Source organism: Anopheles ziemanni, chromosome 2 (genome assembly GCF_943734765.1).
Source record: "Anopheles ziemanni chromosome 2, idAnoZiCoDA_A2_x.2, whole genome shotgun sequence".
Taxonomy (NCBI): domain Eukaryota; kingdom Metazoa; phylum Arthropoda; class Insecta; order Diptera; family Culicidae; genus Anopheles; species Anopheles ziemanni.
Genome location: NC_080705.1, coordinates 32,252,987 through 32,374,882, shown reverse-complemented (window position 1 = coordinate 32,374,882; position 121,896 = coordinate 32,252,987). Strand labels below are relative to the sequence as shown.

The window sequence follows — 121,896 nt, the reverse complement described above, 5'->3', positions numbered from 1 at the left end:
TAAAATAGCCCTATTTTGCTGTGTGTCTGTCGTCTGCTGTCCTTTTGTTGTGTCGAGTGTGTTGGCTCCTGAGTTTGCGGTACATCGAGCACAGAATCACCCCGGAACGGATCCCGGGGGTCATTCGTTTAAACCAGCACACAGGTGCAGAGCGTGCATGCATGCACTGGAATCCGAATGGGTTCCAAAAACATGCCAAAAACTCGCTCCCCTCTTTGCTTTCGGCGCTGGAACATCGAGGGTGATAGAAACATGCCCATGCTCACATGTGGTCCCCTTCACGGGAACAGGAATGAAGCGTAATAAAATAGCATAAAATGTGGAACAGCGGCGGACAGGGATATGTTGCACGGTGCACAGCCCACCGTGGTGTGGTGTAGAACAATGCGCGATACGGTTGTGTTCGCGTGGCCCAAGGGCAGTCGGAAACATGTTTCGTGGACATTTTGGTGCAGAATGTTTTTCTTTTCCACCCTTATTTTATACCTTTGGTTTGCTGAGTTACGCTTTTGAACTTGATCAAATTAAATTTTAACCTTTACCTTTCATTTAATGGTTTTACACAGCAACTTATCTATATTTTTTCATTCTTTTTATTTATTTTCTCCGTAGGTAAGTCGTCAGTACACTTTGCATGTATCATAGAACCAGAGCTTCCTCCGTCCATTATCCGATCGCTAAGAAGACCAAGGTAAAGTGTTTTGTTTATCCCTTGTCTCTGTGTGTTTTTTGCTTCGGTTGTTTACCTGTTTTCTTCAATCTTGCGGTTGGTGTTTCCTTTCTCACGTAAGCTGCTTTCCTTTGGATCTATATGTAGTGTTGTTTGTTTTTTGTATCTTTTCGTCTTGTTTGTTTCTCTATTTTTTATTTTCCTCTTGCGGCCTTACTTTCGCTGTTCAAAGATATGGTAGCTCTTCTCACATTACCGGTTAGAAATTAAGTTTACCTTTTTTATGTAATGCTCTCGTTTTGATTGCTTTGAAATTCATTTGGCTTGAATGAAAAGGTCGGTAGTAAAGATGGCAAATTTTTGATGCAGTTCATGAATGACATGATTATTCAACACAAAAACCAAATTGACCACGAGGCATTTCCGGGATGTAAAGCTGTGGCTATTGGGATGTAAACCTGTGGTTTTTCATCTTGGGTCGTATGCGTATTACTTCGTGTAATAAACAGAGAAAAACTCACAAAAACTAATTTGTGATAAGAAGCTACAACACTTAAAACTTTTTTTTTTAATTTAAAATTGCACCTCACACCACCGTATTGAAATTGATGTTCTGTGAAAACAGACGGCTCTTGTTCAATCGTTATTGCCATTTCCCAACCTCGCAATGATCTTCGTTATCAGTTGGTGTCATTGACTGCCAGGAACCCCGAACATTAACGACATAAACGAAACCATTCACGGCTCGACTCGGCTGAATTTTGGCGTCACGGATTAAAGAGAACGTCATCTGTTCTGTGGCGGCACGTTGTATGCTATCAGCGTTGGGCTACTTTTTTATGCATTTCATTAAAATTCCTCGCAAAACTGTTATCAGTAGACATGTAACAAGCAAAACAAATTTGCTTCAACTAAAAAAACACACACGGACGGATTTGAAACTAATCACATGCGCTTGTTGACTCCCTAATCGTTTGAAAGGGAAAATTGAATGTAGTTCAATTCGCTAGCAACTTGTTTTAATTGCAGATCATGCCCTTCGTATGAAAGGTTACTGCGGATCATCATTTCAATGTCAGCTTATTTGAAAGAATTTTCTACCCAGTTTACTATTCGCTTTCTAATATCTCAGCGTCTTCCGGTTGCGTGGCTTCGTCGTACCAACTTTCTCGCAACTGAGGACAAGCAATCGAAAGAGAATATTTTTTCTGTTTTCTTCCCGAGAACAGCGCAGTTCATTCATGTGGTAGAAAGTGTCTTACAGATTTTTTCTTTTTCACATTTCTTTCAACTGCTTTTCGCACGAATCGAAACCGTTCGCTGATGCTTTTGAGCATTCCATTGATGCTTGTGACGCTTTTTGCAACACATTCCTGATCTCTTTATTTGACTCACTGCAAGCCTGACCCACGGGTCCCGCGTGGCATTTCCGCTTTCCGGGCCGATGGCCGATGGTTCAGATTGTAGAGCGTGGCCAGATTAACTGGCGGAAGGGAGAGCAGCTACGACTGCAAACTTCCTTCTCTTGTTTGTTTGGCCTTTTTTAAACCTAACGTTCCGTATGAGGTTGTTGGGTTGAATTCCGTCGGTGTGTGGTGCAGTTGTTTCCAGCTGGAAAGATTTTTACACCCGATATTTGTAAGCTGGTTGTGCGACCGTTTCTTACGAGCGCAATTCTCAATGGTGGTCGTCGCCGTGTCGTATTTAGCGTTGGAATCTGGCGTGAAAGTGTAGGACTCCGTGATGTGAGTGTGCACATCGAGTGCAAAAATAAAAATAAAAGGTGCTGGCACTTAATCGCGCTTGAATTGAAGATGCTGCGGGCCCGAGTTGCGAATGGGAATGGAGTTAAAAAGATCAACCGCCGGATGCCGCCAGCCCACGTTTTTGCTGCGTTCTGGGGCCGGATGCGGCCGAGATATGCGGTACCCCGTGCGTGTGTGTGTGCTGTGTTGATGCGTGTCTTTGAGTGCATATAAAATAAAAAAGGGAAAACCAGCCCGAACTCTCTTCCTGCTCAGGGAAGCTAAAGAGTGGCCGTAGAACGATGTTGATCTGATGGATACTCTGAGCCCTCCAGACGTTTGTGGGGTACGTTTCACTTTCGCAATCAAAAACCCTCCGGATGTGGTATCGGTGTTTATGGCTCGGCTCCGGCGCGGAGTTTGTGCACGCCGAGTCATCGTTATTATTTTAATGATCGCAATCGACGCGAGCTTTACCGATTCTTGGATGCGGTCGTTCTTTCCGGCTCGAAACGGGTTTGCCTTGTGCAGGGTATTTTGTTTTCACACGAGAGCAAAGGAATGCAACCAAAGCGATTCGCAATGGGTGTCTTACATGTGGTATGAAAATCTCAGTGTTCAATAAAAAATGAGTTCAAGGAGAGTTTTATAAACAGAACGGACGGTGTTGTAATCAAATAATTGTTAAGAAAATCAAAAGTAACTGAACCACTATAAAAAATCATCGTTGTATTAAGATGTTGTACATTCAAAAAAACAATACAACAAAATAAAAACGAAACTACGTTAAAAGATGCAGCTGGACTGATTATGACCTCGACGACGAAGTTAAAAAAAACGTCTCTTTCGTATTTAGTCAATATTTGTGGGAATACTTTTTCTTAGTACAGTTTTGGACCTAAGCTTTATATTGGCTTCAAGATGTATGTGACCGGTTGTAGATTTGCTTAAGCAAAAAAGGGATTTGCCGCATGCATGGCTAATCAACATTTTCATTTGACGCAATGAACAAGTGGATGGGCCACTCTTATCGGACCCTGCGTTTAAGCAGGATGCAAATGTTTTTGCGAAAAACCGTCTTTCTTCAAGTGTCTCTTCCTCTGACTACCAGCACCTCCCTTTAGTGTACTTCTGCATCCTACTAATACGATTGAATTGCCGCTGCTTGCGTTTCATAAACGACGAACGCTTACGCGTCAAGGGTTTTAAAGTCATTTTCGAACGCAAAAATAGCGTTCTTCAGACGCTCGTTACTACCCGGCCGACAAAACGTCACGTAATAACGCTTCCATCCTGCGCGGCCCCGGAATGACTCCTTACGGCCGGAACTGACTGATATTTTTGTACACCCCAGCCCCCTGCAGACCAATCCAGTACCACCTTTGCCGGATCGTATCACCGCAACAGTTCATCACCACGAGGGCCCATTTCGGTGCGCTTCTCTTTGGATTGCTTTTGGGTCGATTTTCGCCACGTTCGCGTCGTCCCGCTGGGGCTTCCGAAGATATCCTCTCGGAAGGGATGTCGGGTCACGGACATGGTGGTGGTGGTGGTGGTGATGGTTGCGCGTGAGGTGATGAAGTGAAATGTTCGAACCAGCCCCCCGCCGCAGGCCATTGCCGGATGCAGCGAGCAACGCCCGTTCGCCGCCGCTTAATAGCCGTCAGTCGTCTGTTTGCAGACTAATTACGAGAATGCGAAAATTCTCACGTTCCGGCGTCGTCTTCGGGGTCCTTTTCTTTTGCGATCCCGGTGCATCAGGGTTTCCTCCTCGCTGTCGTTGCAGCAGGATGCAGCAGTGTCATTAGTAGATGTGCTGCTGGTGGTCCAGATCGAACGGAGCTAGCTGGAAAATAAGTTTATCCTCCGAACCGTTGAATTGTTCGTTTCCAGACGTTAAAAAAAACGATTGTTTAGGTTCACAACGGTGTTCTCGATGCATTCTTAACATTGCAAGCTGAGCAGCTCCGAAGCGTACGAAAACTGATAAAGGATTTTTGGCACATTCCCAAAAAAGTCAATGTTTTCAACAGACTTGCAGGCAACTCTATCGTTGGCTTTCCTTCTGCCCACTATCAAGTGTTTCTGTCAGCTTGAAAATCTGACGCCGAAAAAAGCCGCCTCTCGGAAAGTCATTCAACTGTTATCGCGGTCGTACTGTGCTTGCGGTTGAGCTTGGGCAGATTTGTGAAATTGCGTTCGGTCTCATCTAGCATATGGAATCATTTGTTAGAGCCGAGCCTCCCCGGAGTGGTTGTGTGGTTGGTCAGAAAACCCGGTAGGAATTTAAATAGCTATCTGGAACAATCTTTCATCGCCGTTGAATGGTGGCGAGAAATCGCAATGCAATGAATCCTTTGACAGACCTCCACCTCGGAACGGAATAGAGGTAGATTGTTGCTACCGGAATCTCAGTGGGGGTCTTCGCCGACGATGATTCATCGTGGAAGTATGATGACTCGGGAGGAGCTTGCTTTTGGCATTTTGTTGAAAGGTCTTTTGCACAGTGAAGTCACTAAGACGATTAAAAATCAAGAAGGAAAGAAGACGTTGCGAGTAAAATCGTTTCGGTTTTTATATGCTTTGTCAGAGAAAATGATGTTATTTTAATCCTTTCCTGAGGTTTTTTCACGAATTTCGTTTCAGTTTGATCTTTTTTCACTAAAACTATCGAATGCTGTCACATCGTTTAATTAAACAATACTTAATATTCATTGTTGAATGTTCTTTAAGGTTCCATCTGCGTGAAAAGCTTTTTTCCTTGTCCACTCGTTTGGGTTAAAACAATGTTTCCATTCAAAATGCATCTTTGGAACTTCCCCAAGAGAAATCGTAAAGAAGGAAAGTCCATGAACAAATTGTGATAAATTTGTTTGCTGCTGTGTCGTTCCTCCTCGAGTCAACGAGACCCCTCGCGCCGGTTGTCCGGATGATTGGTAGGAGTTAGATGAAGCGCCAGACAAGTGCATTCTGTGTCGCATGATTAACGGGCGAACGGTAGCTGCAGTAGACATCTTTTTAATTTGTTTTCCCGGCCGTTTTTGTTTCCCTTTCCATTGTGTCTCGCTGGCTTTTTCTTTTAACAGCTCGGCTTAGACGGTGCGGGAAGTCGGTGGGTCATCATGTTTCATGTTTGAATTATGTGTGAGGGTGGAAAATTATTCAACTGTCATCGTCGGGTGATTTGTTGCAGATGCGTACAGTGGGTTAAGCGTCTGGAATTAGGAAACGCGTGACGAAGGGTCGGGTCCGGCGCAGATGATGTTTCCATCGGGCTCGCGTTGGGAAAAATCTGTTGAGAATTATGTGTACAATCGTCGCAATCCGAGGGATATGCGTACGATGTAGATGATTGTGATGGTACGCGTGTGTCTTTTCCACCGGATCACGAGCTGAGTTGATCCCTCTCCACCGAGGTTGCAACGAATATTCGCTAAAGGCGACTGTCGTCGTCTTGGTTAACCACCATCATCAGCGCCTCCATCGCTTGAAGAGCCCACTGGCGCAATAAATTGATGTTTGCTGGCGGAATTAATTGAAACCGGAAATGCTTAATTTAAAGCGAAGTTTCTTTTATTTGCGATTTCTTCAACAAAACCCTTTGCCCGGCAGCTTTGGCTCAGAGGGTGTGATGATGGTAAAGAATTTCAGCCGGGAAATCCAATGTCCAGAGCGGGAAAATGCACGAAGAATGTTATTTGGATGGAGAAATTTCCCATAACATGAAGAATGCAGCAGATTTCACCCTTGCAACGGCAGCTGCGATCCTGCGATTGCAACGAATATCCGCTCGGGTGATTTCGGTGGTTGGTTGGTGGTTAGTAAAAGTTTGCCGCAGGAAAAGAATGATGGTTTCATTTTATCGCCCCCTCCCGTCTCCCCCCGCCGTTTGGATGTAAAAAAAACCAAACTCGCGTCCACTGAAGCGCATAAAACTGCTGTGATTGATTTATGGACCACAGTTTGTGATTTTTAATTGCCACCGCCGAAGGGAAAGGGAAAGGAAGGGCGATGAGCCATTCATATGCATACATTTGCACTCGGTGACAGCCGCGAGGGGGGCAGCAGTTGGGGATGAAAATTGAAATCGGAGTCACAAAGTGCCACGTGCCCGTTTCCGCTCGTTCTCCCAATGTTGAGCCTTATGAATTGTGTGATTTTTCGGTGGAAGATTATTCATTTGTGGTGTTTTGAAAACTTCATCTTGATTGCCCTTAGCGTAACGATTAATTACGTTCGGTGCGCGAGAGAGTGAGATGAAAATGAAAAGCAAACTTTTCCGCTCCGCGACGCATAATTACAATCATATTTCGATGATGGGCGCTTAAATAAGAAACAACCCGTACCGAAATGTTGGCAATTCAAAACGAAGCAAACATTAGCATTTTGAGATAGGAATCTAATGTAATTCAGTTTTTTATGAAGCTTCAAAAGTACATAATGCATGACTTATTTGTATAAAATTCCGTTTAATTCAGATTGAGAAAAAGTAAGAAATCATAAATAAAAACAAAATCCCATAAAAGAATACAGAATGACTGGATTTATTATACAAAACATTTAATTTGCTAGTTCCCTACTCCTGCAAAGGTACAATAACCTCGTCCGTAATCTAGCATATCTCACCGGTTTTGGAGCGACGAACAACGTTGTGCTTTGTGCGACCGGAAAAACTAGTTCCGCTACAACTATTTTCGAAACGCAATAGAAGAAATAATACCGGCAGGTAGAATTCAGTTGACAAAAATTATCATCCCAGTGTGTACAGTTGAATTAAAAATGAACACTTTATGCCTATTTGTACCATTTGTTAGAATTGTTGTGAAAACCCCCCACTCGGAGCGCTTCGCTTCGCGGATGCCGTGAGCTCCAAATGATGATGCGTTATGTTAGCCAATGTTGCCGGGGTGGTGCGTTCGTTGCGTGTCAGAGTAAAAGTAAAGCAAATGTTAAGCAAAAAAAAAGAGAAACAAGTAACGTTAATGTTATGACAAACCATCAAACTACTTTGTGCGCTGCCAACGGACTGAATGACGCGTGTTCGCTGGCTCGTGACCACGAAAGTGAATCCAACCGAGATCCAGGCGAAGGGTGGTGTGGTATGGTGTGTGGTGTGCGGTTGTAGTGTATTAATTGTTCTACTTTTCACTGTGTTTGTACATCACAAAGCATCATCAGGAAGCAGTACCGTGTTTGAAATCATAATGTACTGGAGAAGTTATGTGGAGTTAGAGCTTGGTGTTTTCATTTTAAATTGTTCTTTTTTAACCGATTTTAGCAGTGGAATATTTAAAAGATATATCGAAACGATCGTTACGAGCCCAAATTAATTGGTTTGATGGAAGAGATACCAAAGTTAAACGACATCCCGCTCCAGCGAACCAACAAACAGTCGTTCGAGCGTGTGCAATGCTTATTTCAGCAACATTTTATTTTATAGTTGTTCGAAGGTTAGCTGAATCAAGATGACCTTCTCGTGAGCGATACAGCGCGGACACACGAAACCTTTCTCTATGAAGTATTATTGTTTACCATTTTCTTCTTTCCCTTAGCCATTACCGAAACGAAACCGATGGGTGTGTGGAAAACTGCGTGCCTGGAAGTTGCCCCAAACGGCAGCAACAAATTCTCGAGGCCTAACGGTGGGCGTTGAATTCATTAGTAGAAATTGAGAGCGAAATGAAAGTGGAACTGAACAAACGCACACACGGGCGCGGCCATTGAAGTTTATTGTGTTTCTTAATTTCTTTGGACAGCGTGCGCGTGGTGTTGAGCAGCTTTTTGAAAGATTTTGATTGACGGAATTGGTGCCACCGCGAATGATCCAGTTAGGTTTCTCTGCTTCCCCTAAATATCATTGTTGCATTTAATTCATCACCTATGGCAGATTCACTATCGACAGGTTGCTCCATGGTGCGGTGGCTTTTGTAATTGTTTTTTTAAATTTCCCCGTTAACATTGGAAATCAAAAGAAAGTGTGAACATATAAACATTGGATCGTTGGAAAGTGAATGACTCATACTCAGGGATCGAAGATGGTTCTGAGATAAAACAACGCTTTAATGGATCGCAAAGGTGTACTTTGCTATTATTATATTTTATTTTAGCTCAACACTTTGCGACCATAAATTTTTAAGATACCATATAAACCTCTTTCTCTGGGGGCTTCCAGTTGTGCTTCTCCACCGTCAAACTTGACAGCAAATGGTGTTATTTCAGCCATGGGGTGTCGCTTGGGGTGAGCGAAAATTAACTTGTCTCCTGTCGAGACCTGGACTGCGAATCAGATATACAGACCACAAAACATACATTCGACAACAGGCGCGCTCGACGGTTGATCAAGATAGCATTCAGACGATCAGGCTGACTGGAGACTGGTTGACACATTTGTTCGTCGCCCACACAACCGGAATAGAGGTTCATCATAAGCAGCTTTTCTTGGGTCCAAAAAAAAGATACCCACCATATTTTTGCATCTCGAGATGGCGGATGTGGTTTTTGGAGGATTGTTTTCGGGGAACGTGCGCTCGTGCAATCTACCCGATCCTTGTCTCCTTCGGGTCGGAGTGATTCACGCATCAAATTTAGTAAAATTTATTCAGATCCCTCTGGTGCTTGATTGAAACATGCGGAGCGAGAAGCATAGCACACACGTATAGCGCGGGGTACCCAACTGAAACTGACGTTTGCACGCGTGTGATCGCATGGTGACGATAATGTTGCTTGGAGTGTGATGACGCCGAGGATCCAAACCGGTACCTCCGGGTAAACCTGTGAGGAATAATAACAACCACTGTTCGGGCGTGGAAGAATTTGGGGAAAGAATTTACAAAAAATGTACATGTGAAACTATCGAAAGTGTCGAAAATGCACATCTGGCTTGCAAGGAAAATCCAAAAAGCCCTAATCCACCCGGAGGATGTTGGGAAGCAAGGGTGAGAAAACAAATGCGCACTAACAAATAGAAAAACACACAATAAACCACACTCGAAAACCCATTTCGTAAGTGCGGCAACACCAGCAACACCATGTGTTGGTTTTTGGGTTTTAGTTGTTTCCCTTTATGCTTGCGAGCTTCGATGTTTCGCGTCGGGAGAAGCGCGCATGTTTTGCTTTAGGCCGACACCTTTTTGTGCGTGTTTTTTGTTGTTGTCGTGCTGGCACTGGAAGCGTCGATTCATTTGCATAGAAAATTCTACCAGTAGAAATAAAACTTTTCAGTTGGACGCGCTCGCTTATTCCCCACGGGTTGCGATGTGCGACGTATGACGTGCCATGGCCGTTAGCCGTCGGGTTTTTGAAGGTGTTGTGGTCGATGGCCTTTAGAGAACAGCCCTTCGGATTACGCTCGACCGTGTGCGAGCGAGGTGTTTCCCCGGTTTGGGTTGGTGGGTAATTAAATTACTTCTTGCATTGCTCTGTTCTGTTTGATACAACGCTGTTGGTTCTTATACATTTAATTTGATTTGAAGTTTCCAATTTTCAACACCAACGTTCGAGGAAACTCCGTGCCCCCCAGACTTGGTTAATTTTCACTCCGTGACGCCACACATTCCGTTCGTGCGTGCGTGAATGCGCCTTTTGCCGAGCGCTTGGTCAAGCTTCGAACGAATCGAATTAGATATGTATCATCGTTCGGCCGAGAGAGTGGAAACGGAGGGGGAGCCCGTAGGGTTTCATCCTCCATCCATTAGACGCATTATGGCCTTCATCGTCATCATCATCACTGTGATGGCGCAGAGTTGGCCTCTGGTCACTTTATTGCAACCCACCCGCGGTGAGTGCATTAATTTTCACCATGCTCAAGCCAAATCGTCGTGGATGGAAGAGAGGGTGATTTAGAAATAAAAGATACCGGGTTTGGTGTGGGATTAAGAAAGGGATGAAAATTACTCCTTTTCACAACCCACCAAAACCCTCATCAGAACAATTTGCGTACAGAGTTTGTGTGTGTGTGTGTGGGGGTTATTTTTTCGCACGATTGGTCCGGTTCCCTTCTTAATGACTCACGTCTCGACGCAGAGAGCGTCAAATCTCCGCATTTCCTCATCTGCACCGCACGACGGCGATGATGATGATGATGTCCCTATGATGGATTGGTACGGTCGACTTTAGACAGCCGTCAGCGAAGATGGTGTGCCGTTGTGTTTTTTTTTCGAGTAGTAAGAAAATGAAAAATTACCCATTCACTACTCACGCTTTTGGTCATCAAGCGCGTCCCAAGTGGTCGACGGGAATTCGGTGTGCTGCAGATTTAAATGAAACCAACCTCCCTCGCGCGTTTGATAAATGAGTGGCGACGAGATGCTTTTGCTTCTATTACCATACAAACGAAGGCAGAAGTACGTTGTCCACTGATGGTTAGCTCTTCCCGCACTTCCAACTCTGAGCCACCAGCGCGTGTGTGTGTGGGGGTGGTGATGACGATTAAGTTTCATAATTGTTACCCGTCTCGCGGTTGTGGACAATCGTCAAATTGCTGTTGCTGCTACTGCTCATTTACACAAATTTACGCAAAGCCCAAGAAAGGAGGTACATTGAATCATTGCGATGAGAGGATCGGTGGAAAACAGCGGATGACAGTAGAAAAATCCGCGCCACCCACCGCGAGGAATGTCATCAGCCAGGGAGGAAACGGCTTAAAGATTGCGACTGTGTCTGCTGCACGCTCGGTTGCGCCTTGCTGTGGCAATGCGAGATGGCGTTGGTGTGATAAATAAAAAGTGCACCGTTTAACGAACTTGTCGTCGGTCATTGGTCATCGGAGGCTTTAATCGCTAGGTCGACGGCTTTTCATGGGTCAGCGTCGTGTGTTTGCAACGCGCCCAATGAGCCGAGGCGAGTGAAAACTGAAGTTGACCAACGAGTGGTTTTTCCTACACGCATCGCGACGAGAAGTGATAATCGCGGTACGATGAGAAAATAATCTGCCATTGTCAACCCGTCGGTGTTATCATTAATTATGTAAAACCGTCCAGGCACTTACATCTTCGACGTTATGGCGCTCTGTGTGTTACGTGGCCAAGTGGTTTTTTGCTCTCAGTCTATCGGTAGCTTAGCCTGTAGGACATTAAAATAGACTCATCCTAACATAATGTTCGACAAATTAGGTTTATCGTTTTCGTCCAACGCGAGCAATGAATCATGACCCTTAAGTTTTATTTCAATCTCCTGTTCCAATCCCATTTACAGTAGGTTTTTATCGTTGCATAATGAAGTTTCCATGTTGGAATATGACATCTTTCAAAATAGCACCTTCAGATTTATTATCGGAGGTTTTCCTTATTGAAGTGAACAGACAAAAAAAATCATTCTTAAGGAAACAAAAACCACTTTAGTCGGTGTAAAGACACATTCTACAGCATCGCTCTTCAGTAATGCGAACGTAAGGCGAACCCACTGACGATTGATTTTTTTTTTGTGCAATATTTGTTGACACCATCGTCTCGTGTCAAATGCTAATTAGTTCATTTTAAATTATGACTTGGTGATCCAGAACCTCGAAACGCGCGCCATTCGCAGGTTACGTTTCTGTGCGTGGGCATTTCGATCCGGTGTTGCTGTTGTCGTAAAAATGTCATCCCATTAAAACGTGACTTGTTCGCCCTTAGGTTTTTCTACTTTAGGGAAGACGGAAGTGTGTGGTTCGGGTTGGGCGGGTGGATATTTAGTGTTCAATCCATCGTGAATCATCCCCTAAGCATAGTTCAGAAGTGCTCGTCCAAAAGACGGGGGAGCATTTGGTGTATTGAAATTTATTTATTCATAAATCTTCCTCTCGAATGTGTGCCAATCGGTGTCGCGTCGAGGGAGTTTGTGAATCACGATCAGACGAGTTCTCGTTGGGAGTTCCGAAGTATCCTCTTCGGCTTGCTGACATCACTCACTGGCGACGGTGTGTTGTTGTTAGGAACGTTTCTTTTAGCCCGATGTTATGCAAAATTAGTTTAATAATCGACGATCATCCAGATTCCGACCATTCCACGTTCCTTCAAGGATAGAGTATGTGTTCATTTAATCTTTGATTCACAGTTGTGTAAAACACTACTATCATAAATTATAATGTTGCTACTGCGAAAATTGATACAATATTTCACAATCTGTGGATGCCTTGAACATACGTGGCGTGATTTCAGCCTCTGCTGATATTGTTTTGCGCAATCGTCGCTGCTATAAAATACCGTTCAAGGCTAGCTTGCCTTTGGCGGATCACCGCTTGCGATTGTAATTTATGTTCTTTTCTTCTCTATAGGAAGTAGTAATAGCAACAACTGTTGGTGTTATCGCGTTGATAAGTGTTTACAATTTGTTCAATTGATATTTATTGTACGCGCTCCTTATTGATAGATGGTTCATTGGAATACAAGATGAGCTTCGGTTCAAATACAGACTTTTTAACCCATTCATGCATTGATGAATGATCGCCATCCAAAACCGTAAGCATAACTGTTTATTCTTGCCCACTTCACACAAGGGCATGTGTGCGCTTGCGCTAATTTAGTGGAGGATTTCTTCGCCTCCCCCTAGGGCATCCTGTTTCGAAGCCGTTTCAATAACACTCCACTTACTATGTCAATGTCAGCCGGAATTTTGGCGAAAGACGTGCGAGATCGTTTCGTCCGTTGATTGAAGTGGCCCCGGTTCCCATGTAGCCGATGCCATTCCGATCGCTAATGTGCAGAGATTTTCTCCCGGCCGGCACGAAGAAGCCAAATTTGAAGGATTTACCACGAAGTTGATTAGGGATTCATCAATTTTTGGAGTTTATGCTATTGGATAATTACTCTTCGTTTTTCGTGCAGTAGTTTCTGTTGGTGGCGTGTTTTATGGATTCTTTTCGCAAAATCATCCCGTGTAGTGCTTTCCCTATTTTTTGTTTTTCCTGAACTCACCACACGACATGTTGATGGTTCCCATGGTGGTTGGCATTCGTGTGATTGGAAATTGATGATCCTAAACGGTTGCATCCGGAGGATGAGCAAAGGAAAAGTTTGCATGTAAATTAGTGTGCTTCCCTTTGATAGATTGTTATCTGTTGCTTTCAATTTATTTAGATTCTTATGTGCAAAAATCTCATAGTTTCTTGTTTGTTTCTTTTTCTCCTCTTTTTAGGTAAGTTGGAATGTTTGATATGTAGGAACGGTTCCTCAAAATTGCTTCACCCGTGTGGGTTTTGGTCCGTAAGTAATTTAACATAATTTATCTTCTTCTTGGTGTAACGACCTTGTTGGTCATGCATGCCCGTTAAGGGCTTACGAGACTTTTTTACCCTATTGTACGTGGATAGTCAGGCCTCTCGTACAGGGGAGGGTCCGGTCTCGGTTGGGATTCGAACCCACGCCGTCGAGGTGGTGAGCCCAGGCGCTCATGGGCCGATTTTCTAACCGGCGCTACCGCTCGGCTGTCGCGGACCCCCAAACATAATTTATAATGTTTCTGATTCAGTTCAAAGTATTCACACCTTTAAAATTTTAACATTTTCAGTTGAGTGGCGAGAAAGTATGATGCATTTTGAAGATAGTCTGAAGAAATCGAGATGCGTTTGGATGTCTTTCGACAGAATCTGCCGCACAAATCCGTTTCGCAAAATTGCGCGAACTTAAAACGCACTCTACCGGATACAACTTTCTACCGGTGAAGCTTGGCAAAATGCACCTAAACTGCACATAACTGCACCAAGCAACATTCCCGTCCAGATGAGGCGAGGCTAAAACACCGGCCAGGCAGCGGTTCGGTTGAGAAGTGATGATATTTTCTTTTCATCGGAAACGATAAATCAAGCGATGTGCTTCTTTTCACCCGCTTCCCGTGAAATCACCAATCAAACCGATCTCATTCGAAAAGTGTTTGTTCGAGCGTGTGTTGGAGGCCGTGCACTGCCTCATAATGCTCAGGATGTTGTGTTAGGGTGGCTCATATGTTCGCACACGTTGCGATTGCCTGCCTGCCTGCCTTTTCCTTGCCGATGATGTCGGCATGTAACGGTTGACTTGTTATTAACGAATCATCCAAAGGAATGTTTTCAGAGGCACCGCCATTTGTGGTTGTGGTACTACTATTTGGCTGAAGCCTTTGGCTACGACGCCGTGACCGACTAACCGTGACCATCTTCGCTACAACAAGCGTGCCACCACGAGTGGATTTCGATGCGATTATTGCGTTCGCGAAAGCATTACGAAAGAAAGTGAAATGGCGTGAGGGGCTGATGGGCTTTATCTTGGGCGGAATTAGGGACGATAGCGCGGCTTTTTCACTAAACTGTAGTTGGCATCCTAGAATGCACAAACCGGACCAAATGATTCGAAATCTCATGCCATTGTGGAAAGCGCGATTATTTAAAAAAAATGGAATGTAGATCATTGTCTGAAATTGTAAAGATTTTTAGTAATTACGGGATGTATCTACGTTCAAGTTGAGGAAACAGCAACGCTGTTTAGTTAAATCTAATTAATGACTTTCAACGATTGGCAGCAGGAATTTCTTGTACGTTGAAGATACTTCGCACAAAATCGAAAGTAAAAACCGGCACAGCACAAACAGCGAAAGAAAGTGCAATTCACCAAAACGATACTTGATAGCCTTTGTGCCTGCGATTCTTGGCGTACTAACGAGCTTAAAATCCAGCCACAGAAAAACCATCGACAACCGCACCAGGCTTTTTAATGGCACAGCGTGTGAGAGGAGTCCAGAGGCAGCACCGCCAGCCAGACAACTTCACCAGACGACGGTCAACCGAATCGAAGCAAATCGAATTGTAGAGCAGTTTTGTGGTGGTAATGGGTGGTACGTTTAGTACTTCGGTTTTTTTTGTTTTGGTCTGTGAGGGGTATGAGGGTTTTTTTCCGATTTGTAGTTGTGTTCGTGGAGAGGAGAGAAGAGGTAAGGTACCATTGGGCTTTCCAATGTTGCACGACACGCCTCGTGGCCTCGTGGCGGAAAACCGTCAGCGTCCTCGAGTGAGCCGCGGCGTGAAATCCTCATACCCCCTGGTCCATTCCTTCCCTTTCACTTCATCTTTTGACCGTCATCATCCCCCTCGCCGAGGTTCGATCGATTGGAATCGCGCGCGCCAGGCGTCGATGACCCAGATTGTGGTGCTTTTTTCTCTTATTTTAATTTTACACTTTTATTCTCATTTCTCCCAGCGGCAAGGTATGCAAGTGCCCCCAACGAACCCCTCCACAAGCACATTTCCCCGCACGCACGTTAATGCTCAAGCACGCGGCACCCGATAAATGGCCAATGGGAAAAAAGAGCTTTGATAAAAGACATGCTATGCGTTCAACAAAAACAAACTGGCCACGGTTCGCGTAGAAAACCGTGTTCTGGATTTAACGTTCTGCTGCGTTGGGGCCTTTGTTTGTGTTGTTTGGCTGTGCAATCTGCATCAACGCACAGAAATAAAAAAATTGCATTGGCTGCCATGTTCGTTGCCTGTCCTCCTCAAACGCCCGTTTCCCTCATGGCGCCAAGAGCGATTCGCGTGTACGCGATTCGACTGGAGTGTGTGTGTGTTTACGCATAAATAAATAATCAAACTTTCGCGCACGCTGCCGATTCGCGCCACGTCTGTGCGTGCGGTTGTTGTTGTTTGCGAAATAAATAAAGTTTTCTACACGCGAGAGCCCTGGGGAATGTGCGGAAAAAGTGCGCATCGAGTGAACGTTGCATAGCCTCGACCCCCGGCAACATCAGCATAATGCATAATTGTCGGTTTGCCGTTTCATTTCTCGTGCGATGAAATGATTGCTCAATTTTACTGCCGGTGGATTTGGGCATCGATTTGGGCAGCTTAATCTGTTAATGATGGCCGACACGAAGCTTTGCAACATTTGTACCAGTGGAAAACCGATTTCCGCTGGCCGGACGATTGAAGCATTTTATTTTCACATTTCTTTTTGTCACAAACTTTGTTGCTCTGTCATTTTTAAAACTAATTTTTGTAGTTTTTTTTGTTGTTGTTTCATTGTCTTGGTTATAACTTCATGCTTTTCCAAATTTAATAAATCGTCCACCGGCGACGACTTCCCACCGAAAAATCTGGAGCATCACTAATGGGCCGTTTGGGAGGCCGCCTACCGGTGGCGTGGGAAGATGCAATCAGACACACCGAACGCCAAGCACCCCGGTAACACTCCGGGAGAGAGGGGGAGGGAGCGTAGAGGAGGGTCCAGCTAGCGGTATTTTGCTGTCGCCAAGAACAGTAAGCAAACGCTCAGCTAACCTAACCGGTGAGGAAGCAAATAAAAAAAGCCGACCGAAGTTCAACCCGCTATGCGTTGAGATAGTTTCATTAGTTAGTAGTTCCCCGTAAGTGTGAGCTTTCTCAAAGTTCCGTCAACCCGGTGGCCATCCTTATTTTCGAAGGGTATAGGGAAAAAAAGACACCCTTCCAAACGGCAATGATTGCGTTAATAATGATGTTCGGTGGACGGGTGGTATTTTTTTTTTTTGATCCCCCATCACTTTATTCGAGCGTAGAAAAAGTTCCGTAAGTTTTCTTTCGGAAGCTGTGTGGCGTTACTTTCTCCTCGGCGCGCCACCGTATTGCGCGTAAGGTGTATAATTTTGGAACCCAAAGTCTGCGGGCGCAAATGTGCCGTTCGTTCTTCTGCGCTGCTGCATTGGGTGTTGCGTTCTGTGGGATGAATGGTTAACCCGAGAGTGGTTTTCAAAATCGGTCGACCTGGAGTCTCCGTTGCTTTTCACTTGTTTTCTTTCCTCATGCGAAAGCCGTTCTCCTGGGTTACGGCAGATAATAATCGCGCGCACCAAAAAGGAGAACAGGAAAGGAAGGATACGAAACATTGGGCACAAGGAAATAATCAGTAGAGAACCCAAACCTACGCGCTCCGATTCTCTTCCTGCAGCAGCAACAGCATCTCGGGCATGGTGATACTGTTTTCGGTATTCGCCCCACAAAAAAGCCGGTTTTGGTTTGTGCGTCACCACACCGGGCGGCGGTAGCGACGACAGAGGCCGGACGAAAGTTGTCCCTGAAGACCCTGACTTATGCTGCTTGCTGAGTTAATGTTGAGGCCGATGCTGGCTGGCAGCTGCCCGCTCTCTCGATGCCGGGCCCAAGTTCATCCGGCCGGGTCGGGTGTTTGTTTGTGGTGGCCGCCAATAAATGACCGGTTCGTCCGCGAAGCGGGGTCACGATGAAAAATGAACTTCATCCAACCCTTGGCCGTCGTCGTTGTCGTCGTCGCTACTTTCGCAACATTCGTTCCATGCTGATTGACTTCACGTGGAACCTGTTCGCGAACGCTTCCGACAAAGCCGGCCACGGTAGTTGATTTTTTTCCACCGGCCTTTAGTGGACGAGCATTATGTTTTCGGTGGTTGTTATGCTACGCGCTCCACCTGCTTGTGCCGAGAAAAGCCGGTGCAGGGTGAATGCTTGGTTATCTTTCAGGTTTTTCTTCGTCTTTTTTATCCGTTTGCTTCCTCTGTCAATTTTCGCCATGTTGTCATCGGCACCGCCGGGAAGATGATAAGTTTTTTTCTCATCGAAAAGCGCAAAGTTCCACCATTTTCTTATGCAACCTGCTGCTGCTGCTGCTGCCATTTTTTCCACCCAGAGTGACAATACGACGATGGTTGTTGTGTTCCGGTGTGAGGGGAAACGGGAGGGGGAACGGGTTGGAATTATAATTAAAACACTTCCGCAGCTTCGATCGGAACGGACATAAATTAAACGCCACGGGCGTAAAAAGTCCAACCGCGGTGAAGTGAACCAGTTGTGGTTAGTTTCTTCTCCGTGTCGGGTTCATTGAATAATTTTCTTTTTTTGCGCAAGGTTACGATGACGAAAAACTCATCATCCGTGTGCTTTCTGGGAGTGGAGTTCAAACAGGAAATTGTTTTTCTTTCAAGTATTCTCTGATAAGACGGAAATTGTAAAGTCAAACAAAAAGCAAACCATCAAGCACATTGACTTTACTACAAGCAAGTGAGTTAAAAGTTGGTGTGCTGCATGAGTTTGTTATCGGTTGCTTTAACAAATGTTGCTAACGCTTTGTCCGTTACGTGATTGCCATCGACGATCGATATTTTCCAGGCTTTAGTTTAGATATTTCCAATGCAGTACCATTGTCTGCTCATACGCTGCCGGAGGAAGCTTTAGATAACTGCAAACGACATCGACTTGACTTTACACAACCGAATGGGCGTTCTTTTTTTGCATTTTTTACCACACACGTCTGCCTAACCTTTCCACTTCGTTACGCTCGTTGAAACCATCGTTGGGCTCGCGACGTATTGTTGCGAATACGGTGCCGGAATGTGAACCAAACGCGTCCGACTGGGGTGACCTGGCGGATATCTCAGTGAAGCATATCGGTGGCTTCACTGGCACAAGCTGAAAAAAAAAATGGATGGAAAAACCTGTCACTTTGTTCAAACCACCCCGTTCCGGAAAGGGATCTGCTGGCTCACGGGGGTTGTTGGGTTTTTTTTTCGCCACGTTCCACGCAGCGTTGTTGCCGCAACAATGGTTCTGATTGTGATTGTGTGCTGTGAGAATGTTCTGACTCTAGCGATGCTAAGAACAAACGAACCCGGGAGTTAGGAAATGTTGAATTTGTAAAAAAAAGTAGCATAACACAAAAAAGCCTTCGCGGCCCGCGAGAATCACACTCGGCTTGCACTAGAACAATAGCATTTTCCACAGCTGTAGAGAGGTGTAGAACGGCGGGGCGGGTGCGTACGAAACATGGTGGTGCCCTCACACCGCGCGGGGGTCAGTGGCCGTTGAAATGGAGTTTCCTGTTAACCTACCGTCGTCGGGGAAAACACCGGAACACACACGCACAACGTGACGCAGTGACGCACTGCGTGGCCAAGTTTAATTTATTTTATCACCACTAATGAAACGAGTTTGCTCAAAATAAACCACCGAAACAATCATCGGACATTTTCCCAGCATTGGAAAGAAGGAAGGATTCTCCAAGCGCACCCGGAGATCAATGGATTGTTCCGTCTTTTGGGGGTTGATTTTAGTTATATTTTCCGCGTGGTGAACCACAGCTTAAACGTGACGTTAATCATTTCCCGCGTGTCTTCCTCCCCGTGCTGTCCGAGAAGAGGTACGAGAAGAAGCACACTTTTTGTTCTTTACCTCACCCGGTGTAAGTAATTAATTTTCTAAACAAGCAATTTATTCCGTACGTGCCCCAATTTGTGGTAGAGCTAGAGCGAAATTTCCGTTCTAATAACGGAACTGGTACGGAAAAGCTCCAGCTCAACCCCCGGAACCAATCGTGGGGATTGTCCACAAAAAATTAAAAACGTTAAGCCGAAGCATTTTTTAACGGCAAGTGCGCGCGCGCGTCCACAAAAGCTGTCAGGCCCACTTTTGGGGTTTATATTGCATTTTTTTGTTCTCCTGCGTTTTTTGTTAGACCCTATCTATGCCAAAAGCTTTACCTATTTGTTATTTGATTCCTCCCGACACTGGTGTTTGAATGTGGCAGTTGGGCTTCGAATAAAAGTGGAATGATTTATTGGTTTAGTAGTATTTTTAAAATGCCCGCCGGTTTTGAGGATTGTGTAGGAGAAAGGGGCCAGAATGAAAGCGCGGCTGTGTTGAAAAAAAAAAAAACACCTAAACGCTCGTGTTGTTGGCGTAACGGTGGATGGTTGTGTGGTGCATCCTCTAGCAGGGCGCTGCACTTGATGCTGATGATACGCTTCGATCGTGGCCGTTTATTTACCCTCCTCGAAATAAATAACAGCTGTGGAGCGTAAAAAGTACAACAAGGAGTTTAGAAACAAGAATCCGCCAGCCAATGATGGAAGAGACGGGCGAAATGGGAAAGAATGTAGGTCGACGGGTAAAATAAAGAAAGAAAGAAAACATTCACAAATGGTTCCTCACTTTTGCGTGCAACGTCAGGCAACCGTGACGAAATAGAACCGTAATTCGTAAATACGCGATGAATGGTGCTTGCGGCGAGTATCAAATAATGCTCCTCTGCATTTTCTCCTTCGCTTTTAATTAGTTTGCCGAGGCATAACTACCGAAGTAACTTTCGAACTGGGCGCGCTCGGTAGAGCATGGCATGGCGGGAATTATCCGCGAACAAATTAGGGCCCCGAAAATCAAAAGACTCATTCTCACTAACGAGACGTCAAGCGAGGAACCTTCGTTTGCGTATTGTGTATTAATAAAAAAATGTGTTTTATTTCGTTCAATCAATCTCTCTCTAAGAGGCTTCGTTAGAATCGGTTCAGTGGAGTAAGAGGTCATTTTGGGAGGTGTTTCATTTCAAGTTTACCACGCGTTTCCTTTTACCTTGGGATGCTGAAAGGAAAGATTTATCCTTGCCTCAGAGCCGTTCCAATTGAATGACTTCCAAATAAAAGTCAATTTAAAGTAAAAGTAACCTACTCACTGCGAATTAACATTTCATCGTTGCTGCAGAATGCCGCAAAGACAGCGTCGTTTGTATTCAAAAATAAAAATGACCCAACGGTAAACGGCGGGCATTAGTGCTCTAAATTGCAAGATAAGATAAATGGGGGTGATTTCGAGGCGTACGCGCGTACCTCAAGGGCATCAGACAAATCAGTGTACGTCATTGGTAAATATATCTTTAGGTGTAGCATTCGTCTTGTCAATGATAAAAAATTACTTTGTACCAACGGAGAATTTTCTTTTATGCTTCCTTCGCCAATCTTTCCGTTGATTAAGACGACTACAAGTATCCAAGAGAATACAACATTTTCCTTCAATACTTTTTACAACTTATCACAACAAATCCTACATCTAAATTACAAACAAGATTCAATTGTAGCAATTCTTAAGATTTAATTGATTACGAGCGATGCCGAATGCCACAAATTACGAATGACTCTGGACTGTATATTCGCTATTAACGCCACCGCAACAACCACTGGCACACGCTCAAGCTCAAAATGGTTTTAATGTAGCCGATTGTAAAATCTAAAGCAAACGATGGGCACACGTACACACATAATCATAATAATACCCGCGCAATAGCGTAATTGTGGCTATGGTTAATTTTTCTTCGTCTGTAATTTTTTCTTCATCGTTTTTTTTTCGCCAAATCATTACTGCACAATGAGTGTATTGTGAGGTTAAACGTGTTCGTAAAAGCACTCCCCTCAAGTTAATTTCTTATGTGTGTACAGACGAGAGGAAGTTATCTTTAATAGACGGAGTAGCGAAAAGAGGAACATGTTTTATGTTGCTGTGGTTAATTTTCCTGAACCAACAACAACATGCATATCAGGGATAAAACAACAACGGTTGAAACTGTATGCTTGTCGATGTTTCCAAACAATCAAAATAACATCAAAATAATTCGCACATCCGCGAACAATGATTTACTTTTTACTCTGAATGTTTCTAAACAGCTTTGTAAACAATATTTAATAGCACTGAGCAAATTATTTCCCTTTATGTAATCCACACACACACAGACGTACTTCGTATTGCAACGATTTGAGAGGATGGATCATGAACATATTGTAGGCTAATTGTTTTTCTGCATTCGGTATGCTCGTTAGTTATGGTATAGCTATATAATTGTTCATAAGTAGAATTATCTTCATACCTTTTTTAGGTTTATTTGCACCTTGTTTCGTTGGGTATATTGGATTAGATCCATTAATAAAAGAATCAAAAATAGTTCGAGATCGAAACATATTCGACTGTTAATAACAAAATAAAACAATTATTCCCGCCCCCCTTTCGCGGCGCGTGTTGTCGTGTATTATGTGGTTAGCGAGGTATTTATGCTTCGGGTTAAACTCTTTGTTTCGTTGTTGTTGATACTCTCTCAAGGAAAGGTAGCTTTGTTCGGTTGAACTAGTAAAACATGGATTGGGAGGTTCCGGAAATGTTTCTTTGTTTTGATAGGATGTAAATGATCCGCTCTTTGGTGGAGATAAGAAGGCGTTTCGATGTGCTTCCTTTTCGGTTTCACCTGTTTCATTACACCAATTGTTGGTTTCAAAATGTATGCTGCACTCCTTCTCTCAAGACGAATGCATGAATGAGAATGAACCCTATACTTTGTCTGTCTCAAGCACGAGATGAATCCCAACATCCGACGGGATGTACTTCCGCCGTGCCCGGAAGGAATCATATCGTATAGTTAATTGTTACGATTGGGTGTGTAAAAAAGGTATTTAACACGAACCGTCTGCAATCCGTCGAACACTTTATTTATAGTTCCTTTCTATCAACGGATGGATGGAAGAAAAATCAATCAGCCTCTGGTTTAGTGCTCAGGTTCATCAAAACAGGGGGATAGGGTTGCAAAGGAGGGCCCGATCGGCGTCTTATCAGTCGTGGCCTTTTTCCTGTCCGATAACAGCCTCGATGTAATATAGATTTGTTTGTTTATTGACTGCGTGCGCGCGTCCGCAATCAATCCATGCTCGAGCCATCGTGGCGGCGGTTTCCGTTGGCCTTCGTCGAATGAAATGCGTTTTCTGTGTCCGGCGTGCGTGTTTCTGATTTAACTCTTCCTCCCCCTTGGAATGGTCTAGCGTGATGCGTGTTACTATAGGGAAAGGGTCCACCGTTTGTGTGTGTGTGTGCACCTTTTTCCCTTATCACATCGATATCTATTTTGAGCGCTCTGACGGGAAGCAACGAAGTACGTCCTCTTTGTTATCATCAACGAAGAGGATGCACACTCTCGATAAAATCGACTTTAACGTCATCGTGCGAGAGGTTAACAGCGTTCTTCAATGGACGACTGTACATTTTCTTTTTCCCGTAAGCGTAAATATTGCTTTCATGCGCCGTGCAAGTATCGCTATCTAATAAAGTACGTTTCTTGAAGTATTGTTGAGAAATCTTCTGTTGTTTTTAGCCCTTAATGAACTTACCATTGTGGCAGACACTTGTTTCAGACTACGAGTGGTATAGTATTTTCCTGATCGTTCCAAATCGTCCTTTGTGGCATTGAAAAATAAAAGCAAACGTAATATCTTGATTTTTTTTACATTTGGTTGTTGAGTATCTGAAACGGTTTTTTTAGTCATTTGTACTAAATTTTATCCAGGAAGTTAAGATTCATCACTAACATACAGTATTATGTCAACATAAACTACACATTCCGGACGTCATATTACTTCAGTGGATTGCGAGTTGCTCTAAATAGAGCTGGCAACTACCTCCCCGCAAACCTACGCGAATCGATTCAACGATGTGTCAAATGGCCTCCTAATATTTGAATTACGACCTAAAGCTGGAACTGGGTTTTCCGCTCGCAAACAAGAAGTGGTATGTGCAAGAGCACCTCGCTTTGTGATCTTGTGATACTTTGCAAGCTATTGCGCCATACCCCGCGGCGGCGGGGTTCGGTCTGGGGCCGAGCAAAAAGGGCACTGACGCGGGGGGCCGGAAACGCCACGGGTGCCTGGCGTCAACCGTGCATTGAAACGATCGGGGAGAGGCTTCCGGTGCGCGGTGTCAAGAGCGCTTACGGCTCGGGTCGGGGAGTGTCACCTAGAAGAGGAGTCACACCAGTGCGCCCACCTCCGCGCGCGACCACCGCGAGGCCAGGAGCATTATTTTTGCCTCTAATTATTCAACATCCCATTGCACGATCTAACTGACGCCGTTTAAAACGAACTATCCGCTGTCGACCGTGTGGTCCGCGATTGGAAATATAATAAATACATATCCGCGCCTGTCTCGCGTTCTTTCCTCGCATCCAACAAACTCGCGCTTTCGGGGTGTGTTTAAGTGTGTTTGTCCCTACACTACTCGGGTTGTAAAGGGAGAGTTAGGAGGGGCCCGAGAATCGACTGACATTTGCCTGTTGTGTGGAGTAAGGACACGCGAGCCGCCGCGCGCAGTGTTTGTGTGTGTTTACGAACTCTGATCAATGACTTTTTGAAACGAACTCCAATTTGTCCGAAGGTGTTAATTGAGGAGCGACTCGTTGGCCCTTTTTTGACAAACACATCTGGCAGTGGGGGTGCCAACCAACAGTGGATTACATTTTCAACAAGCAATAGGTAACGGGGATAGGAACAAATATTTTAAACTGTCAGATTCTTTACGCTTACCCTGATGAAAGCTGTTTTGGCATTTGATGATCCAATCTTTTTTAAATGTTTAAACACATCATTTTCATATTGTTAAAGTTAACGTATACAGATGGCTGGATGTCAAAAATATCCCCCTCGATAGAAACAACTTATACAGTCATTTACGAACCGGCTTTAAAATCCGTAAAGATTGTTTCGTCACATCAACGCAATGCAGCTTGACACAGTTTTCCAAAGACGCGATCGAAAAGTGCATCGTAATTCTTCTTTAATTTGACGGGATGTGCACCGCACAAAGATGGGCGTTGATCGGATGTTGCAGGTGCATCGATTGGGAAATTTATTATTGGCAGGTTGTTGAAATTGATGATCCATCCACCGACCGATCGGTCGTAGGAAGTAGAAATTGCTCCCACGTTTTTATATTTCTTCATCTTGTTTCAATGGAGACTCACAAGTTTGTTCATTTTCTTGCGATGTTAATGTTTGTCTAACTTCCCCCGAGGTCTGTTTCCGTCCATTGCAACTTCATTACGATTCAATCGTCTGCTCGAACGACGCAATCCACGTCAATGTCGGACATGGTTTTATTTCGATGCAATTGCCGCCAGGGCGAATGATTCATTTTGCTTGCTTGCTACCGGCTTGGAATGGATTTTTACCGCCATTTGCCACTCGACAACATTATGAATATCGTCGTCGTCGTTAGCTGCTGTTAGCCAGCATCACCTCGGTCGTGCGGCTGACTCATGAATCGCGGGTCTCCGTTACTCGCCGGCCACGCTACTCGCGGACCGGTTTTCCGGGGCTCCGGGTACAACCTTTTGCTTCGGTGGCTCCGTTGAAAAGGGATTTTTGGTGAGCCACGGAGAGCAACAACGCCAGAGCCGCTAGTATAAAGCGGATTCAGGTTCCGTGGCACACAGACACGACGACCAAAACGCCGTGCAGCTCGCGCTGAAGGCTCGTCGATTTTGCCGGCATGCAGAATTAAAGCGCACCAATACACATTCGGTGCGGTCCGCTCCGGTGGTGTTCAAGAACTTGGCTTTGGCACACGGTCGAAAGTAAGTCGATCAACTTTTCCTCCCCCGACCCCCAAACCAACTCCCTCTCCACCCCTTGAGGGGGAAACTGGTTTTTCTGGAGCACACGGTTCTCAATCAACTGGACGTGCTGCGGTTATTGCAACGACCGATACGGTTGTATCCGAGAGTATTTTTATTCGTAGTTTTCTCCCCCATCGCTGTGGTAATATTATGCTCCGGAGTCCTCTCAAGTGTTCTTGTAGCGCATAATCGGACCGGACTTGGTGGAAGATTCTGGCTGATACAATATTCCCAAACAAGAAAGGGTAAGAAAACTCCGCCGCCACACCACTATCGGAGGATCAAATTTCGCCAACGCTCCTCTAACGGTTCGTGCTCGGCCGATTTCCTCGCAACCATGCTCCATTTCCCTTTAAAAGATTGCAAGCAAAAATGACAGTTTTCGCGAGGAAGGAGCACATTTTGTTCCAACCAACAAACAAAATCCCGTTCCTCCCTTTTTCCAGCGAGATCTCCACTTGATCTCGATCGCGTGCAATTACGTTCTGGTACGTGCCCCGCTCGCAGCTTGCATACACCTCTTGTATACAGATGCAATTATGTGATTGAATATGATTCGCGATGCTTTAGCCTCAGCCTCATTTGTTGTTTGTGTGTGTTGTACCGTGTTGGAAATAGATGGGCCCTTTTGCACCCTTTTCCAGCACGCTGCTATCCCCGTTTGTCGAACGGTAACTGACGTTTGACGAACCATTTTGACGAACGTGAATGCGGGCGCAAATTATTACGGTAATAGAAAAGGCTTTCTGGAGCAACTGCTGCTGTGCTGTACCGTACTGTAGCCTTTTTTTCGAAATTGTAGCCTTGCATGAATTCTGTCGGGTGCTAAATGCTTTCCCTTTTTACCACTCGACTAATGTACTCTTGTTTGCGTGCTTGCAGTTGTAGCGGATTCGGTGCCAAATAGAACAGAACCTTTCCAGTGTGCCTCTTCATTCTTCTTTTAATTAAAACCAACTAGACTTTAGGGCACAGCAGGGTTCGGAAAAGCGCTTCGATTAAAATAAATTGTTCCTGCTCGGTGTAGCGTGTGGAATGAGCTCTGAGGGATTTTCACTTTTTATGCTTTCCGCATGCTTTCCCTTTTTCCGGCTAATCGTTTGTGCGTGCGTATGGGACCGAGGGCGCCACGGATCGCATGGCAGCATGTGTAGGTGGAGGAAATGGTCGTAAGCCGAAGAAAAACGGTAAAGAAAAGTGGGAAAATTTCCCTTCAAGTGAAGCAGACATGTGACTTACGGATTTTTCCTCTTCACTTTCTTCCTCCTACCTTCCCTGCTGGTAGCCCACAGGGGTGTGTATGCAAATGAATTGTCTCGAGTGGGGAAAATTCTCACTTTATTGCCAGTGATTGTGACTTGATTTTTTGATAAGCGTTTTATCTCGCACCACAATTGGCGCCCAGAGCCCTTCTTCGATGCATAGGGAAAGGTTGGGTAGAAACATAAAAATGCATCCATGTGCATTCATGCGAGTTGTGGACGATGCGTTTCTTGTGTTTTACTATTGGGGGTATCAACGGTCCACCATCATCATCTCGAAACAAAAAACCACAGGGTGCATCGCTAGGTGAAGGTAACAAAAGAAAACAGTGCTACTGTAGGGTGATTGTATGGTAATGTTTTCTAGTAGTAGCTCATCGTGATGAACAAGTTGATAAACAGCAGGTTGAAGTAAACACACGAGGAGGACAAACATGCATCTCCGATAGGTACTCAACTCCCCGTTTGTGTATGTTGTTGCCATTGGGGGAGGTAGAGTCCACTGCACCCATTAGAATAGCGACGAACCTTCTACGAGTAGAGAGATGGAAAGAGATCAATATATTTTTTTTCCGTTTCAGTCGAACGGTTTTCTGTTTGACAGTGCACAGTTACCTCCTCTCGTATGTACAGCACGGTAAGACGGAAAAAGACACCCTTCTTGGGTTCCAACAATGACACAAAATCACAAAGACCCTACACATACCATTTCACGAAAGTGCAACGAAGCGATGCACAATTTATTATCAACCAATTCCTTGCCTTGGTTCTGCGGGTGCACTGTCTGTTACTTGGTTTTTTCGTTGGCGTTTGGTCAACCCTTGGGAACGCGCATCTCAAGCCGTCTTAGGATTGGCAATAAACATGGACCGGAAATGGGACGGGCGCGAATCAGCCAGGAAGGTGTCCATCATTTTTGTCTCGCTGGTTGGTTGAAGCGTTACGTAAAAGCCTGCCGGATGGATGCACCGTGCGGAACGTTTTATTTGAAGTTTCATGAACATTTTTATATTCCTGTACCAGTTTAAAGTTGGTTATTTTGTTTTTTGTTTTTACTAATGGTTCCCCTCTTTCTCTCTTTTACTTTTAGGTAAGCGAAAAGATGATGCACAGATAATAAGGCATACAGACGTTAAGCAATTCAATCTCGTGAGTTATTAAGCAAAGCCTAAACCGATTGCGATCCTACCGAAGCAAGGTAACTCAAATGCAAATGCAATGTAGGAAGCGAAGAAACGAACGCTACTAAATGGCCTAAAAAATCTCCTCGGAATGAAAATCCCACCATTGTAAGCTAATTGTGACAATTCACACAACATCACCCCGGACGGATTGAATGGTCAAAGTCGCACCAAGTGGATTGGAAAACAATTTTCCCTCCTGCAGCCAGCTCGAAACCACGAGCATGGAATGGTCGGTTGGAACACTTAAGGCTTCCCGGTGTCTAATTACGCTGCCGACCTTCAGCGCGTGCTGTGGTGATGGAAGACGGTTTCCAGTGCTTTTGTGGAATGTCTTGGGGACGATCAGCATATCCACAATGATCGTGATCATCACGGTTTGCCCTGCGGAAGATAAACCCATTTGATCATGATGAACAAACGAATAAATGACGGATGACACCACGGAATCGGAAACAATCTGCTCATCAAAATTCTCTAGAAGACTTCTGGTTGTCAGTTTTCGTACCCCGGGTTCAATGGGTGCAATTAAAATTGTTTAAACTTGATCCGACCCCGACATTTTGAAAGCAGCAATAGCTGGTACTGTTTCCATCGCAACGATGATGTGCTAATTAGCGTGCTTCCAAACGACCAAAAATCACTGCAATCTTCTGTAACGTTTTCTCCTTCAAGCGTTCCATATCATCTATCTATGTGTGTGTGTGTGTTGACATTCCCGAGCACATAACTCTGAACCCTCCCCCAATGAAGCAATTAAACTGAAAACAGAGAAACATTTCAGCATTGTTCGGGTTCGGGTTTATCACAAAACAATTGCACCGGTCGGTAGTTGCTTGCGATCGCTCAACAGTTTCCTCTTCAAACACTACAATTACATCCTCCACCGGCGCCGTCCTCGACGAAGTCACACAATCGCTCTTCCTATCGCCTTCATCGCCTCATTGGCCCTGTTTGTGTTGCTGCTAAACGGTGCTAAAGATCCGATTTCGGTGCTCGGTCATCTTTCGAGCGATCGTCTAAGGATGAAGTGACGCATTTTACGATTGTTTGCGTAACGACACATTGTGGCTGCCGTTGGAGAACCTCAAATCTCCGAACGTTGAATCCGCGAAGGCACGCTAAGTGCGTAATGCGCCCCAGAGGGAGCTGGCTTGTCACTTACGCTGTGTGTCACATTGTTGCCGGAAAAATTGCGACAACACCACCACCCTCGTGGCGGAAAGAAGCAGATAAACACACAGAGGAAGATGGAAGATGGAAACGCCGCTAAATGGCACTTGCTCAAAATGGATAGATGGATGGGGCGCGCTGTTTTCAAATGGATGGCACTGGTTTCTTTCTGGCCGTTTTGCTCAAGTGCGCCCCGACGTAAGAAAAAGGGTTAACGCTCAATTGAACAACGTTAAACGTACCGCCGCACATATCTTTGGCAACGTTTGGCGATGTGGGTTGTGTGTGTGTTTGTGCGCGTCTGATTTTAGCTCCGGGAGTTTTCCATTGTTTCGACAATAAGCTCGCGCAAACACTTTCGACGTCTAATGTTTGGATGTCGCGAATGCCTTAGGCAGAGACGCACGGTGAAGTCGGTTTTCCCAAGCGCGTCCATCATCCATTAGCGGCCCTTTTTCCCCCATCCCCTAAGCCCCTTGGGTCAATGCTATCACCTTTTCTGTGTCTCGTGAAAATTGCGTTAAAATACGGGGTGCGCGTCGTTTTAGCAATGTCAAAGCGTTAGGAATTAAAAAAGCATCATTATTGAAAACAAAAGTGCACGAAAAATTGGAGTCTGACGCGAAGAAGAGAGCCACCTGTTGTTTGGTGCTTGGAATGGTGGAAATAATGTTGTCAGAAAATAAATCTTAATGGCACCCGGCGCGCCGGAGACGACCGGCGGTTCGCTGCTGATTGTGATTTATGCTCCATGTTGCGCTGGCGGATTTTTCCACCGCGGAGCGCGAGTGGTGGAGCCGTTGCCCTGATTTCTGCCGCCTCACCGCTCGGGAAGGAAGCACTAACGAAGCGGTCGGTCCTACTATTAATGCGCAACAAAAGTGTGAATCTAATGCTTCTTTCCGGTTTGTCGTCTTTTGTTTTCACGCTGTCGTGGACAGGCAGACCAGAAACACACCCTAACTACCCGGTTAATGGTTTGATGAACGCGCTTTGGATGGACGGAAATGGTTGGTAATACAATTACGCAACGCCACGAAGACACCATTCTCTCGGGTGATCTTCTCGCCGTGTTAAGTAGTCCGCAAAGCACAAGTAGACTAAAAGCATCCCGCGGACATTTGGCGCTCGCAAACAGCCTACTAATTGTTGTCGCCAGGCCAGAGCCGACGAGCTATTTATGCTGCCGTCGCCGAAGGAAAACAAATGGCGCTCGCGAATTAATGCGCTCACTGATAAGACGCGGAGATCGCGCGGAACCCGGCCCGAGAGGCCAGTCCCCGGCCACCTTGTTTTTAATGAGCTGCCGAAGAGTGGCGGATCTTACTCAACGTTACCACCCCTCCGTAGCCGTAGCAGGAAGTGACGGGTTGTGTTGTACACAGCGTGCGCCTGGCCGTTAAGTAATGGATCATCTTCCAAAATTAGGATGCGCATTTCCGCGAGGTCAAATTTGTGTTAATTTTAGTGCTGGTTCGGTTTCCACCGAAAGTAAAAGGCACGAACGAACAAAAAAAATGAACGAACCACGCAAACGAGCGTGAAACAATCCGTTTAACAACACACCAAACTGTGGACCGCGTGTCACCTTCCGACCATGTTCCGGCGGGTGACGATAGTGTAGTGTCCCTTCTTGCAAAAGTCGTAGACGTCCGGTGCGTCGTATCACGACCCGATCATCTTGATCACCCCGGTGTGGAAAAACGGATATTTAAACGATCCGTATTTGTAAACAATGGCGTTCGCGAAAAGCACACAAAAACGTGTGCCTCCTAACTGTGTGCCATTTATTTTCGGTCGTGTCACTCAGCAGAAAAGTGAGTGGAGTGAGCGGGGTTGTCAAAAAATAAACTACCCAAGCACGGGGGGGAGTGAGTCACAGATTTCGACAGATCTTCAGAACACTCCGTCCGTTGACGTCCGATATTGCAGTCGCGTGTCTTGAGCATGCGGTCTTCTCCGAAAGTGGACCTCGTGTGCGATTAACGCGTGTGTTGTGCCTTTCTCCGTTAAAGAAATAAACATAAACAATCGATTTATCATCTCGCTGTTGAGGTGGTTTAGGTGTGACTCCCGAAGTGCGGATCAAACCCGAATATCGATAACTCTCCCATCCCCATCGAAGGTGAAAAGTGATACACAGTGGCAAACTACTATCGACCAAAAAACGGTGCTTCTCGGGAGTTGTTGCGGAGGTTTTAGTGCAAAACGAAAAGTGTATATACCCTCGAAGATATGGGTGGGCGATGGTGTGAAAAAGGTTTAGGACATGATTGTGTGTTTTCTTAGGATTATTTCTATAATCTCCTAATGTTCATCGATCAATGCGATAAGAGCGGACCATGGACTTTATGGTGCACTACGCTCTCTTTAAGGTAAACCATAAACTCATTTATTTCTTCTAAACTCCAAAAACAATACCAACCGGTCAGGGGTTGGGAGTGTGTCATTGGTTTTTATTTTTGTTTCTTTCCCCCAATGGAAATGAGGTGACGGGGATGGCAATCGGCCCCGATTGAACCATAAAATCGCGTAAACGTTGCCCTCTCGCGAACACGACCAGCCTAACCTCAATCCCCGAAGACACACGAACACACACGTGCGCCTTGGGTTTCCAGCGTGCGCGTCGTTCCGCGTTTGCTTTTGGACATTTAAATATGGCGCAGCAGCCCGCGACGTCAAAGAGTTAAAGTACAGGAGAGCAAGATGGACGCAAAGGTGCTGGCTGAAGGAGGAAGTGCTCGGGAGCTCGATCGGAGGGAGGAAACCCGGTGCCCCGGAGAATCATGAACGAATCCACAACGCGCAATCGCGGTGGCGTCGTAGCCCGTTGCTCAAAACCCTTCGCAGACCGCTCTGTCTGTAGCCTTAAGTTGCAGAAAAGAGGTTGGTGCTCCTTCTCGTACGCCGGGTCGCGCCGATGGCTACAACGAAACCCCGATATTCTACCAAAAGGAAACCAATAGCGTCGTGCGCCCGGAGTCCGGGACATAGGGAGACACAGGCGTAGCGGGGACAAACCGGTTTCGGGTCCAAGAACACACGATCGCAAGTCGCGGCCAGCGGCGATGACGTCGCGGGATCGAGCACAGAAAAGGCGTCCGGGGGGAGGGAGTCAGATAGGAGCGGATGGAGAGTTCACCGTGACCCATCCATCCAGGTGGTTTTCCTTTTTTTTTTTCCATTGCAACGAATAAAAGAGGTCTCTGCTGGGACACGGGGATCGAAGGAATAGACCTCTCCGCTCGGGTTTATTTTCTTCCGAACCTCGTTCTGTCCATGGCTTTGTCTGTGTGATGGTTGCGAGGACACCAACACCACCTCCGTAGAAGATCGATCGTAGAGCGGTGAAGGAAGAGTCTGTTAGGGAAAGAAAACACATCGCAGGGCACACCAGAGCGCAAAGAAACCTGCTTCCTCCTTCGGTTGAACGAAGAAAGTCTTTTGGGATTTATTTTGCGCATCAGGGAAATGGCGATGGTGATGATGAAAGCAAGCAAGAAAGTCTACTGAACATGGATGGATGCTGACCGTGAACGAGGCTTTGTGGTGGTAGCTCATGGTCAGCACTAGAAAGATGGACTGAGATTTTGAAGGTTCATACTGGATTATGGAACTTTACCATATTCGCAACGGTACATAGAACCACGGCGAATGGTGATTAAACATTAAGCCAAATGTCGAGGCATAAAAAGTATATCCCATTCGTAAAGCTTCTAACGAAAAACAGCATAAGAAAATGAAGTAACCAAGATCGTCAATCTTCCGTCGCTCACGGCGTATGTTTCAGAAGAACTCCCTTTTTAAGACATCAGTTCTTTGTCTAATGGTGGCATGCAAGAATAATCTTCTGAGCAAATATAACCTCCCGAGGCACTGCAGCGGAAGAAGGTAGCATAAATATTGGCAGAACTCGAAACGAAGCCTCTGCAGAACGGTTATTGCTCGATGTTGTTTTGTGTGGATGGTAGCGATAGGCTTCAGAACGCCCAACGGGGAGAGTAAGAGAGAAAGATCGTGAGGCAAGCCAACAGGATGTTGTTGTCAGAACCAGTGGTTGTGGTGGTTCTTTGGCCCCTAGGGGTAAGGAACAGGTATCCCGGAGATTCTAACCTGGGCCGGAGAGATATACGGGAGCAGCAAAAGGGATTGGAAAGCTTTTTTTTCGCTCTACCGGGTGGGTTCGTCATCGACATCGAGATGAATAAGGCAAAGCGCACGATTTGAACCTGGCGGGCTACACCAGGACGCAGGGACGAATGGTGGGACGTCGCAGCATCGGTTATCGATTTCAAGTAGTTTCGTGTTTTTCTTCATTGAGTTAAATTTTTTTACTGCTTTTGGTTCCGTAGAATGAAGAATGATGGTTTGGTTTTTTTTTGTTTTCACCACGAGACTGCCACCGACACACGGGTGCGGAACTCGATCTCGTATGGCTTGTGTGCGTGTGGTTTTTTTGTGTCCTGGCATGAACAAAACAAAAACCTGATGCTGTGGAAGGCGAGTTACGGGATACTTCATTGAAGGGGACCAGCGAAGGAAAGTTTATTAACGACGCTCGTTGAATGAGAGGTCGACCCGGGAAAGACGTGGGACGTTGATTAAAACTCCACGGTGGCTCCGTAGCCCGACGTGCATAAGCAAGAGCCCGTGTAACACAGGCGTTGTGCATACAGATGACGCGTTCTGTGCCCCCGGGCCACGGATGTATGGCTAAGATGATCCTGAGGTGATGTCGACACAGGATTCTTTTTTTGTTTTACCTTTCAGTAGTCGGTTTTTTCGGTGTTACCTTTCGGTGACAACCTCGGAACGGGTTCTGTTAAGGCCCAGCAAGCGTGTTTTTTTGTTTTTTAAGTCCAATTTTATGTAGAACGAACAAGTTTTATTACCCACCGATGAAGCCCACCGGAAGTGAAAGGTACTTCCTGTGCGCAGATACACAACGGCGTCGCACAAGCGGATGAGATACGCAAAATCGTGGAACACACAATGGGTTAGGTTCATAGAGTGTAGGTCAAGAAAGATAACAAAACAGAAGATTGTTATTCTTATATCATAACAAAAACCTTTGCGAGTCGCCGTTTAAACAATCGAATCCATTGTCTGAAATTCTACGGATTTAAAATAATCCACTAAATCCAACGTCTTCCGCACAATAAAATAAATTAAAGGGTTTATATTATCAGCCTATTGGTATAATGTAGCGTAGAAGCAAGGGCTAAGGTTTCCTTGTAAAGCCATTTGAAGTTTGCAATAAAACGTAAACGAATGGCTCATCCATTTTAATAAAGTTTGATCATAAAACTTGCCTCAAAGTATTTAGCAAGGGCTTAGAGCAGATATGAAATTGATTATTCCAAGCCCTTGGAGTGGCCCTTTAGTTGTTGCTGTGTGGTCGTGGTTTGTTGCATCATCATTCTTGAATGTCCACGTTTGTCTCTTGATCTCCCGTAGTTTTATGGCTCGGTTTTTAAATAGTCATAAAAAACAATCTCATCATATTTTTGATGCAAAAGTGATACAGATGCTCAACAATAGTTTCTAAGAAAGGCAGTGTGTTAGCAAATTGCATCAAAAGAGTTCTGTTCACGCTGGGAACAACAACAACAGAGGTCATGCCCTAACATTCGATGTTCTTAGATGTTCCCTTGCAGAAGAAGCACTTTGTCGGTATTAGGTTCTTTGCTCCTCTTAGTTCCCTCGCCTTAATCTCACTCTCTCTCTCTCTCACTCCGGTCCGTTCCTGAACTCACTGGCATCACGTAAGCCAACTTAAACCCGCCGAACGTTCTGGAGTACAGGATTTTCTTGCGCAGGCTTTACTCCCCGCCTGGCGGAAACGTAGCGAAAAGCGAATGAAATTAAAATGCGTAAACGATGAAATACATTTACACAAAATTAAAACAAAAACTACCGGGAGAAGATTGACGGCTCCATCCGCTCGTGGGGCGCACCGGTCTGACCCCCACGGACGTACCTGGACGGTATCAGAGGTCTTCGAGGAGAGTCGCGTTCGCGTTGAGTGGCGTCGATTTCCCGAGGCCCGGTACGAGATGGATGGTCAGCTAGTAGACCGACGGAAGTCAGGGGAGAGAGGGCGTCAAAAAAGCAAGACATCCAGAGGGAAAGCTAGCCAGAGTTCTGGTTCAGACTGGAATATATAAAAGCGGAAGGCGCAGGCATTAAAAATAAAGTGTAGCTAAGCGGCGCGCTCTGGCAATTCTGAAATAAATTCTGCCTCAGAACGGAAACCACCAGCATTTGGTGTGGCGTCTGAGGAAAACAACTTTGCGTGAAGAAAAAGCGAGAGCATTGCTTTTTCGAGAGGCTTCATATATGTAGATATTTTACGAGCTGTTTTGACTGTTGCCTGACATTTAACCCAGGGCGTGTGAAGCATTCATTGCTTCAATAGTTCTCTTCAATTGGGCTGACGTAGATTTTAGGTTAGGTTAGGTTACATGCATTGCCGGCGGGCAGAGTTTTGGGTTTCTTCCCTTCTGGCCTAATCCTGAACGGTGCTAATTTTGCATTCCACTCGTCGAACCGACTAAGCGACGACGTGATATTCCGCAATTTGGAGGTCGGACTTTTCCGGGCGCGAAGAGGGGTACAGTTTAGTACCGTTTAAAGCATTTTATTTAAAGCCCATTCGCAACAGTCGCGATCGTGTAGCGAAATTGGCTCACCGTACTGCGGCGACCACCACTCGTCACTCCGGTTTCCTTTCAGCCGACTTTTTCTTTTCGCTTTTCGCGAAGGAACCGTTCTACTCTCTTCTTTCCTCTTCATGCGCGAGTTGGTTGGAATAGCACGCCGTCACGAATCGAAAGAGTCCCGAAGCCCTGGAGTCCCTTGCAACGGTGTAGGAAATCGCGTGTAGCCCAAGGGATGCAAAGGGGGCCAAGCTTTCAGTCAATCGATCGAGAATCGTGAGCCATCGCTGGAGAAGGCGCAAAAGCAAGCAGTGAGTGGCATATCGTGTTTGAGACGGTTTCTGGCGTCTCCTAAGGCAAGACACAATATTCCATGATTTGGTGCCCAGCGAAGGGCCTGAAATGGCAGGCAGGCATATTGATTTGTAAGTGGCACATCGGGAAATTCTTTTTTATCTTACTGTTTGTGCTTTTGTGCCGCTTGATGCCTTCGTCCAGCATGCGAAATGGCTTTGAATTCGTTTAAATAACAATGGAGTTTTACGCGATTGTTGCACTAAAGGCTAAATTGCACTAAACAGTTCAAGGCATAAGTAGTGCCCTATCTTAAACTCCATTATGGTAAATTTTACAGGTAATAAATACGAAAAACAAAATTCAGAAGGGGGACTCATAATGACGCCAATGTCTGAAATATCCCGTAAGTTATACCTCGGGTCATCATGTCCGGAATCGTGACCAGAATATTTTAAGTCGTGATTGAACTTGAATCGAATGATTTTGGGGAATTTTCGATGCCCTCCCTTGCTATACTAGTGGCAATAGCGATGAGGGAACACTGAGGTTACCTTCCATTTCGAATTTTCAGATGCTTGTTTATGCCCACGTAAACTGTGGAGGTCAGGTCGGTATCAAACGGTAGGGAACACCCCTCTGGTACATTATGGAATTTAAATTAAGTACGATGACAAGCTCACCACAGGCTGCTCTTCTGGCCATCGGAGCTCTTCAGGCACTAATTGGACCTTTCTTTCCAAATTGCAGTTTGCGAATGTACAAATTTGAGTCATTGGAAAATGAAAATGGAAGATATATGGTTATTATGGTCCCTAAAGTTGAAAACTAATAGCCGGCACCTGCTTACGGTGTGTCCCATTTAATTATTAGGTGGGACGCCGCTCCGGCACGGTGATCGCATCCGCGTGACTCCGGGAAGTCTCAGGGCGTTAGGTTTATGGTCTAGCGGAAACGCGAGCATTTTACGGTTCTATCGTTTTTTTTCACATCATTAGACTTAAGTAGACCCATCTGGCCGACATGATGATGCTGTATTACGTCAATCAGTTAGTAGTGAACCATTGACTACAAAGACTCATCATGACTCACCAGTGAGCTCACCGGGTGCGGTGATACTCATTAATGTCCCACTGTTCAATACGCGCACGTGACTGTTGCGGTTAGTCTAGGTAGACTAACCGATGTGATCTTATCTGCGATCTATCTTTCTAATAGAACACTACTACGTACGTTACTTCGCACTCGATATCGATTTCTACGGACCATTGTCAGATCTAGCACGTGTGGTATTGAAGAAGGGAAGTCGGATTCGTTTTCGATTGTGAGCCCCCAACAATCGATCACTTAGAGCTTGTGGAGATGTATTTTCCCCGAATCAACTCTTCCACCACGATTATCATCTCGGAACAGAAGTCTTCCAGTAAATATCTGTGTTTGTATGTGTTTATTTCGTTCTCTTCGCGGATATCGGATAATTTAATCTTTCCGGTGCCAGGTTCGCTCCGGATCGGTGGCTCGAACTTCGTAAAGGAACGAGTTAATTAGGCACTGATTTCCCGCAGCAATTAGAAGGGTTGGATGAAGATGGAGGGAAGCAACAAAGAAGCAAAAATTTACCCACGGAAAATAATATGAAGCGAAATTATCGAATTCGATCGAAGATCGAGAGCTCGGGGGGCGCTCGAGTTGCGAGAAACTGATCACGGTTCACGGGCACAAGCAGTGGCAGCATCTTCGCCTCGTTTCAACTCGCCCCTCTCCCCCACCCCACCCCACCTCGAGAAGAACATCCGACGAAAGGGAAATTGATTCTTTCCGCTGTTTTAGCTCGGTTCGGGATTTGGGGTTGGGAGGATTTTTCTTCTCCTCCGAACCACCTCGTATGAACGTATAGTGGGGTACCCGTGACGAATGCGATTACTTGCTCCCTGGTTATAAATGTTTCCAGAGCAGTTCTAATGCTTTTCCGCCTTTACGCCGCAGTTCTATATTCCATATAGTTCCTGTACGATGGATAACAAAACAGAAAATCCTCACGCATTAGAAATGTGGATTTAAATAATTCGCTACGCTCTTCCGTCCGATTTTGCTAATGACCACGGGGGGCCCGGTGTGCCGTGCCAAATCTGGTTAAGGGTCCAGTTCCGTGAAATCAAGCTAGCAAACAAAATTAACAAAGTAAATATGCACCGCAGAGCACACAGATCAAATTGAGTGCCTGGTGGTATAGCATTTTCCGGTCGTAAAATAGAGGCACAACGCACGTAGTGCCAGTAAAATCCAATTGAACCGTTTGGGTAACAACTACTACGCGTTGGTGTGGTGAAAATGGCTAAGCACTTGATAGTTCTGGATTTGAAGTCTAGATCGCAACACCCATTCGTTCCCATCGGAATGACGAAATGATGATCGCATCTTGTGCTCAAATTATTGATTCCCGCACAGAACACACGGCCGTTGGAGGAAGTGCGAGATCATTAGCGAGGCAAATTTGGCCTCGGAATGTTTGCGCGCACATTCCACGGACGCCCCCCTCCCGGGTCCTTTTCCGGTGAAAGGTAAAGAGATGTATTAGCGATCAAATTATACGGCTCGATGATCTTGGCTCCGTGTTGGTGGTGGGAAGATGTTTCGTTCCGCAGAAGACCGTTCCGTTCTGTATGGGAAGCGTGTGATCTGAATTTCGAAGACAAGAACTGTTACTGTGAAGGGAGAGTACATTTTGCTTTTTTTCGCTGCATCAAACAGTCTCGTTAATTGTTCGTTAAAATGTACTCTAGAATCGGTATTGACTCGTTGTTCGGAGGAGACTTTTGACATTTACGTGCCGCCCCCGGCAGTAAACACTTGAGCAAACAGAAAAACTCTCCGTATTTGTACACCGCTCGTCAACGGCGTTCATTCATAACCCGAAGAACCTTTCTGAAGATGTCGCTCATGTTTCTCACACCGTTCGTCGGCTTGATTCTATTCCGTTGGTCCCTTTTCTCTTCCGTGTATTTTCGTTGCCGTTGAGAGGAAGAAACAGGTTCTCACCGCCGTGGTCTGTGGGCGTTCCCAGCACCATTAAAGTCAAATAATTTTCGATAAGTCTAATTTAATAAGCTCTTCACGTTCCCTAACGAACCAACGACGCGTTATCCCTTGGACCGAGATAGAGAGAAATCCCACCGTTTGGAAAGCACTCCTCTAGCATCGAGATAGAATTTAACTTAAAATAATGTAATTAAATGATGCCGATATTTGGGTCAGAGCGAAGGAACCAACAAAGCACGAGAGATAAAAGTATTTCTCTGTCCGTTGAGGATGCATCGCAAGGATAAAACAACAGACTCGATAGTGAGATCTCTCCGACCTGCTTTCCCATCCTAATAATCGGCGTCGGTCCGGGCCTGTCCTCGCTTGCCTCACCTGCAGGATCATCATCCGACCTGTTCTTCCGCCGGCGGCCTCGATCGTAAATTATGATCGCATCCCGCCGATCGCCGCCTTCTCGAGAGTTTATTAGATGTAGTTCAAGAACGCGCGCATCAAACATTCTGGCCCTTGGCCCTATTTTATTCTTTTGGTTTAATCTTTTTCCTCCAAACAAATGCTTGAGGATATCGATCGAATGAAAACGATGTGTGTGTGTGTGTTTGTTGGGTTGGGCGAGATAAAATAAGACCAATCATAAAAAAAGAGCCGACCCACGCGACCCATAACAACAGGTCTGCTCGTTCGGGGTTTGTGTGTTGTGATGCAGGTCGCGGATAGACGTGTTTCCGGGTGGAGAAGACCAACCTCAGCTGTGGCTGGGGCTGCTGCTGCCGTTTGGTCCAGGTCAGGAATATCTTACGGCACGCTCTGGTGTCAGTCGTCAGTTGTTCGCCGTGCGATATAAATTATCGCTCCGTTAGTTCTTCCTGCTATGTTCAAATGGTTTGACCTGCGCGGGCAGGATATGGTTGGTCGTCGAATTGGATTTGGTGTTCGAGTGTTATCGCCTACGGCCTACGATTAAGCGAAGACGTAGTGTTAGGTTTCAAAGGTTCGAAAAAAAACGATCACGATGAAATACCGAGGAGGGGATCTAAGCTCTTTGAAGAACGCCACCAACGATCGACCCCAAGATCGTAGATGTTCCGTAATTCTTAGTGATGTTTTGAAGGTGATGTCACACGATAAAACATTGGCAAGTTGATTAGGTTAGGCCTCCGCAATCTGCCCGACACCTTCTCCGAATGAAACGAGGGGCGTCCACTCGCGCCCTGGTTGAGGCAGGACTTTTCGCCGAAGGGTGTGGATAAATTGAATATCTCAATTGAGTTCGATACACCCTGTGAGATCTCTCCAATTGACTGCAATTGACATCAATTTGTTCCAAAGCGGGCTCTGCGCTCCCCGATGGTGGTCTTTAGAAGGCGAAGCAGCTCATCATTATGCAGCATCGGCCGAGAAACGGTTCTAGAAAGCGTGTGCTACTTATCTCTTCGTGAATGAACCGTTCAACGTGGTGATGTCTTAGCGTGGTTCTTTTACCCTTATGGCCAGGAGTGTCTGGCAGTAGTCTGTACGACTTGCAAATTTTATGCCATCACTAAAGCAATGCCTCTGTCATCCGAGTCGTGCATCAAGGTCGGTGGTAAAGTCACGATCATCCGTAGATCCGTCCACCCAATGCATATCACGTACGTTTGATTTGCTGTTCGAGGGCTCGGCTTTAAGTACGAGCTACTGTTTCCGTTTTTCCTGCAAACGTGGTCCATACTTAAACTCTCGTGTAGCTTTTTGATACAGCTGTTTGCTAACGTCATTATCCACGAGACATGAAGAAAACCGCGAAGGAGAGAAAATTGTCATTAAGAAAGCGCGAGCTTACGTTTTACGCAACACATTTAATTTAATTCATCTGTAAAGTTTAAATTCGATTTCGACATACCTTCGCCAAGTAAAAGTTTTCTTTGTTTCTTTTGGGGTGTTGGACCGCAACGATCGTTACGTTTGTGGACTGCCGCCATAAACAATATGACACTCCATCGACACCTAATCACAACTCATCCATCTTCACAGCTCTATAACCATAAAATGAGTCATAATTCAATCACCTCGAAAGTGCGTCGGTGGTGTGCCGGCCCGAGTGAAGAACAAGCCGAAACCTAGAAGAATGAACATCCGAATGATAAACATCCATCAAAACTCAACGCAACGGCGTTCTGGTAGAGATGTTAAACAGCACCCATCATGAGTCGATACGATCGTTTCGGAGTGGCCGTAAATAGCAAATTGGTACCGAGAGATCGTTTGAAAAATGGAAATATAATAGAAGAACGCGAAGGCACACACCCTGCTTCGCCCTCGCACGGGGGCACCAAACAATCGAAAGCCATTCTTTGGAGTACTCGCCGGACATGGCTAGGCGTTTCTATACACCACCCCCGCCAGCCAAGAACCATCGGGGGGATGAAAATCATTTGGAGAGAAAAGCTAGAAACAGAATCGTTAGCATACTCACGTAAAAGGCGACCGTCGTGGCGCGGAGACTCCTCAAAACAATCGACTCATTATGTCGACACTTGGATGAATTATTCAAATTCCTTCGTCACGCGCTCTCGCGCGTTCATCTCTATGGATTCTCCCTCGTGTACGTGTGATGTAGTAGCCATTTTGCCCGCGTCTTGCGTATCATCTTTCTTTTTTTCGTAGTTTTATTTTCTTGTATCATGTTTGCACAGTATTTCACTGTTCGAGCTTCGACGTTCGTCTGTCGTTTCATTTTTCTTTTCGCTGCCTTCCAAGACGTTCGTACCAAGATTGAAACCGAGTCTGATATTTGCATATTCTACGTCCCCACGAGAGAAGAGGGGACGGTGGGGTTAGGGTTAAAAGTTTTTATCCACATTCAGCAAGATTTCTGTTTTCTCAACTTGCGCAATGCAATGCGGTCGTCTGCGTCACCATTGAGAAGGGAAGGAATGTATTCTGGGAAAAGCTAACCGGTAAAAGTTTTGCAAAGTAAAAACCGGTAGAAGAAGAATCACAATGGAATGTTTCTCTCGAGTCGCGACAGTCGGACAAGTCTCGCAGTGGGGAGGAGAAGAAAGTGGAAACAACGGGGCGACAATGACAACCATGCCAATTGACTCCCCGAACCTGATCCGGAGCCACAGTAGTAGGACACTGTATACGCCCTACCGGTTTCTTCCCGGACCGGGGTTATCTACTTCCTTCATCAAATTAAATGACAACCGGTAGGTAGGAAATCCCAACCGAAAAGAACATAACATGCATCGATGCGCTATTGTGCATGCAAGTGTGACAACTTTCTGCAACTGCTCGAGGCCAATCTCCCTAAGAAGGTTCTCTTTGTCACCGTAACGCGCGTATGCATATTCTTCTTCGTCGCGTGCGATCATTCAACCAACTTAATATTGTGTGGAATGTGGCAAAATCGGTGTGCCAGCGATATGTTTCCAGCCGCTGGTGAACAGGTGAAAGAGATTCCAACACAGTTGATGATTTTTATAGCTACCGCCCACACGACAAGGTTAGAGGAAGTAGGTTGACACACAGAGTCGGTGTTTTATAGTCGCTCCGTATGGTTCCGCCGATTTTCCTTATTGAGCAGGGTTTTATTGCGCGAGAGCATATGCTGGGTGGAGGCCAGTGGCTAATAGCGCTGGCCATTCAGTGATATCACACTTTAAGGCTTTTGCACGGGCACTACCGTACGAAGAACCATAACGAACTTCCTCAAGTATGGACCGAAGCGGCTACTACCCTCCAGCAACATGCTTGCCTAATTGTTTCTTAGTCTCTTGTGCTAGAAAAGTCCTGACAGGTGGAGGTTTCTCTCGTGGAGTAACGTAATGGGTGCGGGTATAGGGCTAGGTTTGTGTGTCAGTACCGTTAGCGTGCTTACGGAACGGGGCACATACCACCGCCAAAGCGCCATTGTCGCCAATGTCAATTAACGATCGGAACAAATAGTCAACGCGTCATGTAGAGCGTGTGTGTCTAAGTGTTTGGGTAAGGTGTATATGCTCCTCACCAGTCGGTCAGAACCATTGACAGTCGCAATCAATGGTAGTGAGAAGCATGTGAGGAATGTTTATGATCGTTGCTCTTTTTCTTCTATGAGTTGCAATGCTCTTCTCTTCTTGCTGTTCAGGTTTCACTAGAGACGTACCACCATATAGTGCAGCCTAACGGGGAAGAGTAATGCACCATAACTCTTCCGCATAGTTCGGTGTCAATTTGATGATCGGTATGTTGTGCGAAAGCTGAGCTGTGTTTTGATGTGGAATGTAGATGGAACAAAGAGACTGCTCTATGACTCAAGGCACACTTTTCCTCATCCACTTATTATCCCCCTTCCGTTTTGGATCATGATGCAAAAATTTAGCATAAGAAAGAAAGAAACGGTAGAATTGTTTACAGAGGGTGAACAAATTAAGCAGTTCATCTTGAATAAACACACACGACTCTGTTGTTAATTCCCGCGGGACCTTTTTGCGTCCCTTGGCAATGAAGATCGTTTGCGCGATAATAATGTGTGAACCCCTCCTCTTCCATGCACATGTAGCTGAACACATCTTCCCTCGCATAATGACCCGCACAATTCCAGTGGCAAAACAGATTGCGACGAACAAACTTTCCGACGCGAGATTTTAATGCGTGGCAGTGACTACTGTCGACGGACGAAACCCGACTCTGCTCGCGGAATGCAACACACCCGCCTACTAAGTGAGGTGGAAAGTTCGTTGCCCTAGCAGAGGCTTTTTTTGCAAACAAAAACATGAAGCAAAAGAAATGGTTGGCGCCAGTCCACCGTGTTCGGTCTGGCCTGAGATTCGCATTCTTGGGCTCGGGAGGACACACGGGAAACGAGAGCATAAGGAACACGGTCCGTTTCTTATTGTGACCAACCGTTGGACATGAGTGAGACATCTCAAACGGATTACTCCGTCCCGAAGATCCACGAGCTCTCTGATCTCTGTCCGTATAGCTTCAGGTCTGGACTGACCTCTTTTTTGTTGAATTTCGAGCAATTCATTTACAATCGAAACGATTGTGTGCTCTCGTGCCAAAGAACGTTCCGCCGATGGTGGTGGCGGTTCCGTTCTCCGAGTTTGGCTAACAGATTTCTAATGTGCACACTTTAGATAAACCCCCTTCCCACACCGGTTGTAAAATCGTATAACCGATATTCTTCAGCTTCCTTTTTCGACGCCGAAAGAACGTCGGTTCTGAGGAAACCCTCCTACAACAGCTCCGGAGTTGGTCAATTCGATCCATCCGGGGGTACGCAAAACCACCTGGAAATAAGCGCTTCCAAATGTGGACAGTATAAATACCTTCCGACGCCAGTCGCGAGCGTTGATCAGCTGAAACAAAGACTGAAACTAGGCCACGCTACACGTAAGGGATTTAGCTGTTGACCATTGGAGACCTAAGCCTACTCGAAGGTAACGTCGCACGGTATCAGTCTTTTGAAGACGCGTTCGGACGCGATTCGCTGTGAACTCGTTTCTTTTCACATCATTCAAAGTCAACCGAACGTGGCGCTCCTATAATAAGATTATTCAATTCCCCATCCCGGTATGGTCGAGAGTGAACCGAAGACGGGGAATACTTTGGCACACAAGCGGGGCTTGTAGGCAGCACAACATCGCCATTGCGCATTGCGGCAGTAGTAGACGTAAACCGTACGTCGTAAAATTCTGATGCATCCACCGACACCGAGAGGTCCAAGATGCGTCAACACACCGTTTCCCGCAAGCCGGCCGAGCTGCATATTTATGAAGTGCACAAGTGCCACGATGTGAACACTTCTGCCTCTCCTAGTACCTGCGTTCCCTGCGGACAATCGTATCCAACTACGGTGTGTGCTATCGGGACACATCAAGAAATGTGCAGCGGAAAAGGCAGTGAGCCGTGATGCGTGCTTGACTTGTTTGTGTCGGCTCGTAACTGATACTGCTGCTGCCTCACTTGGTTCCGTCCGGTGGGTTTACGCAGCGGGGGGAGGTGGCGTTCTATTCTTGTGAGAACTGTGCAGCAGCAGAACTGTGCGTCCGGCCCTTCTCCGAGGCATTGCAGTACAAGCCTTTCAACTTGGTGGTGGAGTTCTGATAGGGGTTCCCTCGTCGATATACATCCGTCTCAAGCGTCCGAGAGCGCGAGATATCGGATGGACGAATCAGGCAAACGCTTATGCTATAGTACCATGAGATTCCGGGGAGTTCGGCATGGAGATTTGGGAGCGGGACGAAACCGAACTCACCCCAGCGTGTGAGAATGGAACTCTATTTATTTATTTATACTGATCCGCAGAGTGGAGCGGTGGTGCATACGAGATGTGCATCGTGCGGTGAGATTACTTCATAATATGCATTACACACATTTCTGTTACTTGCCAGCACTTTGCTCCGTTGGTATTACACTGTGTTGCAGTCACTTTGGGATGACGTCTGATGTTGACGGAAACCAGGCTGAACCCGACAGCAGCCTGTACCCCCGAAGATGGAAGTACGATGGATGTCCCCAGTCCCCGCTGTGGTGGTTTGTGTATATCGGTTCCCGGGAGAGGAGTTGCAGTGGATCTTTTTATTTTGGGAACGACCGTCGTCGACATCCCACGGATCACTCTGTGGTGATGCCCATCGCGTCGGATTGATGCTGATCTCGGAGGCGGCTCCGGGGAGGAAAACAATATTATCATATCACAAATTGCCTCGCATCGTAGACGCGAACGACCACCCGTAGCTTTTCTCTCGGTACCACCGGGCGCGCTTCTTATCTTCTGTTTTCTGAACCTCCTAGCACTCTGATACCTACCGGACTCCAGGTTGGGTTTCTGTTTAGATTCGATGCCCGGGTTATGTGACCGTACCGCGTCGCACGTTCTCTCGTTACACAATACTTGCAATTGTAGCACAATTTGTTTATTAGCCTTTTTAAGCTCTTGACTGTGTTGTCGTCGTCAAGTCGATCGAGGAAGGAAGAGGCGATAGTGTGATAACTTCCTCGCCACTCAATTCATGGCCCCACTTGACGGGGGAGATTGATGGTCAGCACTTTTATAAGACACGTTTGATCGTTCGCCAGTCCTGTCCTGTTAGTCAATGGGGATATGGTAAACACGTTCCTTCCTTATTTCGTGCTCCATTCATAATGCCAGCCGTTCAATTTTGGCTGCACTTTGGACTGTGTGTGGTTCCGGAGTTCTTATGAAAAGGAAATATTACACTTTGTTGTGGACAGTTATCCGAGGAGGCTCAACTCAACTAAGAGATAACGGGAAAGAATAATCCGCTTTTGCGTTTTAGATCGTTATAATAAAAATTGTAAACCGCCTGCTTGCAGTGAACGATTGGTTGAAAATAAATCTCGCTAAAAAGAAACTTGAAAGAATAATTCTCATCCATTGTTCGTCATGTAACATAAATAAGAGATCAACCAGCATTCCTGCGAATGAATCCAACCGATTATAGGTACAAGTTAATAAATGTAACTGACCTCACGGCTTCCTATACCCATATTGGTCGAAGCGACGTTCCTCATCGTCCACCGCCACCATCTTATCCTTCGTAAATTGAAATCATATGCCGTGTGTTAGTGCATAAAAACATGGTCATCAACATCTTGCGCCATATCCGTGTCCCTCTCGGTGTACGTTATGGAGGTTTCCCGTTGCGAGGCTCTGCTACCATAAGCGGCTCGTAATTGTTTTCCGATATTGTTGCTACCTTATATACGCACATTGGCCTTAGGCGATGCACAAGCAGGTTATTGTCGAACGGGATGTTGCATACGCACCGGTGCACGAAAAGGGTAATGTTGTAAGAGTTGCCACCTTTGGCTGTAAGAAAAGCCTGCTGTTGGCCCTAAGTACCGCACCGGTTGTGCTGTCTAAGTACGAAATGGAACTTCCACACGTTTGAGGCTTTTCGTTATCGAATGAGGGGAATTTTCCGTCAAAGAAAATATAGACGAGCATCGTTTCTTGATACAGTTCCCGCGAGAATAAACAGACGTATGCTGCTGCGAGACCGGTTCGTCAAGCCGCTTTGTCATCACCTCATCGCACATTAGTGCCTAGTATCTCCCCTCCTCAAAACCGCTGCTGGCACAACCTGCGGCATCAACCTATCTTCACCCCGTTCTTCGAGGAAGCGGACGGCGGGACCGGGTTTATGATGGTTTGTTTACGTTTTTTTGTTCTCTTCTTCCTGGTGCTTCTCGCGTGGCTTCACGATCGGAGTTGATGGTAGCAAAGATGGTACTACAGCATGCAATTGTGCATCGTGCAGATGCATCGAAACCCGGCCGCAAGCTCTCCCGGTAAAGGAAGACCGGTTTGGATCCCGAGACCGGTTGATGAAACGGGCACTAGTCTGGGTCGCGGCAGTAAATTTCCTTCCCGAACGCCTCCGCGCCGCATCATCGCAACAAAATACTCTTATTAAGAAGAAAGTACCGGGCTCCTTACACACCTTCCTTTTTGTAGACTTTTCTCTCGGTACGGACGGGTTGCAGTAAAGGGAGGCTTTCTTCACCCAAACACACACACAAATAGATATGCCCAGCTAACGTGTTTTGGCGCGGAGGTTTTCGTCGTTGTTTACGCGCGCGACGTAAACACGTTTTCCTACTTTCGTTGACTTTTGCGTTCGCGCTCCACCACCAGCACCACCTCCTCGTGGGGTTCTACGTTTTTTTTCTGGTACAAGAAATACCCACCGACTGCACTGCAGAACATGAACCGCGGGGAAACGTGTGCTCTGTCGTCTCAACCCCACCTTGGTCTTCTAGGGACGGGGAGTGGTGATCGCTTCGGTTTGGTTGTTTGTTGGCACAAAGTTTAAGGTCTTTGTTTGCTTGTCCATAGACCCGTTTGCAGCGTCAAATAGAAAACTGAAGAGAGAGAGAGGGAGAAGAGTTAGAGGTGGTGACGCAAGGAGCAATGCAAGTCTAGGAAGTCAGCGAAGCCAACGGGATCACGATCGACCGACGGCGTTGCTGCAAGTCTTGGTTGGACAGGGAGTAAAAAACACAAAACCCCCGTTACCCGTTTGCAACATCGCAGACAGCGCAGACACCTTCGATCAAGAGGTCCCTCTTCTCATTAGTTGCGTTTAAATCGCAAGACCTCAAGAGGGTGAGGTCAATATTGCCAACCGATCGAACATCTATTCGAACATTGATTGACACAAATAGAGTGTATTGATTTCTCACTTTAAATAAAAAAAAACACAATACCACTGGACACGCCGAAGGTGTATGCTGGGTTTTTAATGGTCCAGTTACATCAATCCATCCAGTCCGACAGTTTTACTTGCGCATCGTTGGCTTTGGCGCGAAGCCTTGAAAACAAAACGGACTATCCAAACCAATGAAACCGCGCTACGATCGACAGTTTAATTGGCGCGAAGACGTCCACAGAAGACACCGAAAACATTGGACGACTAATTCAGTGCAGGAAACACAATCCTTCCGAACGCAAAGTTTCTTTTTAAAAGGCGGTGCACAATTATACTCCTTGTAGAAGGTTCCTCGATCCAGGTCGTTCCACTAAGGTTGATCGGTCGGCAAAGGGGAAAGCATCGTAAATATCCCAGACAGCGCATCAAATCGATCTCTGGCTCGAGTCGCTCTGCGGTGGAGGTTTGGTTATTGCCTACCTTTTCCTTCGGGGATGAAGCGGAGGGATTGGCTTCCTTCGGGCACGATCAGGCGGTGGGTTGATGCAGCTGTGCTGCATTGACGAATCGGAGGATCACACAAATCTTCCGACAACTCGTTCTCTATGCCTTCCGCCACGGAGTACTATTCTCGTCGCAGAAGACGAACGACGATCATCATCGATAGGTCTGGCATTATGTCTGAATGCACAAGAATCGTTCTGATGGGGGATGAAATAAAGAGAAATAGAAAATTCATCTTAGCGTGGCCCCATCATGGCGTCCAATTGCAGCTTGTTTCTTTTTTGTTTCTATATTCTTTTACGACGTTCAATTTTTAGGCTACCAAACTCTAAACTCCGTCGTGTTTTCTTTCCCTTAGCTTGTGCAAGTCTGTTGTGCCGAAGCGAAAAGGTATAGGTTTTATAATCACCTCCTACAAAATCCTCATGATTGATGCTCATTCTGATTTCGGACAGGAAGAGCACGCCGCAGCCGGTCCTGCTGGTGCTGGTCCTTCGAAGCTCAACGCTTCATTAGGGCTGAATGGGACGTCTGAAATGAAGTGTTAATGCGCTATAAAATTAGATTAGATTGAATGCAACCATCGAGTGACGGGGTCTGTCCACGGGCCACGGGTTTTTGGGGTATCGTCTACAGATACATACACACCATGGTCGGTCGTCCCGTGTTTGACGTTCGTCACCGTTCGGAACGCCGGGTTGAACCGGGAGAATGAATGGGTGTTTCTTGAAGTTGGTAGGTTTCTCCATCGAACGTGTAAATTGTACCATCATATCCGGCTGCTATCGCGGCCCAGTTCCATGTCACGAAAAGGTTATTATGCTATGGAGGATACTTCCGGGTGCTGCGTACAAGTGCACTCCGAGAAGACCCTCATTTGTAGGTGGTATCGTATTAAAAAGAAAACGGATTTTTAAATACGCTTTTAGCTACCCATAATGATATAATCATGACGAACATAATGAACCTGTATGTCTGTATGTGGGCTCGATGAGGCCAGAGTTCATCTTCACGAGGGGCACACACTTTCTCTTGAAACTTGCTTGTCGCGATTTGTGACGTGTGATTTACAGTGGATGCCTTTTGGAGAGCAGAGACTCTGGCAGGACAGTCAGTGATGAACGATGGAAATACTTTAACTTCGATTAGTTTCACCTTTAACTTGGCGCTGAGTAGTGCCCTGAATGACGCATCCATCCGGTGGGCAGTTCCGGAAATTAACCGAACTTACCTTCAAAAACTGATTCAGTTCATTTGCCGGCAGAGTGCCGGGCTACAGGATTTTTTGTTCGCTTGCCTCATATTTTGGTATAAAGAATAACATCCGCTAAGGTCTTCCACCAAAACCCGTTCCGTGTTTTGAGGGCACTGGTTGAGAGATGCTCCAGCAACCCGGAATCCGGGTCATACTTTTACCCTCTTCGCGATGCAGTCGACGAACCGGCGATCCCGTTTTGGGTGACGGGATGAACCGAAAAACGGTGGAAGGGACTCCCGCATCCGTTCAATGAAGTACTTTAATAAAGAACCTGAATGGTTCCAGAGCGACCAATACGATCGATGATGCTTACGAAAGTAGATGAGAAAAAAAGGTGTTCGTGTAACAACGAAGGTGGTAGAAGCAAATTGAGGCCGCGCGGGGCCAATGGGAAAGACAATTGCCAATAATTAGGCCGCTGGATTAAATTTGAAAGCATCCATCGGAGGAGGGAACATTTACTTCAACCCCGGTGCGGGCATTTTTGGTTGTTTCCGGACAGTTTGGGATGCTGACACTGACCGTGGCATCACATGGAGATCGCGGCGTTTACTTAAGAGAAAAGGAATTTTTTGAGGGTACCCTATTCTGCCCAACATGATCTCATTTTGATTTTATGATCGTCGCTTGGTGATGCTCCTTTTGATTTGTAGTTTAATGTAGATCCGTAATGGGATCTAAAGCCGGCGATGCCAACCCTTGGCGGACTGATTTTCCTCTATTCTAATCGTGTTTTGTTTCCTTTTGATCTTCCATCCGCAGGACTCTAGCAATGGGATGATAAACGTGACGGAGGTTGGAGGACCACCACCTCACATGAACGGCGGACCTGTTACTGTCCTTCCCCAGATGATGCCAACGCCGATCATTGCCGGTGCCGGCATTGCAATGATGGGACACCCACAGCAGCAGCAACAACAACAACAACAACAACAGCAGGGACAACCGCCACAACAACGCCATGTTGGTGGTGGTGGGCCACATCAACTGCCTCCCTCGGGTATGCATCATCCTCATCCACCCGGTGCAATAGTGTCCCATCCTCCGGGAGCACCATTAGTGGCGGCCGTAGGAGGAGGAGGACCGGGTGTGCCACCCCAGGCACGTCCATCGGCTCGCGAACGCGCGATGCACGCCGTTGAGTACTACAAAAGCAACGTCCGCAGGGCGCGGGTCGATGCCGGGCTCGCTCGAAACTCGCTCCACGAACGTTACTCGTACGTGCAGCGGCAGATGGTCGCAATGGGAAATGGCGGCGGTGGAATCGTACCGACCAAACTGTCCCCACACAGCCACACCGACCATCTGTACCGGAGCAATTCGAGCTTGGAGCTGATCCACGATCATGGAAGCGCCGGGCAGGATCATCTGCATCCGGGTGGGACGAATCTCCGCCGAGAGTACGGCAGCCACGGCTCGATCGATGTGATATCGTCCGATCGTCACGCGCATCATCATCACCACCATGGAGGCCAGGGTGGAGCGGGTCCCGTTTCGGCGGCAACAACCGGCGAGAACTTCCTCACCATGCTCCAGGAGTACCAACCGTTCGGGTTGGATGCTTCCTCGCTGCTGTACTCGCTGAACAAACACCACGGCCACAGTCATCACACGGGTGGAGGAGGAGCGGTGGGTGTGAACGGGAATGGTGTCACTTCCGGTACCGCCAGTGGAGCAGAGGACGCCGTCGATCGGGGTGGAAATGCGAGTCCAAAGTTGCGCAATAAGTTTCACCGTCTGTGGGGCTCGAGTGCTAATGCCGGCGGTGGAAGCAGCAGCAACGGTTCATCGAACGGTTCGAGCAAACAGTCCCGCCAATCGGCCTCGGCGGCAACCGCGGCGGCTACCAATGGCGTTTCACCTGCGGCGGCCTCGTTGGATGATAGTCAGTTGTGTATGGCGTTGAATGTGAGCGCCAGCTCCACAACGACCACCGTTTCATCGGCGGACATTGAGGAGCGCCAACGGAGGCGTGCCTTTGCTCACTTCGATTGCCGCTCGTTGACGGCGAACCTGGGGTATGCGGCGAAGCTGCGAGGTTTCTTGCTCGAGCGGCGACGCAACACGACGACCGGTGCGTCGGCGGCGGCCACGTATGGGACGCGCTCGTCCACCCCGGACGGGGAAAGCGTGGACGAGGATTACGGTGACGGGCAGCAGAACGAACTGTTGGAGAATTGTCCTTTCTTCAGGAACGAAATCGGTGGTGAGGAGGAGCGTGAGGTGAGCTTGACGAGAATGGCAGGGTCGGGAGCGACAACAGCATCGTCGGCGGCGTTACCACCCGGTCAACGAAGGGCGATCCATCGTCCGGCACTTGCGTACGGTGTATCCGTGCTGGAGTGTGGCGCCAACGATACGCTGTGGAAGGGCTACACTTGCCCGTATCAGAAAGGACCCCGACCGATCGAACAGATCGACAACGGGGCGCTCTACTACCGGCAGTACTTCTTCGGCCAGGAGCATCAGAACTGGTTCGGTATGGACGAGCATCTGGGCCCGGTCGCGATCTCGATCAAGCGCGAAAAACTCAACCCAAACCCAACGCAAACGCTCGCCCTGCACGGCTCGGATGTGGCCCCGACGACCACGCACTCGAACGAGCAGTACCTGTACCGGCTGATCGTGCGCACCTCGGAGCTGCTGACGCTGCGCGGTTCGGTCATCGAGGACTCGATACCGAACGCGCGCGGTACCGGCAAGCACGTCAATACCAAAGAAATTCTCGAGTACGTGGCGCCAGAAGTACAAATCAACTGCCTCCGGCTGGCGGTCGGTACGCCCCAGTGCGAGCAGCAGCTGCTCAAGCTCGACGAGCAGGGCCTCACGAACAAGTACAAGGTGGGCATTCTGTACTGTCGGGCTGGGCAGGCGTCCGAGGAGGATATGTACAACAACGAGGAGGCTGGGCCGGCGTTCAACGAGTTTCTCGACACGATCGGCAAGCGCGTCCGGCTGAAGGGCTTCGAGCACTACAAGGCGGGCCTGGACAACAAGACCGACTCGACCGGGACGCACTCGCTGTACGCGTCGCACCAGGACTGCGAGATCATGTTCCACGTGTCGACGATGCTGCCCTTCACGCCGAACAACCGGCAGCAGCTACTGCGCAAGCGTCACATCGGCAACGACATCGTGACGATCGTGTTCCAGGAACCCGGTGCGGCCCCCTTCACGCCGAAAAACATCCGGAGCCAGTTCCAGCACGTGTTTATTATTGTTCGCGCGGTCAACCCCTGTTCCGAGCACACTCAGTACCGGGTAGCCGTGTCTCGCTCGAAGGATGTACCGGTGTTTGGACCGCCGGTACGTGCCGGTTCGCACTACCCAAGGGGCAAGCAGTTTGCCGAGTTTCTCCTGTCGAAGGTAATCAACGCGGAAAATGCGGCCCATCGATCGGTGAAGTTTGCGATGATGGCTATTCGGACGCGCCAGGAGTACCTTAAAGACCTGGCCACTAACTACAGCACGGCGACTGTGGTCGACACCGGACAACGATTCTCGATCTTCCCGAGCAAAAAACGGGAGCGCACGAGTAAACCGCGCTTCTCCGGTGATCTGTCCCAGCGGGGAGCGTTCTGTTGGCAAGTGGTCCTGCACGACAGTGGCCAATCGACACAGGTCGACTGCTTCCTTGGCATCTCGGCGGAAACGTTCGTACTGATCGAAGAGTGTACCCGACAGATAATCTTCGTGACACCGTGCAAGGCAATCCTCGGTTGGTCGACGAGTCAGAACTCATTGCGGGTGTACTACCATCAAGGCGAGTGCGTGACGTTAAACATGCGCGATACGGGCGACCGAGACGAGCAGCTGGAGGTGATCGAGCGGCTACGGGCGGTGACGAATGGATGCGGTGCGCTCGAGCTGAGCCTACGCCGGAATCCGATGGGTCAGCTTGGGTTCCACGTGCAACCGGACGGCGTTGTGACGCAGGTGGAAATCTCTGGCCAGGCGTGGGCGGCCGGGCTGAGGCAAGGCTACCGATTGGTGGAGATTTGCAAGGTGGCGGTGGCGACCCTGTCGCACGATCAGATGGTGGATCTACTGAAGACCTCGGCGCAGGTGACGGTAACGGTGATCGAGTCGTTTGCCGACTTTACGCCTCGGCGTGGATGCACACTGCAAAACTGTCGCTTCAATTCGATGAACTACGAAAGCGAGTATGACAGCATGCTGGTGGAAGGTGGTGGCGGAAAGAATGGTAGCGGTGGTGTCGGCGGAAGTGGTAGCAGTAAGAAGGTGCTACCCGGGGGACAGCTTCAATCATCGGCAAGCCACCGACGTCGATACGAGCGGAATTTTTCTCCACCACGATCGAGCAATAGCTCGGGATACGGAACTGGTAGCAGCAGTCGTTCTTTTACGGCGCCCGTGGTAAACCCTGGTGCTGGCAGTGGCCAACCTGTTACCCCCGTCGCTTCCGGCGGTGGTGTCGAACAGCAGCAGCAGCAGCAGCGTTACGCGACGGACATGGGGATGGGCACGTTAACCTCTTCTTCAAGTGGACATTCGTCGAACGATGAACGTTGGTACGATGTGCTGGATCCGCCCCAGGAAGCGTCTTCAATGATGGCTCCACCACCGCCACCATCGGATCCCGCCGGTAACTACCATCATCCAAAGTTGACCGCTTCGAGCAACTCTCTACCATTGGCGGGTTCTACTCCGAGGCCACTATCCCTTCACAACGAAGTTCGAAATACATCACACCAGGCGAACGGATCGGCCGCAGGTCGATCGGATACATCGGCCAACATTGCTCTGCTGAAGCGGCTGATTATTGCTGATGCAATGGGAAACGGTACCGATGGAGGATCAATGGCACACCAACAACAACACCAACAACAGCAGCAGCATCAATCGATGGGTCCGCCAGGAAATGGCCACCCAGAACCCCTGTACAGTAGTTCGCTAAAGAACCTCTCCAACCACCATCTGAGTGCGACGGAGGAGGAAGATCTCTCTCGACACAATTCACCACAGCTGCGGCGATCGGCCACCACGACGAACATTTACGGGATCAACGGCAAGAAGGCTCCCACCTCGGGAAGTAGTGCATCTAGTAGTCGAAACAATAGCCCACGACCGAACGCGAACGGGGAAACGAAGCTGCGAAGTGGAGCCTTGAAAGGTGGCCAGCATCATCCGCAGCGAAACAGCGTCAACTATACGGGCAGCACGCTGCAGGAGGATTTGATGAAGCTGATCAACCCGGACTACATTGCAAACGATGACAACTTTAACGCCGGCGGTATGGAGCGCATGCAGAAGGGTCATCATAACAGTCACAGTTTGGGCAACATCGCCGCCAGCTTGGGCGGTGGACTGAAACCGATTCCCCAGAAGAGTCGCTCACGGGAAGCAATGAATCATCTCGGTTCGAATCAGCAACTATCGGGAGCTGGCGGTGGTGGTGGTGCCGGACTGAAGCTTGCCAATGGTGGCATAAATGGAGGAGGTTCCAGCAGCCCTGCCAGCAACGGTAGCAACAGTAACGGTGGTGGTGGGATGGCATCGGGTGAAGAGGATGTAATCTTCACCACGGCTCGCCCAGCAACTGTGATCTCGTCGACGACATCGAATAGCTCCAGTCCGGCCAGTGAGCTTCTAATGGGGAAGCACCATCTCAACGAGGATCACCTGAAAATGTCCCCGAGTCGGAAGCAACAATCTCCATATACTAACGGTGGTGGTATACTGAAGAACGGTGTGCCATCACCAGCCCAGAATGGAACGGCGACGAATGGTGGCGGCAGTGGTGGTGGGAAAATTCCGCTACCCGATATGAAGGAGATGGACTGGAGCAGTTTAGTCGATACGGCAACCAAAGCAATGACACAGGTAGGAGATAACATGCTCCTCTCTTACAAATAACAACATAGCTAACGTTACCCATTTTTGTTTTAGTTTTCCGAAACCGTGGCCAAATCGCAACATCCCGGAAGTAACGTTTACTACGACGACATCAGTCAAGTGTTGAACGGGGTCCATCATCATCAACAGCAGCAGCAGCAGCAACAGCAGCAACAGCAAGCGCAACAGATGCAACAACATCAAACTCAACAGCTACAGCAGATGGCTCCGGGTGCGACGAACGGCGGTGGTATCCCGAACGGAGTTGCTTCCGGTAGCAGCATCAGTGGGACGGGCAGCAGCATCGGAAGCGGTGCTGATCTTTCCTCCACCCCCAGCTCTGCTTCGCCCGTGTCAACAGGCAGTAGCAGTGCTCAGCATCAGGTCCTAATGGCCCTCCAGAACAGCTCCAGCCTACCGGAACTGCAAAGCCAAGTGAGCCAACTGTCGGACCGGGTGCTGCGCGAACAGCGGCGCCGTCGATCGCTCGAACACGCCGTCCGGCGACTGACGGAGGAAAATCGGCGCCTGCAGGACGAAAGCCAGGCGGCCGTGCAGCAACTGAGACGGTTTACCGAGTGGTTCTTCCAGACTATTGACCGTCAATCCTGAGCGAACGATGGAGAAGAAAAAACACACACTATAAGAGTATCTTCCAAAGCGTGATGATCTTATTGGAAACGAAAATTTCCTTCCGTTTTTTTGCATATGAATGACCAAAAATTATGTACGCAGCAATAATATGCAAGCGCCAGCCACGCAAAAACACACACAGGCATAAGCACTGCACTCTACAAGTTTACACCTACGAGAGGTTATTTAGGACGATTAGGATTTAGGGGAGAGCACCAGTATAAAAGTTAAACATTGATATACACACACACACGTTTACTACCGTTTTTTGCTAATATAACTCTTATAGTACGATTGTAATCGAACTGTTTATATCGACATTTATACCCGTTCCCTTTTGTGACGCGAGGTGAACGTAGCTGCTTGAGTATTGTGTCTTTTTGCCGACGATTTTTTAACACGGACAAAGACTCAAAGGGTCGCGCGAGCAAATTTACACACAATTTATACACTACGACGACGATGATGATGGCAAACACCAATTTAACTCTAGCATGTAGCGATATACAAAACACACGCAGGATGCGGATTTAAAGCAATTAGAATATCGCCTACGTTTTTCACGATAAAAGAGCGGGCGTACGCGTTAAAGACAAATAATATGCCAAAAATGCCTCTTCTTCAATACGTTACTTCTCTGTATGTTTCATTGTGTAGCTGTGTAGGGATGCGGTGTGTTATGAACTTTAATTTATAACTTTTTCCTTTCGCCTGTGCCGCGCCACGATTTCGGCATGCCCAACAACTAGGGACACGGTCTCTGGACAATTGAGTTGAAAGTGGGGCGAAAATGTGGCCTGAGAAAGAATTCCAGTGCTTGTATCATTTCTTTTTCTTACCCTGTTCGAGGTTTTGTAGTGTTACGGATAAAATTGTAAGAATTACTTTGTAAGACAAACGAGAAAGCACCAAACCTTTTGAAAGCCCACGCGCTTACGTGGCCAATTCTGTATTATTATTATTATTATAACTATTATACATCTACTCATCGTTCCTTTCCTTTTCAATGTTACTCACGTAAGCCTCGGTTAACGACGAAGGTACTGAAAGCGCAGAATTTATTTCCGTCTTGTAATCAAAAAGTTCAGCTTCCGAATCGAAATAGGAAGGAAGGTAAAATGTGACACGCGAAAGGCGGACGTAGTGGATAGGAATCCTGTTTGCATCTCTTAATTTATGGGTAAACCAACAGCATGACTTACGACGCTATTAAATGTTCTTGTTATAATCAGTAGGCGATAAGCAATAAACACTTGCTGGATCTTTGAAGCAAAATAAAATAAAACGTTACAAAATAGTAAAGCGAATTAAAGTTTCATAATTTCACATTAATATGTTGCGTGTAAGTATCACACATATTTATAAAAACGAAGAATTTCAAATGAGTTGTACGAGGTTCGAACACCGACCGCAGAGTGGCGTTGTTTGTTGCTAGTCTTGTACGATTGGTATACAATTTTCACTGGGTAAGCCACACGGCATGTCAATTTAAGAAATGTCAAAACGCAATGTTTTGATGTGATACTCGTGCTTTGCATTTCGGTACGGTTTTAATATTTCGGTAAAATATAGTTTAAGGAAGTGTTTAATCGGGCTCCAAATATTGTATTGCTATTGCAACCGTGTGAGGAAGTGTAGAAACTTAATTTGTGTGTGGTTTCGGACACTATACAGCGATTGCAGCCACAGTTAGTTTTCTCAGCTTGCTTTTGCGGCGTGTGGACTGTGCTAGTGCGGTGCAAAGATTGCGTCGACAGCACCAACTATTGTTGTGATGAAGAATCAACGTTAAATCTCCCGCTTTTGAACTTCCGTTTGGAAATCAAACCATATTTTCAGGATTTTAAATTCACTCGTGGTAAGTGATCGTATTTGTCTTTGTTTAATTCCATGTTATTTGTCATCTTTAGATACATATTTGTTTCTTTTGAATGTTTCAAATTTTATTTTGTTCTGTATATTTCGAAACGTACAATCTTTTGTAAACTAAACGAATTTGGAATTGATAATGTTTCAATTCACCGCGGAGTTGACGGAAAAAAGCCTACGTTCTTTTCTACTATAAACAAACTTCTTCGTCAAAAATCATTGTCATAGCTAAAATAAACATTTTGAACGTTATCAGCAGTTGATCAAATTGATAACTTTTGATTCGCTCAATCAAATACTTTCTACATGGGGTGCAGAAAAATGAAATCATTCACCTTGTCCTTATCATTGCCAGGGTGATGTGACATAATAGATTGTTCGGTAACCAACTTGCGCTTCCCCATTTGATAAAATTAAACATTATCGTTATCCCGTCCAGAACAAGGTTGCGCGAGAAACATTGTCTCGAAGATCGGAAAAGTGCACCGATGGGTTATTTTTACAATATTTTTTTGTATTTAACTCTTCTTTGTACGTTTATAAAACGCATAAATGTGTTATGACGTAAAGTTTGTTCGGGAAGTTGTGCTCATTCAAACATATCGGAAAGCTCCTGGCACTTCCGGTCGTCACCGGACTCATTGGTGACGATCTCGCAGAGATGGTTCAGCAGACAGGTGTCGCTGCATCCGTTTGCCAGTGACGCATCGGCCAGCTTCACTTTGAACTCCCAATAGCGGCGCAGATCTTCCCGTCCGATGGGGGTGGCCAGCCGCTGGATCAGTTCATCCATTCCGGCCGGGCTGAGATCGGACACACCGAACTCTTCCGGGAACGAGTACATCCGGAACCAGTCCGGGCGCTCGTCCGGCGTCAAATTGGCTTCGGTCAGGTTGTACGCGTACGATTCGAAGTCGGTCACTTCCTGCGGGTGCGAAAATTAAGATCAAAGATTATTCAACCGTTTCGATTGTTTTTCGTTTGCCATGGCGACGCTTGAAAGCTTACATAAGTCTCAGGATTGACGTAGTACACGACGTAGTTGGGATTGACGTTCGTGTGGGCCGTTCCACTGCCACCGTTCCATGCAACACCCACGGCAAACTCCGGCTGCTCAGCGCCGTAGAACACGTTGAACTCATCCTTGTGCGTGTGTCCGTGGAACTGACCGCTGACGGTATCCCGGAAACGCTCCAGAATCCGGCGGTACTCCCGTTGCCACACGCTGAAACAATCGGACGAGATGGGAAGATGGGCCAGGATGTGAACCTTTTCTCCGGCCCTTTCCGCCTGCAGGAGAACGTCATGAAGCCACTGGAGCTGCGTTACCAGTGCATCGGGCTGGTAAAGGATCCACCAGTTGAACGTGTAGCAATCGTTGTTGTTGAGCGCCACAACACGGAACCCGGGTCGCACCAAGGCGGTGTAGTAACCCCCGAGACGGATTGTTTGTGCCGTTGCCCGTGGCAACCAATGGCTCCAGAGATCCGCCGACAGATGGTACAACCAGTTGGTGGAGAAATCGTTGCGTCCAATGTCACCAAGGGCGTACACGTTCGTGGGGTGTGCCTCATGATTGCCGAGAATGTTGTACACCGGCGTGTCCGGGAACGCTTCACGCAGCTTATCAATGACCTGCGCGATCGAACGTACATTATACCCGATCGACGTTTCCCAGATGCCGTGATCGATAATGTCCCCAGTGTGGTAGACAAAGTCCGCATCGGAATGATCCTCCACTACTCGATCAATCAGATCCTCCACCGCGTTCCAAGGTGTATCACATGCCCGATAGTCTCCCCAATGGCCCGCAGCGGCAGCTGGATCCTCGGGGATACCCTGCGACTCACGGCAACAGGCTGGCGCACCACAGTCCGCATTGTATCCGGTGCGATAGTTTGGATCATAGTGCAGGTCAGTCAGCTGCACGATCTTCAGATCGTTCGGGCCACGCTGGGGCGTTCCCGACTTGGAGGCGGTCACCGGGGTACCGTTCGGGTCAATGTCTACAGCCCAATCGCTGAACACTGGGTCATCCAGAATGCAAGCGTCCGACTGGAACACCACGGCACAGAGCGAACCGGAAGACAACTGCGGCCGGTTGTCCACGATGTACAGTAGCGGGTCAATGTTTAGCTCTATCAACCCGCGGCAAATGTGTTCCTCCTGAACGTTTAGCAACGTGCACAGCTCGACGGTGGTATTGTACATCTCCTCACGAGACGCCCCTCCACGACGGAGCTCCAAAACGGATCCACCGAACCCACGGCAGATTCCACAGAAGGCTCCCTCGCGTGCCGTAGGCAGTTCGCGTAACTCTGGCGCCCGCTCGTGCGTTCCAATGCGGGACGAGGCGATTATCTCGCGAAACCGTGGCGACATCACGCCCTCATGTTTCCAGCGACGGAATTCCCGGGACACTTCAGCTTCGAATTCAACTGGGAAGGAGAAGAAAAACAAGGAGAGTATCATAGACGTTGCACTGACATGGTACGATCCTGCGTCATGGATTGTTGATTACAAGGAGACACGATAAGATTAACGGATAGCTTACACCCGCAATAAAACTTGTGGGGGGTCTACATGTGCGTAGATTCGTGGAACTAACTACGCGCCGTACGTGTTTTAAGTTACTATCCCACACTTTCTGTTTGAAAGCTTACCGTAAAACTTCTGTAACTTCTGCACCGTCTGCTTGTATCCCTTTGGTCGCAGACGATCGGCTATGGTTGGAGCGGGTTGCAACAAGGCAACGACCGCTACCAGCGCCACCAACAGAGCAAACGATGCTCCAACTTTCTTCATGTTAGAAACCTGACACCACCTCGGGGAACCGTTTCGCGACGGTTGCAAAAATCACTATAACATGCCATCGCACCTGGACGGTGGCTTTTATAGAGACCAGATAAGAGCAAGCCCACGACGGCGGGAGTCCATAAACAACCCTACACCATCTTCCCGTATCATATCTGGAACGTGGTGGACTGGACTTGATTAGATGTCGGTCGAGTCCTACCCTACCGGGCAACGTGATAGCGAATCGAACGAGAAATCACTTCAAGTGTCTCCGAAGTAGCGACGGTCGCCAATGATACGATCAGCATCAGACCGTGTTGTGGAGTTCTTCTGAAGCACGAGATCGGAGCGAGGGGTAGAGACGGATTGTAAGTTATCGTTCCCTTGCTTCCTCTTGCAAGATAAGGTTCGCTTGGTCTTCTTCACCACGAGGCGCTCACGGGCGTTTTCGCAAGCCTCCTTGTGACCGATTAGTCTCGCAGGTGAATCTAGGCCGATCATGCGGAACTGAAGATTTCGTGGGTGGCGGTACTCGCCACTGGCACCCTTGCTTGGTCCCGTTTCGGGCAAGTGCAGTTCAATGATCGAGGGGTGTGGTCGACCGGGACACAGTGGGAAGATCCGAAACCAATCCATTAATATAGCTTAATACATAGGAAATGTATGATCTTCTTTTGGTAGTCAGTAGACAACCGGTGCTGTAGGACTGGATTCTAAGTTGAGTTATTCTCTGCAAAAGGTGATGTTTTACATTAATTGTTTAAAAAACTCTTCTGCTTCTCAGCGTAATTACCGTCTTTGTTTTGGGCCGCTTCTATACCCGCAAGGAACGTTCTTGAAATGTGTAGGTCTTTTGAAGCTTGAAGTATTTTAGTAGGTTACTTCGAAAATGAATGGCACGACTCTCGTCATTGCTATTGAACTACTCTACTAAATGATCACAATCTTCTTCCTTCTGGTGTCGGACTATTTCTCAACCTCTTTTACAATTCCTATCTTTCTTCAGTAGGATTAGGTGTTAAATTTTTGTGTTTCGTAAAACACTCTCGATTGTAATCAAACAACCATGTTATGCTTGGGACTACTTTGCCCGTTTTTTTGCAGCCAATTTTTTCAAATTTATTTCATTTTAAAATCCTTGGTGAAAGCCTCCTTTGATGTCGATCTGTTTTATACGACTATAAAGTTTTTTTGCACAACAGTTTCTGTTCTAAACCCACTAAAATGCAAGCCGGTATAAGATTTTCCTTGAAAAGCTCTTCAACGCTTGACTTCCGCTGTTCTTTTTCCGTTGGTTATGTGGCTTCGAAAGGATTTTCTTTTCACTGTGGTCATCATTGATAACGGCCATCGAATACTACTGCACTTTCAGTTTTCCTTTTCGGAAAGAAGCTAATAAGGGTTGTATGTTTTTTTTTTTAGTTTCGTTTCCTTCTTGTTACTAGTGAACCCAAGTCAACATGGCGTAGTTCGTTATCAATTTCCAAACGAACCAACTTTAAATGACCGGTCGAACAAGTGCTGTTTTTTGTCGGGGAAAATAAACTTTTTTTCTTCAAAAAGTTGTCAATATCAAGACTATCACGATTTCTTGCAGGAATGCAGAATGAAAGGATGCATTTACAAACTGTTCGAGCGAGAAAGATGCCAGAGTAGAATTTTTTCTTTTTTACATACGAACGACAACGTTAAGTCCTTCCTCCATCTTCCATTAGCCAACACTTTAACCAGCTCCCCGGTTCCATTTATAATTTATTTCGTTCCCTTTCGTGCCACCAGTTGCTGGTACGGTTTGCAACCCGAAGGAACACCTTTACCTTGAAGCCACATGAAACGTGCAGTTATTCTCATCGAATCAATAGCGTTTCGGGTGGAAAGGAAGATTAAATATGCATCGTTTGGTATCATCATCATCATCCTCATCATCATCCTTTCCATCGTCTTCCATGGAAGGAAAATACGGAAAACCACCAGTGGTTTTCTATCGTACTCCCACCAGCCCCTCCCGTGCCGGATTGTGTCCCTCCCCACTCACATCGATTCTTCCCGTTTTATTTTACGACGTAACCTGATTTCCTGTATCTTTGTGCTACCTTTCGTTTTTTCTCCACACCCGATCCTGTGAAGCGAGTACTTTACATCCTTTTCGCATATCAATAGATCAAACTTTTGTAAAACTCGATTTCTTTCTCACAACTCAAAAAATAAAACGTGGGGAAACATTAGGTGTGGTAATTAAGCAGAACCGAGCAAAATACTACTACTACCGCGGGTAACACTTGGTGAATGTTCCACGGTTCGTTGGCGATTGATTTCCTTTTTAAAATCGAATCTAGTTCTAGTGATGTGAACTTCCGAATGGATTCGCCTATCTACTCCGACTCCATCTTCCTAAAACCGCATCCGAATCCGAAAGAATACTGTATTCGGCTCCGAGTACAAACTATTGCTAAACAAAACAAAAAGTCAAACTTTTCCTTCCAATAGCTTTCTGTCCGCCGGTCGGAAAGTTCTAAAACTATTTGCCATTTCACCCCCCAACCCACCCTCCTAGCAAACCCCTTGTTCACGATGAAAGATTAATAGTTGGAAATCGTTTATCGTTCGTCGAACGTTCTCCATCTTCAAATCAACTGGTTGGAGGCTACCTGTGGGTGGGTGGAAGCGCAGCTAGAAGAGAAAAACCCGCTAATTCCAACCGATCGATCTGAACACCCTCTTCACAACCCCTCACCGCGTCAACCAACGCCATCCGTCATTCATCCCACGAATTATTTATATATCCCACGCTTCTGAAGGATGTGGATGGTTTTGATCGGTCGTTAGTATCTTCTTTGACTACCAACGTCCGTAAGTCAGTTGGGAGGTTTTCCGAAGGGCCCTGTTGAGGGAAGGAGATGATGGTGTTTGTACCAAATCAACAGCCACCGAACCGAAAGCTGGTTGGTGGCCAAGCAAGCACATACACTTCGATCGATCGAAGGGGAAGGATTTTGATGGAGGACCTTGGTTAGTTTTCTTTCTGGTCAAGAAGCTCCGGGGGAACGGGGTGGAATTTCCTCCAAGTACCGGGGTCCGGGGCGACGGATGGATCACCGTGAGTCATCACGGGAAGGTTCTATTTATTCGTCTGCCAAACCCACCAGCTTCGATGGATGATTTATCGACGGTATGGCCAAAGATCGCCAGTGGAGGTGGAGGACATGATTTAACTTGCAATGATGTGTTTTCCCTTTCCCTTTCGCTCATTCCAAGCTGATGAAGCCGGCGGTAGATGAGATGAATTGGGATTGTTTTTTTTTCCCCTCTTTCTATTTTATTTCTTTCACTCACTCAACGCTTTCACCTTTGATGAAGTCTCGCCCGGAAGAAGGTGGACTAAACTAGCGCAATCTAGAGAAGCTTTGTACCTTTTTTCCTGCAATCGACAGTGTTGCGGTTTGTGTTGATCGTTTTCAATTTATTTTTCCGGCCAGCTTAAAGCCCGCCGCTCCGTCATCTGGGCGATGTTTGCATGTTTTAGACATTTGATTGCTGATAACGTGTTTTTGAAGTACCTGTTAAGATTCGTTTAATGGGGAACACAACCTTTGGTTGAGCATGTTTTTGTGGAAATCGAAATAGTTTGCTTTTAATGCAGTATTCAAAGTTAAAGTGAAACTGATATTATGTAAACAGTTTTATAGGTAATCGTAAAGCATAATTGAAACTACACGGTAAACAAATACGTATTCCGCAATGATTCCTAGCCGCGGGCTCCAGGTAGCAGTAGTCAATCACATTGAGTGGCGTTAAGTGGGTGAGGAACTCTTCTAGTGCCTACTCGAGAAACAGTACTCCAAATGACTTTTATGACGCACTTCATTCGGAAGTGACTGATAATTATGACAAAGAAGCTAAACCACTAACAGATGGTAACGGTTCACTAGTAAGTTGACAGACTCTGTTTGCGAAAAATTTTCTTACTTCACGTGTTAAACTGGATCAGCTTCCAGCATTGGACAATGGACGTGAAATCGGTTAAACTGGAAGGGCCTTCCACCAAGTGGGCGTTTGGGAAAAAGTTTATAATCCTGCCAACGAGATGGCCGGAGGTTGCATAATTCGGAAAAACATCTCATTGAATACCCACTCCTTCCTCTGCCGTCCAATTAACCGATTTGATTTGTAAATGAACAGACTTGTGTGTTTAGTGACGCAAATCTTCTTGTTATCTCCCGTGCTGCCATTTACGTAACAATTCCTTGCTCGAAAGGAAGGAACCCCCGAGAAGAGATCATCCGATGGAGGAAAAATAAAATGATGGCATTGATAGACATCCCAAAGTCCGCCTGCTTCACGTCACCCACCACCGGGGGTGGGGGTGCCAGCTGGCAACGATTAAACTAATCCGGTACGAAAATGACGATAATCGCAATATCCCTTGTACTGCGCGCACTCCATCCCTAACCGCTCTCCGTCCACTCCGCGTCCCCACCGTTGGACTCAATTAATGGCCCCGACCTTCATCCGATGGATTATTTATTTTCTCGCCCTGGAAATATTTACATATTTATGGCCGGTTCTTTCTGGGGGACGGGAGATGAACATTCCAGTAAATCGTGCTGAGAGCTATCACCAGTTTCGGAGCACTCCATTTTTTACCGTTGTTCATTTGCCCCAGCATTATACTTTTCGATTCCGCTTTTATTTCCGCGAGAAAATATTGCGAGCCATTTTCAATCAATTTTGACGTGAAACGTGGAGCGAACAATTTAAAAGTTGAACTTTTAATTTTAATGACCATTTCTCCTGTACCGGAAATTGGTCATTTAGTATTCAGTCGCTAACTATTTGATTTTTTACACGACGTTTGGGTTTGTGTGGAGTCAAAGAAGGTTTACACTAGAAACATATTGCATTTCGAAAATCATCCTCTAGGTAGTTAGAGTTTGCTCAACTTATTTTCCCCTTCCCTATGCAAAGAAGTACATCATTGGTTTGCAAACTGACTGTCGGCCTCGGCAACAAATATAGAAAGAAAATAAAATTCGAAAAATAGAAATGGTAATTTAATTCACCCACCACCCTCCCTGGTACCTACCCCCAGTATGGTGCAATAGGAAAATGTCCATTGAGAACTGGCCCAAGTTCTGGCGCTACGCGGAACTGTTGCAGCAAACCGCTTCCTGCTGTCTATGTAAATTTCTCCGGCTCGGAAGTAAATGGCAAGTGCGCCGTGGCGCGCAAATCTTTTTCGCCCCCTCTCCCCTCCCACGCTTCACTCGCCTCGTAGACGGTGGCGCCGGAGTTGGCTTCCACTTTTGGCCGTTCGTTAAGCCGCAGTTTTACAAAGTTTGCACCAATGCGGCTATGTGGGGAGGTTCGTCCTTTTCTCCGGGGAGCCTCCGCGCCGAGACTGTCAACAAAATTTTCCATTTGTTTGATAGCAGTCCAGCGTCCAACAACCGATCGCCTAAAAGGGAGAGGGGAAAGTAAGGACTCGTTTTGGACATGGAAAAAATCGCCTCGTCGCCGCATCCTTTCGCGACTAATAAAATATCCTGCGAAAGCCGGAGATATCAAGGCAACGGACAGAAAAATATGACCTCGCACAGCCAACCGTTGTTTGGGTTCGGGCGAATGGACATGTTCCGACAGCGCCGGGATTTACTGCGGCTCCGTTTTTATTGTTTTTTTATTTGAATTTGATTTCTTTTCGCCCATTGTTTCGGGCTTTGGGTTGAAGTCCGGTTTTAGGTTCATGAATACATCGAGTGTTCGTGTGTCCCTTAATGTATTCAGTGTCCATATTTGGTGGATGACATTTTTCCGCACGGAAAAGCAATTGAATGAAATACGGCCCTCCGAAAGTAGGATGAACGGAATATGCGAGTGTATGATTTTTGTTTGGAAAATTTATTTTATCTCTTCCTCCTTCACGCCAAATTCCTCCGCCATGCTACCCATTGTAATAAAAATAGAATGTAAAGGTCGTTGAATGCTGAGGGAGACTGCAGAAAAATCAAGCCAATACGCAAAGCTCAGAAGCGTCCCTCTCAAATACCCCAGTTCTATCCGGTTCAACTCCGGACGCATTATTTTGAGGTCCTTCTTTTTCGTCGCTCTAACATAAACATAAAAGTTAACACGGCAGCTTCCTTTTTCCGCGTTGTCTTGTCTCGCTGATGGTGATGTTGACGGTGGCTTCCGGGATTTGTTGCCTCTGTGGAAGGGCCGCTTCCACACTACCGAAAACAAATGTCATCAGAATGATGTGCGTTGATGCGAGGGGAAGGAAGCATTTTCCCGACTCGCAACGAATCGGTAATTTTATGGGGGAGAAAAAAGGAAAATGCTAACCTCCCACCCGATTCCATTCCCATTCGGGTTGGAATGCGCCAAGTCTGCGTAAAAGATTGGTTTTAGTGTGTTAAGCGAAAACATGTTCGGTGGGCATCAGCAAACATACAAATGGAATTGTGTTTTGAGGTAACGCAATTTTCAATACATTTATGCTTCGCGAATGGGATCGGTAGGCATCTCCATCGAGCAATTTCCATTCTTGGTTTATTGTTGAACGAGCGGTTGCCGAATCCAAATTGAACCGTACGTGGTGTGGTTGAGATAGTGGATGAATTTAGGTGGAGTAATACATAAAGGAATTGGCATACAGCAATATGGCTAGGGCGTCCCTGTTTAAAAAAAAGTAATTAAAAAATACACGCAAAATAAAGTCATTTAAAATAAAGCCTTCTGATTCTGATTGCAAAAATCAATTTTCCTTCTAATCAAGTAAAAACAAATCTCCCCTGAGACTCTAATCGATTTCGCTTCTACAGCTGAACGTGAACGTAATAAACGCCGTGTCACGTCACTATTCCACCGTCTGCACGGAACGCTATTATAACCTAGTGCTAGCGTTTAGTGTATGTGTTGCTAGGACCTGCTTTCTTCTGCTCGTTTATTTCAACCTGTTTCTCCTTCCCTTGGCATGGGTGGGTATGAATAATAGTTTTATGGGTGATTAGAAACGGGCACAAGCAGGCCACACGACGCCGACGGGAAAGCGGCGTCCTCAATGGGGTAATGGCCTCTCCTCGCCGGCGGGTGGGGAAACCACTTTCCAGTGACTCGCTGCTATCGCTATTCAATCGAATTCTATTTTCTACCATTTTCGTGACGTCATGGTAATGCAACTTCCGTTCGGGTTCCTCCTGTGTCCATGTGCCCGACGCAAGGAGGTGGAATTGATGAACAGCCGTCAATGACGAAGTTCTTTCTGTGCCTTAAAACTGTGCCATACTGGATGTGTTAAAGTGTTACGTCTGTTCGTTTTGCGAAGGAAGGAAAATAGGGTAAATAAAATACCTGAATCCGATTACTAGGCCAGTTAAGGGAAGTCAGAAGAGCCGTTCTGCGACATAACACACGGAATCGCTTACGTACCCTCAGCAGGGTGGGGAAATGAAATAAGCATCACTAAAATTTTGTTTTTTTTTTATTATCAGCTGAAAACAAAAGCAGCCGGTAACGACTATTAGGGGAATTCATCGTACTGGACTGACTCTCGACATTAGGTCGACTTTCCATTTACGTAAAATTTCAACACTTCTATAACGGGCCCCCCTTTCCCCGATCGAAAGCCTGGAGGGGGGAAGTCTGGTACGCGATTCCAGCGGGTAAAATGGTTTGTTTACGTTCGACAACAAGTTGGCGGACATGCGCACATCGCATATCCTCAAAGCCGTTGTTAATGTTTTGTGTCTTTTGCAACGCAATCGAAGCTGGTTTCAAACACTAGTATCTTAGTTGTTGTAGACATCTGGTCTGGTTTGGGACATTGCATTTTTTAAAGATTCTTTTTGAGACAAAAGAGAAATGTTCTAACGAAGCTTCTGAATTATGTTCACTGTATGAAACACCACTTGCAAAATATTGCGCCCAAATCAAGCGTTGAATCCGCCGCTCTGAACGCCCGATTTCCCCTCCAGGATATTGATAAAACTTCGTCTCACCGAACGGAACTCGGTTCGGTTTCCGTGTATATCCTTCTTGTATCCCGAACAGTGTGGCACCAACGAGGACACTTTCGGTCTTGTCAGTAGTAGTTGAGCCGTGCACAAAGTCGGTCGAACGGTCGGTGCCCTGTGTCGGTCGAACTAGATTGAGGATTGGGATGTGAACCATCCTCCTCTAACGTTGACGCACCTTAGTTACACAAGCAGGCGGCCCAAACAGGGAGGATAATTAGTGCGACGGCTATGTCGAATCCAAGTTAAATACTTTTTCCGTTTTCAACTTCTTTGCTAATGGAAATGGAACTGTCACTGGAGCACTAAAAAGTGGGTAATGTGAAACTACAGAATTATAGCCAGTGGAAGTTTGCACTGGGTAAACGGTGGTACCATCTGTGAACCTTCTCCCGTGTAGGGGGAAAAAATGAATGGAAAAAGTTATCGTTGCATAGTAACGCAGCCCTAGGAGTCAGTGTTGTGTAGCACCGTAGATACGATAGAAGCAACCAAACGTTTTCTTCATGTGCAATCATGTAGAGCCATTCTCACGTCTTAGAAGGAAAATCGTCCTGTTACTTGATAGTTGGTGGCTTGTGTGAAAGTGTCTTTTCTCATTGCTCAACGAAAAAATAAACCGAGAAACGTGCGAATCGTTCCAGTTCTCTTTGGTTCAACGACATACCTGAACAAGAAAAATCTAGTGGAATACCCAGGTATGAATCAAGGTGAAGGAGAAATGGTGCTCCTCTAAGTAGGTAGACATATCCGTAACACAACCAGAATCGTCAAATCCGGTCATACAAATCGTCCTACAACAACGACTACACCGTGTCTGGTGAATGTTCATGTGATTTTATGGATGAGATCCTTAACACTTTTTGCATCGCTTTTGGAAATCCGCCGCAGCAACAGAAACATCGCGCTTAGTTGTGAGATATCCGGATGCCGCTTATATAATTTGAGCCACCGCGTGTATTCCGACGGCGGCCAGGATTAGACGTGTCCCTCTCTCCCTATCTGGGTAGTAGTAGTGGGTGTTTTCGATTGTATGAGTTTCGTGATGTTGTGTAACGAAAAGGGCACGACCGGCTGCCGACGGCTGGACGAAGCCGTATCGTTGTCGACGTAAATGTTCCTGAAGCGCCAGCAACGGAGTGTGCTCGGGCCTACGATAGTGTCCGTGATCGAAACGACGGTGGTTGTGTGTTGCCAATAGTAACCCGGCATCGGCTACAACATTCGCAGCTACTACGTGCCTACTAGATTATCCTAGACCAACGTCAGACGCTACGAGCGTGTGACATGGTGCGGTAGTGGTGAGACTGCAAAACGGTGTCAAAAAGGAATTTATTACTACGGTTACATTGTTGCTGTACATGGCACAAGTGTTGCGCAAAGCCTTGGGTCAGTCAGGATTTTCTTGTGATGTGGGGCATTCAGATCGGATGTTTTGTGCGTTAAATACTTTCACAGTGCAGGTGGTCTGCAGGAGTGTTTACGGTGGATAATGAAGTGATCTGACTCTCATCTATCGCCAACAGAAGGTTGTGTGCGTCGGGATAGTGGAACAATGTCAAATGTCAACAACCTACGGGTAGCACCAGCGGAGTGAAGCACCTTTCTTGCACAACGGAGCGTAGAACAACGTGTAACGGATCTTATGAAGCCAACGGCGACCGCAGCGAACGAGAGGATGCCCTTACCCGGTTCCGCCCGCCGCTACGCCGCCACCGCCCTTTGCCGATCCTCGACCGACGAGTATCATGCTCACAGAGTCCATCATAGAGCGTGCGACGCCCATCAAACACGGACCGGCTGTGGTCAGCACGAGCAGCACGAGGAACATCCGACGAACGAACCGTGTAGCCGCCGCCACCGCCACCAGCGGGCCCACCACCGATCCAGCCACTTCGTCCACGCCCACCGACACCGTTTCCTTGCCGCAGCGTGTTCGCCAGCAGCTCGCGAAAAGGGCGAGTAAGCTGACGCGCAATCGGTTCTGCTCCTCACAGGACAATCTCGGCGCGTCGGAGTACCGCAAGGACCGGCGGGTGCACGGCCTGCAGCTGCCACTGCATCCGCTGCAGCTGGTCGGCTGGTTTGCCTTGGCCCTGTTCGGTTACTCCACGTTCGGTGTGCTAATACCGGCGCTCGAGCCGTCTCTGCAGCCGCCACTGTACGTCGCCCTTGCCGGACTCTACCTGGTGCACCTCGGTTCGCACCTCACAGCGCTGCTGCTCGATCCGGCCGATCCGGAACTGCGCCGTTTGCCGGCGAGCAAAACCGTGGTGCCCGAGTTTGACCGGACGCGCCACTCGCACGTCATCGAGAACGGCCGGTGCCACCTGTGCAACATCCGCACGACGAGCCAGCGGACGAAGCACTGCAGCGTGTGCAACAAGTGCGTCGGCACGTTCGATCATCACTGCAAATGGTTGAACCATTGCGTCGGTGGACGGAACTATGTCGCCTTCCTTATGTGCGTGGTGAGTGCGGTCATTGCAGCGCTGGTCATTCTGGCCGCGGCCATCGTCGAGATCGTGCTGTACCATGTGCAGCCGGTGGGCTGGCTGAATCTCGCCTGGTTTGGGCTCGACCCCAACGCCACCACTGCTGGGAGCGTCCCTTCGGAGGGCGATGGCCTTGAGCTCGCCGACGTCGCCAGTGCGACAGGCGCTTCGCTCGACGACGATGTCGTCGGTGGCGGTGTCACTAGTGCCGCGGGCGAACTGTTTGAAAACTTCACCACCTCGGCCAAAGATCTGCTGCTCAACGGGTCGGCGGTGGTGGGCATTTTCGGGTCCGATGCCAACGGAACAACCGACTCGTCGGCGGTTGGTGACGGTGGGGTATCCGGGGTGGGTTCCGGAGCAGCCGGCGATGGCGACCAACTGACCGGCATCGGACTGCACCATACGATATTCCTCGTGTTTGTAGCGTCGCTCGGTATTCTGGCAGCCATTGCGGCGGGTCTTCTACTGCATCTGTGCTTCTTTCATGTGTACATTTCTTTTCTCGGGCTCACCACGTACGAGTACATCCGGAACAATCGGTTGGCGGCGACAACGCAACAGAATGGGAGTCGTGCCGGTGAAGCTGGCGATGGAGGAGTCCTCCGGACGAGACGGCATGCCAAGGAACAGACGCTGGAGGAGGATACAAAATTGGGGACGGACGAAGACAAATCGAAGTTCAGCCTCCTCTCGAACTGCTCGCACGCCGGTTCGCGGAAGTTTCCCGAGGTGTACATCTGCTCGTCGATCAGCCAGAAGTCTGGCAGTCCGGCAAACCATCCCGGTTCTTACGCTCCTGGGAGTCATCCATCAGCCACCGGCGGTGTACTTCCCACGCTGATCGTTCCCCATGGGCAGCTGAACGACCTCAACCGAGTGCGTCCCCGGACGCTCCATTGCTGTGATAGTAGTAGTACCGAGTGTCGGAACAATATCACCGCCGCTGGTCTGCGGACTTTGACCGCGGCGAACGTTGGTGCTTCATCGTCCTCCTCGACAACAACCACTACCACCACCACCTCCACCACCGCCATGGACGCAATACCACAGCATCAGCACCAGCATCAACAGCAGAAGCAGCAACAACACCATCAGCAGAAGGCTGCCTTTTATGTCTGTTCGATGCTGGAAGATGACGCTCTTCAGGACGAACACACCGAGGTCGGTGCGAGGAAACCTTCGGGAAGCTGCCAGGGCACCAGGACTTTTCATTGCTGTTCGCAGTACAGCCGCCAGATGGCAGCCGCCGCGCACTCCTCCTCCACCATGACGTCCAACAACAATCACCACCCCCATCACCACGGCCATCATCATCCACCGCATCGACATGGAAACGATTTTCTCGCTGCAGCAACGGCTGCCACCCTGCTCGCAACTACCATGACAACCCTCACAACCACGACAACCTCCGAGGAAGCGTATGTGCAGTACACGGAGCGGTGCACTTTTTGTAGCTTTCAGGTACAGAAAGCGCCCGACCAGGAGCCACCCGAACATTCCCACCTGCATCACCACCACCACCAGCATCCGTACGACATTCATCCGTTGCGACGACGAGGTGGAAACGGTACCGTGGACGATATTGAAGGCGCCACCAGTGATGGTCACGCGATGTGTTGTGCGGCTAAGTCACTCGACACGGTTAAGTCGCACCACCGGTGGAAGAGGAAGTGGAACTGCTGCTCGAACGTACCGGACAGTCCCGACGTGCCGGGGGATCCACCTGGCGCCATGAGAACCATCTCCGGGACACTTTCCGTCGCTGCCAATCGCTCGGTGCTGAGTGCAGCCAGTAGCGGAAGCCATGGTCGTGGTCGCTCTGGTTTACCATCGATTATGAACGTTGCCGAAAATCGCAATCGGCAGCTGAATGGACGAGGAGGAGGAGGAGAAATAGAAGGAGGTGGACGTGAACCGGAACCATCCCGGAGGCCGGACGTTCCCGAACTGACAAATAATGAAAATTGTGCCAACAATAATTGTAGCAGCGTTAGTGTTAGTGAAGCTAGTCAAAGTGTGAGTCCCAGACATGCGATGGCCTGCCGTAGCCCTAGTCGTAGTCCTAACCGGGGCCGGGGTGCTTCTTCCGCCGCCAACGGGAACTCCGCTGCTTCGTCGTCCTCTTCAGCGATACAAATTCTAAACTCAGATGCCAACGGTAACGAACTGCCAGGGGATGGGGTGGAACGACGCGGCACTCCGCCGCCGACACCCTCCCAAGGTGCGTCTCCCGTGCCGAAGCGTCCACGGGCGCGACTTGTGAGACCGTGGCCAGTTGTTCGGTTGCGTCATATGATGCGCATGATAGATCGCTACCGGAGACCTCGGTGTCGAACGAACTTGAATGGAGCAGGGGGACCATCCGCGGGTACAGCGGGTGCTAGTGGGAGTGGTAGCATCCAGACAGGTGCCTGTAGCAGTAACCTCGGAGGAATTAGCCAGAGCCAAACGATGGTCAAACAGAATCAGGTGAGACCATTGTCGTCGAGTGAGTTTGCCAGTGCACTGCTAACCGTGCCAGGATTCGGGGCATCAGTGTTATCCAACGCAGCGGCCGCGTCCGCCGCTGGTTCATCATCGTCCTCTTCATCCTCCTCGTCTCCCTCATCGTCCGGTGGCGGCCCAGGATCACCGTCCGTCCAGCTACGTGCGCTCCTGCCAACATCGGCGATCCGAACCGACCAGGGCGGAGCGGCCAACAATGCGTCCTGTGCGATCACTATGCCCGTCCTGCCGCCTCCAGCACGCCGTCGCCTGAAAGGGGGATGTGGCGAAGTCGAGCAGCTTCCCGAGCTGCTAGGGGACGTACCACCAGCTCGTGTTCCCGTCCATCCACCAATGGCACATCGGCGAAGTCGTCGCAAGAACATCATACGTAACCGCAGCCCAACGCTGTCCCCTATTCACGAGTCCGGCCTATCGAATCCGACCTCGCCGCTACCCTGTCGGCATGTTTGTGCGCATTCGGCCGTAACCTCCACCACCACAACGGTCATTGCAGCGTCCTCCTCAGCGAGCTGCGGTAGTACGACGCACCATCATCACCACCAGCTCGATGGGAGCAAAGGTTCCACCGGCATTGTGCCACTCGTAGCGACCACAGGCTACACTGATCTATCACCCTGAGTCGATCACTTACGCGAATCACGTGCCCTGTAGATAGCTACCCCATATCTACTCTTCTGCATTTCTTCGGAACGACGATCCCATTGACGAAACTGCACGGTCTTCTTATGAACTTTATAAAACCTAACGCCTACTAGGATCTACGGTAGGAGCTCAACCTCTCCACCTGTGGATCAAGAGAGCGCAAGACTAGAAAGTAAAGAAAAACAAGTTGTTGTGTACAAACATTGCAAACAAACGAACATACAAAATGCAGTTAGGGAAAATGTTGATCGTATGTAGCAAGCAGTAAGGAATTTGTTACTCGAAGCCGTCTTCATCGAATCAAAAACAAAAAAAAACACACACAAAACCGACCGGTAGAATGTGATTGTGATCTCATGGTGTTCGTTTTTAGGGTGGCTTTAGGCAACTAAAATACCCCGTCGCCAATCAAATAGAACCATGAACATATGGGAGAAGTGAAAAGGAAGCTCGCCATTTATTGGGTCAGATATTTTGCAAATACAACGAATCTTTGGAAGGACCCGACGGGAAAGAGTCCATCTGTGCATGCATCTTGGAAAAACGAACTGGAAAAATACAAGGGGAGTTAGCATAAGCTATCGAAAAGAGTGTAGACTAGATGCGTCATAAATGGACAGAGAGAAGCAGAGTAGTTTAGACGAAATATAATTATTTTTTATACCGATGTGCAAGACGGTGGAACTAATGGAATGAACCCGCAGAACTGTATTGATGTTCCATGCAAATCGAAATATGTAAAACAATGATGCGTATGATGCGATTGTTGATATCCTGGAGCGAGAGAAAGAATATAGGGAAAGGTGCGCTTTTTTGACGTTTGCCGTTGTTAGGTTAGGTTAGGTTGATTGAAAGGCATGTCCTTGGGTCCGCGTACCGCGTATGGGAAAATGTGTGTTTGTGTGTCTACTTCTTACTCTTATATATATTCACACATACGCTGCATATTAAACTTACTCTATCTGTCCCTCCTCACTCAGCAATCTATACGTACACCCACTAAGTATCCGTCTGTGTATGGGAACCGAGCTGAACCAAAACAAAAAAACCAAACACTTATGCTGAAAGGTAGCAACCGACTTGGCGTACGTGCCGGGTCGCGATCATGCCAACCTTTTTGGCATGATCTGATCCGAAATGTCAACCGGCAACCCGAACCGAACCGTACCGAAACGGCATCCGTCGGAATCCGGAAATCGAACCGTCTCCCGATACCCACAACACGGGTGGTGCTACAAAAGTCCGTAGAGAATGAAAATAGGCAAAATTTAATACGAAAATCGATACCCTAAAGTAAATAGACTATAACGAGACAAATATTACAAAAAATATTTAAACAAAATCACACACTCACACACAAAACGACGAAAAGCACAGCAAGCAACCCTAGTGAAAAAGTTGAGCAAAAAGCGGACGAAAGAAAAGTTTATCACGGAACGATCAAAATCGTAATAATAACGACATGCAGCAGACGTGAGTGAGACGTAGATTCGCGGAACACATGAGGAAAATAATTGGAAAACCCAAGAGATGATGTTTGAAATACAAAAACGAATATACTCAAGAGGACAAGTGATGAGTGGAAAAATCGTGATGTCTTTCATCATGGTACGGTGGGCAAATGCGAAAACCGAAAAAAGAATATAAACAAATTGAATGCCGAATGCATGATAATGAACGCGATGGATACACGACTTACGTACGGGAAAAAATTGTAAAAAAAAATATATATAATACGTTTGCGGTGGACAAAATTTTTTATCGCACGTTTCTTTCCCAAAAGTATGGGAAGGAAGCGATTTGCTCTGCGTTATGGACGAAGAAAATATAAGCTGTGCAGGAAAACGAATGAGCGTGCCATTTTATCGTTGGGTGGCGTTGAAAAGCAACAAGTTTTTCGATACCATATAAATGAAAAAAAAACAGGCACATCAAGGTTGAGTAAGGTTGATGAAGGAAGAGGAATAGCGACTACGAAGAGTTTTCCAAAGTGTGATGTTGGAAATGATATATTATATATAGAATAAAGACCTGTTTCTTTGAAAAAAAAAACAACATAGCTTTCTGTATCTGGTGCGATGACATTTACCCGTTACTGAAATTGCCAGTATTTTTTCGTATTTGTGAGAATTTCGTTATTTTAGAAAGTAGCGTAATGGTCCTCCGGTCTAGTGATATTTCTTTCATTTACTTCTGCTTGTTATGTTAGGCCTTCTCTCAACAAATATCCAAAATGGTGTCGGAGTTAAGGGAACAGTTTCGATTTTATTGATTCCCAATCCGACCGCAACGATTTCAGCAGCTGCTCGACTTTTGAATTTCTTTCGGTCCGATCGATTTTTCCTTCCGCTTCTCCACACGCCTCGTCGAAGCCGAAGGGACAAATGCTTCAACGTTCAAATTTTCCACGCACCGCTGAAATAATTTTCTTGCGTTACACCATCTTAAAGTGAAGTAGAAAATTGTTGGGGAAAAAGCTTCTGCTAAGCCGCCGAACCAAAAAGCGCTTGGAATGTCGGAAGGAGCATTTCGGATCGTTTTGTGAAGAGTGGATAACCCGCAGGGTTTTCCGTCTTTCGGTATTTTCGTTTTCCTCCGGGCAGTATCGAAACGTTTTCAGCGGTATGCAAAGGATGGAAGGTTTCTCCGTTGCTCGAGTTATCCGATTTATTGCTTGTGTTTAAAGGAATTTTTAAACTCTACCTCCATCTTTTTATTAGGCGAATTCATGTTTTTTTTTATTAACCCGATAATTGTGTTAAGTGAAAGCTACATGAACATCGCAATGCGTACGCTTTGAAAAAGTTCAATCGACAGAAGTAAATTTACCGACCAGTAATTGTCCCTGCAAACCATATTTTCCCCATGCAAACTTATGTTTCTTTACATTCCCACTTTCTCTCGAGGAAAGCCATTCGCTATCATCGAAATTGATGTGAAGAGTATGTTAATTTTGGTTACTTTTGGCAATGGAGTTTTTCTTTTCTACGACATTCTGCATAAATTTGTTTGAGTTTGTTGAGTTTGTTTTTTATTCGTAAATAGATACATGACAATGAATTCACCTCAAGCGTAACGACAAGGTCGCGCACATGTGAGCAACTGCTCTCGCACTTCCTTTTTCTTCCTTTCTTATGGTTGCGCTTTTTTGCGCAAATTTCCTCGAGTCTGTCACTTCTTGGAAAACGCTGTTAAATAATTCATGACAAACCAGCCAACAACCGAACCGAACTGTAGATGGTTGGTCGAAGGCGGAAAGTATGGAAAACGCCATGCCTCGTGGTGACGGTGAAGACACCTAAACATGCACAAACACACACACACACATACAGACACTTGTCCCTCCCGATGTGCGATTTGCTGGCGAGAAAATTCAATAGAGCTTGTCTAAGGCACATTTCCGGACCATGCGGTCTCGGTACGCTAGGAGGCCATATTGTACCACCCCCACCGGAACAACATCAGTGGAAAAGCGCTGGGGAATGTTCAATCGCCGGTGACCGACGGAAACCTGAAGCCAACACGATGACGCGCTGATTGGCGATCCGTTTTAGTGGAGCAAATTGAGTACGGCATATCGAAGACTGTCGCATGCAGCTCCGGGAAAGAGGTTTCATCAAAAGCGATGTGTGTGTGTGTGTATTTTTCCCATCTTGCTCGTCACACGTCCGCAGCATCTCGGGAAACTTGCCCAAATCATGCATAAATTCATTTTCGCACATCACCGACAAGAAAACCAGCACACACGGCCGATGAAAAGGAGGAGTTATGACAGCGCGTTTTTATGGTGATTTTGACAACACATGACGAATTACGTTGAACAGAGTGTCCACAGAATCGGTTACTTGAGGATAACTGAGGCCTTTTGGGGAAGTTGGCACCTTCCTTGCTCGGTACTCGGCGAAGGAAGGAGGCATAAAGGTACAATCTACCCACTTGATTGATTTGCTGAATATTCATAAACATGAACAGACACTGCGAATACTGACAACATCCGGTTCGCCGAGCGCTCGAAATGGAATTTCAATAAAATTAACTCTAAACTTATTTGCCCACCCAGGCCCGACAGACAGTGTGACGCTGACGTGTTGAAATGTCCCGGGGTTCCTCGGCTCACAAAGGCGACAAAGCATTAAACGGAAACGTTTTACGAAAAAGGAAACCAGGTATGGGGGGGGCTTGAGCTACGGGTGTAATTTATTCATACCTATTTAATTTAACGGTGGAACCGTTTGACTGCATCGCTATTGCGAAAATTAGATAATCCACCCAAAACCGAGCAGCGCAAGCGTTGTCGAAGTAGCGGGAAAATTGCGTTGGCATGAGGAAACACACTGTGGCGATGGTTGAGCAATCCGCAAAATTTCCCCCCAAGGGCACGGAGACTTAGCCGGCGTTAAAAGCAGCTTCCTTCGATTCGAGCCGCTCAGCTCGGTAAACGGCATCTTACAACACCGGCTCTTGTTAGAAATTATCCTCTTAAGAGCCCTCCAGAAGCTAATGGGCTTTATCTTAACGTGCCTCCGGTGCAGCCGCAACTTCATCGACATCGTACGCACAAATCACATTAGGTAATTACACTTAGATGCTATGAAGGTGGATGACTGGAGCAGCAACGCCCTTGTGAGATCTCTTGAACGAACCTGGGGGAAATTTGATTCCCGGTGCATCGGGATATTTATTGCCCGTTTATTCGCCCTTAACGATCACGATCCACAGAAATAGTTTCTCTGCATACGCACACTTACAAAACCTGTCAACCTAATTCCTACCGCTACTAAACTAACCTCACTTCTCACCTTGACGACAGCAAAGCATGCTCCGTTTGCTCCTGCAAAAGCTATGGAATGGTTTAGGGTTAGGGGTTCGATGAATTTGATTACTGTGCAGATTTCTCTCGAACTAAACGCGTCAAAGTGAGCTTAGGAATGCTGTGCAGAGTCAGATAATTAGTTTTCATTACCGTTGTTTCCTAACTGAGGGAAGGAAGTTCGTGTTGCCGGGGTGTTACGTACTTCCCTCTTTCGTGCAGGATCTCTCCCCCTTTAGACTGTGCAGAATTACAACGAGGAAATCTGGAACCTCCACTCCCGGACGGAAGCGTATCGAATCATTCGTACCAGCGCGTGGACTTTGATTTCGCACTAACTTCTCCGTCCCTTGTGATAGCTATAATCTAAATCACCGTCACCACCACCAAGCACCACCTCGGGTTTGGTGGGACTCTCCGACAATGTCGGTAAGTTGAAGTCCTGAGTTCGCGCTCCATCGATCGCGGAGGCCACAAGTTATCCCTTCCCCTCGGACGCACGATAAACATTGCCCGGTTTGGATGGATACAGGTGTATTAAGGATTCACGGTTCACCGAACATTAGGCTAATGAACATAAATATGGAACACGTCAGTGCGGTGTGTGCCTATTACCTTCTCCGGCCCATGGCTTCACTGCAGCCATTCCATTCCGTCACCTTCCGGAAACGTTCGCCGGACTTCCTGGAGTTCGACAACGCGCTGAAATACAACACTGGGTGGTTGTGTGTCCGTATCGGCAATCGCATGTCGTAAGTTGGAGGAAACCGAAAATATAGGACACTTCGGCAGTCGAATCTATACCCGCGTGACTCTTTGAGTAATCCGAACGTGTGGGAGGGGCGGGAAGAAGTGGTGATGGTGATCGGAAAAGCCGGGCCCCCTTTCCGGTGTTCGTACGTGCGTGGCATACGCGATGTGCTAGGTCCTTTGCCACCTAGAGCGGGTGCGCATGAAAATGTCGTGGAGGTAGACACGTCGGAAAGGGACATCGGAAAAGCGATCGAAATGGTAGCGTTGTGCCTTTTCCACCGGCCTCCCTATTTGTACGAGGACACATACACACACAGCCATTCAATGTGACTCGGTTTCATTTGATGCGGTCGATAGACATCGTTCCATTGTTTATCGACTTAAATGTCAAGCGACGGAGCGACCACTCACTCACTCCTCTTCGTTTACTCATCCTTTTCCGCTGAGCGTACTTTAAAGCCCTCGCACCACGTGATAGATGGGAACGCGAGTTTCAATTGAATGTAGCAAATGATAAGCTTTGTTAATGATGACGTTCGTGCGGGTAGGAGCCTGGGGGAAAGCATGTTCGATCGTCATGTTTCGTGTGAGTTATGTGAAATTTATCATTGCCGCGACATTGTATGGGCGCTGGCGGGCAGTTCAAACATCGCCAGGTGTGCGTTTATGTTTGCGGGAAATCATTTCCAATCCCGAAGGTAAAATGTGTCATCTGTGCAAACAAAAATACGCTTGGAGTTAGAACGAAAGTTTAGTACCCAAATTTAAAGCGGTAAAAGAAAGGAAAATATCAACACATGAAATCCGGAAAATATGCGATAATTGAGTGTAACAACTCGTAAAACCCTTGTGCCTTATTCCTGTGGCATCCTACTTCAAAGTCAAAGCAATCGAGAAACGCGCACCCAACCCTCGAAGAAGTCTGCCGTTTTTCATCGCCTACTTATCAAAAGCATCCGCTGTGTCGCTATCGTTTAAATGGCTTCATGTTTGTATAATTTATCAGACGTAAGCAAACACTTTTCCCTCCCCCGCACAGTTTCAAGCAGCGAAAATGGGAGCGTTGTCTGGCCGGGTTTCGTCGGTCGTTACACCCAGAAAACTTTCAGTGCGTGAGACCAATTTCGCGCGCCCCATCAGAAGGGAAACGTTAACGAAGAATTATTTAGAAAATGTATGACACAGGGACGAAAAAATAAATAAATAAACCGTGAGGGAGGAGGCGTAAGAAACGTTGGGGAGATTTTCTAGTGATATCAAGTCGAAAGGATGCTGGAGTGGTGATAACTTCTATATACATTCCCCGCTCCGACGCACTCCTCACTTTGCCCCGTTCGACGGAGCTTGTGTGTTGCCTTTTGTGTGGCAAAAGTTTTTCCGACTGAAATCGAATTTTCCACCCATCTTGCTCGATTTGCCATTCCCTCGCATCCTTCATCAAACACTTGAAGGTTCGAGTGTTCGCGTCGCGCCTCGGAAGGGTGGTGGTTGGAAAACCCACCGCAAAAATAACAAAAAAAAATATGTATAAAAACGAGCGCCAAAAGAACAACACAAAGATGCGAGGTGTTATGTTGTTGGTTGGTTAACCTTGTTCTCGCATTGAGCGCCTGCCGGCCTGCCATTGTTATGCTGATGCGTGGCGGGCGAGGCCGCAAGACGAGACTTTGTGTACGGCAGCAAACACTGAGGAAAGTGCAGAAAATGAGACTCTTAAACACGGGGGAGAGCTGGGCGTTGAAGTAAAGAGGGGTTGTTTGAGGCATCCACTAAACACGACAGTAAGTGGATGGATGACACTCTGTTGGTAGAGCCGAATTGAAGCGAAAGTGCTGTTCTCGTTTATAAGCATTGGATGAATGAATGGAAAGTTTTGCGTTACAACATGAACGAACAAAAACACGAAAAAAACGACATTCCGGAGGCTCAAAGGCGTAGGCTAAGAATAAACTATAGCCATGAAGATTTATGAATAATAGAGAATAGAGAAAAATACAACAATATCATAAGGATGAGATTAATTTCATGTATGGGTTATTAACCGTATGCTTAAAAACGTCCTTTTATAGAAAGTGCATTGGATTTCGCAAGAAAATTGGCACTTTCAACTGTGAGCAATCTTGCATAAACCGCCGAAAACATTTTGCTTCTGAACAGTTTCACTCACTTCTCCTTTTCTTTTCCAATCATACGGAAATACGAGAATTCAAAATAATTCTCATGAAGTTACCAAGGATTCCAAGCTTCCTCTTATAGGACGCTGTTAAATCACTTTCTGTCGTATGGAAAACGGGTTGTGATTGCGACATGCAAATCTGACCAGCTCCACGAAACCGAGCTGCCACGAGAATGCTCGTTTTCCACCCATTTTCCATCGCTTCATTGGCGTACATTTTCATCGATCTTCGCCGCCTTCTCCGGCGCAGGCACCATTGCATCGAAAGTCCAACGGAACCTTCTTATGCTTTTTGTCGCTTTCCAGCCGTCGTCGCTGGGCTTTTTAAAGTGAAATTTCCTGAGTCGTTTTATCTCTATGTTAGTATTCTGCTTGTTGTTTGCCCTCCATTTCGCAAGGAAGTTGTGTGTATGTGTGTGGAACATGATGGCGTTCGCAAAACTCATCGAATCAGATGCAAATGAAATGCATTCAGCTTCATGCGTTCAGCCACGCGAACGGCAATTGTCAACGCGCTGCCCTAGTTTTCCTATTTTCCTCGCTTCTTCTTCTTCTTCCTTTTGTCCGTCCACATCCTTACCGATTTCATTTCCTTTCGGAAGCGTTTGTTTGCCTATTTTTTTTTTCTTCTCTCTGCTTTAAATTTCCTATCGCACCAGTTCGATCTCGCGTGCGAGCGTTTGCGTTCGGTTCGGTTCGGGTTTTCTGGTTTTTCTTAAACTATTTTCCCAACGGCGATTGGCCCTGTGACACGTCGCCAGTGTGTGGAAATCGGTTCGAAAATAGGCACTGCCCCAGCACATTTGCACACAGCGCAACGGAACACCGGCCACCGGGAGGCTCGTTTCCTTTCCGGGCCGGGCCGGAATTTGCCACCACTCGGCAAATAAATTCTCCGCCGGAAGCGACCGCTGACCAGAAATCCGGTCTCGCTGTCACCAGGGTTCTCGGGTACTCATACCCGGGCTGGCTAACGAATTGGCGATTCTGTGTGACTGTGTGTGGATGTGTTTGTGGTGTAGTCTTTCTCGGATTGGGATTCAAGTGGAATTTTTCTCTCCGCTTGGCTCGAGCAATATCCCAAACTTGCCGATGGAATGTGTGTAGTGGAAGAAAATTAAATTTTTGCTCCATCCTAAAACCGGGCGCGACGTTCGTTCGCTTTTTTTTGCTGTGCTGGGAAGTTAGTTATGCACTACGATGGTGTAGTTAATTGTTTTTTTGTTTTTTAAATATCTTCTTCATTCTTGCCTCTTCCGATGACGATAATTTTTTTTCCGGAATCCTGTGCTCTGTTTTTTGTAAGTAAACTTTATGTAATCTTTTCCGTTGAAAATTGTTTCCGGACTTTGATAGGTATAAAAAAAGAAGTTTAGGTTTTTCTTGAATTACGAAACATTTACGCTATTCGTTAATCAAACATCTTTAGGTTCCAATTTCGAAGAAAATGTACCGTAAATTGAAAGAATTCGACCGTGTATATTCCGCTGCCCCGCCAGCAATATACAGCCTCTTTTCGTACCCTTTAGCAACGATCGCCGTTAACCAGATTTGACTGCCGGAAAACTCTGACCTGCGGAAATGACGAAAGCAGCAAAACACCGAGCAGCGGGCATAAAACATCCGTTCTTACGGTCGTAAAGCGCCCGAAAAGGGGTCCAAAGGTTAGCATTTCGTTCAATCAGCAGCGCCAGAATGTTAGTCCATGAACGAAAATTAATGGTTCGAAAATTTGATATCCAAAGCCAACGGACAGCGTCGACGGGGGTTGGTCGAAAGATTAGAGTTCTTTTTCTTACATGTTTTACATCTGCACCTAGTGCTTCTGTTTCATGTGCGCAGAATAAAATTATTTTACTCTTGCTTCCACGTGTAGTTTATGTAAAGTGACTGTAAAACTAAGCTAAAGCTTTCCGTTCCATCAACATTTGCGTCCGGGGGCATCTTCCGCCAACCGCTCGGCAGTCAAATGTTGGCCCATTCAGCGTTGGCCTGTCGGTTTTTATACGTTGCCCGTGCAACGGACCTTTTCTGCAGAGTTCTACCTCGTTTCCTCTCGAGGGCGGCTAAAGGGGATTGACCATTTGTTGATGATTTTTAGGATGATCCGAACAAAGCACGAGGCATCTTAAAAGTGGTGGATCTTTTTGAATTTTATTAGTTCGTCGTAAGCGTCATGCCAACGTTACAGCATCGTGCTAAAAGCCGTCGTAAGATAAAGGAAAGTCAAACAAAAAATCTCAAGGCTTCGAGGAAGGTGGAAACCTGGGAAAAAATGAATTTTCACCGGTCGGTTGCAGAATTTGTCGTCGAGCAGGAAAATTTCCGGCATTATGATCCGGGGGAAAAAATGCTTTTAACAGATCGCTTTTCCTAAAACGAACCCATCGCCCAAGAACCCTTGGCCAGAGATTCACCGCGGTTTCGCTTTCCGCCGCCAACGTGTGTTAATGCAATAAAAAAAGATAAGGAATAGATTATCTCCGGAGGGAAAATAAATGCATAATGATGAGGATTCGCCCGATAAGCACTGGCAAGATGCGCGTCCTGTGAATCCGGTTTAGCCACGGTCATTTAGTTCCCCACGGTTTGGGAAGCTTTTACCGGGTTGGACCAAAAAGGCTGAAACCATGTCTCAAAGGTTGGTTTTTCGATTCGACTAGTAAAAAACGAGCAAAAACCGGGCACGTTTCAAGATCCTTTTATTTACCGCAAAATTCATATGAAAAATCACGTTTTCGTAATCTGGTTTAATCGTCTGCCGGAGAGTGCCGGAGTTTGTTTTGCGACGCAAGGAAAACCTTTTTTTTTAGGGTTCCCTGTGATATGTTACCTTCGGGCAAAAGCTATCCGAAGAGGTGGTCCGAAACGCACGTTAGTGTGCCACGGACGCTTGGGTTTGGGCATGGTGGGGTAGAAAAAAAAACTTACCACCCACACGCAATCGGGCTCGATTTTCCGACGACGACGCCGACGGAAACCAAGCAGGGGATGAATAATGTAGAAGAAAGTGGTTCGGGGTAGCGTGCTTATCGCTGCCAGATTATCTTTAAACGAAGTGGGGGCGGGGGAAAGAATCCTACCAAAGCACGCATTTCAGGGAAAAAATTTTCCACCATCGACTAGTGTTTTTTTTTTCCTACGGGAAGCGAAACATCATAATCATAATCTGCTGAATCAACGATTGTTGGAAGCAGGCACGTTGAAGGAGTCCCTGTTGACACCCGGAAGGTCAATACACCTTCCATTAAGTGTCGTTGTAAATCTTCTAAAACTGACCTAGCCGGTTTTTGTTTTGTTTTTATTTTGAGCTCAGAATAAACGGAGTTTGCGCAAGGCTCCGTTGCGAAATATTGTCTGTGAAAGCATAATTTTGGGGAAATATTTTCTTTACAGAGCTTAGCTTCCATCATATGCAGTTTGTTTACGTAAACACCCGTAATATTGGGCTGGATCGTTACTTTTAATGGAATAAATTCATAACCGCAATCTTTTCAAGTTTTCCCTTCCATGAAAAGAAAATCTCTAGCCGAACGATACCAAATTTTAATCTATTTCATTCTTCTCTTTTTCTGTATCGAAAATGGAAATGGCAATTTTGTTTTTAATAACTTTTTCTAACTCCAAACCGCTCGGAGCAGTATTCTTTATTGGTTTTTTATTCTTCAGTATTCTTACCCTGTGAGGTTATGATTTCAATGAAAATGGCATTCATTCGGAGACGTTGTCAAGGCGTAATGTGCCCATTTATGCGCCGTTCTATAGCACACACCTGCTAAATGAATATATTCTTGATTACAGTTTAACACTGGAGCGCCACTTCCCGTTCATTTTTCAAGCCTCTCCCTCGCTTATTTCGACACCGCAGGAAACTTTTCCAACCATCCCATACTGCCTGGGCGGTTTCACATTTGCGCAAACCGGGTAATAACCACCCAGGCATCATCCTTCACGAGCACGTGATAATAACGCACATTTGGCACATCGCTTCTTCAGGCACGGCACCGTTCCGAGGCGGAGTGGGAGTTCAGGGCGCCATCATCACCCACCATTACTAATCAGAGACCGCGCACCTCTCTTCCACGTTGGCCCCGTGTGTGCCTGTTCCCGGAACCGCGAACCGTTTTGTCATCGAAACTAGACGATGGTGCGTATGTCGCCCGGCGCCAATTTCGCAGCCTAACCTAAGAATCGGCAAACAACTGAACCACACAATTCTCGCAATCAAGTCAGATTACCACCCGTCGGGTGGAGCGGGCGCCAGCGGGGAAATCGAAGGCCTCCCGCGGGGTGTGTTGCAAGGCCGCAGTGGAAGATTAACCCCGCGCCCGTACCCAAAGACGATCGTTGGTTGGGCCTCCCGTGGAGTTAGCTTTACTTGCGACGGCGCTCTTGAACTCCTTGTTTAGCTTCGTGTTCGGTGTTGCCCTTTTTGCGGGAGTGAAAAGTTTTCCGGTTGGGAAAAAGTTTTCAATATGCCGCTCGCGTCGAACGGAAGGCGAAAAGGCGGTACCGGCGTGGATATGAATAATGTTAAAATTTCTTAGCCTTTCTTGTGAGGCTAAAACGTGCTTCCCTTGGAAGAGGAAACGGTCCCGGTTGAAGGCCTGTTTTTGGGCGGTTTAAAGTGAACACCGTTTTCTGTTTCGTTTTACAACACCATCCTCCTTTGTTGTGGGGCCCTTTTTTTTGTTAAAGCTTTCTATTTTTGTTTTACGCTACAAAATAAATATTATTTTCTCTCATCAACTAATTACGAACCGAAAGGAACAGTTTCGTTTGCACATTAATAATTTTACAACACTTTCGCTTGAGGGATGGGGATTGGGCATACCATAAAATCCCTCCATTAGGTTGTTCTGTTTTAATCAACTGGTGCTACAATTTCATTCAACTACTTTATGGGACCCGGTTTTATGGCCTTCCCAAAAGGACCTCCGGAGCTCCGGTAGCTCCGGGGGGAATCCTTTTCCCGAACCGGTCCGGGTGCAAATCCAATGCCCGAAACAATCCTGCGGTTGTGTTGCTTTATATTGAGGGATTACTTTTGTCCTCGTGGTCCTCCTCCCCCTGCGGAGCGCAGTATACCAACATAACACCACAGGAACACGGACCAGACACGCTGCGACAAGTTGCAACAACTACCACCGGTTCGGTCGCAAAGGCAAATGTGCAAACGCTAGGCAGATTGAAGCGGAAAGAGACGTGAGCTGGAAAGGCGAGTCGCCGTGAATGAGATCTCCGCCTTCCACCGGAGAAAGAAGGCCCGATCGAGAGGCCGGGAGGTTTTGAGAAGGTATCGTCTGCTTTGCCCCCGTCGACGACCGTCCTAGAAATTGCCTATTACCGTTTCGCGCGAAAGGTGCGTACTAGGGGTGTTGTCCACTTTATGTTCTATTTCACACGCACGCAGGTAGCCAGGAGCCTTTCGTAAGTGTAGCAAACGGTTGACCTCGGCCTAATTGGCATAACGGGCTTCCTGGGGGTTACCTGTGGCCACCTTTACCTACCGAACACTGACGTGCCGAGGGTACAGCGGACAGGTTCGAACGTGTCACCAGCGCGAGGTTGCAATGTTTGCGATCGTGTTTGTACGGCAACGCCTACGATTTTGTATCCCGCAGCATCCATCCGGACTACCTCGACGAAGGGACGGTGCCTGCTGCACCCTCTTGTCAGGCAAGACCGGCTGCACTTGTGTGGTACGGGGAAGGAGTTCGCCCTGCCTGAACCATCTGTGTGTGCTAGTGAAAGATCTCTGCCAGGGCAGGTCAATTCAACCAGAACCAACCGAATTCCTTCTGGGTATTTAAAATAAGCACACCGGAGATGGTTCATCATTCGTCATTCGAATTCTCTGCTGTGCAGTCAGAACCATATCTCGGGTCAGTGTGTTCCGACTTCCACTTATCTGAGGCATTCTTATCAGTCCCAAGTGACACACGGTCAGTGACATTATCAGTGAACCTTCCAGTACTCAGTGACCAGCAGGGAACAACCATCAACCATGTGCAGCTACGCCGAACAGAACGTCAGCAACCGCGACGGCATGTGCTGGTGCTTCGAGGAGATCAGCCTCATGATTTTGGTCCAACGGATCCTGATGTACCTGTGGTATCGGCTACTGCTGAAAATGTTCCCTCGGTTAAGTGTGATGCCGGGCTGCCACGACTGCACCGGACCACGGCGTAGTCTTCCCTGTGGCCAGCTTGCGGATCAGTACTGGAAAGCGTCGTACTTTTCCCGAACGCTACAGCAAACGGCAGGACGTCGTTGCTGCGATGTGAAAGCACACCATCAGGCACCATTCTCTACCGTCGGCTTTTGGTAAGTTCTCGTCCCGAAAAACAAGTTTCCAGAGTGGAATCCAGACATTTTTCTAACCACTCTTTTGTTTCCCCCTTTTCTGTTACAGTAATCACCAACCGATCGAACCGGCATGCGTTATCGAAGAGCTTGCCGAGCTGGACGAGCAGGAACAGTTCATGATGAACAGCAGCGACATCAGCCAGCTCTATCAAAGCACCTTCCTGGAGGAAGACTACGACGAATGCTTCCTCTCGGAGGACATTGTCTGGGATGCACCGGTGCCGGAGCTAAAGCGGAAACCCCTCCAGGAGTACAGCGAACCTGCACTACTGCTGAACGACTACTACATCGACGACGATCTGGACGATCATCTGTACGCGGCCGAGTTCCAGTCGGCGATCGGCAACAGTTTGTTCTGCGATACGCTGCTCGACTAGTGGTGGCGGAAGTGGAGCCACACACGTTAACGTTGTGATATATAGTCTTGCTGTAAATACGTCACTAGGCATAGTTACACAATAGTTTTCTAGTTGTAAGTTGTTGCACATAAGAAAATTTTACATTAGTAGGAAGAAGAAGTGAGAAGAAGCTAGAATAAACTAATATCAAACATTACATAGTTTTTTATCCATGGATCCATTTCATTTTGAATCCCAACGATAGACTAGTTCCCCGTAGAGCTCTTTTATATCCACTTCATCCAACCAGGTCTGCACAAGCCTAGTATCTAGATAACATCTCTTGCAGATTAGCAGATTGAAATTAAAACCAACAATATCGATTCGCAACTATTCCTGACAGTATTCCATTACATTACGAAGCCACAGCCCCCGTTGTGGCCGTTTGTTTTGCATGGTTTGCATTGTGCAATTTACTTTTCAATTATCTGTTATGCAAAATGTGGTTCACTGCGTCACAAAACTTGAACCGACCCAGGTGTCCAGTTGCCCTCTAATCCAACGCAATCCCTCCGTATGGGGAACGGGTCGGGTACGTCAAGTTCAAGCTACACCGGACAGTTGGTCAAACTTGGGACCGTTGGTCAAAACCAAACACACAGAAAACCGAAGGACTTGCCCCTTAGCCACTGGCTGAGCTGACCCTAGACCTCTCCGGTTGCGCTGGAGTGGATTGAAAATGAAGACGATACGATGTTAGTTCAAAAATCCACTCACCGGAGTGAACCGGTTTCCCATTCCGCTTCCTTGGCCTCCGTGCTGTTTTGGTTTCGGGGAACCTCTCCAGTGTCCTGAATCGCTTTTACAGCTTGCGGTAATACACTCATCGTGCTCCACCGCTCGCCGTCGTCCACTCTTGCTTCAGCCGTTCGGAAAAGGAGGTCAGAAAAAGTGCAACACTGCAAAATTGCAAGGCACTGCATATCGCTGTGGGGTGGACGGAAAAGTTGGCGTTGTTTTTTTTTTTTGTACCTTCATCCTCGGTCGATACGGTCGCCAGTGTGTTTGTCCGTCGAATGGAAAGTGGGCAGCACGAAGAACGGAAAAAGCGAATCACACGCCTAGTACAACGGACACGTGGAATAAGCCAGATTAGTGCTGGGCCACTGACATTTACGCTTTCGTTGGAGCGATTTTTTTACGATCCTTTTTTCCGCCTTTTTTCTTTCAATTGCTTCCTCTTTTCCCTCATTCTTCTTCTCAGTGTTTTAACCGGCCATCGCCCAGTTCGTGCTGTGTCAACCCTGGCCGAGCAAATAGAGTGGACCGAGGACTCGGCACAGGATTGAACTGGACTGGAAATGAAGTGAGGGAGAAAAAAACCTGATCGATATCACATTCGCTCGTTCGGGGGTGGAGGTGGAGGGCCCTTCGGGGGACCCCATGTTTGATGGCACTGATTTTCTACTTCAACCGCAGGTCCTAGTTGGTTCCACTTTTTCAAAGTCTCTCCATCACCGCCCCGCTCCATCCGTCCCCCCCGGGCCGGTTGACCACGTTTTAATGGACTAGCGTTCGGTATGGTACGTGTGTATGTGTGTGTGTGTGTGTGTGTGTGTGTGTGTGTGTGTGTGTGTGTGTGTGTGTGTGTGTGTGTGTGTGTGTGTGTGTCCTTGCCGTGGAGAAAGCGAGGTCGATGGGAAAAGCCAACCACCACCGAGAAGAAATGGTCACGCGAACCCCGGGACGCACAAAAACAATCACAGCGCCGGTGAGATGGATGGATGGAATTATTTTCCACTTCGTTGAGCGGTACACGAATAAAAAGCACACACACAAACACGTACATACACACGTTTGACCGCTAATTTGCTGTGGTTCCCCCGCACCGTCGGAAAACGGAAAGATCATAACTTGATTTCGACCACGGGCGGGCGTAATGAGATTTTCCGTCGTCGGAATCGTTGTCGTGCTACACACTCGCACACACACACACCATATGGTCGATCCTATATGATTGAGTTGCGTTTTTCCATTGCGGCAACGAGATGAAAACCACACAAAACAAAAACCCCATTCGCGAATGTGAAACCAATCTGTTACGATGCGTGTTGTTGGTGGTTTTGGACAAAAACAAACTGTTGTGTGCAGTTTGTGGAACGTGTTATTGTTCGCACAACCGACACAGTTGATTCGCCGGAAGTGGAAAAGTAAACTAACGGTTGCAATGTGTGAACCGAATTATGGTATGGTGAAAATCCTTTAATACGATAACAGTCCCTAAGTCCGACGTTAAATCCCGAAAGATACCGAACATCTTTTCGCCAAGCGGCAAAGCGGACTAGTGTCAGTCCAACACTAATTTCCGCGCTAATGGAACAGGCCGTAGACGTCGTTTCGTTTAACAAATTTCCGAGCCTTGTATAGTTCCGGGCCAAGCCAACGCTACGAAGCAATCTACCGGAAAGGGATTAATTGGTGAAACTTATCAGGAGCCATAAATTAATTCACGCGCTGCCTTTTCCCCCTGTGTGTGTGTGTCCCCGGGGAGTGGCAGCAATTTTTCAGGCTCTTACTTGGGATGTTTGGGATTTCGTTTTGCCCCAATCTCATCGGCAAGAGTCAGCGAGTGACAATCCCGGGCGAGAACCGTGTGACTGATGAATACTAATCCTCCGGTGATGTGACGTACTGCTGTGATGGCCTGTGAGTCCGAAATTAAACGGATGACAGAACACGCCGCGGGGTCCGTCCGCTTCTCGTCCGTGCCGTAAAATGTTCACCTTCCTTGTCCTTTTCCACGGTGAATACTGGCACTGAGTTCAAACGTGGGGGACGCATCGGGATGAACGGTTGGACAGTTTCGATCACGACTGAACCGGCTTGGAGTTGAGATTACGGGAACGCCGGAGTTTTGCCCCGTAGGTTGGATGTTCCCGGTTCGTTGGTGGAAAGAAAAGACCGCACCGGGAGTGGCGCACACGTGTACCAGCATTCCACTGGGGAGTGGTTGGTGGTGCGCCTTCCATTTCCGGAGGATCAGGATTGTGGACAGGTTTGTCGAGCCGTTGTGACACATGAGAAACCCCCCAGGATACGTCCCTCGGGAAGCGTAATAAGAAACAAAAGGAGGGAAGAGCCATGCCGAACCCCGTCAAAATCCTGCGCCGTCAAGACGTGTCCCAGATTGGTTGATGTCGTTTAGGAGTTCGAGAGTGGCGAGGAGGGAAAGCCAAAAAAAAATAATAAAACCTCGAAGGAAGCTCGTCCGCCCGGAGGGAACGCACACGATCCGGAAAGCGCTCCCAGTGGAGTGCTAAAGTATCCGGAACGGACGTGCAGGAAGGACAATGGGCTTTGTGGCCACCACCGGGGAAGTTTTCGAAGGGGACGATGTTGTGGACGCGTCCGGGAGTCGCGCTAGCAAAGTCCAGTGTCAGTGGAAATGATCCGTGAAATATCCTGCCCCATGGCCGACGTACACCATAGTTTTCCCTGGCATTTTCGCCAGGGATGTACTCCAGGGCACGAACCTGCTCTTCGTCCTCCGGAAGATAGAGATTTTAATGACGACGACGACGACGACGACGACCAACCACTCGCTATTCCGTTAATGGTGATTACTTACTCCAAACGAGTTTCCGGGGCGCGTTGTGCTACCACGTTTTGTTTTCCCCTTTTTTCCCCCCCACGGTTTTGTACGTAATCGTGTTAGTGGTGTGCTCGGTTTGAGTTCTCTCATCTCCTGTCCTTCCCACTGTTCATGCCACCTGAACCATTTTCCAGCCAGATGGGGGGGGGTACTTTGGAACAAATTGAAACTTTGATTTTAATGCACTCGATGAAAAACTTTATGGCAAAGGGGAAGGGGTGACGGAGGTCAGGAAAGTCGACCCAGTACGAGCGGGACACTAGTTGATGATGATGGTGGTGGTGTTAGTGCATCGCAGTTACCTATTTGCTTGATGAACAAATTACTCGTAAAAGCAGCTTTTAATTTTCCGACTGACAACTTACGGTGGCGCAAATTTGGCCGGGCATTACAATTACGATCGTTCATTTTGTGCTGGGAATCTGCGGAATGAAAGAATATATTTAATATGATCAGCGAAGTTATATGTATATACTCACACGCACCGGTTGTTTGGAGTGATTGATCGAAAAACATTTTGACAAATACATGCGTTATACGTACCGTTTTTACTTTTCACATTTGTGTTTTCGCGCTTCATGCAAACATCGCTTTATGAAGTTTACATGAGCTGCAAATGCACAAATCTGAAAGGCTTATGTTACGCTTCACCGTAATGCTATTTGATAGCATGTTTTTTGCGAAGCCCACCTTAAAAAACCAGTGCGTGTCATTATTCATTTGTTTTAACTATTCTAAATAAAAATATATGGAAATCTAAACAATCAAATGAAATGCTAAAAGCAAAGAAGATAGAAAATTGGTAAATTTTGCTGGAAATAGTCGAAAAGTTTCCCATCCGGTTGTTCATACTCCATATAAAGCAGTGCCGCGCGTAGGCAAATAAAGAAAAATCACTATTTATCGCTGACGTTTTTACAGATCTCGCTAGGGACTTTGATTTTTCAGATAATTCCAACTATCATGGAAGGTTGGAAAAACTACGTTCATTTGTCTATGCCTAATTTGGTAATAAATGGTTTTGTTTGCTGGCCAGACCAAGGACAAAGAAAAACCTCCGTTGGAAAATTGCCATCGAGGCGACAAACACGGTCCGTTTTTCAACACCAATAAAACAATGCAGCTTCCAGGAAGCAGTGCAGTTGTTGTTTTCCCTACCGTTACGTACCGGGGAAAAACTAATTGTTAAACCAATTGTCTTTCCCGTTCCGTTCTCGGAAGCAAATAGAAATGGTTCCACTATATCCAGGATGGCAGGATTATAATGAACAGCGTTCGAAGTCAAGCGCAGAAAAGACGCGCACGGGATAACCAACCAACATATAATGCCAATGCAATGCAGGGTTGCAGTGCACAAACAACAGTTGATTTGTGTGCCAGCTTTTTCCACCTCCCTCTTTTATTGCCGAGCTTAGTTTGTGGAACTTTTGCACAACCGTTGCACAACGGCTCAATACTGAGAACGGATTGGGTTTTTTTTTCTTCCAGAAGAAGGAAAAACTACCACTTCTCTGCACGGCAAGCGTCACACTGCATTCAGAAATGCAACCCACACTGGTTCGGTGGTGATTGCACTGCGCCATTCATTGTTTTTATTATCCCCTTCTTTGCTTCCTTACGCGAGTCTCTAAATTACGTATATGAGCGCGTGTAGGAAAGTTTTCGCTCGGCAAATTTGAGATGAAGTTACCGTTTTCCGCACTTTCCTTTGACCCACATTTTGCCCGTGCTAGCGAGGAGTCCGGTAGTGTTTCCATTTCCATCTTTTTCTCTCCGGAAACCCGACGAACGCAAAGATTTGCGCTGATTGCAAATGATAGCCCCGGAGGGCTGCGGACTTAAGAAAAGTTTCGTCCGTTGCTGCTGACTTGTTGGCAGTCGAGACAGCAGGAGCCAACTTTTCCAGATTGTTTGTCCGGCTGAGTCAGTACGTAACCTTAAAGGTTTCTTCGAGAAAATCTCGAGAAAAGGAGATTTTTTTTACTCGTTTGATGATTTGAGTCCATTGGATCACAAAAACATATCTGTAAATTTCAGTCCATTTGAAATCAAATCAACCGTATTTAAAATGTACTGTATTTCAAACTGTATTTTTTCAGTCAAGAAAAAGTTTCATTTAAATTGAAATAACTAAATTCAATACTCAATATTTTACACACTTCCAGTTCAAATTCATCGAATGCCTCTGCAAAGGCCCATAAAAAAGATGCCACCAAATTAAAGCCCGATGAAACGACACTCCGCAACAACTTGTTATTTTCCACCTCGATGCCCTCCGCACGATAACACTTGTGCCGGTTCGAGCCGCTCTTAATCATCACTCAAGCATTCTCAACGCCGCCGGAACGCCGGAACCACCGTCAAAGAGGAAACGTCGACCGAAGTGGCCTGGCGCTCGCCGTTTTCCTCGCACCCGGAAGTGTGACAAGGGCGCGACAGCGCTCAAGCACCCTTCAGCTTGCGGGAAAAGGCTACAATAAAAATTAAACGGGGAGGAAAAATTCCTTTATTTCTCTCTCACCATCCCTTTCGTGGGATGGCGGTTGGTGGTGAGCATCCTTCCCTAAACGAATTCTCCGCGACGGGGGAATGCGCCAGTTTTCCGATGCGGCATTTCGGGTGGGGGATAAGCAGCAGTGGTTTCCCAAACGCAGGACCATCGGAACAGGGCCGTTTTTCTTCGTCACTATCGAAGGAGGGAAAGCCAAACATGCTCTGGCGCTCGATCGCATAAATCTTACCGGCTCTGCGGGCAAGTTATCGAACACTTTTTAACAAAAGAAAGGGAAATCCATCTTTTTCTTGAAGCACCATTATAAAACACGGTAGACAATTCAAAACAAGGAAAAACATCCTTTTGCCTTTCCGACGCTCCATCCTGAGGTGGAAAGGGTGGGAAAACAAAACGCTTCCCAAACAGCAGTTTAGTCCAAAAATGGGCCATTTAGGAAAGGGTTGTGAGGAAAAACGAACGTACCCGGATCAATCGTTTTCAAATATATCAGCAAATGGCTTCTGTAATGGGATATTTGTTTTTATTTATAATGGCAATTTTGTTGATAGTATTCATGGGGCAGATTTTCATCGTTTAAAACTTTTTCAGTTTTTTTTTTGTGGAAGAATGGAAACAAAAGAAGTTTACAGCAGGAAGGAGTTTTTAGCATTGTAAATTACATTTGAGCAAAGGCTACACACCAAAGTAAAACACGAGTGAAATAAATTAAATTTTGAGCATATGTAGTTAAATAACTTCTTCGCTTTCAAATTTGTTTTAACAAGTCTTCCCTAATTTCCTTGGTATCGCTCGCTTTCGCCCAGCTAATGGAGAATATTCTCACTCTTAACAGGGAACTTGGGAAACTTTCTACCACGGGATAAAACTATTATCATTAGCCGCGGCATTAGTAGGCGTTAGGTACACCCGCGTAGCAGCCAGTCTCTTACGGTCGGTAACTCGGCATCAAACTATCTCGTTGCTCATCGGCTCGGAGCCGGCTTCGAGAGTTTCACCTAACTTGTTCACTTCGAAGCCGAAAGTACCACAAGCTTAAAACCCTGGCTCTCGTTGCGTCGTGGTGCCATAATGCAGTGGTAGTTTCTGGCGCAAGAACTTTGCTCGGCTTCTTGTTCGGAGCATTAGCGGAGCGCCAAGTATCAGCAGTCCCCGTGGTACTGGAAACCACTAAGTGAAGAGCCCGGCCGAGTTTTTCACCAGTCAAAGTAGGCTTCCGTGGAAAGGGTTGTGTAAACGTCTTCCCATTACTCTTGCTTCGCCGCCAATCGCCGTGGCGCATTTTGTTGTAACGATGCACCGAAACATCGCAAACTAATTTATGGTAAACCTTTCCCGCTTTCCCCGGAAGCCCTGGGGCGATTTGTGAAAGTGAGCAAATTTCCCGGTCCAAACGGTACCGATAAGCTTTGCGTGTCCTTTTTCGCACCTTTGTGGAAGGCGGTTAAAGTGTGGAAAAGTGCTTCGGTGGCAATTTGCGCGCAGATTTCCGATCCTCCCGGCCCTTTAACACTGTCTAATCCTTTCGGTTCAGCCAGTGGCCTACCGGTTTTACGCCGCCGGAGGCTACTATTTCAGAATTCATTTTCCTTACAGGACCTATAAAGTTAAAACACGTGCCTTTTCCCTTCTTTTCCCCATGGCCAACCTCTTACGCCATACCCGCCACGGACTACCTGACCGGAAACCTAGTCCACCACTTTTAGAGTCGACCGCTATTTCGTTAATCCTGAAAAATATCCGACACTTTATGTTCGACACAACGAAGAGAGGACGCCGGTGACACCGTGTCCTTTAGGGTATTTTCCAAGCAGAGGCTCGACCGGGGGAAAATGAAACAATTAAAACTGTTTTAATGTCCTTCGGGTGTGCTCTTTTCGCTAATGGGGCGTGTGTGAAGGAAAACAGCAATAGGGTCTGGTTTGATGAAAATGTTCAACACAATCCCAACGAGGCAGAAATTTATTTGGCAACAACGAAGCCGAAGGAACGGAGTGCCGTTCTTTCCCGACAACCAGTAGGGACAGCCTGATGCTGTGCTTGAGGAAGGGGAAAATAAAATAAAACATACACGACCCCTTGCAACCTTGCTCTCCCTGGTCTCCCCCTCGAGGAGCAACGCCAAGGCGAAGGTCATAAATAAAGTCATAAATTTCATTTTATACCAAACATAATTTCCCGAGCCCCGCTCTGCGGCGTCACAGTGTTTTTCGTTTTTCGGCGTGGTTTTTCCCGTTTGGCGGCTTGTTGAATTCCTTTCCGTACCGCCCCAGGCCGATGGGGGTCGGATTGATGATCCAGTTTTTCTGTTTTTTTTTTCGTTTGCTTCGTTCTTGTTTTTGGCAGCAAGTAAGAGAAACATCATAATATGATCATTCCCAGCTGGCAGCTTCTTAGAATCCGGCAACTGTCTGCGTGCGTGGAGAATGTGCTGGCATCGTTTTGCGGCAGCAATCTTTCCAGTCGAACGGGGGCGACTAAGACAGCAAGCGATAAACTCCGTCAGTGAAAGACGAAAAGTTGCAGGTTGGTTGCTCGAAAAAAAAAATGAAAGTAAAAGCAAGGCACCATCACGGTCACGTGCTAAGTGGGGTTGGGTTTGGATTTGGCTGCTGAAGAATCGATTTTGGTTGTCTCTCGAGGAGAAGCCAGAAGCCAACCCCTTCCCAACCCACCAGCAGAACCCGAGAGCCCGTCCAGCAACCAGTTTGGAGGAGAACTGTGCGCGATGCTGGATTCTCAGATTCGATTATTGTGGTAAGCTGTTTCGGTGCACGTTGGCTTGGCTTTCGCCACTCGGATCATGTCTCGGCAAGTGGTCTGGCGTACCCCGGCACTGGCAGAGGTCGCCTGTTGGCAGCTAGCGTCTTTCGCGCGACAGAGAAAATCAATTTTCCAACAGCACTGGCAAGCGCTGCAATACGGTTGCGTTGATCGCAATCTGTTGCAATGCGAATGGTGGATTTTCCCCCCGACGAGGTGGAACGGTGCAGGAAGAAGGAAGAAATAGAAAATGCACCGTAAAGCTATCGTTGCAAGATAATACTGTTGTTTGATTCCCACTTTTCGATTTGCGTGCATTGTCCGTTGATGTGTTATACGGCACCGAAAGGGAGAAGAAACTAGCTTGACTACTCTATCCATTCCTTAAGTTAAAAATTTGATCTTTTGACTTTCCAACCATACCTATGAAACATCTCATGTTTTTTGTAGTATCCTTTCTTCATGCAAATACTGATTTTTCATGGGTTCAACACTCCGCGTTCTTCCATGTTCCATTCATCGAGAAATTGCGTTATACCCAGGAAACAATTTTACTGTTTTTATTTATTGCCAATTCAGGTGTTGCCGTCAATTAAAGCTTAGTTTTACGTGAGAGATATCTGTTTTGATGTGTTTGATTTTTAAAAAAACATTAAATCCAACTTCTATTCATTTTTCTGAAACATAGAACTATTCTTTAAATTCTAAATTAACATTATCCAACTGCTACGGTAAAGGGCGTTAAATTTCATTTTTTAAATATATTATACAAGGAAATGTACGGCATTACACAACCTAACTATGGTATACTGTTATCATCTATCAAAATCAAATTGCTCTTTATTCGAGAATTATCCTTGTTGTACCATGAACGATTTGTCCCTGTGATATGCTTCTGAAAATTGAAAATGTTTATGGTAATTGAGCCAATGACGCATTATATGGTAAATGTTATACTTGAATAAACAACCATTAAGCGAATTGTTGTTCATTAGCGATAACAATGGGCAATCTGTAGTGTTATCGTTCCCGGGACTTGTTTAATATACAATTATCTCGCTAGCCATTACCACACTACTCCGTTTCAATCAGTTTTAATTAACGCTTCCATGTGAAAAAAACAAGACTTTAAAACGTACCCACCTCATCTGCCCTTTGTATCGTTTTGTTGTAACACCGAACGAAAAAACCATTAAACAAAACCACCAACAGAACTCAATTTAGCCTCATCCGTGCTGGAAAATGGCACTCGGGGTTGGGCAATACCACTACACCGGTTTGGCAGAGAGAACGATAATAATGTTCATAAATTGGATTGAAGCATTATCCCTTCGACTGAAACCCATCGCGCGCTCGGGAAATCGCTTCCTGTGCTTCGTCCACTTTCCGGCCCGTAGCCGGCGCGCTTACAATAATCGCATGCACTAAATCGACCCACCACCTCCAACCGCGATGATGGTGGTGGTCATCTCGACCTCACCGTACCATCCACAGCTTTTGCATCCTTTTTTTGTATTTTTGTGTATGGCTAGGTGTGTTTGTGTGTGTGATTTGGATGAGCTCCAAGCCGGAAAACATTCCCCAACGGATCCCACCGCCAGCGAAAAGCACCAAATCGGATTTAATGATGAGAAGGGATTATTATTACTACTCGCTCGCCGTTATAATGATGTCGTCCGTGGTCCGGTGGACGCCGATGGTGTGGCCTGCAAGAGATAGAGAGAGATAGCGAGACATTCCATGGCCAAAACGTCCCTGCTAAATGGCGGGGAGAGCAGAAAAAAGGGAACATCGTAGCAAAAAACCTAACGGACATGAACCGAATCGACATCGGCCTGGTGACACCTTTTGTCGGTTTGGGAAACGCCTCGGCTGGACACCTCAGAAATCGCCGAAAACGGTCATAAACAGGACAATCCGGCGAGGGTGGCCAAGTTGGGTTGGGAGACGAAATAAAAAACGAACGAGACATCAAATAAAATGCACATTCACACCGCGTGTCCCAATTCCGTTGCCCAACAGATACGGTTTGCTGGCGAGAACCGTTTACTTTACGTTCGCCTTCTTTTCATTTCCTCTGCTGCTCATTTCCTTGCGTTTTTTTATACTTCGTTTTCTTCTTTTTTGATCATTTTCTTATTGTCTGCTTTGGCTGCCGGTGGTTTCTTGGTCCCGCTGGAACCATTCAAGCGCCATCCAATAACCGTCTATTTGATGGCTATATTTAGCCGAAACACTTCTAGGGCTCTTGTGGATGGGTGGAAAGGACATCACCGTGATCATCTTTCGACCTGCCGATGGTGAATAAAAGCACAAAAAAACAACTACCTCTTCAGCCAAAGAAGACACCGAACCACTTCACCCGGGGGCTTCGTTTCCGTTGGTTTTTATTTTCGGTTTCGGTCAAGTGTTGAACAAACGGTGGCCGGCCGTCCGTCCATGGGAAAAAGTAAAAGACCACACCTGCCCCCGGCCAGAAGGCATGGATTTTTCCTGATTTTTCTCCACTCTTCCCTCCCGTGGGAGTGCTTTCTGTCCGCTGTCCCACCTCCCTCTCTTGATCAAATATTTACATCCGTCAGGGGCATACGCTTTTTCTGACCACTTTTTGTTCCAACACTCGGGCAGGACATCGCGGGGCGGCCCGTTTACTCACGTCATCAGTGTCATCACATAGTCATCCTGTCATGTTCGCGCGCGTGTTGCTATTGGAACGCTTTTATTGATTTCTATTTTTTCTGTTCATTCTCCGTTTCGACTGCTTGCAGATCGGGATTTTCCCGCATCACCCCCCGACGACGAGGCCCTTCCATTTGGCATTGGAATGATTGACATACTGAGGCTCTCTGGTAAGCTGGTTCCAACACCTGTCGATCCATTTTTCATGTCGATCCACTGTGCTATTTTCCGATGGAGGCGCCTGGTGGTTCACTTGCATACAACTCGAACCGCATCGGAAAAGCCGTTCCACCGGCGCGCGAAATAATGTACTCGTTTTTCGTTGCCAATTACATCCAAGAATAGGTTGTGTGAGTTTTGTTCTTATTACCATTATTCAATTTCCGCCCCCACCCTCCATTACCCCCCCTAGCTACTGTTAGGCATTCGCGTGGAAAACAGCTGGAGGGTGACATTAACGGTATTAACAGCTGCACCGTACTTTCCGCTGCTTTTTTTTCCCTCTTTCCGCTTCGTCGCCCATTGCTGCCGGAAATGCTTCCCATGCTGGAAAGCTGCCTACGTAGCTTGTAATAAAAACTCACTCGACCATGCGGGGTACGGTGTTAATGTAATTGATGAAAGCGAGACAAAGAGAGTATCAAATAATGTTCACCGCCCTCCACACCATCGTCATCGTTTCGGGTTTTCTCGTTTACCCCCTCCCCTCCCCCTTCCTCCCCACCCTTTTTTGTTGTTTATATTTTTCCAATGCTTTCTGCTTATTATTTGCACGCCGAGTTGCTTGCATCAGTATCTGCGTGGCGTATAATTTCATTCCTTTTTATTCTGTTAACGTGGCTTTCGATGGTAATTTCATTCGTTCGCCCTTTGTGTCACTTTGCTTTGCTGGCTGCTGATCCCAACCCTGCCAGTTAACGGAGACGCAAAAATCGTCCCCTTCGCTCACCCTCACAGACCGATCTTTCCCCCATCGCCCGTGCAAGGATTAATGAGGTAATTAAATTAGAACGTGAAATTCGTTCGTTTTGTTGGTGCCCGAAGGCCCGAAAATCTTTGCGTCGACGGGTGGAAAAATGAATGGACCCCTCCCAGGGCCACCAAGCCGGCCACCAGCTAAATCACGACCGTTCGAGGCGTGCACCGGAACGGGCTTATTTATGATTATTGGACATCGAAACATCATCAACAGCAGCTCAACTCGAACTCTGCGGGCAACACGACGATGATTGCTGTCGTATTTCCTCCCCGCCCCGACCGTTTCCTGCTCGGCCTCGTTGGCCGGGTTTTCATTGGTTGGGTATTTTTTATCTCCTTCTAGGATTTGTGGAGTATCTGTTGATTCAACTGTTGTTCTGCTGGGGTGAACTCTGCCGCTGGGTAGCTTTGCTCGCCACAGTAGGAGGGAAATAAACGGACTATTATTTACAATCGCATTTAAAGCCTACCATCGATTGATTTTTACTTTTGTAAAAGTATCGAAAGTAATTTGGTTTTGTTTTTTTTTTTTAATTTTAATTTTAATTAACATTTTCAATGCCATTTAAGAGCCATCCGGGAGATGGTTGTGTTTCAGAACGAACAGAACTGGTTTGCAATGGTAAATTCAACCGGTCATCCATTGGGAAGGTTCGGTCATCCCTCAGGGAGGATGGAAAAACAATACATTCAGCTCCGAATTAATATTCCATTGCCGAAGGTGTATTATGGTTTTACCCAACAATTTACAGTTGCGTTTTATTGAATGCCGAAAACACCACCATCAACCTGGGAATGAAACGACCATCGTGCAATTTTATGGGCGTTGTTATTGAAAGGGATGTCCGTCAGAATCAATAAACAGGGACCTATATGTAAATTGAAATGCAGCTTAAATGTTTCGATTGTAAGATTATTGAGCTTATTTTCCTACTCAAAATATTAAATATTCTTAGCTACACATCGTGAATGTGGAAAAACGACATATTGTAGGTGAAACGGCTCGCACATTAGCTCCCCATTATGAACGCAATTTATACGCTTTTTATGGAAATGCAAAAACTACCCACATTGCGCCATAGATATATGTGCTGCCCCATTATCCGGATGGCATGCGGCAATTTATTAACACTTGGCAGAAAATTACACATTCTACGTACTCCTCGTGGTGGCCATTGCGGGGACGGTAACCTTTTGCAAGACAAAGAACGGGGAAAAGGATGCACCGGAGAACGGCTGGTCAGTGGCGATAGCTCCAATGGGGTCCATTCATCATTCGTTCACCATCACACAAACACACACACACTCACTCAGGATCTCTTGACCATGCAAAGGGCAGGATCTTGCCGGGAAAACTCTCTTGGGAGGATATGTGTAGTTATACGCCCCGGCCGTTGGGGAAATCGTCGCATCGTGCTGGGGAATAAATTTTGCTCTCTTCCTTTCATCACCTTCCGCCTGAACCGCCACCTCCCATCGATTTTGTTGCTCAGCTTTTCACCGAAGAGTAAATTGGTATACCGAGAAGAAAAAGTGCGTCCACTTGCCCGCACGAAAACCACATGACTCGCTTTCTTCGAAGGCACGAGAAGAAAAGCTCCCATATAACCGCTTTATGACACAAAGCAAAACTTCACCGAAGACCAAACTGTGGCAGCGCGGGGGTCGGTTGGGAAAAAGGGGACAAAATATCAGCGTAAGGTAAATATATGATATGCGGCACCAAAGGCATAAAGGCGCGCAAGGACGCGACATTCCACACGCCGATAGCGGAAGGTCCATGAATAATGATTTAATTATAAATTAACAACAACAAATGCTTTGTTTTTCCGTTTCACCAAGCGCCTCGGAAGCTCGGCTCCGAGCCGGGCGTTGTTGGTGGGTGTGTTGATTTATGGATCGGTCCAACCCCGAACCGAACGTCGTCGTCGTCGGTGGCGGAAGTGGTGGCTTCCAATGCCGTGGAAAACGCGTCTCGCCTATCGCTTTCGAGCCGCAAACCGCACTTCCCACCGCAAACCATCTTCTGCTAAATAATTATCAAGCGACTGGCGGGAAAGTTTGGCCCGCGCGTTCCCTCGTATTGGAAAATTGGGTTCCAGATGCTGTCGCTGGAGAACGTGGCCACCACCTCGCCTACCGTCTATCCTCACCTACCTTCCAGTCAGTTTTGTGACATCCGCACCCCCTCAAAACCCGGTGCCCTTCCCTACCATGCTTGTGCTATCGAGGCTGCTCGAATCGGGTGCCGTTTAATTTCCCGAAAGTATAATAAATTTTCCCTTTTCGCTGCCAAACCGAACCGGCACAAAAGGTAACAATAGCGCCAAAGGATCGCGATCGTGTGTGGCAAGTGGGGGGGAAGGGTTGGGCGAGCTTCGAGCTGTACAAGGGTGTAGGGATTTTCACTTGTGCACCAAAGGACGCGGCCGTTCGTCCTTCAAACTATTTAAATGAACAATATGGTTCGCGAACACAATGGTGAAACGGTGCGATTAAATGGCGAACCAGCTCGCCACGGAGTTGGTTGAAATTGATTTAAGTGCCCTCCGTACCCGAACAGTGAACATTGCCTGAAACGATTATGGAAAGCGCAGATTCACCGGAGCAAGGCAAGATAATGCTTGCCAGTAATTGGGTTTAAAATATATCGACATTAGTGTGCCGTCGTTATGCTCTCCGACTATAATGAGAGCAGAAACTAAATGTTTGAAGTAAGATTACCGGTGGTTAGGACTATCATATCTCACCAATCCAATGCGTCCTTGTTCGAAGCGACCGACCGAAAGTGCACGATTAATTGAAACGCTCCTAACCACCAACAATTATGTCGTCCGATTTCCGCCGAACGACGGAATGGTCAGTCGTGTTTGTGCATTTGCTTTTGATTACTTGCGGAGTAATGGCACATTCCCTTCGCGTTGCCTTTGGTGTTGGTGCCGGTACAAAGTAAACGCCATTGCTGACGCTGCTGTATCCATATATTCAGCTTCCGCAAAGGCACTTGGCACACTCATCAAATCCACGAACAAATCTCCACACGGAAAACGGCCAATTGCGTGAATCATTGTTTCGAAACGTTCTCCCGGGAGGAGGGAACCGGCATCGACACATTTCCACCCTCGGAAACACAGGGACACTCCACTGCTTGTTTGCCTGCCCGAAGTGATGCACTGGAATGTGGTTTTTGAGGTTTAAACATTTTCGAGTGAATTTACAGACACCCCACACCGACTCCCCCACTTTGAAAGAGTGGTTGTACGTTGGAATGCTACAGTGAGAGTGACATTTCCACATAGTTGTCTGCTGGGTTGGAAAACCTCCGAGGATGTGTGAGCGTGTGTTACGTGAGTGGAATTCAACTGCTACCGGCACGAGGCGGCGACGCTGCAACAATGTTGATGCTGCAATGTTGCAGTTCACTCCGGCAAACCTTGGGATTATTCACATCCTCGAGGGGGTTTTGTCCACTTTGACCGGGCCATTCAATAAGCACTTTTGAAATCCACTGCACACTGGTTGCGAGTGTGTGATTTTCCTCACACGGGTGACATTGGAAAAATGGACCATTTGTCCTTGCTGTCCGATGCGAAAAGTGGCGTTGGGAAACCGTGTCCATTGTGAGGGTGATGCTCGGGCAAGGACGCAAACGGGGGCGATCGATGAACGGGCTCATCAAGGGGGATCAACAAATTCCCGGACACACCATCACAATCGATCCGGATGTCCCATTTGCTGCGCACTATTCAACGCGTGTGCATAATGCAGTGAGTCCGTGGGCATCCATATTTCAAACACCATGCAATTTCCGGTCGATGTTCAAACGCAACCGTTTTCAAAGCGTGCTATTCACGCGGCGCGGAGAATAAAACCCGGATCGCTCGAGCCAATGTCGTCGTAATCCAAAATTGCTCCTCCTAAACCCTTTATGTTCGGAGCATGCAACGACGCTCCTTTCCGTGGGCTTAAAACCGAAACCACAAGAAAGGCTGAAAAGTTTCACGCACAACTTTTCCAGACCGAGCGCCACTCACGCTAGCATTTGCTCCGGCATTCGCGTGTGGTGGTTGTGAAGTAAATGACGTGAATGTTTAATTAAAAACTACACACTCTCGTTTACCCCCAGTCCCGTGCACGACAGAAAGCTCTTTCCGTGCACGAGGCACGGCCGAAGAATGGAAACCATTTTCCACATGGCAACTGATACCCGGCGTGTTGCGTTAAAACGGGAATAGTCGGGTTCCCGGAACCGGTTAAGACTCCGTCCACCGTTCACGTCGTCAACTGGCTGTTGGCAGCAAGCCTCTTACTGGGTGGCGTGCTCATGTTTCGAGTGGTTTCCCGACAGCCGGTTTCTTGTTAGTGTCAAAGCTGCGCCAGTGCCACGCTATCATTAGCCTCTCCGGTTTCACCTCAAGCCGCAGATGTGTCACGTGTTGAAGGAAATTTTTACCAGATTTTCAACCAAGAAGGGAATTTTAATTGAAAAAAAAATTATAAAAGTTATAGAAGTTCTTTCTTTCTTGCAACGCGTGTAGACGGGGATTTTATGTTTGAGCAACTTTAAGATTAATAACACTGTAAAGATTTAATAACACTGTCGATTATGTTATATTACTAGCTTGACGCCCCGGCGATGCTCGGTGAAGAACGGATTGAGAAAAAAATATATGATTTAACTCTTTGATTGAGAGTTGTGTTTTAAATTAATAGTTACAATAATGGCATATTTAAAATGTTTGATATTTCATCGATTTTCCCGTGTTGTAACTATGGATACACTTTGACTTATTTCTACATTATTGTTTTGTTTGTGTTAGTAAAACTGAGTTTCCATTGTACAAATTTTGATGATTTTATCAAAAAATTGTGATCAATCAAACCTTCAACAACATCTGCAGTGATTAAACTTTATGTGTGGAAAGTTTCAGAATCGACGGTGTAGTATTGGTTGAGTTTTTAGTGTACACAAAACTCCATATATAAAAAAAACTAGAATATATAATACATATTATACCCCACCGATCGGGCAAATTTCGAAACAAAATCTATTTTCTTGTTGAACCATACAATGTTGTACCGGTGTTTATTTTCCAACACCGGTACTTTCGCTCAACAGCCTCTAACAACTGATAAAACATTGTTTACTTTATGTGCAGAGTAGAGTATAAATTACAGCTTCCGGATAGTCGGATCGCTTTCCAAATGGGATTCATTATCTAAATGGCTCATCCGGTGCCTGGGATGTCCGCTTGTGCCCTTGAAGAGGTCCGGCTCCAATTTCGCCCTTTGTGCACTGTTGTATTTCACGTACACACACACACAGACACCGCACCCCGCAAGCATTACGTCAATCTTGGTCTCACTTTACTCGGCGCAACATTATTTGCACTTCGTGACCATGGCTCGAATGACCCACCACGACATTCCCCTGCTTGGACATCGCCCCGCTTGGAGTTTCCGTACTGCGTGGCGAACGGGAAACACTTACCAGTGGCCACTAACGCGCGTGTGTGTGTGCATGTGTGTGTTTGATGCTTTGCCGACCTCTAATAGATCGATTGTAACGATAGCCCCGAGTGGCCGAACGATAACCGTAAGTTTTACATCGGATTAACATAACTTTCACCTGACCAAGTTTTCGTTTGTCGTCGTTTGCACAGGCAAGGTTAATGCTAACGCCCGACCGCTTTTCCGTTCTCATGTTTGCTGGCTGGAAATTGGTCAGTCCCCGGGTCTTTATTAGTTTACCCTTTATCACGGCCATCGTTGCATCGTCGTCCAGTGGAGTCCAGCGAGTGTAAACAAACGCGTTCGATGTTCGCCCTTGCCGTCCTTTTTTTGGCTCGAACCAAGGGTCCAAACAGTTCGAGATCCTTTTTAACTGCTTCACACTGGCCGGGCCTGGATTTTGGCTAGCACAGATGCCGTTCCTGTACGCCATGCAGCATAGGGAAAGAGTGAGAGAGAAGGGGAGGGAGAATAAACCAACATGCAGGATAACATCTTCCTTCTATTCGCGTCATTTAACTCTACACCGAGTGTGCAGCAAATGAACGAGAGTACGGCCCCGGCCATTGCGTCCGGGAGTCCTTCCGAAGCAATAAAGCTGTAAGCCATTTGTACTCACTTTATCCTCCCCCCTTGAACTTGGGTACAACGTCGTCCGTCGTCCGTCGTCATCGTCGTGCAGTAAACGGTGACTTCTCGAGAGGCCAGAGTCTGTTGTGGCTGCGTTTTTTTTTTAAACGCTAGAACTTGCAGGAGCTTATGCAGTAAAGAAGAACGTTCCTATTGTGCCATTCTGCAAGAGCACATGTTTTGTTGCATTTAATGGATGGCAGTTTATTTTTAAAATCATTGTAGGTTTTATTTTGTTATCCTTCGTAACTGATAATTGTAATGTGAGCGAACCCTCCTTCTGAGTTCTTGCTATGAGACGAACCATCCAGGACAAGTGAAAGAAAAATACGTCCCACAGGATAAAAGGAACTTACTATCGTTTCTAGGGTCCTTGAAATTGTATTATAGTGCTGCTCTATTTAGAAAAATGGTACAAGGAGTCATTTTTATAATTTTCTATCCAAACTGAACTGAAATGAGTCTGCTATAGATGTTGGGAACAGATTACCTTCACCGGTTTTAGTTTTACGCTGCTCAACCATTAATTTATAATCCTTTCAATTCGTTCTTTGGCGTTCGATGTACTACTTGAAATTATCAACTTTTGTATTCATGGTACGGTTCGATAGTAAAGCCTGCCCCATCACAACCGTAGTCTTGTTAATCCTTGTTTGTTGGCTCGGTTGGTTCATTCATACCCTGAACCCTTTAGGGAAAGGTTTCGCTTCAACCGTTCACTTTGCTTTAATCGGCTTTAAGATTTCCTTACGAGGTTTTCCCCAGAGCCCATAACAGTCTGATCCCTTTTCCGAACACACGGCGACGGCGTTTGTCTTTTTGGCTTCCGCAACCGAAAATCCCTAATTCGGTCGGTCATTTTCTCTCTCCCAACCTCCCAACCTCCTCCCTGCCTCTCTCACTGACACCATATGGGTGTTCATCTTTGCGTGTGCTATTTGTTCATTTAATCCTGTCGCTCGTCGCCCTTTTCATTCCCATTGTGTTGGCGCGTTCAGACCGACAGACATCCCTTGTCCCCGCCGACGACGCCGGTGACGACAAATAATAATAAAGGATGTCACTTTTTCTCCTCATATGAGCGACCTCCACCCACTGGAGTTTTTGCGCCTCACACTGCGTCCGCACGGTGACACTTCCTAAGGGATAAGGGACGTGAAAAACATATTCACTTCCATCTCGGGAGTCGACTTTTGTCAACTCGCCCACAAATGGGCGGGGGGTCTCTTTCCACAAGGTGCTGAAAGGACGACCACACTACCAAACCCAAAAAACCGCTGACCCTCGACCTCTCCCGGTTCCCACTCCGTCGGCTTTGAGCCGATGTTAGCACGAACGCTTCGAAAAGGCTCCCACCATGGCTTTTCCGCCAAAAGGCCAAAGTCCATCCATATGTTGCACTAAAGCTCACTGCTCCGGCCATTGTTCACTGGGATATAAATCGTGGTAAAAATAAAGTACGGCGGAAATGAAACCGAACAAAAACCAGCCTCACGGAGTCATAGCAAAAACTGCACTTAGTCCTACGCAGCTCCGAGGAACAAAACTTTCCCTGTTGGACTGCTGCATTGTTGTTCGGGGTGGGATTTTTATCTTTCAAGAGTATTATGCGCGCTAAATGCACCGCACGAATCGCGTGACGTTGTAATGACTGTGTTTTTTTCCTCTTGTGCTCCATTCTCCTCCTTCTTCGCACTGCTTTTCCGCTTTTCCGAGTTATTTACTCCTTTCCCCTTCGTGCGGAGTTGTCCACCGGGATAGTTTTTATGTGAGTGTACGTTCTTTGGTTTGATTGTAAACCAAAACAATGCACCAGGGAATGATTTACACCCTCGCGAAGCATTATTAACGGGCGCTTTGTGTCGGTTAAGTTTTTTTTTTTGTTTGTATCGAAGCAATGTGTGAACAATTTACCAAGCGTTTGCCTTCCATTGGAGTTCCTTTGTTTCGCTGCAACCCTTCGGAAAGGCCGCTCCGTAGGACTCACTTCAAATTGCCATGCAAGCGGGTAATTTCGTGCTTGTTTTGGAACGTGAAAAATTGCCCGACGCCTCCGAAATGGCGAGATTGGAAGAGATTATCTTTACGGGGCACCATGCGTCTCCATCGTAAACTCACGAAATTATTCTCGTTACAAAGTAACGGTGTGTAAAATATTTCCCTTAGCGCTAAAGCAGTGTTTGTTACTATTTTACTTTATTTTTAAACAGATTCATGCATACCAAAAGGGTACAACATTTTACACCATATTCGTACGCCCTTCTTGGTGCATACATTAGTATCTTGTTTAGTACATGCTTGTTTCTTCTTTGCTAACACGCTCCAAAAGGAGCTAGAGCGCTAGTGGAGGAGTTTTTAATTCGAATTTGCTCGCACCGGTTCGCGAGTGCAAACCGTAGATAGAAACACATTTGCGAGCAGACTTAAATAACATCCTTATCGCTAACGTGAAAAGATCCGTGGGTGCATAAATTTTCATCTTCAACCCGGCGTATCGCTGCTTTGTTATGTATACCCGAAAATTAGATTGCGCTCCACTCGAGCGGTGACTGCATGGCAATCCTTTTAACCAGTAATGGCTACGGCAGGACACAGAACTCCCAAGAAAATAAGCGTAAAAAAACGTAAACCTACCCAAACCGTATCTCGTGTACCCTTCATACGAGAGGACCATGCACTCTCTGTTGGCTTTCGGGGTGAGCTTTTGTACAGCAGTATATGACCCCTTTTGAAAATGTGCTATTTTACATAAGCGAGCAAACCTCAGGTCACGGTGCATGAGGTTCCCTTCCCCAGGTGAGCGCACGGTAGAAGGTAATTGAACTTTACCAAGCATTAGCCTCCATTTTTGTAAGACATTGTGGACCTGCTTGGGTCGGTACGGGAAGTACAAACAAAAGAAGTACTTATAAAATTATAATGGGCTCGTTTATGTCGTTATCATTGTCAATGTTTGCCGAGACAGTGTTTCTGTGGCTCCGCGTGGTTTCCGGTAACGATGGAAACGACAGTGTGTGGATTTGTGTGTGTGTGTGACAAACGGTGGCGGTATATGGAGCCCAATCGTCGCAGAAACCCACCAGCGTGTGCGCCGTGGAAAGGAAACAGGAAATTAATGACCGAGTAATTTTCTTTGTGGGACCTAATTTTTCTCCAGAGAGCACCTTACTGAACGAGTTGATGGTAAGGGACTGCTCTTGCTTTAATTTTTACACTTCCTGCTTGCGGTTCGGATGCCCTGTTTTTGTTTAAATGCATACTTTCATTTTCCCACCACTCAACGAGAGATTAAACGTATGTACCTTTTTCCATACATATTTAAATGCCGTTGCAGCGTTCCAACAATCCTTTTTTGGGCGGCGCGTTTTTCCGTGCCTGTGCCACCGCATTAATTCATGTGTGTAAATTTACTCCCGCGCGCCATCGGTATTATATATTGTGGGTGCAAATTTATGCCTTCCGGAAAACAAGAAAAACTTTTTATCATTACTCTGGCCAACAGCACGGATCCGGTCGTGTTTTGCTTTATTGCCATCGGGGCAAACACTTTCCCCCAAACCCAAGGTACGACTTAACGCCTTCGACGATGGTTTGGTTTCGTGCCGCCGGTCGAGGATGGACGGAAGGGTCACAATAAATTTTACCCAGCTTTACTAGAACGCCAGTTTACTACCGGTTTTTTCCCCCGTCCCTAATACTACCCTCCAGCAACTTGTCTCGCCATTAAAGTGGAATATTCATGAGAAAGGCCTTTAACCTTTTTTTCATTTAAATTTCCATGAAAAGGTCAATAATGGAAAAAGTATGCTCAATTTATTTATTATACATACGCCTTCGCTCGCGAGCTTTTCCAGCGTTGACGAGTCTTCCCGACTCGTTCACCAAGTAAAACTGTATTTCCTGCTCACACGCCTATTTCCAAACGAGCATCGGCTGGATGGATTGGATGAAAAATAGTTTTCCACACGAAACTACCGGGAGAGTATTCTCTGCATTCGCTATTTCAAAGCCCCTCAGGGCTGGGTGAAAAACCTGTGGGAAAAGCGTGACCACAGTCTGGGGCTGGTGCTTTCAACGCGCTACGGGTTTCGGCGACCAACACATGCAACACAAAAGCACTAATTATAATGGTCACCGCCGAGGCTTTTCCGAGCCCCCACCCCCATGGCACCCTGGCGCTTGATGATTAGCACCCGCCGTTCAGTTCAAGGGCAGGCCGAGCTGAAAATAGTGCTCGCTTGGTCTGGCAAAGAAAATGGCGTTGGTTTTCCGGTTAAATCCCCCCAGAGCCGAGGCGCTAATTGTGTGTGTGTCGGTTTGTCACCGCAAATGGTTGACGCCATTACATGATACCCGGGTCGCGCTGAGTCTGGCGTTAGGTGTGGTGAGGTATGGGAGGGTAGTGTAGAAAATTGGCCACCATTGGGTTTCAAAGGACCCTCTGATGCGGACGTAAGTCGATTAGGGAAAACTGTTGCTCTTAACCAACCGAAAACAATTGTACCATACTTAAAACCAATGTTTTGCCACAATTCTTCTGCTTTTTTCGTTTTTATACTCCCAACATTGACTTCAGTTCCATGGTGGATTTAATATAGCTTTTTGTAAATTATCAATTATTTGAAATTGTTTTCAACTCTTCCGTGCTTCGTTAATGCCGAATTTAGGTTAGTTTTGAATTTGCTACTTATTATTAACCGTATTCAATAAATGAATTACAATTGATGAGAGTTTATTAATTTGTAAAAACGCAGTCAAACTAATTTCCGATGTACGTAGTATTTTAAAAAATGAATTCCTGTTGACCTATAAATGAATTTTCTCACAAAAATATTGGATTGTGAGAATATGAAGACATGACTGTTTTTTTATTTAATAATTACTCAATAGAACAACAAAAACGACATCGCACATTATACCCTCTTTTGGATACTGTTTACTGTATAAAGATATTTGTATGCAACACCTAAGAAGTTGTTTTAAAATCGCTCGAAACACTTCGTCTCTTAAGGTATACAAAAAGTTGAATGAGCAGCCTCTAATGCGTGCAAAACGGGTGTTCAATCAACTCGACCTCTACTGGCAGGCATTTTCCAGTCGATAGAGCGAAAATAGGTATTGAGGCCTTGAGGCCAAAAAAAGCGCATTCTCGTGCTGGTTTCGTTTAGACGAAGCGTGTCGTTCTATGTCTATGCGCTACGAATGCACCATATATGCACGTGGAAAACGGACGGTGCGCTGTTTGGATGTTTTCTTTTGGATAAGAAAAAGATGGCCAAAGCATTAGAATCCCGACCGGTTTGCTCTCGATAAAATCCTTTCGAACGCTCCAATAGTGAATATCTCAACTTTATTTTCCTTCCACATGCCTTCGGGTTGGTCATGGCCGTTTGCAAGATGTTCTGTCTGTTTCATGGATTTGTTTTATTCGTTTTGCTTCTGTCACCAACGCCACAGCCAAGATCGCTCGAGGGCGTCCTCGTTTAGTGGCGTTTGCTGCAACACCGTCCCCAAAAGCGATCACTTCGGAGTGTCTCGTTAAGGGCACCCCGAAATGGAAGAGGTGGCACTGTTTGCATTTAAATATCGTTTTCACACTGAGACAAGTGGAAGATTGCTTCTATTCTGCCGGGGGTTCAAGACGGCCACCAACAAAAAAGAGTCCCGTCAGGAGTCGAATTTTGATGATGTTCTATCCTACAACACGATCCCATTCAATGTGCAATTTGAAAAATGTCCAACTCCTGGCCAATCAACAGGATATTCTTGGAACCGTTTCGCCCTGCCCTTGAGCGTTTCCGGGGAGAAAAAAAAACCAAGAGGGAAACGAAGCGCATTAACAGCAAAAGGGAAAACAAGCTCGCAATAGAGAGGGCTAAATAGCATGTAATTTGTAATTTCCTTCAGGCACTCTTTGCCATCCTTCCATGCCATTCCTGATGAGTATAAAAAGGACGTAAAGTTCGGACTTGCCCACCCCACATCAGAGTGCTTTGTCCTGATTTTCTCACGAAGGAAGTATCAACTCTGGGGGGGAAAGAACCGCTGGCTAAATTTGTCGCTGGTTGATCGGAGTTTCGTTTCCTTTTTTCCTTCTTGTCCCTTCCTCATTCGCGGGGGATACCAGGGGCCTAAGGTTATTTTCTTACGATGGCCCGAATGTTTTGCTTCATTCTAGTATTTTCTTTTCCATCCTGGATTGTGAGGGTGTAGGCAGCCGCCATAAAAATAGAAAATATATTTTTAGAATACGATTCATTCCGTCATATTGCAAAACAAAAACCTCCCTCGGTCGTGCGAGCCAAGATAAACGGCTTTTACTCGAGCTTTATAATAAATACCAACACAAAAAGCCCATTTCTAAAAGGAACAATGTTTAAAGTTATCTTACTTTCCGAACCATCTGTCACCCATGTGGCAGAATTGATTTGTTTTTCATAAATCATTGAATGCTGCCTTTTCCGGCGAAAATAATACTCCCGAGCGAGCTAAACCGAAGTCTCTCGTTCGATCGGAATTTTTTCATCGAACATTCCCTGTTTCAAAGATCAAAGCATGCTGTTGAAAAAGAACACCGCGTTAAAAAAAGCACTCTAATTCAATCGTCGAAAAGCTGTCACCTTTGACGTCAAACGGTTTTGAGTGGTGGCCTTTTCGTCGGAATCCAGACACAATCCGGTGCGCGCCGTTGGAAAGTGGCAATAAAAAGAATTCTTCGAGTTTTCTTTTTCCCGTTCGCTTGTTGTGCAGCGAGTCGGAATTGTTACTAAATTTAATCAACAACATCCACCAGAAGAGCCCAATAAAATGTTGTGGAATCAAATGGTGCACAGTGAGAACAGCTTCCAATCGTTAATCTTTCCAGGTTTCCTTTTTTCCCGTTTCCCCGTTCGAATTGGCGTTTATTGCCGCTCGCTGCCACGATCGGAATTTGGGCTTCTACTACTGCTACGACTGCTACTACTACTACTTCTACTATTGCAAGACCATTAGCCCATCAGCGGCAACCCATTTGCCAGGAAGAAGGATGGTAAAATTGTTTCGAAGCCATTTAGCGCGCAATGGATTCGCCCGGTTTGCAGAACACTACTATCGGCATCGCCCGCCATCAATTATCGACAGAGGGGAAGCAATTCGTGAAAAAATGACATCCTCGTAGCAGAAGGAAAAGTCGATGGTACGGAGAAGTACGGAGGCAATGGCAAAAGTACATAGTTTCGATAGAATTGCCGCACTTTTCACAAATCAACCGGAAACGAGTTTATAGAGCGCCCTCTAGCAACGAGGAGCCGTTTTTATTGAGGAAAAAAATCTATATATTTATCGGTATAGAACTATCCACCGATACAGAGGGATGCTCTTTTTGAAACCTTTTGTTTGTAGCCACGTGGAGTATTTATGTTATGGAATTCTTTCGCTTAAAACTATAACTTTTTGTACTGAAATGTTAGCCAATTTTACAGTAAAAAAAAACTTACACCTAAAAAAACGACCGGGTCCGGAAAAGGGTTTAATAAACGAAATATAACGCGAAAAATCGACTCCTCAATGTGTGCATCGGCTAGGCTGTGGGAAAGCAAAAAAAAAAAGGAATCGAAAAAAAGCTAAATACAGTGGCTATAAAATTCTATTGCAAAAATAGTAGAAATAAAAACCGTTGGCCCAGAGCTGCAGCAAACGAACTCCGCCCTTCTTTACGATCGCCAGCAACAACACGCTCATTTTTGCGTCGAATAACTTTTGATGAGAATTTCCACCCGCTCCTGCTACCATCGCCCATCGCTTGTGGATAGTTTCTTCCCCGCTCGTGGAGCCAAACCCCGGAACTCAGATGTGGGCCATCTGGTTTTGAGATCATTTAACAATTTTTATTCGCAGATGGTGCGATGTAGTAGAAAGGAAAAAAAAGACCACCAGATCGAACTGTTACGGAACTCGAACAGCTACCGGGGCTGAGCTAACAAGTCTGGCTTATCCTGGGTGAAACTTTCCCACTCCCACCCCGCCCTAAGGTACCGTCCAAGTTTTGATTGCTTTAGTTCCGACCGGCACCGGGAGCAGAATTCCCAGTTCAATGGGATTTCTATTTTATCTTTCCATTGGGCGTCATCGTTTTCCTACTACTATTTTTCTGCGGTTCCCCCCACTTGCATTACTTTCTTTGTGCAGCTGAAGCTGGTGGGGGAGGGTTGTTTGGAGGTTTGACTTATGGCACAATTTTTCATCGACAGTACTACCCGGTTTCTAATTTTCCATTGACCCACGGTTATCGGGCAGCCAACCAACCAGGTCATGCAGGCAGCCGCCAGACATATCGAATCACGATTGTGAGTGCCCGTTTTAACATAGGTCGCTGCAATCGACAGGAATAAATTAGAAAATATCAAATTGCCGGACGAGCTCATTTCGAGCGCTTCGAAATACATTGTGCTGAAAGCATTTTCGGTGTGCACGTACGTATTTTCCGGATGTTTGCCATATGGAGCCCGACGTGCCTCCGCTATCCGGATGGAAAATCCTTTGCCTTCCGGGCAGAGACCAAAGTTCTCGGGGGTTGCGCTTCGAAACCATTATTATGCTCAGACTCTTTGCGCCCGGCTACGTGTACGGTAAGTTTGTGTACCCGTTTGGGCAGAGAAAAACCGACCGGGTCAGTAACGGGAAGCAACCAGCAACCTGGCGGCGACCAAATCCGAAAACCAAACTATTCAGCACCGGTTCTCCTCCTGGTGGTGCTAATTGCAATTTCAACTTTCACGAATTAAAACCCATCTGTTACGGCGGCGCCGGTGGCTGCAAGGTGGGCCAGCATGCTGCATCGTTATGTGAAGCTGGCCACAGCTCTACTAAACTAAACCCGATACACGGAATACAGTTTTTCCTGCTACCGTGCCAATGTGTGCTTCTGTGTTTCGCGTAATTCGATGCATTGAATTAATTTGTTTGGATTGGTTTTTCACTAATTAGCAACAAAGGTGGTGCTCCTGCAATCGATCGATTATTTGCAATGCAAAGCACTTTCCCTTGTCCTCCAACTAGGCGACCGCAACCCTGGTGGAAAGTTTTGCACCGACAGCGCAAATCGATTCGGTGGATGAAATTTATTATCTACGCATTACGGTAATCGAATGCATAATTCCGATGCACATTAGTAACCGGCACCAGTGCGAGCTGACACGACAAATGATGCTCGGGTAATCCACCCTGTTCGAGCTGTTTGCATTCATAATTTGTTATTATTAAAACTAAGCCTCACTCTAATGCCTGAAATAAATGACAGCAAAATCGCTTCAAATGGGTAAAGTGCCAGTTTTTAGTTTGTTGTGTCAAATGTACACAAAATCTGTGCCTTTAATTATCAGAAAACATACTCGTGATGTCATGTCTGTTTCTTCACCCTCCTCTGTTATTCCCCACCCTCCTTCCCGAGCTCTATTCTCAACGGACGATGGGGGAAGAGTTACTTCCGAAATAAATCTTTTCCCAAACCCTCGTCTCTCCACTTAAAGAAACCAATTACGAATGACCACTGTTTCACACTTGAAATACTATTATTGCTACAGAAACGAGCTTCCAGTCATGTGTTCCACTCGGGAAGTCAAAGGAAGCACACAATTTCTCTATTTTTTTTTTCTTTAAATAACAAAAAAGGGAAACACTTTCTATCTCTGGAATGGTGTTTCCCTATGGTCGAATAGTCGAATCACTCCGGTTCCGGTGAAGTGGCTTCTTTCCATTAAATTCGACACCCCCGGTATGCTCTCCCGAATGCAGGGAAGCAGGAGTGTGTACGATGCATAAAGACGTTCCTGAAGTAAAAGATTGTCTTCTTTACTGCCCACCGCAGCCCGCTCCCCAAGCCGCCAGCCAGACGTGTAGTGCTCGGTTCGTAAATCTTCTCTGAAAAGGAAACACTCCCCAGTCAACCCGTGGCTCGCCCCATCGTACGTCGGAAGCTTTAGTAGATTGTCTGGTTATTGTTATGTAAATGGTTCTGTTCTCTTTGTGCCGCCGGCGGAGGATTCAATCATCTACTTTTTTTTCCAGAAACCCGAAAGAAGCTGGCTGTTGTCGCTTGGTTTTTTGGTTTCGGGCAGCGGGTGTTCGGAGTGGTTGAAGTAATTTTCTCAAAACCCAACCGGTACTACCATGCTGCCACACCACTCCACATGGGCGCGGGAAAACATCGAGTGGAACGGGTGCCATAAATGTCCTTCAGTTTCTGGCGGGAATGCTAGCGAATGGCGGCTAGAGCACTTAGATTGTACTTTCCATTGTAAAAGTGGTTAAAGTTGGAAAAAAAATCAACAAAAGAATTTCGTACGCACATTACATTTATGCCTCCATCCCTTTCCTACCGGCTTTGAAGAGTGGATACCGGACCAGAAGGACCTCCAAATGTTACATGAATTAAATGTGAATTAAAGAATCGGTTCCCATTCCCACCAGCTTATGACGGTTGGTTGGTGTAGCGTTCTGTAAACTTCCCCTAAAACCAGACCCAAACTCAACTTGGAGTTTTAAGTCGCTCTCTTTTCCTTGGTCGCTGGAAAAAGTTGATCCTCCAAGGCGAGCTAACCCGTTGCTTAACGGTGCAAGTTCTGCATAGAATTGGTGCAGAATTGCTCCCGTCTAATCCCGGCATAGTTCCATTCGAAGACTGTTGCTGAGGATGTAAGTGATAAAACACACATACACACACGTATGGTACAGTTTTATGCTGCAATACAGAACCTTCAACAGAAGGCAACAGCTCGATGGCCGGTGTCTGCATTCTACTGCGACGAATTTTTATGCATATGACCTCGGTTTCCGACCCGAGCAATCTCCGGCAGGACTTTTTTACTCATTTGTGTCACCCAATTTTCGATGCGCAACAGCCGTCGTACCGCAGAATTTTGCCGGCTCGTAAGAAGAAAAAAAAACAAATTTACTGCCCATAAGTGCGTTTTATGGCCACCGCAATGCTATCGCCAAAGGAAAAACCAGCTCTCATCGCACAAAGGCTAACCTATAAACGATGGAAAAGTTTTCGAATCCGGCCACTATGCTAAATCTATGCTTCTATCCACCCAAGGCCGGGCCAACGAGATCGGTTTTTTAGCCTCTGCAGCAGAACTCGAACCAGGTTCGACTGTACAACGTTACGGCTCAGCAGGAAGTGTGAAATTAATTGCTGCGACACGCGCCACCGAAGCAATCGGGAACCATTTCCCAACAGGCACTTCGAGAAGGAGAGAGAGACATAACCCTGCGCTTTTAGCTACTCTTGACTTTTGCACGGAAATGCTTTCCGAAGGCGATAAATTTTGCTATATGCGTCCCACATTTCGGCCCAGAACGGCCCCAAATCAATGTGTCTCCCGAACTTGCGAGGAAGATTTGTGCGGGCATTTGAATTAATTTGTCACTGTCGTGATTCCTATCGAAACCGACCTTACGATGCTCGCGAACCTTTGGCGAACGTTTCCATTCCAAACGAGCTTGCAAGATTGAGGATATTAAATAATGTTGCTCCAACCACACAATGTTTCGGTTGCCCAACATAATTTCGGTTCCTCTTCTTTGGCGTGGACGCACTTTAAAACGCACCGGGCGGCACAATCTTGGTTAGAATGAATTTGCATTAAAAATAAATTAAGAGCACAACTCCGATGACGTGGCTAACTTTAAACAAATGGAAGCAAAAAAAAAATCGATATCCTTTTCCAGTGATGACAAGACGTTTTTTGTGTGTGTGTGTGTGTGTGTGTGTATTCTCTCCTCCCCCTGCAAGCGTAATCACTAAAAAGCCAACATAAAATTGATGATGATGGATTGATTGATGGATTGGGATCGAGAATCCAATTACCATTTTTGGCGACACACACAGGGACGCGTTCGTCGCGGACAATCGTGGTTGAAAGAGTATCATTTGTCAACGAGAAAAGAACAATTTTCCAAAAATGTTCTAACCTACGGCGGGACAAGGATTGTCGGAACGCCGTTGTGGTGCGCAGGAAGGGAAACGCAATAATTTGTAATGCTCGCCGGGAAACAATAGAACATCCGATGTTCGGCTGTCGGCAGGAATCATTTATCCATCGTTCATCGTGTAGACCCACCGTGGATGGGTAGCAAGTGGAGAGTGCCACCCTACCGGCTGTCGAACCCGCCCGATCAGAGGGAGATTGTGTGGTTGGATGTCATCATTAATGAAACCTCCGGAGCAGGACGGCCGGGGAACATGTTGCTTTCGCAGTGCCAGAGATTGCCGTCCACGCCTTCTCAAGTCCCATCGGCTAATTAATACATCTCACTGGGAACCGATGTTCTCTTGGGGCAGCATCGGGTTTGCCTTGTTTTACTCTGATTGTTATTCCCTGCTCTCGTGCACGCTTGAGTTCACCGTCAATTATTGAGCACGATCCATTTGCAAACGGGCCTTCGATGGCGGCCCGTAAGACCATCCGCGCCCCATAGGTATCGACCTTGGGTCTCACGGGAAGAACATGGACATGATGCAAAGAAAAGGATGCAAACAGACCATTTTAGCAATTAATCATCATCCATCAAACAGTTGCACTGGCACAGAGGGATGGCTAATCTGCTTCTCTATTGCAATCGTTAGTTAAAATGGTGGCAATTAGTAGCACCACAACTAAGCTGCAGCCAAAAGCTGATTGCAAAAATATGGTAGTTGAATTATAAGTAACATCAGAAAGTGCTCTTCAAGTGGGTAAATAAATCCAAAAAAAACATGGAAAAAAGAACGTGACCTTGATGTATGATAGTTTTCTCCTATACCCTAAGGCATAACAAATAAAAATGCAGATATATTGCGCCCAACGTGGGGCTCGAACCCACGACCCTGAGATTAAGAGTCTCATGCTCTACCGACTGAGCTAGCCGGGCTGGTGGGAAGGTGTGATTTTTGAGGTGTTAATTGGTGTTACGTGTAATTCAAAGTCAAGACGAACAAATCAGTGTACATTCTTAGAATCAATTTTTATTCGTTCTTCTAGATCCGCTTCAAAGCTATCTTAAAGTTATAGAAACGAAAACTTAAAATAAGAAATTACATTGAAATAACAAAATAGAGGCCTGCACATTCGATAAGGTTTCATCAAACTGTATGGTTGATAAATAGAACATAAAATTATAATAAATACTTGTCGATAACATTAGATTGCTCCCTTACCAATAATGCTACAGATGTCCTATCTATTCAATGTGTCTTAGAAAATTACCATGGGTAATTGCAACAGGATCACAATACAGCGCACGAAACAATAGATATTTTGTACGAGTAACTTTCGGGCATGGTTATTTCGCGCTTAGGGGATGTCAACTGGCCACCCAGATCCCAACTCACTAGGATTTTTGAGTAAGAATAGGTTAAGTCGCATTTCATTGCCAACGTACGTGAACTATCATGGAAAAAACCCATAGCAAAACCGAGGCGACCATTTAATTTACATCACATTTTATAAAGACTGCTTTAGATAGGTCTTTCCGTCAAAAAACAAATCGTTTCAGAATCTCACACATACAAATGTTTGTGTTCGAATTAATAAATCAACACCCAACTTCCAACGGATTGGAATAACAACTTTAAAGATGTGCACTGGTATACATTTTATTCAAATGCTCTACATTTTGAAATTTTTTTTCTAAGTTGTCACATTACCGGCCTTGTTTTAATTGAATCGGAAGTTGATCAAATGCTGACGTACGCAACCGCTAAAAATAATCACGCGCCCAACGTGGGGCTCGAACCCACGACCCTGAGATTAAGAGTCTCATGCTCTACCGACTGAGCTAGCCGGGCTGGCGGGAAGATGTCAATTT

The 121,896-nt window shown here is 46.6% G+C and overlaps 4 protein-coding genes and 2 non-coding genes across 6 annotated transcripts; 3 read left to right on the top strand and 3 right to left on the bottom strand.

Annotated features, from left to right (window-relative positions):
- Positions 1–634: 634 nt before the first annotated feature.
- Positions 635–57,854, top strand: LOC131281516 (signal-induced proliferation-associated 1-like protein 1). Its single transcript, XM_058310853.1, has 3 exons — positions 635–691; positions 50,844–55,925; positions 55,992–57,854. Exons 1-3 carry the CDS (start codon positions 635–637, stop codon positions 56,547–56,549), a joined length of 5,697 nt encoding a protein of 1,898 aa, XP_058166836.1. The 3' UTR covers positions 56,550–57,854.
- A 1,174-nt stretch (positions 57,855–59,028) lies between these two features.
- LOC131293438 (sphingomyelin phosphodiesterase-like) lies at positions 59,029–61,244 on the bottom strand. Its single transcript, XM_058321514.1, has 3 exons — positions 61,103–61,244; positions 59,448–60,877; positions 59,029–59,364 (listed from the first exon to the last, which is right to left on the bottom strand). The coding sequence occupies exons 1-3, from the start codon at positions 61,242–61,244 to the stop codon at positions 59,029–59,031; spliced, it is 1,908 nt and encodes a 635-aa protein (XP_058177497.1).
- Positions 61,245–70,995: 9,751 nt separating this feature from the next.
- On the top strand, positions 70,996–74,871 carry LOC131288661 (uncharacterized). Its single transcript, XM_058317823.1, has 3 exons — positions 70,996–72,342; positions 72,388–74,701; positions 74,792–74,871. The coding sequence occupies exons 1-3, from the start codon at positions 70,996–70,998 to the stop codon at positions 74,869–74,871; spliced, it is 3,741 nt and encodes a 1,246-aa protein (XP_058173806.1).
- Positions 74,872–88,641: 13,770 nt separating this feature from the next.
- Positions 88,642–89,380, top strand: LOC131288672 (uncharacterized). Its single transcript, XM_058317834.1, has 2 exons — positions 88,642–88,961; positions 89,050–89,380. The coding sequence occupies exons 1-2, from the start codon at positions 88,642–88,644 to the stop codon at positions 89,378–89,380; spliced, it is 651 nt and encodes a 216-aa protein (XP_058173817.1).
- A 31,507-nt stretch (positions 89,381–120,887) lies between these two features.
- Trnak-cuu (transfer RNA lysine (anticodon CUU)) lies at positions 120,888–120,960 on the bottom strand. Its single transcript has one exon. It is a non-coding gene; the product is annotated as a tRNA-Lys (tRNA).
- An 843-nt stretch (positions 120,961–121,803) lies between these two features.
- Trnak-cuu (transfer RNA lysine (anticodon CUU)) lies at positions 121,804–121,876 on the bottom strand. The gene has a single exon. It is a non-coding gene; the product is annotated as a tRNA-Lys (tRNA).
- Between the last annotated feature and the right edge of the window lie 20 nt (positions 121,877–121,896).

What these genes read in the sequence shown, in the direction of transcription:
- LOC131281516 (XM_058310853.1), top strand. Translation starts at nt 635, where the DNA reads ATGTATCATAGAACCAGAGCTTCCTCCGTCCATTATCCGATCGCTAAG. An exon ending in CGATCGCTAAGAAGACCAAG is followed by an intron (nt 692 to 50,843) that starts GTAAAGTGTTTT and finishes TTCCATCCGCAG; the next exon opens with GACTCTAGCAATGGGATGAT. An exon ending in CAACCAAAGCAATGACACAG is followed by an intron (nt 55,926 to 55,991) that starts GTAGGAGATAAC and finishes TTTTTGTTTTAG; the next exon opens with TTTTCCGAAACCGTGGCCAA.
- LOC131293438 (XM_058321514.1), bottom strand. Translation starts at nt 61,244, where the DNA reads ATGAAGAAAGTTGGAGCATCGTTTGCTCTGTTGGTGGCGCTGGTAGCG. An exon ending in GAAGTTACAGAAGTTTTACG is followed by an intron (nt 60,878 to 61,102) that starts GTAAGCTTTCAA and finishes TCTCCTTCCCAG; the next exon opens with TTGAATTCGAAGCTGAAGTG. An exon ending in ACGTCAATCCTGAGACTTAT is followed by an intron (nt 59,365 to 59,447) that starts GTAAGCTTTCAA and finishes TCGCACCCGCAG; the next exon opens with GAAGTGACCGACTTCGAATC.
- LOC131288661 (XM_058317823.1), top strand. Translation starts at nt 70,996, where the DNA reads ATGCTCACAGAGTCCATCATAGAGCGTGCGACGCCCATCAAACACGGA. An exon ending in GTGAAGCTGGCGATGGAGGA is followed by an intron (nt 72,343 to 72,387) that starts GTCCTCCGGACG and finishes ACGCTGGAGGAG; the next exon opens with GATACAAAATTGGGGACGGA. An exon ending in GCTACCCTGTCGGCATGTTT is followed by an intron (nt 74,702 to 74,791) that starts GTGCGCATTCGG and finishes ACCATCATCACC; the next exon opens with ACCAGCTCGATGGGAGCAAA.
- LOC131288672 (XM_058317834.1), top strand. Translation starts at nt 88,642, where the DNA reads ATGTGCAGCTACGCCGAACAGAACGTCAGCAACCGCGACGGCATGTGC. An exon ending in TTCTCTACCGTCGGCTTTTG is followed by an intron (nt 88,962 to 89,049) that starts GTAAGTTCTCGT and finishes TTTCTGTTACAG; the next exon opens with TAATCACCAACCGATCGAAC.